The sequence below is a fragment of the Tiliqua scincoides genome, chromosome 10 (assembly GCF_035046505.1).
Source record: "Tiliqua scincoides isolate rTilSci1 chromosome 10, rTilSci1.hap2, whole genome shotgun sequence".
In the NCBI taxonomy this organism is placed as follows: Eukaryota; Metazoa; Chordata; class Lepidosauria; order Squamata; family Scincidae; genus Tiliqua; species Tiliqua scincoides.
In genome coordinates, this window is record NC_089830.1 from 24,626,578 (window position 1) to 24,736,374 (window position 109,797).

Sequence of the window (109,797 nt, forward strand, 5' to 3'; positions counted from 1 at the left end):
ACATATGTCAGTAAGGGCTTCCTGTTGATAGAGACCTAGAGAAGGGGGGAGAGTGGCTCTTAAGGAACACTGCCTTTGGGATCCTGACAATCCCCTTTCGTGTCAAGTGGTATGTCACAGCTATCAAGGATTTCGTGCTCCTTAAGGCTAGCACCCCTCACCTCGTAACCTGCACTCTTGACGGTGATGGTCATCTGAAATGATTCACCCCTGCAGAAAGGCACAAAGGAAGTTCGGTCCTCTTTCCCCCATCTGGCCTTTGTAGATGTATTGCATACAACCACTGGTGGGGTTTCATCAAATCGTGGGTTGAAGTGGAAGGCAATGTCTCCGTTCTGGCAGACCAGATCGACCGAAAATCTGAAATTTGAAGGGGTTTTGAGATGAAGCTGGTTGAACTAACTGCACAGCTCCCATACAGCCAGGGGTATACTGGGCAACACTCCTTCACGGGCAGCAGTGCCGTCCCCACAGCATCAACAGCACCTCTTCTTATCTTGCCTGTTTTCCTGATCTCTGTGCTTGCTCTATTGCCATAAATCAGCGACATCACTGGTTCCCAAACTGTGGGTCGTGACCTGATTTTTGGGTGGGTCACCGAAGCGCAATGGAAAGGTCAGATCACTAACTACCTCAAGCCTTGAAGCTATTCAAAAATCGATACTGTAGTTGTCAATTACCCTGCAAAGAACTCAGCGCCTGCTGAATTTGCAAGCAGATGCAATACAGGGAGATAAATATTTGAGGGTCTTTTTTCTGGTTATTATTTATTATAAATAATGTATTCCCATCAGCATTGCACTGATAACTCATATTTGAATTGGTGATGCTCAAACTCCTTTCCAGCGTAGCTAGAGCAAGTTCCACCATTTTGTTTTTATACATTATTGTTTTCACTCCATTGTGTAATATTTGTCACAGCTGATTTTACAGATTACATCCCGCCACCCAAATTGATTCAGTTTTGTTTGGAAATGTTTATGGGAAAGTTGTCTAACTTACTAGCTTTATTCAATTTATTAATTCATCTCCCTCCGTCAACTTTGATATTTCCCTTCTTTCATCAATTGTCTAAATTATGAGGTCAGAGTATGTTGAATTTATATTATAAATATATTATTAAGAAGCAGGAATACACTATCAGACTCTTGCTATGTCTGATAATGTATTACTGCTCCTTAAAAATATATTTGAATTAATTAATTTTGATTTCATTGGGTGGGGTTGCCAAATATCGTTTTTGTCGGAGAGTAAACTTAATACACTTTTTACAGATCCATTGTAACTTTGATCTTAAATTCCAATATCAGATGCTACCTAACTAAATCATCTGCGACTTTAGCCACAGAAGGGGGTAGGAGCTGAAATGAGGAACTGAAAGGGATAGAGTAGTGAAAATACTGAAGTGGACAAGATATGAGAAGGAGGGTGGGACGAACCTCGCTGCTCCAGAAGGAACCCGGGCCTTGATCAAAATCATCTTCTCTTCCTTCATGGTCCCGAAAATGTCTCTGGACTCAACAAAGCTCTGTGGAATTAACAAGCCAAGAAAGATGCTTAACATTTGGTGGTCCTACTTTGAACTGAGTCATCATTATGAGCCCCCAAATTTCAAATAAGGATCTTGCTTAGGGACTCAAAGCGCTAGGGATGGGAACACCCTGAGCAGAACCCAGGCTTGGGGCTGCAAGAGAGGAGGGAATGGGGAGACCAAGGAGGCACTCTTTGGCTGCATTAACCTGAAGCAGCAAGGAGGGTCCACCTTCCTACAGCTAGTGCCATGAATGGCAGTGCCTACCACTTCCCTACCACTTCTGCATACTGTCTGTGTAGATTCCTGACCCTGGGAGTCTGCAAAAACTTTGTAAGGAGACAGGGAGGGGGTCGTGGCTCTCTTGGCCACTTCAGATCACACCCACTTTGCTGTCACCTTTTGGGAGCTACTTGGTTATTTATAAAGTGCCTCTGTAGAGCGATCTAGAAGATGGACCAAGAACGGAGCCACTAGAATTGAGCCACTAGAATTTCCTTGCCTCCCTCCCCCTCCTCCACATTGCCCATAAGAACATAAGAACAGCCCCACTGGATCAGGCCATTGGCCCATCTAGTCCAGCTTCCTGTATCTCACAGCGGCCCACCAAATGCCCCAGGGAGCACACCAGACAACAAGAAGACCTGCAAGGCCTCCTGGGAATTGTAGTTTACGAACATAAGAACAGCCCCACTGGATCAGGCCATAGGCCCATCCAGTCCAGCTTCCTGTATCTCACAGCGCCCCACCAAATGCCCCAGGGAGCACACCAGATAACAAGAGACCTCATCCTGGTGCCCTCCCTTGCATCTGGCCTTCTGACATAACCCATTTCTAAAATCAGGAGGTTGCACATGCACATCATGGCTTGTACCCCGTAATGGATTCTTCCTCCAGAAACTTGTCCAATCCCCTTAATCCCCTAAGAAAGGCTAACCCCCAACTCTCTCTCTCTCTCTCTCTCTCTCTCACACACACACACACACACACAAACACATGCACACTCACTTGTGTTGTACCCATGGTGGAACTTCCCAGAGTCGAGCACTGCGTCCTTCACTTCCTGCTTCTTCCAGATACGAGCGAAAAAGATGGCTCTGGGGAATTAAGTTTCATTTTCTCAGAAAGAGATGGGACAAAATTCTATCTAGCTGAGTTCAAAAATCAACCCAGAAAAGGCATGAATTACATATCCACTGCTTGAGTTCTGCTTGAGTGAATAACTGCCTGGCTCTTTGGTGCTGGACTCTTCTATGTTCTCATGCGTGATCTGTCTCTTTCTGTGTGTCCCCCTTGCATGACTGAGCCCCCTGTCACTGGTGTGGGGCTCAGATGAGATCACTGCATTTGTGTATCCCTACATGCACCTCAAGAGTTCTGCAGTGAAATAGGAATTTAATAGATTAGCCAGGTCAGGGACTGGAGAGCCCGGAGGGAACCCTGTGCTAAATGCGCTGTGACTGAAACATGTTGCACCTCATGGAAGCAAAGTGAGACTTCCTCCCAGGGGAGAGTGTACATGACTGTAGCCAGTCTGCACTCATTTGGGAACAAAAACTATTCTTCAACCGGCAGCCACAGGGCCCCAATGAAGACAGTTTACCACCTTTCTGGACCTTGTCCTGGTGTCCCATCCCAGGAGATTCCAAGCATCCTGGCCTCACCTGCCACATTAAATCCGTGCCAGTGTGATTGTGTCCACAGAGAGGCTGCTGATGGTCCAGCCCTTGTATCCAGCGCTAGCTGCGCAGGGCGCTGTTGATTTCCCTTCACGTTAGGAGGAAGCGCATAAACGATGGCGAGGAATGCAACGAAACAACATAAGCGACATCAAGCTTGAGAATTTCCTACCTTCTAGAAGAGCTAATTGTGATCTAGCTGTTCTCAGGAACTGGAAATAGTCACCAAGCAGTTCTTTCTGTGGTCTTTAACGACCTAGTTGCGAAAGGCTTCCTGCCAAAGAAAAAAGGCAAGGCATAGATGGGATAGGGGAGGGGACAAATCCGGCAGTTTTGGTGCAAATGAGAGCGACAAAAGACCAGGTTCTCATGAAAAGCTGTGTCAGATGGGCTGACAGACAGACCAGGAGGACACTTGGTGAAGCAGATGGGTCAGACAACTAACAGCCCAATCCTAGCCACACTTTCCTGGGAGTAAGCCCCATTGACTCTAATGGGACTTACTTCTGAGTAGACATGCATAGGATTAGACTGCAAATCACTAGGAAAGTCTCGGTTTTGCTGTAGGAATGAAAGCGAAAGCACTGCTGCCTTGCCTTGAGACCCAGTAGCTACAGGATGTTGCTGCTGTTTTGCATTCAGGAAGAAGGGCAGCCTCGCCACGCAGTACAAATGACTGTTTTGGCAGCCTGTCAAAAATTGGGATAATAACAGCCAAGTGAGCAACTGTCCCCCATGGCTCAGATGCTGGTGTGGGTCATCCTCAAGGCCGAAAGGGGACCCTATCAAGGAAGGCAGCGGGGAATTCACTGCAACTGAGAAGTTAGCTCAATATTCCAATTTTGCAAAGAGCTGGTTTGGTGCAAATGGATGCAACTATGCAGGACTAAAAGCAGCTGTTAACATTTGCAATGGACCTGTTAACCTGTTAAAAGCAGCTGTTAACATTTGCAAGATGATTACGGGGCTGGGGCACCTTCCTTATGAGGAAAGGCTACGGCATTTGGGCCTCTTCAGCCTAGAAAAGAGGCACCTGAGGGGGGACATGATTGAGACATACAAAATTATGCAGGGGATGGACAGAGTGGATAGGGAGATGCTCTTTACACTCTCACATAACACCAGAACCAGGGGAAATTGAGTGTTGGGAGAGTTACAGACAAAAGAAAATATTTCTTTACTCAGCGTGTGGTTGGTCTGTGGAACTCATTGCCACAGGATGTGGTGATGGCGACTGGCCTGGACGCCTTTAAAAGGGGATTGGACAAATTTCTGGAGGAAAAATTCATTACGGGTTACAAGCCATGATGTGTATGCGCAACCTCCTGATTTTAGAAATGGGTTATGTCAGAATGCCAGATGCAAGGGAGGGCACCAGGATGAGGTCTCTTGTTATCTGGTGTGCTCCCTGGGGCATTTGGTGGGCCGCTGTGAGATACAGGAAGCTGGACTAGATGGGCCTATGACCTGATCCAGTGGGGCTGTTCTTATGTTCTTATGACCCACTGAGCTGAGATGCAACATCTCTTTTCCCTGTCCAAGAATCAGTGGAGCTGATACTAAGCAAGGACTCTAGGACCTTCCTCTGTTGAGCAATGGCCCACACCCTTCCTCTTATGGCAGCCATTTTCAACCACTGTGCCAAGGCACACTGGTGTGCCGTGAGTGGTTCACAGGTGTGTCACAGGAATTTGGGGAAAGGTTATTTATTAGTAGGCCCAATGGGGGATGTAAGCAACTTGGCCCCAAGGTCAGGGAAAAAGGAATGCATGGTTACCTGAATGGTCAGTCTAATGAAAGCTGAGCTCAACAAATGCCCAGGAGGCACTCTCCCTCCACCCCACCATAGTAAAAAGGATAAAAACAGAGGCTTGAGTAGCTGGTGAAATGAAATACCTTTTTGTCTTGAAAAGCAAGGTGGGTCCCAATAGGGTGTTGCTTTAAAAAGTAGGTCCCGGTGCTAAAACAAACTTGAGAACAACTTACATCAGCTCTCATTAGCTTTGTCCCCTTCACTGGGCAAATAAGAATACAAGAGGAGGCTGGTAGTCCCTATTTTTTAGTGAATAGCGGAAAGGAGACTCTTGCAACCTCCTCTGGGGCCGAGCCAACTGATCCAGAGGGAAACAGGAAGCAGGACGCCCTGTTAAACCCTCTCTCTCTTCCAGACCACTTTGCGCACACAAAATTCTGGACTCATGCCCTTAAAACTGCTTGTTTGCCTCCTGAACTCTGACGCCTCTTCTTGACATTCAGCAGGACTCTCTCCTAGGAACACCTCCATGTTGCCCCCACGGTTCATACAAATTGGCCACGGAGGCACAGGGCAAGGCCAGCAGAAATCTGTGAGTGAAAACTAATAGCACCCACTTCTGAAAAGTAATTTTAAAAGTTGCCATGAATTGAGTTTTGCTGGCTGGAATTAATGGGAAATTTTTTTTTTTAAAAGCAAAACTGAAACAAAAACTGTTGAACTGAGCAAACACAGCAAATTCACCACCAAACAAAGCAATACCCAAAATTGTGTGTGTGTACGTGTATCATCTCCTCAATATTGCAAGCAAGGAGAGTGCTGCTTACGTTTGAGCTTCCAATCAGAAGCTTCCCTTGGGCTTCCCTTCCTTCAAAGACATGAACATCCATCATTCTCCTGCATCCCAAATATTTATCCACAGAAGGCAGAGAGGAAGCAGCTTTCCTGGCTGAGGAGGGATTTGGGTCTAGACCAGGGGTGCTCACACTTTTTTGGCTCGAGAGCTACTTTGAAACCCAGCAAGGCCCGGAGATCTACCAGAGTTTTTTTTACAATGTTCGTGCCATCATAACATATAACATTTATGTGTACAATGTATGTTGGTGTACCTTGAGCCCCACTGAGTATAACAGGACTTACTCCTGAGTAGACATGCCTAGGATTAGGCTGTGAGGCTGCAATCCTAGCCACACTTACCTGGGAGTAAGCCCCATTGAGTACAATGGGCCTTACTCCCGGCGTTTCCTCCCAGAGGCACCTGAAGGGGGGGGTCGGCACTCCGCGATCTACTCATTTTGCCTCGCGATCTACCGATAGATTGCGATCCACCTATTGAGCACCCCTGGTCTAGACTCTTTCTCTGCTCCTGTCACTTCACTGGGAAATGGCAGGGACAGGACCTCCAACGGGGTCTTGCCTGGCTCACAGCTCACCTCTGGGCCCCTGCTCTCACTGCACAGGGAAGCAGAGGGCATTCTTGCACGGCTGGGCCCACGTCAAGCCACCCCAGGAAAGCCTAACATACCAGTCCTCAGGGAGGCAGGGAGAGAATGAAAAAGGGCACGGAAGAGCAAAGAGGAAGGTGGTGGATAGTTGTTTATTGACACTGGACATTTCCAACTTCGCAGGGGAGGAAGGTGGCTTTTGTTGCACCTTTTGTCTTCTGAGAACGAGTCTCTCCTCGTTCAAGTAACTTGCAAACATGATTTACACTTAGTCTCTGGCAGCAGGAGGGGGCATGCAGAGATTCCCCCACTTATCTCTGCAAGGAGTGGCTGCGGCGGTGGCGGCACATGGGTGGGCGCCTCTCCCGATGGTCCCATGAAGCGTAACTCTGCAGCCTCACAAGATGGGGCAATGAGGGAGACAGGATGCTATCCGGCCCAGCAGATACAGACCCAAAACGTAGCTTCTGCAAAGTTGATGCTGGGGCAAGGAGGGAGAAAGAAGAAACCGGGGGGGGGGGGGAGAGAAGGACACCCCTCCCCAAAAAAGAGAGAGGACAAATGCTGGGGCTTGACTCCTCCAGCTCCCCCACTCAACATTGCAGAAAGGATAGAAGGACCACCAAAAAGCAAGAAGGGAAGGCCCTGCAGAACAGGACTAGTTGCATGGTTGGTTTTAAGAAAATAAAGTAGCAGCTGTCCTTCTGCGGGGGTGGGAGGAGAAAAACGCTTCCTGCAGAACAGAAATCGTAGGAGGGGCACCACGCACAAACTACACATCCCATCCACTCCCATAGCAACCCAGTGCCCTGCTCCACCTACGCTGGACATGCCACCCACCGCCTCCTGCACTCAGTGAGCAGCTGGGGAATTCCCTTAGAAAGAGACAGGCTTCCTGCCTGCCATCTCTGAATCAACACCTCCCCCTAGTGGCAGCAGGAAGGAAGAGCAGAGATTATAGCTGCTTGAACCGTACCGCAGGCAGAAGTCTGGATGGAGGTGGATGCAGGGAGGACACCCCCTGCCTCAAGCCCACGTTTAGATACCTGCCCCTGCGTTCCCTGAGAACCAGCTAGCTGCTCCTGATGGGAGGGAGGGAGGCCGGAAAAAGGGAGCACCCCATGCCTACACTCTCCAGGGCCTGCACCCCCATGCCCCACAGAGGCTACTGCTGGCCGAACAAGGATGCAGGCGGAAGGGGCCATGAGTGACACAGAATCCGTGGGGGCAAGGAGGCAGAGGTGGTGGTGGTGAAGGGGAGCAGTTTAGCCAATGGTCAGGCCGAAGCCGCACTGGAATTTATTCTTGCGGTGGTTGAGGAAGGCACCCATGGCCAGTGTGAGGGGCAGCGGCAGGAGCTTCTTCTCCAGAGCTGCTCCTACGATCCAGTTGCTGTCTACGGAGCCTGGAGAGGTAGCAACAGAGGGTAGACACAGTAAAGAAACAGGTCCATGGCACTAGAATTGCAATGCCTACACGCCCACCTAAGGAGTGAGACTACAGGGCCAGGGATAGCAAGATCACCCTTTTGACTGGCTCAAGAAACTGTCTGTTAGCATTAAAACCCGCCCCCCCAGAGAGAAAACAGGAAGGAAGTCTCACTCTGCAGCTCCCCTTGCTCCAGCCCGACTGTGCCCTCTGCAGCGACTACGTACCTTTGAAGAGTAGGTTGGCCTTGGGAAGGTCGAGCTGGTACCCAAATGTGACGCTCGTGTCCTGCATGCGAGTGCTGGCTTCGAATTCTACCCCCACCTGCAGCTGGGGGAGCACAGGAAAGGAGAGGAACATAAGCCCCACCCTGAAAGGCAGTGGTTCCCAAACATACTGTAGTCATGACACTCTTCTTTAGCAGCAGTCTCTCCTTTCCGGCTCTCCTGGGTGCCCCCATCTTGGCAACCTTTAGTCTCGAAAGACTCTGGTATTGCGCTCTGGATGGTGGTTCTGGCACAGCGTCTAGTGTGGCTGAAAAGGCCAATTCGGGAGTGACAATCCTTTCCACACTGGGAGCAAGTGCAGTCTGTCCCTGGTCTGTCTCCCTGGCTACGGGCCTTCCTTCTTTGCCTCTTTGCCTCAGACTGTTGGCCAAGTGTCTCTTCAAATTGGGAAAGGCCATGCTGCACAGCCAGCCTCCAAGCGGGCCGCTCAGAGGCCACGGTTTCCCACCTGCTGAGGTCCACTCCTAAGGCCTTCAGATCCCTCTTGCAGATGTCCTTGTATCACAGCTGTGGTCTACCTGTAGGGCGCTTTCCTTGCACGAGTCCTCCATAGAGGAGATCCTTTGGGATCCGGTCATCATCCATTCTCACGACATGAGAATCTCACTCTCCTGGGTGTAATCATCTTGGATTGCATGAGATCTCATGAGATTCAAATGGTGAATCCAGAAAGATTCAGAAAAAAGGGGCCGCAAGGGGCATCCTGCCCGTGTGAGTCTGCGCTGCACAGTCTGAGAACCACTGCTATAAGGTAATGATTTGGGCTTCCACCCCAACCCCATCTGGTGAAGATGCAGAGGACTAAGGGCCCTATTCAATTTTCCAGTGCTGGTGCAGCAGTGCCAAAGGGGCGTGCACTGCTTCCTGTGCTGGAGAGGCAGTCACAGAGGCCTTCTCGAGGTAAGGGAATGTTTGTTCCGTTATCTCGGGGCTGCATTGTGGTTGCACCGGTGCTGGACAGGATTGGGCCCTAAGAAACCTTATGATTAGAGGTGCTTGTTTCCTGTAAGATAGTATTACAGCCCAAGTCTTATTTAAGACTTTGGAGCAAAATCAATAACACTGTTTTCAAACACCTCTACTTATATTTTCCTTCCATGCTGGAACACAAGCGTGCACCGACAGGGCTCCCCAGAGCAGTCTCTTATCCAAGCGACAGCCAGACGTAGACAGGCTTAGCTTTGGCAAGGCAGCCCCCTCCTGGGCTGCGGCACACATTCCTCAAAGAAGCTTTCTACTCTCCAAGCCCCAGGCTCTCTCTGCTTCCCAGAACTCACTCGGGTTATGGCCCTGTCAAACTGCCAAAAGAAGGAAGTCCTACAAGGGAGAAGCAGCCGCACCTCAACTTGATTAAACTGCCTGCCAGGAACATGCTGGGTACATCCTCCACCTACCAAATGTAAGGAAGTCAGACGCAACCCAAGTGCAACACATAGAGGTTCACAGGTATGCTACAGAGTTTGGGGGAGGGTCATATATTAGTAGTGCCATTGGGGGATGTGAGCCCCTAGCCAGCAGTGCGGTGCCCTTGTCAATTCAAAAAACAAACAACTGTTGCGCGTTGACAATTTCAGCGTCTTGTCAGTGTGCCACGAGATGAAAAAGGTTGAAAAACTGCTGGTTTGTGGGTCGGGAGGGCTATTAGTCAGCGCTACTATGCTGAGCCAATTCCCCAACCCCATCACTTTAAGACTTGAAAGCAAGCAGAAAATCCAACATCAGATCTCCCTTCAAGCGCAAGTCTGAAAATGAGGCTTAGGGAAGTACACCTGGGAGACACATTTGCCCGGTTCACTTAACAGTCAGGGCATTTTCTTAACACAAGGGGGAAGCACAGCCTTCGTTTTCGCTGAACATGCAAAACATGCTCCCAAACTCCTCCCCAAAGGAACCACAAGTGTGCCGGGGGAGGGGAACGACGACAATTACAGCCTGTGTGTTACACACACTCTTCATTTTGTTCTCATCCCACAAGCAACCTTGTGACACGTGAGGGCCACTTACCTGATCGCTGGCTTTGTGGTAATACGTGGCATGTGCTCCTGCCTGTCCTACTGTCAGGGTCCCAATCCAGTTAGGTGCTGTGGAGGGGCAGGGAACACAGGAGAGCATCTCTTGTATTAAAGAGAACCACAGAGGTCTGAACATTATGAAAAGGGGACTGCGGCTGTAATACGACAATACAGTTGGACTTGCTTCCGAGTAAACATGCGTCAGACTGAACTGCAGGGGGAGGTTCTCAGGGTGTTGGCATCTCCAGGAGTAGTTGTTGGGGGGGGGTGCGTGAGGGTGGCGATGGCACTTCTTGGATCACACTTCTGCCGCCTTCCAGAGGGCCAGCATGACCCCCAGGTAAGTGGGTATCCCCCATTTTTCATGGTGGCAGCATGATACTGGAAGTGTCGTCACATTCCCCTAAAGGGGGTAGCGACCAGTTCCCACTAGCTTGTTTGGAAACCTCTCCTGTAGGTCTTGGAACCTGCCTAACAGCAGCTAAGTGGAAATCCAGCTTCTGAGGCAGTATACCCCTGCACAGCTCTTGTGTGGGGGACAACAGCATGTGGAAACACCACTGCTTTCATGCCCTCGCTGTGGGGCTCCTGGGGACACCCGCTGGCTCTCTTGGAAGGACGATGCCACTGCTTGCTTTGATCCAGCCGGGCTCCCTACCCCTGAGTACACAAGAGTTAAGGGAAGGTCTGCAAGAATTAAGGGCTGATTTTTACAGTACCTGTGTATTTCCCAGCCAGCGACATCACTGTTCCCTCCTCTCCTGGGCGACAGTGGTACACCAGCTCCCCACCCAGCGCCAGGCATGGTGTGATGCTCTGTAGATAGTGCGCCACCAGGATTCCTGTGAAGGAGAGGGTTGTGGATCAGCTGGCACCTCCCAGTCACCAAACAGGCACTGGAACTTAATGGATGGCAAAGGGCAGCCTCAACGCAGGCAAAATGATCCAGATCAAAGTTGGGCTGGGATCCACTTGGACTGGGAAGAGGCAGTGGGGATTTCTGGTGGGAGGGGGAGGGAGAGAATCTTCTCACCTGAGCCAACTAAAATATCTGGGTTTCCTAGCGTGACAGCAGCGGTGAAGTCTGTGCCCCGGTATTCACCATCAACCTGCCAATTCACAAACTTTGACTGCTGTGTCTGTGATGCAAGGGGGGGGGGAGAGAGAAGAGAAGGGAAGACATTATACACTTGTATCTCAAGTCAAAGAATTTAGGCACCAAACTGCTTCTGATCAAACATGGACCACCCCAGAACACATCCAGAAGAAAACCACAAAGTATCACCGTCAATACATCCAATTCGAATCAGAAAATTTCAAGTCTGTATCTTTGAGTTGCACACAGACCACCTTCATCTATAAATGGAAGTGAAAGAACCTAACAGGCTGGCCGTGAATCAGGACGTACAATATGGAGTTCCTGGGGTCAAATCTGCCCACCCCCTACCAATCCAGAATTATGCAGGCAAGACTGAGGAGCACAGACAGAGGGACCATGGTTCAAAGGCAGCTTTCCAGCAGGGCTACTTCAAGTTGGCAATTAAACATTCATGGATGTTACCTGCCCAAACAGATCTCTGGCAAACATTTACGGCCTCTTGCAACATGCACACCCACAAGCAAGTGAGAAAACCCAGTTTGGCAAAGCATCCTGTCCTGGTCACTCAAGGCAATTCGTACTTGCTAGAGGTGACTTAACAAGCCTGAACTAGTCATTGCCCAGCAACAAGCCAGGGGTTTCAAAATGCCAAAATGACCGAAGGGGATGTAGCTCAGTGATGGAGCACCTGCATTGCATGAGAAAGAAACCAGATTCCATTCCTGGCAGCATCTCCAGACAGGGCAAGGAAAAATTCAGGCTGGAGAAACCTGGAAAGATGCTGCCAATCTGTGCTTGACAAGAAGATCTGACTCAGCAAGCATCAGCACAATACGTTCACGAAATACAAGCTCAAGCCCTCAGATGAGAAGGCAGCAACCGAGCTTAGGAGTCATGCGGAAGCCGGTCCACACATAAGTACCTGAAAGGCCACCTTGGAGCGAACGTGGTTGGTGAGCTGGTGGATGATCTGTGCATTGAGGCTGCCGCTGTTGTCCATATCGCCCACCAGCACTGGGAAGGCCTGGAAGAGAGGAGCACAAGGACATGAAGAAGGGAGAAAGCAGAAGCCGCTCGCTCAAAATTTTTCTGGCTCACTTCTCCACTCTTCCATCTACAAGGCAAGGAACACTCCAGACTGGGTGCCAAGTAAATGTCTTCAGAGAAGCGGAAGGCAGAGCCCCAAAGGATAACCAGTCAGCAAGCAAGTGGCTGTAGCACAGGACGGCCACAGAGAAGAGCCGTCCAAGAGGTGCGGACACAGTTGGGGTTGCATCTCCGCTAGCCCATGCCACACTCACCTCTGTGGGGCTGAGCTGCTTTGTCCCAACATAGGTCACCCCAAAGTGGTAATTGGAATCGCCAACTGTGCTGAGCGCTACCGTGTGATTGACCTGTGGAAGGGAAGAACATGAAACCGCAGCAGGGAAGACCCTGCAAGAGGGCAACATGGTCCAGCACTGCCTGGCTGAAGCCCTGGGCCCCTAATTTGCCTTCCCCTCTTCGTGCACACTGCAATTCCCTCCTCCCCTTCCTGGCATGAGGTTGCCGCTGTGTCTAAACTCAGTAAACCAGAAGCCATGCTTCGTTTCTGGTTTGCAGAAAAATGCTTTGTTTTGGACACACTGAGCCAATAGGAAAGTAAGATTTGCCATGGCTGAGACTTTTTTTTTTTTTTAAAAAAAGAGGAAATTCCTCATCACGTGCAGACAAAGTAGAAGAGGAAACATCAAAGTCCAAAGTCTGTAGCAATTTGCATACATAATTAGAAGGTGTGTTGGAACACAGCAGAGGCCCTTCTGAAAGAGCTGGGAACTCACAAGTTGCTCCTCTCACCTGGAAGTGGTTGCTGAGACCTTTGTTCACAGTCAATTTCACACCCTCCATCTGGATGGGGAATAACTCTGGAAGGATGAGAAAAGGGGAGGGGCGCAGATCAATGTCAGTGCTCTCCTCCTGAACCTCTCTCACTCACTGCCAAGACCTTCCCAAGAGGGGATGAGACCAGGGCAAGCAGACAGCCACAGTGTGGAATGCAGACATAACAAAGGCATGTTTAAATCACCGTGCAGTCACACTGCTATGCGCAGAATATGTAGCACCCATTTACATACACAACACTTTTGGGGGAAAAAAATAGAGAGGGTAGGTCCCTGCCCCAAAGGGCTTACCAACTAGGTGCTGACACAAGTGGAGACTGACAAGAAGGTGTAAATGCTGGCAGGCCTAATTACCCTGCAGACTGTACACTGGGAAGTCTAGATGGAGCCAGGCTTGTAAGTACACTCTGGCCCCATCTCTCTCAGCAACCCTTTTCTGGCTCCCTTTTCCTCTGACTGCGCCAGATCAGAGCTGAACAGCAAGTCCACCCCAATGGCTCCAATCGGGAGTCTCCCGCAAGTTTGAGACACGCAGTTCCCTCACGTATCGTTCTCAGAAAACACAGCAGCTCAAGTTGGACAACAGGTTTCACTGGCTGTATGATACACATGACGCGTCCCAATATATTGATGGGAGAGGAAGGAGGAACCCACATTTAGGGCCCAATCCTATCCAGTTTTCCAGCACCAGTGTAGGCACAATGCAGCCCCAAGGTAAGGGAACAAATGTTCCCATACTTTAAGAGGGTCTCTGTGACTGCTGCCCCACCACTAGATGCAGTGCATGACCCATTGGCATAGCTGCACCGGCACTGGAAAACTGGATAGGATTGGGCCCTTCGATAGTATTCTTGAATGGTCAAACCACTACACAGTCAACACTGACTTATTTTAAGCATTCACCCCCTGACTTCTCATTCAAGAAGAAAGCACCACAACCAAAATGCATTAAAAAACCATCCAAAGCCCGGACACCTACAGCAGGAGCAGCTGTTTCAATGGCAACAGCACCTGCCTACGGGTCTGGTACTCTTTGAGAACCAAAAACAGTACAGAGATTGCAACATAAAAAAGAAATAAATAGCACAGCCATACTACTAGCTGCAGAGCAACAGGCTGTAGACTCTGTGGAAGAACCTCAGCATTCTTCCATGGGCCCACGTTCAACCCCTGGCAGCATCTCTGGTCTGAAATCCTGAAGAACGGATGCTGCCAGTCTGTGCTGGCAACACTGAACTAGATGGAACAAGGGCCAGACTCAGTACAAGGCAGTTTCATGTGATCCAATAAAGCAGTAAGTTGAGAGCAATTTATAAACACGCTATAGAAAGACACCCTCAGCCATTCCTATAGGCAAGAAGTACAATCCCAGCAGTTTGAAGGGAGGAGCTGTGGCTGAGAGAAGTGCAGCCAAGGTCACCTGGTGAGACCACAGCAAGGCCAGCTCACTCTCTTAGTCACTACACCACAGCTGAAAACCTATGGAATTGGTATGGAACGATAAATTTGGGCTTCTAGTTACCCTCCTTCTTGAAGCTTCCACCTTTAGCTGCCACATCTTCCACCGCAATTTATGGGCACAATTTTAGCTGTGCGCTGCATCACAGAAACTGGGATTCCAAAAATTTTAAGGCGCACATGTCCTCAAGAGATAGAGGATGCTCCTATGCTCCCAGTTTGATAACACAGGAGGCAGTCGCCTTGCCAAGCGACGGCAGTCTGACAGCAAAGGGATAGGACAGGGGTGTCAAACTAATTTTAGGTAGTGGGCTGAATAGCAATCATGGCACCGGCTGAGAGCTAGAAGTGACATCATTAAGCAGGAAGTGACATCATTAAGCAGATGATGGCCAGAAATAAGCACACAAACTAATTAGCTGCAAATGACAGAAGAGAAAATGTGCAAGTCTTGTTCATATTTTCAAGATATGAGAGAGACCAATTACCACGTTGGGAGAGTCTAATTATAAGGGGAGCCTGATAAATTGCTTCCCGCGGGTCTTATGTTAGTTAGGGGATCACCAAGGACTCTCATGTGTGCCATCCCATATAAGCTCTATACAACAACTCAAAAAAGAATCCCAGACTGCGCCAGTCAACACACAGCAGAGACAGTACCAAAATGCATGCTTTGCATGTTGGGATAGGAACTGGATTGTAAGGTTTTCTACATGAGAGATATGACCTTCTGCTTTTTAGTTTCACTCTGTAAAAGGATCAAATGACAGGAGTCGAGAGACTCTATACCTTTGCATTTCCGATGACATTCCTCGAAGGTGCCTGGGTTGGGAAGCTGGTCACATTTTTCTTCTGAGGGGCGATCTTGTGCCGGGGGAACCAGTCCACTGACAGGGGGCATGGAGAAACCAGGTGGCACCGACACTAGACTGGAACCTGGCCCTGGCACTGTAGGAGGGGGCGCCGGGGAGCTGGCGGCCAGGACGTTACCCATGACGAGGAACTAGACAGAAGGAAAGATACCACAAGGTTGCCAAATACCAGCTTTGCTCAGGGAAATCCTCATCCCTGTGGAGGGGCTTTTTATTGAATGCTAAACTGTTAAGCTTGGCAGTACACAAAGTTCTTGATCTGCAACAATCTCTGTTAAAAGATCTCCAGGTAAAGAATTGCAAGAGACACAGAGAATCTTTCTGGAGAAGAGGAGAAGGAGGAATTGGGGCAAGCACTGCTCTTCGCACTTCCACGCACTATGAACAACACCTGACAAAATTTCCTCTTCTGCGCAACCATAAAAGAAACAGGACCATCTGCTACATTTGGCCAACCCAGGAAGGGAAGCTTTTGGTTCAAACCCTTGTAGAAGCAGCTGCTGGTCAGTGAAAGGGTCATTTTTGCAAAAGCACCACTTTGAAAAAGATGCATAGCATAGGGTGGGGATGTGCCTGGGCCTCGACCAAATGCTGCCTGGGGTCCCAGTGCAAGCCCCAGTGCTTCCTCCATGTTCCTCTCTTGCTTCAGGATTACCGGGGTGATGGGATGGACAGACAGACAGACAGACAACACTGGCTTGGCAGTTGTCCACCTGTGCAGCTCTGAATGTAAGCAAGCTTGACCCAACGGCTTGGCCCCATTTAGGGCTGTCAGTTGCTGATGCCCTCCAGAGTGCATAAGAACATAGCTGCATCAGTCCAGTTTCCTGTATCTCACAGTGGCCCACCAGATGCCTCCTGGAGCACATGAGACCTGCATCCCAGAGCCCTCCCTTGCACCTGGCATCCTGAGGCAGCCTACTTCGCAAACCAGGAGGTTGTACATACCTATCAGAACTCACAACCTGCGGCGGACTTTTCCTCCATTCACCTGTCCAACCTCCCTTTTAAAGGCACCTCGGCCAAATGCTGTCACTGCATCCTGTGGCAAGGAGTTCCACAGGTCAAAGGCTCATTCATCCATCTCTCCAGCCCCCCTTTTAAAGGCACCCAGGCTAAGTGCCATCAACGCATCCTGTGGCAAGGAGTTCCACAGGTCAAAGTTACATCCATCCATCTCTCCAGCCCCCCTTTAAAGGCTCCTCGGCCAGTGCATTTTCCACATCCTGTGGCAAGGAGTTCCACAGGTCAAAGGCTCATCCATCCCTCCAGCCCCCCTTTAAAGGCACCCAGGCAAAGTGCCGTCATCGCATCCTGTGGCAAGGAGTTCCACAGGTCAAACGCCTTCCGTCCACCTCTCCAAGCCCCTCTTTCAAGGCGCCCAGGCCACTGCCGTCCCCATCCTGTGGCAAGGAGTTCCACAGCTGAAGGGCACTCAGCTCCAGAGGGGTGCTGAGCGCCTGGAGAGGTTGAGCCCTGGCAGGGCCTGGGGGAGGCCACGGGCCTGGCTCCACAGGCAGGGCCCCTCTTGACCCCCTCCGTGGGGCCCGTGGCCAGTCCGTGGGGCCTACCCCGCCCACGCCGCCCCTCCCCCTGCAGAGTCCCTCTGGCTCCCCCCCCCCTCGCCTGATGGGCTGTTCCACTCCCCGCTCAACTCACGCGGCGGCAGCAGGAGCAGCAGCAAGGCTGGAGCCGGGAGACACCCGAACCCGCCTGCTCACAGGCCCCGCCCCGGCCGTTCCCCATTGGCCGCCACCGCCACCGGCCCCGCCCCTTCCCGGCCGTTCCGCAACGCGACTGGCCGGCGCCCCGCCGAGCCACGCCCCCTCTCGCCGAAAACCATGTTCCCCTCATGGGTCTCTGCAGCCCCAGCCAGGTCCCGCCGCTTCCTCTCCTAAGAAGCGCTCCTATTGGCTAGCCGTGCGCCCTCGAAGCCCCGCCCCAAATCGGCGCTCCCGATTGGACGCCTTTATGAAATCTGGGCTCCTCTTCGGCGATTGGCCGAGACCTCAGCGACATCTGCCTTCGCCGCACCGCCATTGACCGAGAGGCGGGGAGCAGAAGTCCCTGCCTCCCTCTCATTGGCCGGCCTCTCAACGAAGGGGCGGGGCGTCCCTCGCGAAGCCAGCAAGGTCAGGCGGGCGCAAGGTCGGGCCCGCCTCGGACTGCGCCGCAGCAGCCATAGAGTCTGAGGCCAGAGCGAGCCCAGCAGCCATTGAGTGAGGGGAGCAGGCCCGGAAGGTGGGCGGGGCATCGCGGTGGGATGTCCTCCCCTTCCGCGCCCTCTGTTGCCTTGGAGACGCACGTGGCAGGCTTCCAGGCCGCGCCCACCTGCCTGGCCTCCTGTTCCTGCAGGCACGAAGGCAGGGAGCGGAACAGGCAGCGCTGCAGGTCTTGGCTGGACTCAAGGGCCTCCCGCAGCGAGCCTGGAGGCTCCATGCAGGGAACACCCACCACAGGGCAGTGCCAGGCAGTGCCTGTCCCACCAGCGACAGGAACATTCCAGGCTGCCCAGAAAAGGGAGTTTCAAGACTGCCCTGCTTGTAAAAGAGGTTAGAAGCTCCCTGTGTACAAAAGAGAGTTTCAAGTCTTCCCATGTAGAAAAGGGAGTTTCAAGGCTGTCCTATGTATTTTCTACTCCCTTTTATACATGGGGAAGACTTGAAACTCTTTTATACACAGGGCATAAAAGAGTTTCAAGTCTTCCCCATCTATAAAAGGGAATTTCAAGGCTGCCCTGTGTGTAAAAGAGAGTTTTGAGTCTTCCCCATGTATAAAAGGGAATTTTGAGTCTTCCCAGTCTATAAAAGACCATTTCAAGGCTGCCCTATGTAGAAAAGGGAGTTTCAAGTCTTCCCCATGTAGAAAAGAGAGTTTCAAGGCTTCCCTGTGTATAAAAGGGAGTTTCAAGTTCTCCCCATGTATAAAAGAGAATTTCCAGGCTTCCCAGTGTATGAAGGACAGTTTCTAGGCTTTCCATTGTATAAAAGACAATTTCTAGAGTGCCCAATGTATAGAAGAGAGTTTCCAGACTGCCCAGTGTACGAAAGAGAGTTTCTAGGCTTCCCATTGTATAAAAGATAGTTTCTAGGCTGCCCCTGGCTGAGGCCACAGGCAGTTAATTAGTTGACTTAATTGATTTGTTATCACATCAATTAGTTTTGGTTTATCACCCACTCCATCTCTAGTGCTCAGAGGCTGATACAACTGCAAAAAGTCCCCTGAAAAGGATCAAAACCTCCCTTCTTGCTTCCCATGATGGTACAGCCACCTTAGCTGGAAACTCCACCAAGTTCTCAGTTCAATGTGTGTATTCAGTTCAATTTTATATATACCCAGCTTTATCTCCCTTGGCGGGCATTCAAAGTGGCTACCAGGTACAGTAAAAAATATAGGCATTATAAAATGCTTTAGAAATATAATTTAAAAAAACAAAACTCCTAAAATCCAGTGAACAATTTAAAAATCTCCTTAAGAGCCAAGAGCAATAAAAAGCAGGAAAAAAACCCCCAGCAGAAGACAATTTAAAAATGCACCATAAAACTAATCAGCACAAAAAACAAACAAAAAAGCCTGAGCATCCATGTTAAGAAACTTGAAAGGATAGAGTAAAAATATATGTTTTTAGACCTTGCCAGAAAGCCTCTAAGGAGGTCATAGTTTGTAAGCTAAGAGGGAGGGAATTCCAGAGTTGGCACCACTATGGAGAAAGCCCTACTCCTTGCCACCAATGGTGTAGCTGGAGGGGGGTGGAGCGCTCAGGCTGGCAGAGAGCCGCAGTGAGAGCCCCTCCCTTCAGAGCCATTCCCGGTGGGGGGAGCAAAACGGAGCCGTATGGCAAGCCACCGCTTGCCACCACCCCCCTTCCCGACCTCCATGGGCAGTGGCACCCATCAAAAGTCCCTCTTCCAATGACTGGAGTGGACAAGCCAGATTGTATCCCCCACTGATTCCACACACTCCTGGCCAATACAGCACAATATATGCAGCCACCGTCTTTACCCACAAAGTATGATGTCGACACCATGTGGTTTTGAAATACTGTATTTTTAACAAATAGCATCAATTAAAAAAAAAAAAAGCTCAACTCCAAAATAAACAGACCAATGGAAACACAACCCTCTGTGTGTCCCCTTCAGAACTCATCCACCCAGTAGTGTCAAATGAAAGGCACTGAAAGGTCAGTGGGAAAAGGCACCCTGTGTTGGCATGTGTCAAATCATTTTCCCCAAGTCCTGAGATCCAGGAAGTTAGTAGGATTGGCTGAAGCCTGAGAAGAAGCTAGTTAAAAAAATACACACACACACACACACAAACAAAAACCATTAACACAATCACAAGGAAAATAAAACCCCACGGTGCCAATTTGCACTTGCTTCCGTGGGAAACAGCAGCAGCGTGAACATATCCGTGGGCAATCTGCTCACGCCGTAACAAGTTTGAAAATAAAATAAAATAAAAACCTTTCACATTTTCAGAACCCGGAAACTCAGATCCAGCTGGACAACGTGCCTGAGTGCCGAGGAAGGGATTTGAAATTCAAGTAAGTGACCAGAGACTGGGCTTGTAGTGTGAGACAGTCAAGTCAGTAGGAACTGCTTAGACTGATCAAGCTCTCACCCCACCCCACCCCCACCCAAAGTGAAAACTTTTTGCTGAAATATGGAAGGGATCTGGCAGATCCCGCCCTGGAGACGTGGTTCTAGCAGCACACCTGGGAATATGCCTGTGCCAGGAAGGTAGAAGTGATGGGACACTGTGCAAGCCAAAGGGAATTGGTTGCAGGAATCACAGTAGCTGAATCCCCAAGCAAGACCCCTGCCAGCTTCTATAGGGAGTGGGGAGTTTGCACATGTGAACTGCTCTGGCCGATGCTTGTTCAGACACTTGCCTGGAAGCTTCCTTCTTGTAGTGGCATTCAGGGCTGAATCCTCCCTGACATCCCTCAGGTCCCAGGATCTAGCTGAGTGCACCCCATGCGAGAGATCCTCACACACAGGACTGCACAATTCTGTAGTGTTTTGCTGCCCTCCCCCCAAGTAGGACTCCTTGTCTCCCACAACCGGTTTGTGCTAAGTTTGCCATCCATAGGATTGCACCATTAGACTGTTGAGCCACATCGCCAGCTGCCCCCATGTACCTGCTCAGCACCTCTTTCTCCTCCTGGCAAGAGCCTGGATGTTCTTCAGCTTGCAGCGACGACATTCTGATCATTACCACATCTCAGAGTCTGGTCTAGACAAACAGATGGTGGTAACGTCATCCCTGCACTGTACCACTGCAAGCTGGAGGCAAGGGGTGGTGGAATTGAATGTGCTCCAATGTGACAAACATCTTGCACACGGGAAACTGTGCACTAGTGAGAAGAGTTCTCCCTTGGACAACTCCCCGATAGGCTAATTTTCTATGCGCATGATTTGGGGTTTATTTAAAAGCATTTTTATCCTGCCTTTCCCTCTCACCCCAAAAGGGGGCACTCAAAATATATAGAAGAACAAGGGATGTACAATTACAAACGTGTTCCTGCTTGTTATTGTTGGAGAGCATTCAACCACTTAACCGCCCTACCTGCAATCTGATGCAGTACCATCCAAAAAGTTTCACCATACAAATAAACTTCATGTGAGTGTGTGATTGTAGTCTCCACGCAGGGCTAATACGGCACAGGAGGGGAGCAAGCAGTGTGGCCCCCTTCATAAAGGAGGCAAGATTCACAACACGCACACCCCAAAGCGACTTCCAGAGAAGTCCGGTTGGCATCACATGGGCCAAGAGCTTGATCCACAGAGGACAAGCTGCAAGAGATTCTTGTGCCCGGTGCAAATTCTAATTAGCCTCACTCCCCAAATGGCTAGGGACTTGTGGGCTCTGAATAAGGACTTTTCAACAGGAGAACCAACTGCCCTGTGGAGAGGCTGGAGCCGTGGTGCCATCACACCTGTTTCAAGGGTCTGGAGTGAAGACTCAAAGTGTGGCGGCCTGTTTGGCACACTGCAGGAAGATGGGCAGTCCACGCTCTGGCCTGGCTGAGACGGGGAGGGAGCGGAGGGGCTGTTTTCAACAAGGGAAGCTCCGCCTGTCTGTTCTAAGGCACACGTGTGTCACCCAAGACTCCAAGAGAACTGAGTTGGGCACCTAACTGGCATGTGGCAAAAAAGCAGCAGCGTCTCTCTGGGACAAACGCAGACATGAGCAGCATCTGTCCCTCTGGATTGCAGCTGAACGCTCAGGGCCCCGGGCTCAGACGTACATGGCCCTGGACATCACAAACGCCTTGTCGGTCGCGATGGGCGTCAACGCCATCTCTTCCTCCGCAGCGGCAAAGGACAGCGCATCATAAATGGGGTTGATCTGGTCCAGATATTCATCTTCCGGGCTGGGGGCAGCATTGCCCGCCGCCTCTCGCTCCTCCAACGTTGGGAGTTCATGGTACCGAGGGGCCTCCTGCAGAGGGGACAGATGGAGGGGGAAAAGTATTTGCAGACGGTTCCCCTCTCGTTTTCTCCTTCCATTTGCTGCTTCCCCAATGTCGGTGTGAGGTTGTGTTAAAGCCAGGGCTGCAGGTGGGTGTTACTCGATCTAGACTGCGATGGTGTGTTCCAGGGGGCCTGATGGGCTTGGCCCACCCATGAGGCCAACTGAGACAGTTGCCTCAGGCAGACAAGTGGTGGGGGGCTCACACCTCTGTGCAGCTGCTCTCCTCTGCTGCTGCTCTTCCTGCTTCCTGGATTTGTAAAAGAAGAAGGGGAGGGAGCAAAAGAGGAAGTGTGGAGGAGAAGAGTAGACAAGAGCACTGAATACCCTCTTCTTAACACTTGCTCATCTGTTCTGTCCCCCACTTTTCAAATCCAAGGAGCAAGAAGAGGAGAGGTGGGTGGCTTTGTCACTGGTCAAGGAAGCATGATTTCGTGCACTGCCATAGGGGCTGGGAGGTCTTAGGCCAGCCTTGGGCCTTGAGGTTACTTGAGGGATCAGGAGCCCTGACCGGGATCTCACAGGGAGCTGGAACCTACTGGTTGAACAGCAGAAGGCCCTGCTCCATTGGCCGTATACACAGAGGCACAAAATACTTTCGGCATCTTGCAAGGGAAACAGCAAGGAGACACAGAGAACCCTGCATTCCCAGAACTCCTAGAAATCCTGCTTGGTCCCCTTGTAGCTTCCGAAAGCTCAAACAAGCCTTGCCCACAGGTTTTCAAATGGGTCTTCCCCACAGCCATTGAGGACTAGAAACTTGCATTGTTGTTGTTGCTTTTTTAAACAAAAGAAAGCCACGTTACTCAGGGTTCCAAAACCTGCACTCTGTACCAAATTCCTCACTTTACCAGGTTAAATTCCAGAAGGGCAGGACACACTTGTCTCTGGGAGAAGCAGACATGTACTTTCAATAAATCGATTCTAGGCTCCTAGTGGGGTGCATGTTCTCCCAATGCAAACCCAATCCAGAAAGATGCATTTCTGGCTATGAGAGTTAAACCAGTCTAGGGGGATTTGGCCACCTAGTTGCACCCCCTGCACTCACCAAGTGATCATCCCTGCTTCCCCCTCACCTCCATTGTGGTGGCAGTGACCCCTCCAAAGTGACCGTCTGTGGTGCTGGGTTCAAAAAAGAGAGTTTTGAGCGGGGTACTCTCGGCCTCCGGGGGGCTATTGACCTGGAATAAACCAGAGGGGAGGTGAGTGAGAGAAAGGGCTAGCCTGGGGTAACTTGAGCCAGAGAATACCGGGAGAACGGAAAGACTCCCTTTTCCTTCCTGAAAGCAGGAATAAAATCTGGGGTTTGGATGGACTGGGGTGGGACTGGTGGCAAACCCCTTTGTCTCCAGGCTCCTATGCCTTTGTTTGAGTCAGTCAGCCAAAACTGTTTCCAGGAAGGGGAAGACATTGCCTCTGCTGTCTATTCCATGCCTGGAACAGAGCCGTGAAGTCTTGGGCTTTTGTCTTCTACAAAAGGGCCGGCCTATCTGACAGCTCCTGCAAGTGCTGTACAGGGTGTGGAACTTGGTACCAGAGGCGTAAGGTGCTGTTCCAAGAACCCTTTCCTTTCAATCTTCCTGTGTGGAAGAAACAAGTGTCTAGTCCTGATGGATGCAACAGTCCTTATGGCTTGAAAGCATCTGGGTTGCACCTGGTTGCCAGAGCAGGGTCTGAATTTGATTTCCGGTGGTCAAGGGGCAGGGGCCTCCGTTGGCTCATGGCCCTCCCCCATGACTAGTAGAAACTGAATAGATTCTTCAGCACAGGAGAAGTTACACAAAGCGAAAGGCTTTATACAAGTTGGAGAATTCTGCTTTCTTTGACCCAAAATTGTCTTTTTTTCCCAGCATAGACTACCGGCAGCCCTGGGGTAGGGGGGTGAAGGCAAAAGGAGGAGGGAAGGAGATTAAAATACACCTGGACCATTCAGACTTTTCTCAAGTAGGCATTCCATGCCATACCTCTGTGTTTCCAGCTCCTGAGTCAGAGGAGCTCCATTGCTTTTAGGCTGAAATGGTTTTTCATTGGATTTTATTGTGCCTGCGTTTGGGAAATGTGAGCTGGCTGGGAGGCCTCCTTGGAGGCAGAAAGGTGGGATGTAAATTGCCAGATAAATTACACAAAGTACTTACCTGCTGCCCTTCATCAGACAGCTGGCAGGGTGGAGGTGGCTTATAGGCTGGGGGTCCTTCCAGGCTGCAAGGACAAGAGGAAGCAGCAGAATCAGGATGAGAAGAGCCAGAATGGCGTCATGCTTCTGGGCATTGGACCGAGTCCTGGAAGACCACCGAGCACCCCCCATGCGCAGCTTGTGATCTGGGTACCAACTAGACTGAACGGCAGCTGCTCGTGTTGCAACTGGAGTGGGCCTGATTTACCAGCAAAAGGGGCACAGGAGTCCAGAATACAGCACCTTCTGTGGGGCTGTTGTCCTGCTGCTCCCTTTCCCTAAGAGGTTTCCCCCAGCTGAGCTCTCTCCTGGAGGGAAAAGCGTCTGGAGGACGGGGAGAGGGTCTTCTGGTTTCACTCATGTCCCCAGCACATCCCGCAGGCCTCCTCCCTGACCAAGCCAACCAAGTCACTCACTCATCGTCCTCCCTCTCCATCCGGTTCTTCTGTTGCTGCCGACAGATCAAGATGCCGGTGGCAACCACGGCCAGTGCCACGATGGCTGCGATAAGGCCTCCGATGATGCCCCCTGTGGTGCCTGCCCCGTCCAGGTTGGGTTTATCTGGACAGAGAGAGAGAGAGAGAGTGTGTGATGCTGGGAGCCACATGACGTGTTATTCCCCCCCCCAAAGGAGAGGGGGGAGTGGGGTCAGCACATCAGCCTGGACTGCACTCTCAAAAGCAGGTCTGAGCACACCAGTGACGCCCTCACCAGCGTCAGGAGGGGCCACCCGTGGTCACGTGTCAGTTGCAGCCCACAATTATTCATGCCCAAGCCCAGTGGCAGCTTCAGCCAAACTCCCTTCCCAGCATCTGTTATGTAACGTAAACACATCTGTAAGATTTCTGTACTGTTAAAAAAACATTCTGTTCCCGCAAGTCACAGAAACGGGCAAAAGGGAGTGAAGCTGCACTTGTGACTGTCGGAAATCTTGACCGGCATTTAATATAATAATAATAATAATAATAATATACAGTATTTATATACCGCCTTTCTTGGTCTTTAGTCAAGACTTTATTCAAGGTGGTTTACATAGGCAGGCTGATTAAATCCACGCAGGGATTTTTACAAAGTGAAAGAAGGTTCTCTCTTTCAAGAACCACCACATTCAAGGTGTTACACTCTGATCTGGTTTAACATTCTGGCGTCCATCCTCCCACGCTCCGAGCAGATGGAACAGCTCAGCTGCAGCTTGCCAGCTGCTTCAAGGTCGCACGGTGCCGGTGGCCTCAAACTGGCGACCTTGTGGATGTTAATCTTCAGGCAATGGAGGCTCTACCCTCTAGACCAGACCTCCTGCCCATTTCCTCCGCAGGGCCAGCCCAGGATGGCTCTACATTCAGTCAGTGCCAGAGAGAGAAATCCATGCTTGCTGCCTCCAGGGTTGGCCCAAGATCACCTGGCTCCGAAGGCAGCATGTCCAGTGCTGATGATGTTTCAGCCTCAGCTTCTTCCACTCCCTGGACTGGAAAAGGAGCAGGGGGGAATAGAGCAGAAGAGGACAGTATCCAGCAATCTAGCCCTCCATTCTCCTCTCCTCCACACTTCCTTTTCCATTCCAGAGAGTTGGGGAGGGGGAGTCAGAGGAGATATGGTGGAGGGAAGTGAGCTGTCGGAGGTAGGTGCCCTCCCACCAACCTACTGCCTGAGACAGCTGCCTTGCAGCCCAGTCCAGAGGTGCCCGGTGCCCAGGGCTGCAGTGGCACTGAAATGGGGAAAGCCTACGTCTCCTGGGGGGAAGGGGACATTTGTCCCCTTTAGGTTGTGCTTTCGGTTGTGGTCTGTTGCTTTCTGAAAAGTTATTCTGCATTGATGGGAGGGAGTTTGTTTGTGACTTCTGTGAGCTACCTTGAATGTTTGTTTTTGAGATGGTAAGGCCAGGAAAAAATCTGCCAGATAGACAAAATGTGTGGGTGTGGATTGTGTCCATCTACTGTATAATATGCTCCTAGGTTTCCCCCCCCTTTTTCCATCTTACATCCTCAACCACTAGGTGGCACTTAAATTCTGCAATGCACATTTGCAAGTTCCTAGAAGCACATGTTTCCAGCAGGTACTAGGATGCCCTGGTAGGTGAAATGACTGACCTATAAGGAACCTCACATATAGCATGGGGACCCCAAGCAGCTGAGTTTCTGTTACCCAGCATCCCTGCAGCCTCTCCAATGCCCTCCCCCCAAAAGTCTCAGGTGTGGACAGAAGCAAGCAACCCCTAATTGCTGGGGCTGGAATTTCAGGTCCCACCCCATTTTTGTGGAGATGGTATGGATGGTGTAATGGTGCAGTCAAGTTTCCTAGAATTCATTGCTTCTGTTCAGGGAAGAGGATCGAGTGGTTAGAGCTGGACGGTGGAAGAGGATTGCAACTCTGTACATGCCGCAGTTTCAAGGTGTAGGTACAAGGAACAATGTTGGGAATAGGATTTAGCATCTAGAGCAGCAGTTCCCAAACTTTTAGCACCAGGACCCACTTTCTAGAATGATACTCTGTCAGGACCCACTGGAAATGATGTCATCAAGTGAAGTGACATCAAGTGACATCAAGCAGGAAGTATCATCAATCAGGAACATTTTTAACAATCCTAGGCTGCGATCCTACCCACACTCACCAAGGAGTAAGTCCCATTGACTACGTATCATTGTTAAAAGCATATACTGTACATATTAGCCTCTTAAAAGTACAGAGCTATAACATTTCCCCAAATGCAGTCACATACCATGGTACAATACGTCTAATATATTAAAAATAAAATATTGAAATGAATGGGGATCCACCTGAAATTGGCTTGCGAACCACCTAGTGGGTCGTGACCCACAGTTTGAGAAACACTGCCCTGATCTAGAAAATCTCAGCTTTGATGGTTACTTTCTAAAACCAGACACAAGTTTCCAGTCCTTAAGACCGGAGAGTGCCGGGGCAAAGACAGATGCAGCCTCCGAAGTCAGGAAGGCTTCAGAGATCAGAAGATCACGATTTCCACTAGCAGGAAAGCAGGGTTTCAGTGCCCTGCTATGTGGTTCTTTGCATTCCACTGTGATCAACAGGAGCAAAATAAATTATGCAAAATAGAGAAATATATATAGGCGAATGAGCTGGGTGTGCATAATTTATACAGGCTGTAATGTGCAGCGTTCCTTTGGCACAGAATTGCTGTTCCAAGCACTGAGTGTAGGCAGCCCTGAGAAAGGATGTCTGCCTTTCATCTGTCAGCACTTTGAAGAACGGGAGGCCTAGTGGCTATAGTCGTGGAGGGTGGCAGGGAGACACACAGCAGGATCTGTGGGTTCCAGGCCGTGCTTGAGGCAAAAGAATAGGGTCTAGTGGTTAACCCATGAATGTACATTAATTATCCTCCATATAGTGCTGTGAGGGTTGCCAACTGACTGAAAAAAAATCCTGGCCTGCTCCTGTGCCCGTAATGCACTAAAACATGAGGGTTAAGCATTTCACAGCATGAAAGAGAGGCCGTGTCACTTGCTAATTCCTGGCACAAAGACCAGGGCTAGTTTTTTTTTTTTTAAAGCCACAGACAACCTGCAGCACCATATAAACAACACTTGCTAAAATAACAACATTCCCTCTTTCTGAAGACATGGCAACCAGGGCTGAGAGGTGTCTTCTCCAGGGTAGATCATCTGTAACCCTCCCGTTGCATGCAGTAGCGGCACCAGAGGCCAGCGCGGTGCAAACTGGAGACGTGAAAGAGCGGCCTCTCCGTGCCATCTTTTCGCTGCCAGCTTGGTGTGTTCATCCACCAACTGATCCCCTCCTTGGCTCTCCTGGGACAACCCATAATTACAGACAGCCCCATCCATTATGCATGGGCGCGAGTCCGGGCTCGTGGCCTCCTTTGCGGCGGCGGCAACTCAAAATGATTATTTTTTGTTTGAAGGAGGCTTTCCAAAGGGAACCTCGACTCTGCTGCTGAGAGCCAAGAGCCAAATCCAGAGGGGGGAGTTGAAACCTGGTGACCTCAGCGTAGGACCAAGGCAAGCGCGCAGACTGTGCCTGGGATTGACTTCTCTCTCTCTCAGCACCAGAGGTTGGAAGCTAGAGAAAGGGGACAGAGGAGAGTGAGGTGCGGGGAGGGGGGCGAGAGAAAATTGGAAGATGGAGAAAGAATAAAACATTTTTTTTCCTATAAGAGGAGGCTTAAAGGATTAGATGTTTCCAGCTTAGCAATGCAGATGACTGCGGGAAAATATGACAGGCACGTATCCGGAGCAGGGAACTGGAGGATCACACAAGAGCAGACTGAGATGGCTGCAGGGTGATCAAGTCCTCCCACTCCCCCCGCCGCCCGCCCCAGGACTATAGCCTGATATTTTGTGGCAAGGGAAGGGGTGCTGAGTGGGTGGGGGGCAACCACAGAACAGCCAAGGCATAAACAGAGAACTACGTTCATTTAAAATGATTTAATTGCATTCCTTCTTAGGTTTTCAACCATTTCCATCTCACAGCAAGGCGCTAAAATTGTCCAGGTACACCATCGGTTTTTTTTGACAAGGCTGGGAGTTCACATCCCCCAATGGCCCTACTAATAAATGACTCTCCCGCAAATTCCCGTGGCACACCTGTGGGCCGTTCGCACATAGGAGACATGGTGGAGGAATTCTGACACAGGCCCCAGGCGGGTGAGATTCAGCCTGAGTTCTGTACCAGGGCTTCTCAGAGGGGTCTTCTACTACAGCCCAGACCTCTTGAGGCTGCATGCCCAGCCCTCCAAGTTCCCACGTGCGCAACAATCCTTTGTGTTGACCCATGAGCCAGGCGACACTGCTGTGGTGCTCATGCCCCATTCGCCTCCTCACTTGCTCTCTAGCAGTCTGTCCCACCTATCACAGCGCCACGTGACGTCATCACCCAGCCCCACACTGGACAAAGCTGGCTTTCAAGAGCAGGTGAAACTCAAGCCCCACAAGGCGTTGCTTATAACAAAGGGGCTTTTTTTCTATTATTTTAAAGCAGAGGTCCCCGAATGTCCGTTCGACTCCATTTTCTGGAACTACACCAGGATTCAAGTGAGGGCTGCCTTACACCCGTGTGATGCTGCTGTTACACCGGGTGTGTCTGGGAGAGCCGCAGCACCCAGCAGGTGTGACTCAAGGGAGTCACCTGGGATGACAACAGATGACTGCATCGCAATCCACTGTGCTTTGCAGCCAGGCGATAACCCTCGGCTTCGAGAGGATGGACGGGTGCCTGTGAAAACCCCGGGCTGGGCAGGGCAGGAGTTTGCTTAAGCTCTCCAGAAGCCAAGTCGGCCAGGGTTTTCTGTGTCTTTAACACCTGCAGAGGAGGTAAGCTCTGGGCGGAGCAGCCCATCCAGCTACTCCTACTGAAGGTTTCTCATCGACCCAGCAGTTAAAGACCCAGGAGTTCAGGCCTCCTGAACACTGTGGGGAGAACGACCCTCTCTCCATGCTCCTCAGCGTTTGCCTGCCATACCCTCGTCACCCCTGGATGGAAGGTGGTATCCAGGGACTGATCAGACTCAGATCTGCTTAGCTACTTCAAGAAGGCTGGGTCATGCACCCCCCCCCCCAGACCGGTGCCCTGTGACCACAGTGGCTCCTGTTACTCAGTGGCCCCAGAACGTCCCTGGACGTCCCTCAGAACCACTTCTTTCTTACTTCTCCCTAAGTCACAGTGCTAGGGCTTGCAAAAGCAGTTCCTGCCAACCCTCATCGCCCGGACAGACCTGCCCAACAGGTGTGGCAAGGCTAATCCACTTCCTTATCAGTAGCCACAATACAAATATATGAGTAAACAGATACCACAACTATTCGTAAGGATCACTGCGAAGGGGGCAGTCTAGGTGCTTGCCCGTGACATGGAACAGAGGCAGGGAAGGTGATGAGTCAGGGGTGGATGGTCACTGCATGGAAAATGGGCGAGGGGGGGCATGAGAGTGAAACTTCCCCATTTGGGGAGGGAGGGTGAGCTGGAGAGAACGAAAGTCAGAGGAAATTTCTCTGCCCTAGGCAGCATGGAGGGCGTCGAATTCCAAAAGGGTGATGCCACATGTATACACGGTTACAGCTCATGCCCTCCCACACAGACGGCCTTGGCACCAGCCCACACGCTACAAAAGCCTGCTGGAACAGCTGCCCCCCCCATCTTTACTCCCAGGCACTTTCAGTTCTCTCCAGTGGTGGGAACAAAACTTTATCTTATCTCTGCTCCGCTCCCCGCACAACCCCAACAAAGCAAAGTTCAGTTTCAGTCCCTCACCGCTCACTGGCACACAGAGCGGGTGGGTGGGCAAGCCACCCCTCATGAGCAACCGCAACCCAGGTGCCCTCCATGAGGCTCAGGCTCAAGCCCGCATTCGCTGTATGGACAAATTAAACCCAAGCTGAAACAGTTTGAGACGGATAAAACACCCTGCCCTTGGACTAGAGTTCTCACACACACCCTGCATGTGCCTTTGGCAGGACAAAGGGAAATTCAACAGGCGAGATCGCGACTGGCACTGCGGTGTGGCACAGAGAAACACCACCGGTTGAATTTCTGACTGTTGCACAGCTGAATTGGTGTAGCCTGGAGTAACACTTCAGGAGCAAGGAGAGGATAAAGCCTATATAGTTGTGCTCAAGGACAAGGCTGTTAATTTTTAAACATTTTCCCTCCGTGCTGCCCATGTAGTTAAAAAGTGTCAAAAGGAGATAGACTAAAACACACACACATCCCACTGTCCTTTTAACGCCCATTTTAGCGCAAAGCCTAAAACTCTATCAAGTGTTTTCTGGGGCTGTTTGGATACAAGATGAGCACTGAGATGGGTCTGGTCGCCCAGGAAAGAACAAACAGACCCTGCCCTCTGTCGACATTGATCAGAAATAAAGGCAATTCACCTTTATCAAATAAATGCCTTTACTAAATAAAACAATAAATGCAGCTATTAAATTTGAAAAAAAGAAGTTAATCCCAGTTGCATGGGGTGTGGGTGGAGTTGCCAGTCAAAAAGGAACTCTGTACGTGTCCAGAGTTATTTTTCCTTCCCATCACAACCTTACACACACTGCAACCTGATAACAGGGTTGGGGGTTTAAGGTTAAGCCTTAAGCTGTAGCCTCTTCCCTCTTCTAATTGACACACCTGTCAAACTAAATAGCCCTATTCCACAGCCTCCATTCTGGACATCCCCAAGTAGCTCTCCATTACAACGCAAAACCTTTAGACCAGGGGTTTCCAAAACCCGGCCCGGGGGCCAGATGTGGCCCATGGCAAGCCACTACCCGGCCCGCAGCCAGCCTCTTTTCCCCGGAAAGCCTCTAGCCCACTTGACCAAACATGACTGGAGCTGTGCTCCGGTTGCATCTGGAGGGTGTTCTAAGGGTTGAGTATTCTAAGAGGTTGAGTGAATGAGCCCATTCATTCATTATTCATTCATCTAAGTTCCATCTCTAATTTATTTATATAAATTTTACATTTAAATTTTTTTTCTGGTCCTCTACACCGCGCCAGATATTTGATGCGGCCCTCTGGCCTAAAAGCTCGGAGACCCCTGCTTTAGACAGAGGCCGGAATCTGGCCGAAAGAAGAGAAGCCAACTAGCCATGCTCTATCTGCTCCTGGCCTCTACTGCCCCACCCTTGGCCATGTACTCCACAGTCCTTTTCCAAACATACACACAGAAAAGTCTTTTCTCGGCCACATTTCCTTAAGAGGAGATGTTCCCGCAGTATCAGCCCCTCCCGTGGGAATCTCTGCACCGTGTGTTTACATGAAACTAGACAAACGAGGAAAAGAAGCAGCACTTTCGGCCTCAGAGAAACGAGCTTTTGTTCCTTCCCCAGAGCCCCTGATTGACTGCAAGCCAGCCACTTTGCTCGGTGCGTGAATCACATGAAACTGAGAATTCCAGGTTCAATAGACCCTGCCTGACCCCTGGCCGAAACACTGTTCTCTCAGCCAGCAGCATAGCCAGAGGGGGGCAATGCTGTAAGTACTGCAGGTCCCAAGATGCACTGTGTAAGCGACCCCCTCCCCACTTGCCACTGGAGCCGTTGCGAGCAGCGACGGCAATGCGCAGCGCTCATTCGGCCTCAGGTCCCACTTGGGCAAAATATTCTACCTCGCAAGGCTGTTGTGAGAAGTACTGAAGGTCGCACACAAACACACACTTTATATAAATGATTATTCCTACTGTCCAAACTCTTCTTGAGTTTTTTTTTGGGGGGGGGGGGCGTGGTTATGTGATCAAAAGGTGTGCCACTTTTTCTCTCCGATAGACATTCTGGGCCATTAATAGCTGCACAGCAAGCAGAAGAAACAGGTGGTGCTTTCCACATCACTTCTTCTCAGTGCCAGAACACTCCACCTGTTGGTTTTCTGCCTGCTTGTTCAACATACTGAGAGGAGACTGCAATCCTAGCAGGATCTGTAGGCAGATGAGATTAAATATACGGTCCTGGCAGGCCTGGATCTGAGCAAAAGGTCCACAGGTCTGATTTGCTGAGGTTTGATTTTCTGTGCCCTCCCCCCTCAAAAAAAAAAGTTAGCTTGCTGTGCAAAATGGCTGCCGGCTGCCCCCCTTGAAACAACACCTGGCTGGCGTATGTGCCTTTAGAAGAAGCTTGATAGGCAGAAATTAACAGGGGAAGCTTTTGCTTTCAATTGGCTCTGCACCAGGAAAAATCGGCAGCTGTCAGTTGCAGCTGGACCAATAAAAAGGCAACTTCTATCTGCAAGGAGTCAACCATCACATACCTGGGGTGCCCCCCCCCCGTCCATTTCCAATTGGAACAGTTCCTCCAACACCTGCTAAGTTGCCAGGTTCTGCGTCTACACCAGGCTAATTATACCCTGCTACCCTGAGCTGCCTATTAATATCCCTGAAGACGCATCACCCCTGATAGGAGGAAAGCTGCCTGATTTCTTGTAAGAGGACTGAGTTTATAGCCAGCAAATCACCGACCAAAGAATTTAACACTCCCTTTTTTTTTCTCCTTCCACTTTATTGCTTGGCATCCTGGTGGCTGCCCAGGTTTCACCAGGCTCTGCCCAACAGGTTTGCAAACTTCCATTTGCAAGAGATAGAAGGGCTAGGAACCTGCTCTGGAGAAGGACAGACAACCAGGGGAGCTTGTGGCTGATGCATCCAGACAGGGCCCTGTATTGGTTTTGTACCACCCAGTCACAGCCCCTTCCCTGCACACCTGGAAATGGTCATTTGCCAACAATGAGAATTCTACATTAGAAATCCCTTAGCCCTCTGTGTAGACCTAGGAGCTTCAGGGCAATGAATGTCCAGTTTAAGTGTGCATTCCATGTGGTATTTTTTTAAGCCAAGGACCGAGAGGACAAGTAACCCCCCCACACACACACACACATCAATCTGTCACCTGAGGCAGCTGCCTCACCTGGCCTCATAGATGGGCCGGCCTCATTTTTAAGCAACAGTGCACAAGCTTCCCTAGGGATGGGGGCAAACTCTCCCACCTTGTCGAACCTCCTCGCAGCTGCAGGGGAACACTGGTTGTACTTCAAGGCACACTCGGTTGATGGGGGATGAACATCATCCCACATGATCTGCATCCACGCACCAAGAACATTCCCCTCCCCAGAATCCTTTTCAACATCTAGTGCGTTCCACAGCAGATGAGGGCATCTGGAAGCCACCACCTGAAGCTGCAGCACTGCCCCAGCTTTCCCACCCAGGTCTAGCTGTGGCTCAAATGGAACCTTTTGGCAGCCAGTGCAGCTCATCCTGTACCCAGCTGGGCCCCACCACAAGAAGTCAAGTTGAGGGGCTCTTCCCACCAACCTTGCTTCCGGCCTTCCCTTTATTAAGGAGAAACAGCTGGTGTTCCTTTGTTCTCTCCTCAGCCACTGCCTGGGTGGTGCAGGGCGAGAAGAATGGGTTGTTACAGCCTTTAGTGGCAAGTCCTAAATCCATGGGTGTGGAGGAACTTAGCACAAAAGTTCTGCTACTCTTTAACTGGACTGTGGCCCATTGTGAACTGAAGGGCGGGTGAAGGATCAAGGCACAGTATGGGGGGGGGGGCTGCACCCATCCTTTGAGCAGTCAGTCAGGGGTCACTGGCTAGGATACCCATGTTCTGTTTGTCAGCATTCAGACTGTACTAGACTGCCTTTATTTAAACCATTACACAAGCACTTTGAATATCAATGGCCAAATAACGCTCAAGCTGAACACTAAAGAGCACCTCTGAGCATGGACAGAGGTCCTTTGCCCCATTCACTAGTAACCACAGTTAAAACCCTGACAGCTTTGGACTAGGATGCCTTAAGGACCACTTTCTCCTTTAGGGCTCTGAGATCAGCACTGCGGGGAGTCTGCTCTCTAACCCACCATTGGAAGAAATTCAGCTGACAGGTACTGGAGAGAGGCCCTTTTTGGTGGTGGCACCACAGTTGTGGAATTTCTTTTCTAAAAAGATTACCATAGGTAGATTCCCCCTCCTCTGTTCTTCAGACTGATGGGGCCTTCGTGCTCTAGAAGGGTTTTAATCCTTTTAATGCATCACGGAAGCCCCACCAGGAGAAAAATATCTTTGCAAACACAACAGCAACCGTCATTAGCTGCCTCTCACGTCTGGCATCAGTTGCACCGGACAGGACATTTGCAATTCTTGTACGCATGAATTCTAGGCAGATCTCTCCTTTATCTAATACGAACAAAAGCACTTCTTGCCCTCATGACACATTCCAAAAGCCTCCGAAAAATTCTTAGCATTCAGGAGGCTGTGCTCTTCTCCCCCCCCCCACGCAATATCTCCCTCACCCGAGCCAATTCTGACATTCATTTTTCTGCCACCATACTGGTCCATGCCCAATAAGTGGAAAGAAACGTATGCCTCCTCCCCACACACACCCCTCTGAAAAAACTCTCCACTATCTGGCTGAGACTAAAATATGCCATTGGAGCACTTATGTAAAACAGCCAGATTAGCATAAATTGGTATGCATAAGTTTTAAGCGTGCCACTTTGATTTCTTTTTGGGATGCAGAGTGGTGTACGGCCCAACTGCTTTTGAACAGGGCGCCCAGAGAGAGATCGCAGTTACAAGTCCTCGCAGGTTGCTCAAGGCAAGGAGCAAGAAGCCGGGCTCCCAGGAAGGAAAAGGTATCCGGGAGAGAGCCGGAAGGGGTTTCCCCTGAATGTCAACACTACCCCATTGCTCTGTCCGCGGGAGATGTTAAGTTGCTCAACAAAGGACAACATGCACTTTCCCATAAACACACATCATTAATTCATAGAGACTCCACTGCCAGGAGATGATGTGAGGATGTCCATTAGTGGAGATCATTTTGTTTTGAAGCTAAGAAAAATTTATGGCTACTAATGGCTCTCCTAGCCATGACAGCTAAACAGGACCTCCATTCTACAGAGCAGTGGTTCTCACACATTTAGCATCGGGACCCACTCTTTAGAATGAGAATCTGTCAGGACCCACCGGAAGTGATGTCATGGTTGGAAGTGACATCATCAAGCAGGAAAATTTTTTAACAATTCTAGCCTGCAATCCTACCCACACTTACCCAGGAGTATGTTCCATTTGCTATTATTGTTAAAAGTTTATATATAGTAGCCTGTTCAAAGTACAGGTCTGTAACATTTCCCCAAATGCAGTCACACACACACACACACACAGGTAGCATCAAGTCTAGTATATTAAAAACAAAATATTGAAATGAATGGGGACCCACCTGTAATTGGCTTGTGACCCACCTAGTGGGTCCCAACCCAGAGTTTGAGAAACACCGCTACAGAGGATGTGGACTTCTGAATACCAGACGCATGGGACCTGGAACAGGGGAGCCAGCTGCTGTGTCTGTACCCCATTGGTCAGTCACAGTTGGAACGGACATTTAGCCTAGCAGGAGCTTTGGTCTGAGCTGCCAGAGGTCTGGGGCTCAGTGTCAAACCCACTTGCAAGAGAATGGCTGATTGGGGACATCACCTGCTTTGCAAGAGAGGGTTTCGATGATCACATCTCTCTTTTGCTCTGAATCATATCATGCCGGTTACAAAAAAAAGATCCAAGTAAAACTTATTCATTCATTTAAATTTCATTCACTCACTTCTAAAACAGACTTTTTTTTGCCAGCCATGAAAATGTGTAAAATACATGATGTGGCCCTCGTACTGAAAAGTGTGGAGACCCAGTTCGGCTTCCAGGACCCAGCCAACTTTCCAAACAGCACCACACGCTGTCCCCCAATGACAACTGGCCTATATAATGTGTTAGCCCATTTGCGGGCGGGGAGGGGGAAACCTAGGGTTTTTTAAGGCACATGGGCACTGTGTACACACAGGGAAACAAAGACATTGCCCAGCATTCAGGACTCTCCGCCCTCCTGTTTGATGACAGTATGCTACTCCTCCATAAAGAGAACTGTGCCAAGGCAATACACGCGAGAATATCCCAGAATTTTCCTTCACTCACCCACTCAGAGAAAACAGATCTCCCCACGGAAAGGAAAAAGCACCTGGAAAGGGGCGAATCCTGACAGACAGCACAACCCACACATGCAGGAGTGTCTTCAGTACTTAGTCCTACTCCTCATTCCAGCTTCTTCTCTTGCATAAACCAAGAGTTAACATATGAATGTGAGACATTACGCTTGTCTTACTTACAGTCTTCATTTTCGCTTCCCTCAACACTCACATGTCCAGTGTCGCAGTATCAGAATCGGAGCAGGAAGACACAAGTTCAAATGCCACAAAGCTGACCTTGGACTGGTCGCTCTCAGCCTAGCCTACCTCACAGGGTTGGCTGCAATCATCATCACTAATGGCACTCTGAGGTTCTTGTAGGAAGGGCAAGAGGGAAATGACAAGAAAATAAAAGGATTTCTGAAACTGTACCCTCCTTGCAAACATTAGGCGGAGAGCGTGAAAGGAAAAATACAAGAACAGGTTTTTCTGTTTGGCTTTGTAGAAAAAGATAAAAAGATTCTCCATTTGTGTTTTTTTTTCCTTCCTTTTTCCTTTCCTTCCTCTGCCTGCACCCATTTTTCTCTCTCATATGCAGACAGGGTTTAGCAGCTGATGTCTTCTCTAGGCATGGAGATAAAGTGAAAAGGATGAGCTCTGCAGCTACCATTTCAGCATGTTGGACTGCTGAATGACGAACATGGTGGCCCTTAAAAGAACATATATAAATATACAGGAATCCTGCAGCGGAAATGAATGCCACCATCACCACAGCCCCTGCTGAAGGCACATTTTCTGCACCTGCCAAAAGGCAGGCCTGCCTAGTGGTGATCTGATAAAACTAGTCTCCTTTTCCTCCTCCTCCAGCAGCCGCCGCACCTGCTGTTCTTTGCAGCTTTGAAGGGAAACATGAGCTCCCCTCTAGGGGCAGGCAGGCAGTCATGGAGACGTACAGAAGCCGACAGCTCAGACCGGTTCTGAACCGCAAGCACTTGCTGCCAAGGAAGAGACAAACACACAGATGGGTACATGCCCCACCTGCAGATCCTTTTGAGGTTGTTTGTTACTGTAGAGTGCAGGGCAGTCAACCCACATGCAAGCCCCCCCCCCACCCAAAAAGGGGAGGAAGGGAAGTTTACCTTGTTTAGTCTAACTTGGTCATATCCCTTTTTTATATTTAAGAAATTATTTTTAATGACCCCCAAATGTGTGAAAAACCACCTGTTTTGGTGCACCTGCAAGATCCCTGCTTCGTGTTGTAAACCCTTCAAACTAAAACCCAGCCGGCAAGTTACAGAGGGCAGATTTTTTTTTCCCCCTTTCCTTCCCCAAAAATGTCTTTTCCTCTTACATGGACAGCCCAATCTCTCAACCTGAGCCTCGACGATGTCTGCAATTAATTCTACACTGAGCCAGGAGGTTTTAAATATTCAAGCGGAGGCAGGCTGGAGAATCGACATTGAGATCGAGAGAGAGAGAGGTTTGGTGTCACCCTGGTAATAAGCCCTCCTTCCTCAGTAGAGCTGTGTCATGTCCCAGCCCAGACCCTGGCAAATAGGAAAGGGAAAAAAAAAAGATCACGAACACCCTTAGCTTGCCAGGTAATCCCAGAGAGAGGCACACATGAATCAGGTTTTAAAACAGCTTTTAATTACACACAAAGGCAGAGACAGAGCCCACCGGGGACAGAAGGGGAAAAAAAAAAAGCAGTACGAAAATAACTCTGTGCCTTTTAAAAAGGCTGGGTATTTACAGACAATTGGGGGGCACAAGCGGAGAGGGGGAAATGGCTGGTCCCTGTAAGGCACAGCGCAGGGTAGTGTATGAGGGAAGGGGAGAGAGAATGAGGTCTCCCCCTCTTCAATAATTCCACAGAAGGCTCCCCCCACCCACCCCCCACACAGACTCACAAAGATGGTGGAACAAGCCAGGGGGGAAATGGAGGGAGAAAGGAGGACACGCCAAACCAGGGGACAAGCAAGGCTGACAAACCCCGGGCAAATCAATACTCTCTCTCAAAAACAGAAAACGAACACACAAGACCCTCCAGGGCCCACGGCGTGAAACACACGGAACCCGCCCTCCTTCCCCAAACCTGGCCTCGCTCCCCAAGGAGGGGCTTCCAGTGCGACGGGGCAGGCAGGTCCACCAGCTTTGGGGTCCTGCTCAGCCAGGCAGGGTGTACACAGAAGGGCGAACAGCCACTGGAGAGGAGGTGGATCTCTCCCCCCCCTCCTGCCCCCCAGCGCCGAGCTCGGGGGGGATTCAGCACCAGCCAAGACCACTGAGGTTAAGAGCACCAAAACCACAAGGGAACCTGTTCAGGAGAGCAATTTCAGTGCCAGAATCCGGGTGTGCCGGGGGCAAGGCTCATCCCAGGCCCCGTTTTCACCGGGGTCCGGAGAATTCCATTCCCGTTCCAAGCTGCCCCCAACCCGCTTCTGACTCTGCAGCTCCTCTTAACATTTTATTAAAACACTGAACAAAACTTCCAGTTAAGGCAGCAACAGAAACCGACTGAACTTCTCCCTGCGACAGAAGGGGGGGGGGAGAGAGAATCTTCAGGACAAGGGGAGTCCCCAGTTTCTGTCTGATTGAACACGCTTCCCCACCCCCCCACCCCCGTCCATTTGGCAACCCTCAGTTCATCTGGCAGAGCTCAAGTCTGCTTTCCAAGGGTGTCTCTTGCAGCTGCCTCACCTTGTGAAGGGAGGAGTCCCCAAAAACAGAGTCCTCCGTTTACAGTCTATAAATTAAAGAGGAACATTTAAGTGTCTCCAGGAAGGTCTTTGGGGAGGACCAAAGTTCTCCTCCCCTCCCCTCGGAAGCGCCGCTGAGGCCCAAGGCTCACACATAGACCGCTGTCTTGGAGATGATGGAGCCGTCGTGCTGGGACTCCATGTCGTCGTATTCGTAGTTGTGGGGGTCAGGGCTGAGCCGCAACATGGGGCCCAGCTGGTCCAAGCGCTCTTGGTCCTCCAGGCGGTGGGGCGGGTAGCCATAGGGCAGGCGCTGCTCCTCACTCTCCTCCTCCTCCTCCTCATAGTCATCGCCTTCCTCTGGCCCCTTCCCCAGGGAGGCCTTCAGGGGGCGGTCGAGCTCAGCAAAGGTGCGGTTCGGAGGCGGAGCCGTGCCATTGCCAAAGACGCGGGTCTTGGTCTCGTAGGAGCCCTTTGAGGCCCGGAGGCGGCGGCGGCGCAGGACGTAGAAGACCACAGACCCTACTATAGCCAGGGCCAGGATCCCCCCTACGACGGACCCGGCCAAGGCTCCAGCGCTGCTGCTCTGCCTCTTCGCAGGCTGGTCTGAGTAAAAAAAGGAAGACGGGGGAGTCACTCAGAGGAAAAATAAAAAGGATATCAGTAGCGTTGCCAGCACTGGGGAAGGGGCAGAGCTGCAGGTGGAGCCATGAAAGGGTATATGGGGGGGTCACAGGGACCCCCTGATCATCAGTCGAGTGGGATCCTTTTGGGGTGGCCAAAGTAGTCCCCTTATCAGAGGGGAACTAGGATACCAGAAGGCCCAGCAAGTCCATCATACATGCATACCCAAGCGAGTTAGCCAGCTCCTTTCTCCCCGCTCACGGTACACCTGGTTACCAGCACTTCCAATGCTGCTGGTCCCAGCAAGGCCCCTCAGGCACCTGGCTGATTAGATCTCATGACTATTTGGCCCTCCTATCCCACAATGCACTTGACTTTCAGGGCATTTTTAAAAAGACACAAATACCCATGACATCAAACACTTTCTGACCCATACGCAAGCCCAGAAAAAGACTAGCCTAGAACTTCTGCCCCAATACTTTGGTTCTGTAAGTGCAAGGAACATTTTTGTGGAGGGGGGGTGTGTGTGTGAAGCATTCATTTACTCCTCCTTGCCCAGAATTAGTAGCCCAACAAGACAGAAATGGCACATGGGGGTTTGGATCTCTTACTTCCGCTCTCTGTTTCTCCACCTACCCACCCCACACAGAGAGGAGGCACATTCACAGTGCGGTGAATGTTTACAGTGCGCATTCACTCACAGCACAAAAAAAGCAGATGCCCCTTTCATCGTCTGCCCCCTCCACACACACACACACACACACACACACACACACAAAGCACCCATCCCAAGCAGACCAGGCGCTTGTCACAAAATTCCTTCAACCCAGATCACCCTGCAAGTTCAACACCGCCGCGCACCGCCCAGTCTCACCTCGGACAAAGACAACCAGCTCTGTCGAGACCTGCCCCACGCGGTTTGTGGCCTGGCAGATGAACGTGGTGTTCACGGATGTGTCCACATTTCTCACCACAAGTCGACTCCCCTGGGCCACCGCGGTCTTGGGGAGGGGCCCGCTTGTCCTGGAGGAGGAGGAGGAAGAATCAAGCAAGGCCAGCATTTAGCCGGGAAATAGAATTCAAGTCTCCCAATTCCCCCTTGTAAAAAAGCAAAATGCATTATAAACTTAGTTATGTACTCTGCATTTTTAAAGAGTCTGTACTTCCCCTTGTATAATTTACTCCATTAGCATGGCAAAGATCCCAAGCTTTTCCGCACAATTGTGGTTACAAGAAGTTGTACCTTCTTATTATTGTTGTTTAAAAAAAAGCTATGGTTTTCAGAGTATGAAATTCAGTAATGACCTGTCTAGCCAAGACTAATGGCATGTGGTGTGTGGGGGGAAGAGGAGGTGGAACCAAAGATGGGAGGGGAACGAGGTCCTGTTGGGGAGCAATTAAAATTGATCAAAAAACGCATCCTTGTTTATTACGGTCCGAATGCCATAAAAATGAACTCCTCCCTTGGGTCATTCACACGCTCTTATTTTGGCACTTGGAGCCTCCAATTTCTCACCAGGCCACAACGTGTACCTTTTCAGTATGACAATCTCTGGAAGAATGGCCAGTTGTGGCAAAAAACACAACAAAAGAGTCTTGCGGCAACATCAAAAGCCGGACCCATTTATTTCAGCAGGTGGCTTGCAAACTTGTTGACATCAACTTTCACGTGCTCCAAGACTCTTGTTTCTCGGCTATGGACCAGACATGTGCCACAGGTATAATCCTGACCCAACAGACACCTCTTTGGAAGTCAACCTGCGATCAGGACCCACCATTCCCAGTGCTCTCACACAGGCACATGCAACACAGAAGCTCTACTTTCCTTCCCCCCCCCCCCCACCTTGAGTCAACTGAGAAGAAAGGATGTTTTTCCCTGGAGAACTAACTGAACCAGTCTGGCCTCATTCCGCCCTGAAAGGAACAGTGTGCTTGTTTTTTTTAATCCCCAGGCTGAAGGAGGCAGTCATGAAAACCTCAGTCAGTCCAACAGAACTGAGCAAATTACAAGCCAACAAGTTTGAAAGCAGCCCACTGGCCACTGTGGTCTGTCTTGTGCACTGCAATTTGGGGGGAGGGGGGTTCTGCAGTCCCAGGGAGGCAGCAGGGCCAAGAGAATGCTGGTCTCCCATCCATCCCGGGATAGGCTGCCATACACAGCTGGAAGGCTCTATCCGGCTTGCCGGGTCACCAATCTGCACAGGCCTTCCTGTGCAGATAGATACTGTGGGCACTGGGATTAGTTTGCATTTTCAAGCCTTCCTGGGCACAGAGGAGAAGCCTGATAACCGCGCAGTCAGCATCTTCTGAAAACTGCAGGCTGACTTTGTGCTTCCAAAGGCAGGGAGGGAAAAACACTCACACAAATCGCAAAGCAGAAACTCTTAGAGGAGGAACACTGTGGGGGGCTGCTTCCTAACTAGAGGGGGTGCAAAGCACTAAGTTTTGCATGGAGCCTCATCATGGCACGCAAGTGGCACCAACTCCCTCCCCTTCGGAGCCAATCACCTCCATTTTTCTCCCACAGCTCAGAATGGCTCTGAAGGGGAGCGGTTAGGGTTAGGTTGCAGACCTCGGTAAGGTTTTGCTCCCTGCAAAACTTAGTGCTTTGCACCCCCCTCTAGCTATGCCACCAGGTTCATGCTTTTCCCTCCAAGCAGCCCCTCCCCTGCTGAGTTCATGCACAGCTCCTTTGGCTTCCTCCGCCAGGCTGGATCCTGAACGGTGTCACCCAACTGCCGAGGCTCAGAAGCCTCTGCTGCAAACATCTCACTTAACCCCTATGTATATCTCCCTACCCTGCAGCAACTGCTGCTTAAGTACATGCAATTGACTGCACAATTCCTAGGCATGTCTACTCGGAAGTAAGTCCCACTGTGTGCAATGGGACTTACTCCCGGGAAAGCATGCATAGGATTGCAGGCCTGGAATACAAGTGGGCCCTCCTTATTTGACCAGAAGTCATTTCTCATACATGCTGGCAACTTCCTAAGGCCCTCCAGCTGTGGGTTTAATTATCCACGGAATTCAGTAACTTTGGGGGTCCTAGAACAGATTCCCCATGGATACCAAGGCTGCACTGTTATTGCACACTGGGCTGAGAAGGGTCCAGTCCAACTAGGTGATCCTCCAGCCATCAGCACAAGCCCCCAGGCCAGAAAATGCATCTGAGCAAGGGAGGGCACAGGCGTTGAAAGCCGACTCTGGTCTGCTCCAGACCAACATTTTGGGAGACTAGCACAACTGACACAAGCCCAAGGGGGGGGCGGGTTAAAAGGACGAGGGGCTGAAGACTCACGTGCTCCAGGTGAACTCGGTGGGGAGGGGGTTTCCTTTGGCACTGCACACCAAGACCGCTTCGTTGCGGCTTAGATACCAGTTGTCATCATAGCCCTCGATGGAGACTTCTGGGGGGTCTATGGGGAAAGCAGAGAGAGAAATGCTCTGTGAGCAAGTCCCAGATAAATGGCTTCCTTCTCTATCCACGCCCTGAATAAGCATCATTCCACTCCCCCAAACTCACCTATCCCCATTAAATGGCCTGGCCCTGATCCCCAGTTACTCCAAAGCCAGGACCACCATTCACTTTCTTCCACCCCAGTTTCCTCTTTCCTCCTCACTCCAGTCAGCAATGGGGTAGTGAGGGGGAAGCCAGCATGTCCACTCAATTTCATTCCCAATCTCCACCCTAAGCTTCTACTCCAACCGTTACAACCTACTGCCCTCCCCCAAGCCAAGAATGGGACTCGGGTATCAAAGCTGCTCACATCTTGCAAAGCAGCGTTTTGCTTCATAACCTAGCCCTATTGCCCCCTCCCCCAAAGCTCAGAGGGTGAGAGAACAAGCAATCCAAGGGTGGTAATTTTCTTGTATCCAAAGCCCAGTCATGCCAGAGTCTTCTCTCCAACCGCTAAAAAGCTGAGTTGGTAAGTTTCTCAAGCTACATCCTGTTGTTTGCTTATACCCATCTATACCCTGCACCTTCAATTAAAGAAAGCACAACCCACTGTTCCCAGAGCAGCGGTTACAACAAACAAAATACAATTTAATGGCAAGAAATAAAACACAATCCAAACACACAAATAATCCAGTTAAAAACCAACAACTACAGGAACGCTGGCTAGAGGACAGGGAATATTCCTGGCATGGAGGAGACACCCCAGTGCAGTGATTTTCAATCTTTTTCATCTCACGGCACACCGACAAGGCACTAAAATGGTCAAGGCACACCGTCAGGTTTTTGATCATTGACAAGGCACACCATGCAGCCAGTGGGGGCTCACATCTCCCATTGGCCCCATTAATAAATGACCTTCCCCCAAATTCCTGTGGCACACCTGTGGACCACTCGCGGCACACCAGTGTGCCACGGCACAGTGGTTGAAAATGGCTGCCCTAGTGCCTTATTTTTTTGGTATTAAGTTGTCATTACTTGCAGTTTTGGGAACTTGGCTGAAAAGTAGCCTACAATTGATCAACAATCAAAACAGGTGAGTGTCTCACAACAGCAAAAAAGTCTCCACCCATCTAACTTCAGAAGTTTGATGGGTTACGCTGCAAATCCAGTAATGAAGGCTGGCGGCCTTAACTTGAAGAGGAGGCAGGGAGTGGTGGAAACAAGCCTCAGTCCCCAAGTGTCTGCCTCCCCTTGAGCCCCCCCACCCACCCAGAAGCCAGTAATCCCTGGCCCGCCCCCAGTAAGCCAGGCCACATCACTCACACAAGATGGACAGCGTGACTGGGATAGACTCTGGCTGCGGCAGCGTCTTGTGCTCGATGACGCAGGTGATGCTCTTCCCGTTGGCCTCCCTGGTAGGCACCAGCCTGTATTGACTGGTGACCGTGACTGTGCCATCTGCGTTGGCCACCTCTGAAACACTGGCGTTGCCGTTCAGATCCGACTGCCATGTGATCCGGGCAGGTGGCCTCCCATTGGCAGAGGTGCAGACGGCCACCGGGGCCTCGAGGTTCCCAATTTTCACCTCCTGGGGCTTGGCGGTGTTTGTGGGTTTGGCTGGAAGAGGAAGTCGGGAGAAGCAGGTGTGAAACAGACTTATCACTTTGGGTTCTACACTCTTCCCAGGTTGTTCCACTTCTGGTGCCCAGAGAAAGGCACATATTTTAATACTCCCCAGGAAAAACCTGTCTCCTTTCAGAAAAACTAGCTTGCTAGGGAGAAAGTTGCCAAATTCTTCCCTCTGCAAGTCTCTGCCCCAATCAGGGAGCATTCAGCTGCAGACCCCCTTTCCCTCTGCCCAAGGTGGAACAGCCAAGGAAAAGCTTGACCCACCAGTTCTAGCTATTCTGTATAGTGGAGGAGACTGAGCCACCTCTCTGGTTTGTGAGATTTCAGCAGCCAGTGCCCATACACTTCCAAGTCTCTCTTTGGGATCATGAGGACTAGGAACCTTTTTTGTTGTGTTAAATGAGAATGCAGAACCTACAGTCTGTGCTTCTGCCGAGAACCACCACCCTCAACGTTCTAAATCTGTGCCATCCATTCGTTGTCAGAAAGAGTCCCGATGACATCACCCGAGAAATCTCACAATTTAATAAGACCTCAAGGCAGGAGGAGAAGACAGGAAATCCCCCACCCCCAAAGGCCTCTCTGTGGTCACATTAAAAACAGAAGTGAGAGTGTCCTAAAATGACAGCCCAGGGACCTTGATGCCGAGTCATGTAAGCGAATGCCAGGAATTGAGACACAGAGGCTTACTGGGCATCAGTAGCCTACAGCCCTGCGAAGTTTATTTTGGGTGGGGTTTCTTTCCCCCTGCTCCAAACAGCCTGGTAGGTAAGGGCTCATAACTGCTCTGATTATGCTCCCTGCTTGCTGACTATGACAATGAATTTGCCCAGAATTAATTCAAGGAATTGGGACATGCCGCTACCTCGCAGCGCTGGAACACGCCAGCCCAGGAAAGCATTTAAGCGGCTTGGTTCAGAATGGCCCCAAGGAAGCGATTTTAAGATGCGCAGAGCCCCTCCCTCCAGAAACAGAGCCAGATGCAGGCAATTTGCATCTCCAAAAATAACACACAAGAGCACACCAGAGCCCTGCTCTGTTCTGGGGCTGAGCAGAATGGATCAGTACAAACACACACACAGAGGACTGAGGAACCCTCCTAAAGAGGAGCTGGAATTCTGCTCCAAGTTCGGTACCACCAACAAGACCCACCTGGAAAAGACAGGGAAAGTCCTGCATGAAGCTACAGCTGTTTTGTGGGGCATGGGTTAAGAGTCACTAGGGCAGGACTCTCAGGAACTGAAACTGTGTCTCTTGGAGAGAGGAAAGGGTGGCAAGGAAGACCCCAGGCCAGAGAGATACAGTGTGCTGCTGTGGTCAGTGTGCTGGCTTTGGAACAGAAAAACCAGGGTCCAGATTCCCATTTGGTCATCAAGCTGGCTGCTTGAGCTTGGCCCCACAAGGCTAGCCTACCTCACAGGGTTGCGGGGGGGGGGGAGAAGCTGCACACAACACGCTTGGCTGTAAACCCTTTGAGAGGATGGAGAGGGATACAAAGTGCAATACATAACGTGAGGAATGGGGGACGGGTTGGTGGCATTTCACGGCAGGTGTGAAGAACAGGAGGACAGATTTATGGTACCCACTTGCCAGCGCTAAGAAACAAATGAGCCCCTGCAGGTGAAGTATTTTATGGCACACCTAACGCCTGGCAAAAGTTGTTCTTACCATTTGGGTAGGATTTGCACCCGGAGGCAACCAAGCCACCCGGCCTTCTCATCCGGGACTAGCCTTGCCATCGGGCAGGAGGATCTCCCTGCACCCACGCCCAGGATTTGCGTGTCCTTACCCAGTACGACCAAGTTGGTGACGCCATCCTCGTCGCCCAGGGGATACGCGGCGAACCGGCAGGTGTAAGTGCCCTCATCGCTCACGAGCAAGCGGCTGATGATCAACGTGGCGTCCTCCAAGGACAAGGTGCGGAAGTGGATCCGGTCGCTGCCCGGCTCCGTTGGGTAGTAGTGCCCTTGTTTCGGGTGGTAGACGGCCACATTCTGTTTCTTGCCCCCGGTCTCCTTCACCCAGTTCACCTGGCTGACCTGGATATTGGTACCCTGGTTCGTGGCAGCAAAGTGGCATGGCAGTATGACTTCCTGTCCCAGGTAACCCGTGACTTCATCCTGAACTTTCACCCACTCGGCTAGCACAGCTGGGAAGAGACAGAAGCGGAAGGATGAGAAACTGGTCCCTCTGTGATTTCAATCGGTTCGTGGGCCACCAGCAGTGGCAAACACGAGTCACAGGCAACGCAACTTAGAGAGTCAGACCCTGTCAGACCCAGACAGTGACAGACCCCGAGTCACTGTCCACTCATTTAAGACAGTGAGGGCGCAATCCTAGCCCCTTATGTCGGTGCTTTCCAGCAGCTCCAAGGTAAAGGATCAAACATTCCCTGACTTTGAGGAGGCCTCCGTGAGTGACACCCAACTGCAGGATGCAGCACACGTCCCACTGGCACCGCTATGCCAGTGCTGGAAAGCACTGAAATAGGATTGCGCCCTGAGTGTCTCACTGTATTAAGCTCAGCATTTGAAAAGTTTATATCTCCTACCAAATCCAAGGCCATTTACAACCAAAACAAAAACGACATTTTTGTTGTTTGTGAGGAAGTGATTGTGAGGAGTTCCAGAAGGGTCTCTCCAGACTGGCAGAATGGGCAGCAAAATGGCAATTCTATGCTTGGGATCATTAGGAAGGGTATTGAGAACAATACAATACCTCCTGATTTTAGAAATGGGTTATGTCAGAATGCCAGATGCAAGGGGGGGCACCAGGATGAGGTCTCTTGTTGTCTGGTGTGCTCCCTGGGGCATTTAGTGGGCCGCTGTGAGATACAGGAAGCTGGTCTAGATGGGCCTATGGCCTGATCCAGTGGGGCTGTTCTTATGTTCTTAACTACAATTCCCAGGAAGCCTTGCAGGTCTCTTGTTATCTGGTGTGCTCCCTGGGGCATTTGGTGGGCCGCTGTGAGATACAGGAAGCTGGACTAGATGGGCCTATGGCCTGATCCAGTGGGGCTGTTCTTATGTTCTTATGACATTAAACAAAATAGCAACAAAGCAGGCAAGCAAAAGATTAAACACAACGCCACATAGTCCAAAGGGATCAGAAACGGCCAGCTGAAACAAAAACATATTCATAGTTCTCATAAAGATCAGCAGGGGAGGAAACGTCTCATGTGGGAGAGAAATGGGGAGCAGCCACCAAGACGACCCTGCCATGCAACGGCACCAGCTACACTCTCAGACAGCAGTGGGACCCGTAAGAAAGTTCCCCTGCAAGACCTTTGGAAAGAGATGGATACCCCTCCCCATGGGGGATGCTATCTTGGCTCCGTATTGGGGACTTTGAAGATCATAACCAGAGACTTGAATCGCTTCCAGAAAGAAACCGGCAACCCGGGACACCAGAATATCAAATGTGGCAAGTGATGACAAGGGCAAGCACCCAACACACACTCCAACAACTGCAATGTGCAAAATCCCAGAAGGTCTTTAGAGAAAGCCCCACTGTGGCGCTTCACAGAACCGCAAACAAGAGGTGAGTAAAAAGGTACAAATAACCTGGTCCGCCTGAGACAGAAAACAGGCACAGTTGATCTAATCTGGTCTATTGGCTACTCTGGCTGGTGGCTCTCCAGGGCTTCAAGGGCAGGGGTGTTTTCCTGCTCTGCCTGAAGATGCTGCCAGGATTAGAACACAGAACCTTCCCCAGCGAGCTGCAGCCCCAGGCCCCTAATTCAAAGCAATCGTGCAAGGAGGCTCTAAAACAGTTAGTTCCTCCATCTCTCTCTTAGGCCTCTCCCTTTGGCCACAAAGGACTAACCGTAAGCAAGCTTAGACAGGTAGGCTAGAAACTATTGCAGGTGCACTTGCAAGGCTGGTTTTAAGTTTCTCAATTCTTTACTGTGCTTTGTTGTGTATGCATCTTAACTACGTGCAAATCCAAGGGTGTTCTGGCCATTGGCCAAAGATTCATATTCTCTAAGTGATTTCACAGAACAGTTACAGGGGGTTTACCACTAAAGGTATGCTATGAGCAAAGGCTGACAACCAAGAGTATAAAAACACCAACAAGATCGCCCTGGGTCAGACAGGAAGCCAGGCTTGGCCGGACTTTGCAATTCCCTCCAGTGCAAGCAGCCTGTGCACTTCGTACAGAGCACAAAATCCAAGATCTCTTTTCAAAGCATGGGGCAAGATACCTCTCCACTACCCAAGCCTGCCTTGTCTTTACACTGCAACTTGGGACTCGACAGAAGGGGCTCCAGTACTGCCCTTCATGGCCACTTCAGAGGTACTCCCCCCTCTTAAACCCCCGCTTTGCGGGAGGATTCCTGATGGCCTTGCACCAGCTTCCAGCAGGGCTAAAGTCTGCTAGCCAGCTTCAAAAAAGTGAGAGAGAGAGAGAGAGAGAGAGAGAGAGAGAGAGAGAAGCCCCCTTCTCTCCCTCCCCAAGGGGGTCACTTGGCTGGTGATGGATTTGCTCCAGAAGATATCTCAGTAGCGCTTCAAAACAGCTCAAGTGTGACCCCAGGGTGAGAAGAGAGAAGTGGGCTGTACACTGGAAAACCTGAAAGCAAACCAGCACACTAGGAGCCTACAAACATCAAAGCAAGAGAAAGTGGCCAGGCTGGGAGTGTGGCTGTCTCAAGCCTTCCTTAGGAGGACAGGCCACCTGGCCATAAGAGTACAGTCAGATCATGGTATCTGCGGGTCCTGCATCTGTGGATCCGATTCATCACAGACACTGGCTTTTAAAGACCTCAGAAATACACATACACAAAATCAGTTTGGTAAAGCCAAAAACGTTTTTACCTTTTCACAGCCAAACTGTAGAGCTGTTTTTAGCACTGAAAGACCCACTTCCAGGTCACGCGGTGCATTCTGGGGGGGGAGCCTGGGAGAAGAAAGGAACCTCCGCGTGACCCAGAATCGGTCTCTTTCAGTGCTAAAAACAGCTCTACAGTTTGGCTGCGGAAAGGTAAACACACTGGATTTTGGCACCCTTTTCTTGGTTTTAAAAAGGGCTTTAAATGTTAATTCCAGGATCCGCAGATTCCGGTACGGAACCCTGGTGGAGACCATGGTCAGACTGTACATAAGTCTATGTGGAGAGGAGGTGCTCACAACTTTTGGGCAGCAAGGTAGTGTGCGTGTTTTGGGGACCGGTCCCAGATCTGTGCCTGTGTTTCAACCTTAAACGCTCGGGGAGGGGGGATGCCTTTTAGCTACTATGACCGCATTAAAGCAGGTGCTTTTAGAAGAAGTATTGGGTCAGGGTAGATTTTCACGCTCACTACAAGTCACTTCTTTTCCCTCTAAGCGCTCAGCTCTACACGCTGCTGTAATAGCCAACAGAGAGTGCGTCTTTTTCCAGGATCACTTGAACAAGCAATAAGTGTGGCCGAGATTGTGAAAAAGCCACTGAGTCAGGGGAGATCTTAAATTAGCAGAGCTGTGCCGGTTTGGTGGGTGAAGTTTGGAGCCGCCACATAGAGTCGGTGGTTTAAAAAAAAACAAAAAACTACAAATTGTTCCTGTTTGTCAGAGGGGCAGAGTACAAACTCCATTTATAGCACTTAGCATTTCAAGTGTTCAACAGTACGTCATATACCTTGGCAGCAAAGCCCAAGAGAGGCGGCTGCGTCAAGAACGCAAGTCTTCTGTTGCGAGAACAGCAGTCCGTCCATTTTAATTAAAAAGCAACACACACACACACACACATACACACAAACTCTAAAATATAAACACAACGCAGGAAAAGCGTGCTGGAGATTCTCTGTGTCACTGATCAAAGCAGGTCCAGCATTCCAGCTCGAATAATGCAGGCGGCCACCTCCATGACACATAAGGCCATCTCTAGCATCCGGGACTCCAAGGTAGAATTGCCTCTGGCCAAGGAGGTTCTATTCAGCGCCTTCTGCCGGATGCGATACTCCCACTGCGAACCAACCCGGCACACCTCTAAGGAGCAGTCGTGTTTGGCCAGCCCTGCATCTCAGATCTAGAAAAGAGATCCCTGTTCTCAGATCAGACACCACATACACACACCCAACAGCCTGGAAGCATTCTCAACACGGTAGAGCAGTCAACGTTTAAGAACCAGTGACTAATATCTGAAAGCTGTTTCTTAATAATGGGATTGCTCCAGAAAGCCAGCCTAGCCGGGCAGACTTGCCCGGTCTGTCAGAGGCAAAGCCGCTGGCCATTGGCCACCCTCTACTTGTGGTCTCTGAGCAAGGGGGATAATCCCCACCCACACCAACGCTTTGGATCAGGCACAGCTATTCCTGGAAAACGGCAATGCACCTGGCCAGCTCACCAGTCCTCTCCACCGAACGGCTATTATTAGAAAACAATCATTTCTAGGGCATGTCAAAAGCACAAATCCTTGTTAGAAAATTAGAGAGGAGGAGGAGGAGGAGGAGGATGACTAAACCATTCTGACAACACTGCTACTTGTTATAAATGAGAAACCACAAGAAAGCCCCTCCCGACACAACCCATTTTGCAGTCCCCAGGAATGGTACACATTTGTTATCGAAATCTGACAATCTTAAAACAGAGATCCGTCAATATCAACAGTACAACCTTTATGCGGCTACTGTTTTGAACAGTGGTATAAATGAGTTCTTTGTCCCCACAACGGAGGGGCTACGGGAATGGCCACAAAAATCAGATGGCCGCTGGTCTGGACTGCTGGTGGCTTTGGCGTCAGACCAGTATAGAAGCACTTACTGAACTCCAGATATCACAGTTTAGTTCACATTTCTATCCCACCCTCTCTCCATGGAAGCACAGGCTGGCATAATTATGCCAAGCACTGCTGATCAGCCCAAGTTCATCCAGTAAGCTTCAGGGTCATGTGAGGACTCGAACTCGGGTCTCCCCACTCCTAGCCCATTGATGGCAAACCTTTTGGGTTTGGCATGACAAAAATTCAGACAATACCCAACCTCACTCTGCTGGCATGTCATCCCCACCCCCCACCCTCGAACAAAAGAAAAACAATTCTTTACATATTCATTTGTTTGAAAAAAACACAGCCCAATCATGTGTGGTATTATGCATTATATAAAGAAATGTCAAAGAAGTACAAAATAAAATAAAATCAGTTGTTGTTGGGCACTGTTGAATGCCCGCATGTCACCCAAAATGTCGTGGTGTATCACCGTTGACACATATGTCATAGATTTGCCATCACCGCTCTAGTCAGTACACCACCCTGGTCCTCACAATGTCATTGAAACACCCTGGCTTGCTCACATCTACAAATAGATGGTTGGTGAGCTACATTTGCCAGACCTAGCTCAGTGCCATCCTTCTGCACTCACCTTCCATCAAAAGCCCACAACCCCTATTGTGGAGGGACGGGGTGAAAAACCATAATTCAGTCCCGATTAGCAATTTGTGCTTTTGCTGACGAAGCTTAGACGCAGCTCCGAACCGGCATAGCGGACACGACAGCAAGACCTCTCATCTCTCGCCCCTAATTGGATAGTAAAGAATTTCCCACAATCCACTGTTCCTACACAGGTCAGGCAAGATGCAGGAACATTCAGTGATGACAAGGACCATCCAAAGCAGGGAGGAAAAGGAGACAAGCATGAAGAACATCACTTCTGACAAAGGAGGGGAGGGTTAACTCGAGAACTGTAGTCTAGAAAAAGAAAAAAAGGCCCGATGTTCTTTCTCCGAGTTGAAGTGGGTCCCGCTACACCACCGACTGTCAGGCTCAGGTTAGCAGGAGCAAGAATCCCCGGCTGCCCAAAAGCAGAGCCCCGACAGCCGCCGCTTGACAGACGAGGATCTCTTCCGACGGGCGGGCCATGAATAAGTAAAAGGAGGAGAGTGTACAGTTTGCAAAGTGCTGCCACGCTTGGCCCCCAGAGGGTGAAGGACACTCAGACGGCACACGCAGGCCTGAGCCGGCAGGAGGCACAGGCAGATTCGGCACCGTCAATTTGGGCTCCCCAGGTTACAAGAGCAAATCAGGCCGCACTCCATTTAACACACACACCCCTGCGCCCATTTTGTTCGCTGCGCTCACTGGCTAAATGTCGAAAATGGATGCTTCCCCCAGGAATCCAGATGCAGTCAGGGAGACATGGGGCGGGAGGGGGGGAGAGCTCCCTCTCTTAAGGCAGTGGTGGATGCGACACCACTCCGGCCTTCCGCCCAGGGGGTGGCGTGTGCCCCACACGCGTTGCGCCAACTCACACAAACAAAAACCGCCTGTTGTAAAGAGCGCCGTGATGTCACAAAACGCTGTGCGTACTAAAAAAATTCTGATGCAAGTTTATTTAATAATTCAATTTGGCTTCTGCAAGGAATGAGGGAAGGAAACAGAAAAGGCTCCAAAGCCCTGCACGCGCACACATCAAATCCCTCCCAACTTCTGATTTCCCCCAGCATTGCCCGTGCACCTTTGAGAGCATCACCACAGCCATAAGGACTGGAAACTTGAAACGTAAAACAGAAATTCTCCAGATGCTGAACATTCACTCCGTGGCACAGTTATGGACATGTGGAATTGCCTGTTCCCTACAAATCTGTCCCACATCTCCCCACACACCAGTCCCACAAACCAGGCGACTCTAGAAGCAGGGAGCACAGCCGCTCTGGCGATTATTCCAGCGGGGTGAGGCTGGGAGGAACTCCAGCTGCATTTCCATATTAACAAATAGTCCTTGGCATTTATGTTGCTCAAAGCACTTTGCATATGTTGTTATCTCCATAATCCTCACAATAACCCTGTAGATAATACTGACCTATCATCCCCATATTGTGCGCGGGGGGGGGGGGGGAGAGAGAGAGAGAGAGAGAGAGAGGCTTACCTAGTTCACAGCCAAACCATGGATTTGAATTGGGGGCTTCCATCTCATAACTGTTCCCCGGCACTAATGCGCCAAGCTGACTTAGCCTAGGTGGTTCTCCGCATTATGTTTATGAATAGATCTAACTGAAATGCTTTCATACTTGCGCTAACAACCTGTTGGCAAGAATTAAGGACTGTATAATTCAAAACAACACAGTCCTGGAACATGCTGGAATCCCTAGCATGTATGCACTGCTGAAACAGAGACGCCTGCGTTGGCTCGGTCATGTCGTGAGAATGGATGATGGCCGGATCCCAAAGGATCTCCTCTATGGAGAACTCGTGCAAGGAGAGCGCCCTACAGGTAGACCACAGCTGCGATACAAGGACATCTGCAAGAGGGATCTGAAGGCCCTGGGAGTGGACCTCAACAGGTGGGAAACCCTGGCCTCTGAGCGGCCCGCTTGGAGGCAGGCTGTGCAACATGGCCTTTCCCAGTTTGAAAAGACACTTGGCCAACAGTCTGAGGCTAAGAGGAAGGCCCATAGCCAGGGAGACAGGCCAGGGACAGACTGCACTTGCTCCCAGTGTGGAAGGGATTGTCACTCCCGAATCGGCCTTTTCAGCCACACTAGACGCTGTTCCAGAACCACCATTCAGAGTGCGATACCAGAGTCTTTCGAGACTGAAGGTTGCCAACGGTTAAATAATTCAAGGGGGCTGAAATGCCTTTCTTCTCCCCCTGAGTGAATCACCTAAGAGATTCACTTTCCCTGCAACCACAGCAGGCAGGGTTCACTCCAACACATGCTTGTAACAGGGGACACTTGCTCTCCCCTGGCCGGCTCTCCCCTGGCGAGATGGAGGACACTTTGTCACAGCCTGCCCCACAGCGACATGGCCTGCACGGTACTGTGGGGCTGGAGATCTAGAAGAGCCAGCTGCAAGACAATGTGATTCTTAGAACTAGTTTCCATAATGCCTGGTCTGACATCTTCTGGAGTATTTAAGGTCTATCATTACCATTTGTTAAATTTTGGGCACCGGGGTGGGCCGTGGAAGAGAGATGTCTCAGGTCAAATGCCTCCAGCCGTCTTTGGTAGTGCAGTGGTCTTCAACCCTTTGCATGCCATGACCCCAATACATGAATGAGACTGGGGACCCACTGTTGATCACGGCCCTTCCTGGGACCCTACCTGCACACCCCGCCCCACTGTCATCCACTCCCTACCCCATTCCACCCTCCCAGCACTGTTCACTGTAACCAAATATTCGTACTAGAGAGAGCAGAAAAAAAGTTACCAAGAAGCCTGGCACTAGTGAAAGCTATTTCAGCACAATTGCTATGAACCTGGGCAGGACTGGGACACAATCTCCTGGTACCTGAAGGGGTGCACCAGATGCCTCCCCCTTTACCTGGTGGTGCTCTAGTCCAGTGGCCTTCAACCTTTTTCATTCCTGTAAGTTGCTGCCACCCCACAACTGAGGCTCTGCAACTCCGTTAGGGGCCAGAACCCAAGGTTGAAGAACACTGTTGTAGTGGGTTGCATCACAGACAGGCAGGATTTCCCAGTAGTACCAGCTTCAAGCAAGAGGCTGGACTAGATGGTCTTGAAGAGCCCTCCCAACTCTATGTTCTGTACTGGGAACTAGAATGTCAGCTTGTGGCATTCAGTAGGAAAGTAAATTGCAGGAGGACACAGGCGTGTGAGTGTCCACGCACCCAATCCGGAGTCTGGCGCTCAGTCTGATTCTTCCTGCCCTCCACGGAACTACGGAACCTCTGTCTCCTGCCTGAAGTCGCCGAGCCCCAGCCCATCGCAGTGTCGTCCTCACGGGGCCCCCAGCGTACATCTTGTACTACAACTTTCCACGCTGCTCAGGTGCGCTGCGGCAGTAGCCCAGACAAGCACAACACGCCTCCACGATATCTGGCCGTTGGGGGAGACGGAAGTGGCAAGGCAGGCTGATGTTTCACCTTGGGAGCACCTTGGGTGGGCAAGGCAGGTTTCAAGCTAATAAGCACTTCACACTTCATAGTCCAGCACACCGGCAGGCAAGAAACCTGGAAAGTTGCCTATTGCTACGTTCTCCATTGTTTCCATTCTAAATGTCAGGTGGCCACCAAACCCAGGTGTAAAGGTGCCAGCCTCCCTTCCCCACAACCTCCTCCCCACACACATGTTGCCAACTCTGTACAAAATTGGGGGAGAATTACAGCTCCACTTTGCCAGGCGACAGGGTAGCGTGGGGGCTCCGGCTTGTGAAAGCTGCCAGCGCCGCAGCCCGCCAAGGCCATGCGTTATCGGTGCACCAAAAGAGTTTCAGAACAATGGCCTGCATTATGGAGCTTGGCTACAAAGCAGCCCAGACTAGGAAGTGGGGGGTGGGATGGAATGGGGTGGGAAAGAGCGGAGGGAGTATTCCTGGCCACAGAATCAAGAATGGCAGGGAAGAAAAGGCTGCGGGTGCGAGGGAAGATGGGCATCTGGGCAGCACAGGGAAAGCACCATGCCCCAAAGCCTGAAAAGTGGGGGTCCACCAGGTTGGACTAACCCTTCAGCCCTCAATGCTGGTGGCAGTGGAACCACAGAATGCAACACTACTAGACAAGCAGGAGACACTGTAGGGAAGGGCAGCGCAGGGCTTTGCTCTCTGGCCCCCCCCCCCCCGGCAATCTGGCAGCCACTGATGGCCAGGCTAGGCAGCCCAATGGCCATAACTTGGTCAAAAGCCATTTCACGTGCAGTTTCAAGAGCCGCTTGCCACATGGCACAGAGACCAGAGCTTGGCAACATGGACTGACAGAGCAGGCCACGTCCTTCACCCCTGCCCTGGCTCAGGCTGGAAACCTCTTCTCCAGGAATTCCTCCTGCAGCTTCTGCCCAGCAGACGAGTCTAGGACCAGCTTCAATCCCACTACTGCATTGCTTTCCTCCTTCCCCAGCTGTTCCCTCCCCACCTTTCTTCCCCCTCCCTCATGTTGGGATGTAACAGTCCGCTCACCACTTTGCACCCACCCATGCGTGCAGCCATTAACAGGCACAAGGCCCTTCCCCATGACGCACCGTCACGTCACTTGTGGTGAAGAGACTGTGTGGCTGTGGTGGTGGAGCCAACGTCTGCGGGTCGAGAGAAGTGGCAGGGAAGAGGAAGCAGAGGGTCTAGGGAAGGAAGTAGCAGTGGCCATAAGAAAGGCGCAGTGGGCCAGAGGAATGAGATGGCGGAGGCAGTTTTTTCGGAGGGGGGCAACCAACCACTTCAAGAGCCACTTGCAGAAGCACAAGAGATACATGGAGACTTTGGGAGCAGGGAGAGCTTCAGCAGAGCTGAATCTAGGAGCCCCGCAAGGCCACACCCCGGTGCGGAAGCTCCTTTTTCCGGCCCACAAAGAGACACCGGGAACCAGTCAGTCAACACCTGGTGCTACGAACACAGCAGCACCGCACACCTGCGCGAGGGAACAGATGAGCTCAGAGGTTAACTTGCCGGGTTCCCACAGCCCTCTGGAAAGACTGAGTGCCCCCTTCAGCCACCAGGCTGGCAAAAAAGCCTTTCATTGTTCCTCTCGCGCTCCCGTCTTCCCCCCTTCAATACGGCAGCTGGTTTCCTGTTTGGCTGGAGAGATGCTTCCCAAAGCAGAGGGGAAAAAGAGACACAGAACAATGTTAAAAAGTGGGGGGTGGGGGGACAGAGAAATCAGACACGTCAAGGACAGCTCATCTCCGGCAGCATCAGCCTCCCACGTTTGAGGCTGGGGGAGGGAAGGACAAAGAACCCACAACTCTGACCTAATAGGGCATCATCAGGCCTCCTTTCCCAGAGCACACGCAAGCCCTGCCGACAGGAGGGGCGGCAGTTCTGGGAAGACGCGTCCCGTCACAAACCCCATGCTTAGGCCACGCACATCTCTATCTGTGCACCGCAGATGCAAAAAATCAAACAGGGCTGCTGTCCTAAACACGTCTATGCAAGCGGACAAAGCTGCAGAAGAGACGGCCTCGCAGCAAACTCCGAACGCCCAAAACGTGCCAAGTCATTCCACGGTAATCAGGAACCCCAGTAAAATCCATTCGCCCTGGCCAGCCCGAGAGGGTGGTCATCTTGTTGCCCTGCCAGCACCCTCCGCTGCAGGTCCTGCGTGTGCCTGTTAGGGTGTTTGCTGCCCCAGATGGGCGACGGTGGACGACGGTTCTGTTTCCATGCCTGCAGCACAAGGACAGGAGGGAAAAACAGGGTATATTTCTCCTGCCTCAAAGGAAGAGCCTGGGACAAGAACACAAGAACAGCCTCCGTGAGGCTGTTGTAAAAGAGGCAGCGCAAGGGATTGGGGCTGGTTTAGACTCGCAACCTTGGTCAAGAATGCCTCTCTTGCCCAGCAGTTGGCCTCAAGAAAGAATCATCTCATTGTCTTGTACCAAATCATTAATAGCAAGACCAATTCCGCCAAGGAGAAAGAAAGACACGGCAAACCAAGTCAATTATGCCATTATTTAAAAAAAAAAAGCACAGGCTGCCAAACTGGTGTTCCTCTGAGCATATATGTGATGACACAGAGGCAATGAACCCCTGTTCGTAGAGTCCTCCACCCGCATTCCACACGCCAACTAACCACCTGGGTTTTGTTGCTCAGAAGACTGCGTTTCCCCAGCATTTCCAAAAGCTCCCAAGGCTCTTGGGATTAATGAGATGGCTGTGTAATTGTGTGCCGGTTCCTCTCCAGCCCCAGCCTGCCCTCCGGGGACACTCGAGCACGGCGGGCACCGACTGAGGGTGATGGGTACAAAAGGAAGCAGGAGGAGGGAGTTTGAGAGCCAGCACACGCCCCAGTTTGGCAGCACGGATCCTGTACACAACAGCCTACACAAAACACTTCGGGTTGTGATGCTGGCTCACCTCCCATCACCAAGTACTGGCAGGGCATTCAGGGCAAGGGAAGAGGGCACAGCACTGGGTTAGTTTGTGGAATTTGCCACCAGTGGGCACAGGGAGGTAACCCGCTTAAGAGGACTTGAAAAGGCAATTGGACTAATTTGTCGAGGAGAAAAGGTCAATAAATCCAGAGCCATCACATCACTCAAGACGGCAGTGTGAACATCCATATTTGGGGGCTCCTTTTAGACCCGTAATTGTGAAAACCAGGAAACACCTTGGCCAAGAAATGTGGCCTGTGGGCCACAACATTTCAAAACTCTAAAGCAGGGGTGTCCAAAGTTTTTAGCAGGAGGGCCACACTGTCTCTCTGACACTGTGTCAGGGGCTGGGGGGGGGGGAGAATTAATTTACATTTAAAATTTGAATAAATTTACACTAGTTTACATAAATGAATATATTAAAGATGAACTTATATGAATGAATGAAGGTCTTGCAATAGCTCATGGCCTGTAAAAGACCTTGCACAAAGCAAGGCCGGCCTTTCCTTTGCTGCCACTGCTGCATCACAGACATGAAACAGCAAGCAGTGGAGGGAGCCCTCATCCCATAGCTAACGTGAGAGGTCAAACAGTCGCCCTCATGCTGAGAGCAGTTGCGTCGGGCCAGTGCAGGCTCCAACAAATCTCCAGAGGGCTAGAGGCTCATTGGAGACTGGGGGCTCCCTGAGGGCCACATTGAGAGGCCTTGAGGGCCGCAAGTGGCCCCAGGGCCAGGGTTTGGGCACCCCTGCTCTAAAGGAACCCTGAGCAACTTGGAAGGTTTTCCAGGGGTAACAGCACCCATCTTGGCTTGCAATGCTCAGTTGCACAAGGTATGTTCTAGGGAAATCATGCTCCCAGTCGTGTGAATGTGACTGCCAAGCTATGCTTCAGACCCAGCCAGCTTTTTCATGACGATCAGCGTCATGAACAGAAACTAGTGTCAATGTCTAAAGCCATGAGATCTATTCATGGTCAGATGTGATCTAAATGGGGGGGGGAGAGGTAGAAAAGGTACTTCCAGGCTCATAACTCAGGTAAGCCTTAATTCCTACACAGCTATAGCACCCCTCTCCACATCCAGCCTAAACATGTAAAGGAACATTTTGGGGACCTGCACCTTCCTTACACCAGACACGGTGAACCGGTTTAGATTATTATGTCTGACCAACCTGCCAAATCACTTAGGAAGAACTTTGCGCACGTCTCCCCATCCCATTGCAGAGTAATCACAAAGGGGAGGTAGGAAATGACGACATCCAAACTGCCCATCACTGTGTAATTTATTTAATATCAGATATTTTCTACGGAGCATTTGACTGAGTATTAGCTACACATGGGGTGTGGGCTTGGGTAGGGTGCTCTCTTTCAAATTTATTAGAGGGCACCTGAAGAGCCCATAATTAATGTTCATGCACCACATGCACAGGAGGGACTCTTAAAAAAAAATAACAAGAACAAAACCGAACACTTTAGCTTAGTCACCGACTCCAGCGCTGCCAGCCCTGCCCCAGCCTCTCTCATCCATCCACACCCTCCAGCCCAGCCAAGCAAGTTAAGCAGAAGGGAAGGAAGCTTTTAAATGAGAGAGAGAGAGAGAGAGAAAGGCAGCCAAGGGGTCACATGCATTATGAGCCACACACACATCTCAAATTCCCAGAATCGCCAAAACAAGCCACTGCCAGCTGAAACGAACCTCAAATGGGCAACTGGGATGTTCGCCACATCTTCCCAAAGACGGGCATGTCCACACGGGATTGGTGGCCTTGGTTGTCACAAGCGTCCCCCATGTGGAAACAGCACTTCACCCCAAACTTACCACCCCAGAGCTCTGTTATGACCCCCCACCCTCTGGGAACGTTGTGCCATACCTAAGTGACATCAACTGTGCAACCACAGCGCATTGTTTATTGGTAAATGTGTTCTTAAACCTTTTTATTTTTTCCATAGATTCCAGTGGGGGCCCCCCCCCACCGAAGGAAAAGTGCAGAAAGCAATGTTGTGTGTCTTTATGCCAAGGGCACATTTATAAAGTAAGATTACAATTCCTTTAAAAATATATCAGTTTGTGACAAAGGTGGTACAGTATCATCAGATGCAGCTACAGTCAATACCCACGCACCCGCGCTCCCCAACGTGCTGTGTTTTTATTTCGTTATCACCGGGGGGGGGGGAAAAATCACACCTCTGCTTATTGGGTTTTCAAAGTTGCTTTCAAGGGCATCCTCACATAGCCCGAAGTGTGGTCACTTTGAACCGCACAACTTTATTTGGTCACTTTGAACCGCACAACTTTATTTGCCGGAAGTCCAGAGATGTCACAATAAGAGAAGCACCTGTTGGAGACGCAATCCTCGAGGGGGGGGGGAGGCTGCAATTGCCCCTTTGAGCAACTTGGGGAAGAGAAGTAGCAGCAGCCAGGGGAGGCCACAGTACTGGGAAAAAGTGAGTGTTGGTACAAAGTTCTAACCACATCAAAAGTTGTTCGTTTTGACACCCCCCCATAAAAGATGGGGATTCTTCCACACACAGCCCTCTGCGCATCTGACTGCAGCCACATCACAGCTGGTGACAACTGCCAAAGGGACAGCCAGGTCTGTTGGCTTTGCAACCGTCTTTCAGCAAAAAAACAGGCCAAAAAACAAAACAATTTTAGAAACGTTTATTTTAGCATCAACCCGCGCGGACTCGCAAGGTTCTTGTCCACAAAAGCTCACGCCCAGACGAGCACGTTTTTGTCTCGAGAAAGGTGCCATAAGACTCCTGGCCGCTTTGCAGAGGCAGGGCGCTCAGTTGAGATGGACCACTGCGTGCCCCAATGTGGCAGCTCTCGTGTCCTGACTCCAAGGATAGTTTTAAAAATAGACCATAATTATGTCCTCCGCATTCCAGAATAAAGCCAGAGAAGAAAAGCTCGGGGCAGCTTTTGCCCAGACAATTCCACTCTGAAGGAAAGATCTGGCGAAGGAAACAGACAAGCCACAGTTTGTGACTCTGGAACTATTTTTATAGAAAGTCAAAGACCCCCCCCCCATTTCACTCCCCTCCCGGCTAGCAGCTTCCCTACTTGAAACGAGAAGGGGGGGTTGGTTCGTTTTGTTTTGTTTTAAAAAGCCCATCCCACCCTAGGACAATTATCCCAGGGAGCCAAGCGCACAGGCCTCTGCCCCTAATGGGAAGCGACATTCCCCTTCGCAGCCCCGCACTGCAGTCAGGGCAATTCGGAGAGCGTGAATGAAGCTCCCCTTAATTTAATAAGAAAACAGATCGAGCGTGAGGCGGGAGCATTAAAAATTCAGCTTTTACATATATGTGTGTATGTCAGCAGGGACATAGGGAGAAGGTACAAAAGCATAAGAGCAAGAGCATGAATTGGGCACACCAAACACAGGGCACATGATGCGCAGCAGGGCTGGGCCAGGCGTCTACATGCAGCAAATACATTGCAAACCATCAGTGGATTGCATCTGCATAGATCTGCATATGACTAACAGTTTTCTAAGCACCCTTTTGAGCTGGTGTGTATCGTAGCAGAGGCTTCCCCTCCTGAGCGAGAGTGAAGGGGAATACCCTTTCTAAAATGGCACCTACTGCCTGCAGTTAAAAATAATTTAGCATTTAAAATATGCACATTAAAAATAACTCACTTGGGGGGAAAAAAGTGTATCTCAACTAATCAGGGAAAACTTCTTTGGCATTAAAAAGAATTTATGATCAGCTGATTAAAAAGTTGCAGCTCTAAAATAGAAAGAGGAGCCTACACGTTTTGTGGAGTCCCTGGGTTCTTGCATTTTAAAACAACAGGACGCACAAGTTTCTAGCCCTCATTGCTATGATGACCAAAAGCCAGTGGGCGACACCCACGCAAGTCTCAGGATGCTGAAAAGTGATGAGATAAAGCTTGTCAGTGACTAAGGGCCAGGACTTCATACCCCAAGCAGCATTTCAGAGCATGACGGAAGGATTGGCCAAACCAAAACAGGTGAACTAATAAAAGAATCAAGAACTGCAGGATGAAGTTTAACCAAGTGATCCATGCCACGGTGACATTGAGGTTAGATTATTGTAACGCGCTTTATGTGGGGCTGCCCCTGTAGACGGTTCAGAAACTACAATTAGTGCAGAATGTGGCGGCCCATGTAGTCACTGGAGGTAGGCGGTTTTACTCTGTCAGCCTGCTTCTCCGGGGGCTGCACTGGCTGCCCATTCGTTTCCGGGCCCAATTCAAGGTGCTGGTTTTGACCTTTAAAGCCCTATACGGCTCTGGGCCAGGGTATCTTAGAGATCACCTACTCCCGTACAATCCGGCTCGTCCTCTCAGGTCATCAGAGAAGGCCTTTTTACAAGTGCCACCGCCTAAGCAGGTACGTGGGGCAGAGGCAAGAAATAGGGCCTTCTCAGTAGTGGCACCAACGTTATGGAACTCCCTTCCCCTTGACTTAAGAATGGCTCCCTCTCTTGAGACTTTTCGGCCAGGCCTGAAGACCTTTTTGTTTAAACAAGCCTCCTGAGTTCATGGCCTTTTTAACATCTTTTCTATATCTTTTAGTATTTTTACAGACCTGATTCCTCTATGATTTGCTGCATTTTGCTCTTTTTATCTGACTTTTTATCTGACTACTGTTTTTATGGTATCTGTTAATGTGTTTTAAAACGTTTTTATTTGCTGTTAAATTATGTTTTTAATCTGTTTTTAACATGCTGTAAGCTGCCCTGGGTCCCTTTCGGGGAGAAGGGCGGGATATAAATAAAGTTTATTATTATTATTATTGGGAACTGTATTAAAATTTTTCTTGCATAACTACACACAGCCATAGCTATGTATCTATCAAACAGGAGTGTATCAGTTTTGCTCAGGGTTTCCTATATCTCATCCTCCCTGACCCACACCACATCCTAAAACTGACTGTTTTGCTGCTTTTAAAGACAGCTGTTCTGTACTTCGCAGACCAATTTGGTAGAGAGGGGTGGATTAAACAGAGAGAGTACACACCAGGGCATCTCACCTCACAGTTTTATCCCTCCAGCCCAGAAGCTCAGGAATCAGGATTAACTGTACTGTATGTCATAATGCATATTTACAGCAAGGGAGGATAGGAACAGCGAGATATAATTATGACCCCACCTCTTCCACTAACCTTGGGACTGGCCCTCTTGGGGCGAGGTCACACTGATCCACACCAGAGGCGCTGGCAGGAGCATCACAAGGGAGTAGCCATGCTTACATCCTGGGCTGTGCATGTTTGGGGGAGGGGGGCCAGAGTGAGCACATGGCACCCCTGGGCAGCTGATGGGGCACAAACTGCCTGACATATTGTCATTCCAGGGCACGGGTGGGGAGAAAAATGGCAGCTTTCCCCCTGGTGTAATGATGGTGAAGATAGAAGAGAAAGCACACTAGTTTGAGGCTCATCACAGATAGGTTACAACCTATGATCTATAGCAGGGGTAGGCAACCTACGGCCCATGGGCCAGATCCTGCCCACCATCCAAATTCATTGGGCCAAGAGTCCCAAAAAGATATCTCCACCCAGACCATGGTGTCTGTTTAAGAACCTGTTTGTAATTCTATCTCTGTAAGGCTTACAGTGTAATCCTACCACGGGTAGAATCTTCCTTTGAGCCACATTCTCTGCCTGGGCATGCGTCTCTCTGTGCTGTGTCCACCTCTTTTTTCTTAGTTCTATGGCCTAACCGGGAAGTTTGTGCATGCCCACTAGACACACATGCATTGTTACTATGGTTGGACTCAGAGTACGGCCCCTAGGTGGAAGGAGGTTGCCAACTCCCGATTCAGAGGACGACGTACAGGCACTCTATTATGTGTGAGACCTGCTTCACATGTTCTGACCATCAAGTGACCCTTGCCTTTGGCCAACAGAAGCCTGGACAGCCTATTGAAGAAGTGTCATCTGCAGGAGAGGAATTCACTCTCCTGCGGGTCAGGACTAGGCGGAGATCACAGTCTCTCTCTAACAAATTTTGAGACCAACTTGCCCAGGGCTGCAAGCTTTAATCAATAAATGAATCACCCAGTACTTTGGGGACCCAATTTTAACCGGCAAGACTGAGAGTTAAAAGCGTGCGCCTTTGGTCATCCTTTCGGAGGCTGTCTCAATTTTATTACAGAAGGATGACAGCATGACAAAAGGAATTAAGGAATACATTAAGGACGGACTCTTCCCCAACTCGATGTGGCAGTTTTGATTTTGAACTTCCTTCCGTGTACAAAAAAAAAAAAAGCATTTACATTGATGTTCTGATAGCAGGCAGTTTAAAATTCAAGTTCAATCGATCAATTAAGAGGCAAAATGATCAATCAGCTGACAACCCTACAAAACACACAATGCTGGAAGTCGAGAGCTGAAAATGCTTTTCGGCACCTTAGCAACTTGTTGGCACTTATGGACCGCCGAGTTGCCGCGGAATACAAGCTGATCGCATCTGCCTGCGATTCCCCCTCCCAAGAGGAGATGGCCCTTCCCTGAGCTGACTGGAGGAGACAGGAGCCGCGACGGCCAAGTGAACAAGCCACTTCCAGCTGGGCTCTGCAGCGCCTCGGAAAGACAGCAGCGCTGCCCCCACCGGCCCTCTGCTCACAGCCGGTGTGTGCCAGCTGCCACGGAACAGCCGCGGAGGGTGACAAACGAGGGCAGCAAACCGACGAGAGTAGCAAGAGCTGGGCAAGCAGACAACTGGCGGGTGCTTGGCACCCCTGGGCGAGATGGAGATGGCGCGCCTCGGCGAGCCAGGGCATAGGCAGAACCGCCACTTGCTCCAAATCTCAAACACACCAGGGGTGGGCCAGGCAGGCTTGCTGGGCAAAAAACCATGCTAGGAAATAGAGCCTGGTTCTAGCACAGTGAAGGCTACAATCCTAATTGCGGTATTCCAACCCTGCCATTATCAGGCCGTTGGCTCTGTAGTTCTCTTGATTGCTTAGGCCAGCGGTCTCCAAAGTAGGGACCGCTGTGAGCCGGTAAAGGCTTCCTGGGGTGGACAGCACTTACTGTTCTGTTGGAAGCTTTAGCAAAGCGCCTCCAGGCACCCCTAGTCTTCAACACGTCCGGCCACTTCTGCCAAGAAATCTGACGCAAAGCCTGCTGGGGCATCGGAAGTTGGAAACGGCAGGCCGGCATGAAGACTGTGGGTGCATGAAAGCCCTTTGCAAAGGTTCCCCCGTGGAACGGTAAGCACCGTTCACACAGGTGAGGGTTCAGGCAGGGCACTGAATCTGGCCCATAGGCTGGAGTCTGGAGAGCCCTGGCTTAGGCCAAGGGTTCCCAAACTGTGTGTTGTGACAGCCCACAGCTGTCCAACAGCAAGACCGTGTGGGATGCAACAAATAGAGGTAGGAGGCTCAGAGGTGTGCTGAGAAAGTCCCTCCTGCCTGCCCTGAGCCTCTTATCTCCATTTGTTGTGTCCCACATAGTCTCCGAACCTGGAGGGCATCACCAGTCACTTCCAGGAGCAGAATGCAGAGGCATCACGGGATACCAAAGATCGGGAAGCACTGGCTCAGGCTGAAGTTCTCCAGCCTCCAAAGTTCCCTTCCCTGGTCATTCTCTGACAGCAGATGTCAGCTCCTTCCCAACATTCCCCCCGCCCTGGGCCCAGTTTGAGGCTGACCCCAAATCTGTTCAGCCCCAGCCCCACTCACTCTGGGCTCCTCTGTATAGAGCAGTGATTTTCAACCGTTTTTTTTCAATTTTGACAAGGCGCTAAAATGATCAAGGCGCACCAGCAGTTTTTTTGACAAGGCACACCATGCTGCTGGTGAGAGGCGCTCACATCCCCCAACGGCCCTACTAATAAATGTCCCTCCCTAAAACTCCCACAGCAATCCTAAAGACCGGTCACTGCATGCTGGCTGAAAAGGACTGATCTAGAAGAACTCCTACATTCGGGTGCTCCCCTCTTGATTTGCTTAGCCTCACTCTCAGCCCAACAACAACGCAGAACTCTCTGGCCCCACTGCCCAGGCCAAGATTGTCACCTTGTTTGCCTGTGCTCAGTGGTTCAGTGCTACCTGGACATGCCCTTCCGCATTGCACATGCACACTCACACGGATCGAGGTAGCTACATTGGGGCTGGTAGCACAAGAGCACAGAGAAGGCGATCGAAGGGTTAGATCGCTCGCCATGGACTTGGAGCAGTTGGGAGGGTTCGACAGGATGCTTTCAGAGGCTGAACCTTGGGTCAGAATCCACCTCTGATCCAAACCGTCACCGTTCCAGGATACCGAATTTCACGGATAGTTAAATCCGCAGGCAGGGGGGCTGCTCTGGCAAACCAGAAGTGCCTTTCAGAAGGCTTCCTGGACACAACTGGAAAGCACAATCTGGTTTGCCGGGCAAGCCCCCTCGTAGACAGGCACATTTTGCATTCTTGGCTTCATGGAATTTCGGCTGCGCTCAACTGCCAACAATTTACCAGCCTATCGACAGCGGAGCCAATCCTTGCAGCCGCTGCCCTCCCAATCCCAGAGACCCTGGCAGCTTCCCAACTTCACGGAAACGGGGCGCTGGGCCATAACTCCGAGCCAAGCTACAGAACTCCAGCACCGCCACCCACTTTTGCCTGGCAGCGGGGCAGAGGAGGGAGCTGGGTGTGAAGCAGCATGTCAAGTGGATAATAATTCCGCAACATCCGTGAACAGTGCTCTAATCTTAGGAGACACCGAGGGGGTGGACGAGAGAGGCCCGCAAAACCTTAATCTACCCTGGCATGCTAGTCCAAGTAGCATCCAAGACCAGCGATGGAAGGTGAAAAGGTTGCCTTCGCCAGGCCTGCAGGCAGACTTAAGGCGCACAAGAAGAATCGGGGACAGAGCTCCAGAGCGACGGGCAGGGCTGACGGGCCGCTGCTCAGGGCTGAAAACCCAAACTCCCTCTTGTAGCTCCAAGGTGTTGGCCTCGGCTTGCAGAATTCCCACGTTCTTTCCTCAAACCGGAGTCAGGAGCGTCACACGTTTGTGCAAAAAAGCCGGCAGAGAAAGGAGCCCATGCGTCAGCCACCAGAGACCAATTGACCAAAGCTAGAAAAGCCTCTTAAGGTTAAACTTCAGCTTGACCTCTCTCAAGGATTCCCTGCATATATTCAAATACTCCCATCCGGCAGTTACTGCATCTGAAAAGAGCTGCGCTCTCCCGAGACTGGAAATTGGCCTCAGTGGCATTTTCACATTGAAAAATAAACGAGAAACACACTTTTATACCTCCAAGAATCTCAGGGTGGTGTACATGGTCCCTTCCCTCCTTTTGTCCTCGCAATAACCCTGTGAGGTAGACGAGGCTGTGAAAGTATGGCTGGCTCAAGGTCATCCAGGAAGCTTCACGGCTGAGCGGGGATTTGAACCTGGATCTTCCAAGTCTAAGTCCGGTTCCCAAACCACTGTACCATCCTAGCTCTCCATCTCTTGTTCACAGGCTAAGAAACCTTTAGCCTTCCACAAATCCACTTCCCAGGAAAGCCTGGCACTACAGATCACAAATCCTAACAGTTCATAATCATACACACAGCAAGAGGAACATTTACACCCTAGTTTGGTACCAAAGGCTCCCAGAAGCTCATAGGCTGGCAAGGTCATTTCATCCAGGGACATGGCTCAGTGGGCCTTTCCCTTATGGGAGAAATCCCTTATGGGTGAGATGATGGGGCTAAGAATATATGGGCAGTCAAGAGACAATCAATAGGGCTTAACCACAGACCAAGCATCCCTGGAGGGAATGGATTTTTACATATCTTAATACACATGCAAATTATCCAGGAGAGTTAACTAGGTCACCCTACCCATCATGACAGTTACAGTTAAAAAAGAAAGGGGGGGGGGAGAGTGTGGACTGCACATGTATGCATCTGTTGGCAACCTTCAGTCTCGAGAAAGACTCTGGTATCGCGCTCTGAAAGGTGGTTCTGGCACAGCGTCTAGTGTGGCTGAAAAGGCTAATCCGGGAGTGACAATCCCTTCCACACCGGGAGCAAGTGCAGTCTGTCCCTGGTCTGTCTCCCTGGCTATGGGCCTTCCTTCTTTGCCTCTTAGCCTCAGACTGTTGGCCACGTGTCTCTTCAAACTGGGAAAGGCCATGCTGCACAGCCTGCCTCCAAGCGGGCCGCTCAGAGGCCAGGGTTTCCCACCTGTTGAGGTCCCACTCCTAAGGCCTTCAGATCCCTCTTGCAGATGTCCTTGTACCGCAGCTGTGGTCTACCTGTAGGGCGCTTTCCTTGCACGAGTTCTCCATAGAGGAGATCCTTTGGGATCCGGCCATCATCCATTCTCACGACATGACCGAGCCAACGCAGGCGTCTCTGTTTCAGCAGTGCATACATGCTAGGGATTCCAGCACGTTCCAGGACTGTGTTGTTAGGAACTTTGTCCTGCCAGGTGATGCCGAGAATGCGCCGGAGGCAGCGCATGTGGAAAGCGTTCAGTTTCCTCTCCTGTTGTGAGCGGAGAGTCCATGACTCGCTGCAGTATAGTACAGTAAGAAACCTTTAGCCTTCCACAAATCCGCTTCCCAGGAAAGCCTGGCACTACAGACCACAGTTCATAATCATACACACAGCAAGAGGAACATTTACACCCTAGTTTGATACCAAAGGCTCCCAGAAGCTCATAGGCTGGCAAGGTCATTTCATCCAGGGACATGGCTCAGTGGGCCTTTCCCTTATGGGAGAAATCAGGTGAGATGATGGGGCTAAGGATATATGGGCATCAAGAGGCAATCAATAGGGCTTAACCACAGACCAAGCACCCCTGGGGGGAATGGATTTTAACATATCTTAATACACATGCAAATTATCCAGGAGAGTTAACTAGGTCACCCTACCCATCATGACAGTTACAGTTAAAAAAGAAAGGGGGAGGGGAGAGTGTGGACTGCACATGTATGCATCTGTTGGCAACCTTCAGTCTCGAAAGACTCTGGTATCGCGCTCTGGATAGTGGTTCTGGAACAGCGTCTAGTGTGGCTGAAAAGGCTGATTCGGGAGTGACAATCCCTTCCACACTGGGAGCAAGTGCAGTCTGTCCCTGGTCTGTCTCCCTGGCTATGGGCCTTCCTTCTTTGCCTCTTTGCCTCAGACTGTTGGCCAAGTGTCTCTTCAAACTGGGAAAGGCCATGCTGCACAGCCTGCCTCCAAGCGGGCCGCTCAGAGGCCAGGGTTTCCCACTTGTTGAGGTCCACTCCTAAGGCCTGCAGATCCCTCTTGCAGATGTCCTTGTATCGCAGCTGTGGTCTACTTGTAGGGCGCTTTCAATGACATGAGATGTAGGGGTGAAACCCCAGAGCTGCAAGCAGAGGGCAGAGGAAAGTCTTAAGTGTTGTTTGATGTTCAGCAGCAGTTGAAATGGAGCACACCGCTGGGGGGAAGGTATTTCGGAGCCTGAGCGCAAGGAACGCCCCCCCCCATGACAAAACCCTGCATGGAGGCTGAACTCAGCAGACAAATCAAGCAGAAGAACCACCAAGGTGAATGCTCTCTAAGTAAAATAAGAGGCATGGGCAAAAAGAATCAGCAAGACCAGCGGTGGTCAGAAAACACTATTAATTTCTTGCAGAGTTCACCATTTTATGTGTGTGTACCTTATGCTGTTGTTTTTCCCCTCTCTCAGCCTCCCCGCACCATGAAAGCCAGCACCTCAGCCTGGAAGACTTAACAGCAAGCCAGAAACAAGATTTTTCACAAGATCTGAAAGAGGATGGGTCAGTCATTTTGTAGTTCTACAGGAGAGCCACAGAAGCCAAGTGCAGTTCCTCAAGATCCTTGGGTAGCTGTCCTTCCAGAAACACATATCCAATCGACTACGTACAATTGATCAGCTAGAGTACAGATGGGCAAAACCAGTGGACCCATGGGGAGCAGCGCACAACTCAGAGGAAGAGCACCGCAGGCAGAAAGTCCCAGAATCAGTCCCTGGCACTTACAGGTTGGGAATAATCCTCGGTCCAGACCCCCACACTGGTATAAGGCACACCCACAAACAATACATACCAGAACACTTCCGGTGCCTCAACACAAGGAAGGATTGTGTACATTCAATAAGCCATGAGAAGTCGCAAAGTAAAAAAAAAAAGTTAATTGCGCAACAAAGCATTCAAAAGAAGATGCGTTTGGCAAATATCATCCCGCTGCATTCATCAGAAACAGTTCTAGGAAAGCAGAAAGTGGCCTTTTGCCAAGTCAAACTAGGGCTAGAAGTGTTTGTTTCGGTTGAGTAAGACAGGATGACAGCCTAAGTCTTAGTGAACACAATGGGCTTACTTCTGAGTAAAATAAATCTCACTGTTTCAAACTCCTCTAGCTATGGGTCTGTTAAGCTCTGGATCAGGGGTGTCCAAAGTTTTTGGCAGGAGGGCCACATCAGCTCTCTGACACTATGTCAAAAAAATTAATTTACATTTAAAATTTGAATAAATTTACACCAGTTTACATAAATGAATATATTAAAGATGAACTTATATGAATGAATGAAGGTCTTGCAATAGCTCAAGGCCTATAAAAGGCTTTGCACAAAGCAAGGCTGATCTTTCCTTTGCTGCCGCTACTACATCACAGATGTGAAACAACAAGTAGTGGAGGGAGCCCTCATCCCACAGCTCATGCAAGAGGTCAGACAGTCGCCCTCACGCTGAGAGCAGTTGCATTGGGCCAGTGTGGGCTTCAACAAATCTCCGGAGGGCCAGAGGCTCATTGGAGACCAGGGGCTCCCTGAGGGCCGCATTGAAAGGCCTTGAGGGCCGCAAGTAGCCCCAGGGCCGGGGTTTGGGCAACCCTGTTCTGGATTGTCGAGACGGACCTGCAGCGCGGTCTGTCTTTGGGTTTTAGATGGGCATTTTTCTCTGCCCTACCCCGGAACCTTAGGTAGAGCAGGGGCTCTACCTACTGAGTTAGAGCCCCCTAGTTTTGCCTGCTGAGATCCACAAAAAAATACACGTCATACACAAATTAATACTGCTTCAATGCCATGAAAGTGTCTTAACAATGTGTGAACTGCACAGACCACCAGGACCTCATCCGTCCTTATATCAAGGGGTGTGCTCACCGTCTCACCTGTCATACAATGCTCTCTCCTGTGGCTGGCACATAAAAGTCTAAATGCTGCCAGGTCTGGCATCTTGTGCAGCGCACAATTTTCTGAAATAATCTTAGTTTTGCTTCAAAAGAATAAAAAAGTAACATGATCCTAGTCCTTATGCTTATTATGAGCGAGGACAAACACAACCCTTCACTCACGATGAAGCAAAAGAAGTAGCATCAGAACTCCCAAAGTACTTCATTCCCAAGACACCCTGCCCCACTAAAAGCTAGTTATGTTCAAGTCACAGTTCGCTCCAGCCTTTTGTTGTCATTACCTAACAAAATCCTGCACTAAGAAAACCTGAATGCTGCAACCTGAAACACACACAATTACGCGCTGTTGAGATACACAAAGGTGTATTCTGTGCTCAATCCTCGTCTGTCTCCCCCATCATCTCAGGTGATTTCTGGCCACAGGACCAGAGAGGTAAAGAATATCCACACCCACACTATAGCTTGGGGGGGGGGGCAGAACAGCCACCTCTGTTCTCAACTAGCCAAGGCTTAGGCATAACTAAGGCACCTGACACTCGAAAGCACAAACATTTTTAACACCCCTATACATCAGAGACCTCCAAGATCTCCAGGAGCTTTCTGAGGCCTAGGGGCATGGGGTTCCTTCTGAGGCCTCTTACCAAAGGCTTGGGTACCTCCTCTTAGAGGCCTCCAAAAGGTGCTTCCCATTTTTGCCGAAAACCAGAGTGCCATTCAGAGGCCTCCGAGACACTCCCCTCAAGGTGTGGCACCCAGGATAATGTACCCCCCACCCCCCCTTAGTTATGCCACTGACCTGGGACCTATTTACCATAACCCCTTCCACTGTGACCAGACTTTTTGTTGCACCAACGAGATGAAAAGTACCGTTGAGTATGTGGAATGTGCTTCCTCATTACTTCTGGGCAACTTCGTCCACATCTATGCACCTTGAATTCAGAGGCACAGCAAGAGGGACAGAAGGCCTGTTGCTCAGTCCTGCCCCATCCCTCCAAACACAGCCCAAACTCTTTAACAAGCATAGGCGTATTCCCAAACCATCATTAGAGGAGAGCTAGTTTAGAAGATAGGGAGCGAATACAGATGTCCTCCTCTGTACCCATGGGGGTTCCGTTCCACCAACTTGGGACCCACCCAAAGCCTCCAACTGAACCATCAGCTCAACACAGTGTCGGGGGGGGCACAGGAGAGAGACGCAGCTCAGCCACGTCCACAGAGGCAGCTCTCCTCCTACTGCCGACGGGGGCCCAAGGCAACACCAAGCCTCCACAGGGAGATCTCGACAGGCAGAGACAGTGCTTCATAGCTCGTCTTCTCAGCTGGCCAATCAGGCAGCCAGCAACTTCTCCATCCTTTTGTCTCCCAGAAACCCCCACCCCCCCACTCCTTTTGGAAATGTGGGAAAGCTCACATGCAGTAAGCACTAGAAGAACCCAGAACTAGCCTACAGAACAAGGATTTGCTTGGGCTGAGCCAGTATCTCCCAGCTGCCCCACCACAGTAGAATCCACCATCCCTGCCTTCTTTTTCGAATGCCTTTCCCCCCCCCAGGCCGGTGACCACACAGAGCTCCTTTAGCCCCCTTGACACTCTTCAGGCACTCCTGACTCTTTGCTACAATCATACTGAGAGCATACCGAGGGGCTCGAAAGACACTTGGCCCAGTAGCGTAGTCAGAGGGGGGCGTGAGGTACTGCAGGCGCTGCAACAGACTGCGTAAGCAGCTCCTCTCACTCACCCTTGGTGTCATTTGAGGCAGCAATGGTTCCGACAGTGGGAGGGGCGACTTACACTGAACATCACAGCACCTGCAGTACTTCACATGCCCCCCCCGGCTATGCTACTGGGGTCATTTTCCTTTTTTTGGTGATAAGCAGCTGGATCGGCCCCATTCCCAAATCAAGACCACAACTCAGTGGGGAAGGAGGGGAGGTCAAATCCCCCACCTCCTGACCCAAATTCTCAGAGGAACCTGATCCAGCCGCTATGTTACTGGGGAAGCCAGCAGCGCTTTGGGCCAGGAAACCCCTTGCTCCGTTTCCAGGTCTCAACAGCTTCCTAAAAGAGGGCTGACCATTTTCCATGGACACACGCAGACTTTGGAATGCAGAGCCCCTCAAGCCCACCCGCCGCTTCCTCACACACACACCCCCGCCGCCAACTCCTAGGCCCCTGCCTGCTCCATGTCAGCCTCCATCACTTGAGCCTTTGCTCTCCGTCCATCCCAAGTTTGCATCTCGGGAAGGGCGAGAGAGGGGAGGGGGCCGGCAGACACAAAACCACTGGCTGCGGAATGTTATCTGCCTGGAAGGAGACAAAGCGGTGGCCTGAGCTGGATTAAGCCTGGTTTATGGAACAGCAAATCAGGGCTGAGAGGCAGGGGTGAAGGGGAAGGGGGGGAAGAGACCCTGGAGCAGGAATAGCACATGTTTAATTAAAGGCTGTTTGAACAGAACGAGAGAGTGGGAGATGCCCCAGGACTGGTTTCAGCTGGAGCAGAGGAGAGGATGGGCGGGCACAGCATGGCACTGAAACCACTCCCCTCCCCCAGACCCAGCACTGGTCATTTGCACCTGTGCCACAGACTGAACTGGCAAGAAATGTGCCACTCAGGGTAGGACAGAGTCAGTTCCCACACCTATTGCTTGGACAGCCTCTGCTCAGCCCCAAGCGAGCTCCGAATGAGCCCAGCCCCTGGCTGGGGAAGGGCGGGTTGAAGTTCTGGTCACCACATCTCAAAAAAGGCATAGTGGAAACGGAAAAGGTACAAAAGAGAGCGACTAAGATGATTACGGGGCTGGGGCACCTTCCTTATGAGGAAAGGCTACGTTTGGGCCTCTTCAGCCTAGAAAAGAGACGCTTGAGGGGGGACATGATTGAGACATACAAAATTATGCAGGGGATGGACAGAGTGGATAGGGAGATGCTCTTTACACTCTCACATAATACCAGAACCAGGGGACATCCACTAAAATTGAGTGTAGGGAGAGTTAGGACAAAAGAAAATATTTCCTTACTCAGCATGTGGTTGGTCTGTGGAACTCCTTGCCACAAGATGTGGTGATGGCGTCTGGCCTGGATGCCTTTAAAAGGGGATTGGACAAGTTTCTGGAGGAAAAATCCATTACGGGGTACAAGCCATGATGTGTATGTGCAACCTCCTGATTTTAGAAATGGGTTATGTCAGAATGCCAGATGCAAGGGAGGGCACCAGGATGAGGTCTCTTGTTGTCTGGTGTGTTCCCTGGGGCATTTGGTGGGCCGCTATGAGATACAGGAAGCTGGACTAGATGGGCCTATGGCCTGATCCAGTGGGGCTGTTCTTATGTTAAGTGATCGCCAGTTATACTTGTCCGAGGCAGCAAGGCATGCCCTGCCACATGAGCACAGGAAAGATGGTAGAGCCAGGCCTGGACTGTACCATTTTTTTAAAAAAAGGGAAGGGGCAAAAAATTGCTGACTCAGACATGCTTCACATTAAACTGTGCAGAGAAAATCCGATGCTAGGAGTGTGACGGCGGGGAAGGATTCCAATCTAGAACTCAACCTCACACCCCCTCCCCAAATATTCTAGCAAAGGGAAGTAGGGCTTTGTACACTGGCCCTAACCCCATCTGTATGGCAAACAAGGTGGTTGATGCACACAAGTCTTCCACCCACTCACCTTCCAATTCCGACATTACACCAAACACATGCAGGTTGTGATGGATTCCTACAGCAAATGGTGGTTCCGATCCTAAAGGGCTATCGAACTCAGGGCATAGTCCAGGTTCACATAGCTGCCCCCATCCACACACACCTGGGCTTAACTTCCCTCTACAAAAACCTTGGCCAGAGATCCCGGGAGGTGGCCAAGTCCCCTGCACAAGTGCTGGGGGGGGGGGGAGCGAACTCGCCTATTTGGAGGGAAGTGGGGGAGAGAAAGAAGAGGCCTAGGAGAGATTCTTGGTTGCCATAGCAATGGGAAGATAGACACAGCAGCCAGCCTGGCTCCCAGGACAAAAACTGACAACTGGTTTGTCAAGAGTCCTGCTCCGGGTCTGACAAAAAGGCAGGGCTGGGTGTAGCACAAGGTGGTACAGTCTTATCCGAGCCAGAGAATGTGTTCCGAGATTTCTGTCGTGTTCCCTGGCTAGGCAAATAAATTGCATACCTCTGAGCATGTGCCAAGCGCCTGAGTCTGCTATTCTGCAACACGCACAATGGGGGGGGCAGGGCAGAGTGCCAACTTCCAAGGCACTGTGAGCTCCAGAACCTCTTTGCAGAAATTAAGCCTAGCAGGTGGACCCATGAAATGAGCATATGAACCATATGGTGGAAGCATGCGCCCCCTTTAAATGCGCAGGTATGTGCATGGAAAGGGGAATTTGGACCTGCACAGGCTATGGCAGAAGCAGAGGCGATGGCAGTCTGATCTGAATTAACACAAAGGGGTACCATCTTGTGTAAAGAGCATCACTTCCCAGGGCAACAATCCCACACTTCCCACACCTGGGGGGTCATGCGAGTGAGAGATGGACAGTCACCAGATGCCATCTTTGCCACCTGTCAATACAAACGAAAAAGGCAGTGTCCATTACCAGCAGTGCGTCTGTTGAATTATTAGTGTCAATTTGCCTTATATCTAAGAACACTGATCAGTGCATATAGCGAACAGACACACCCAAATGGCTGCACTATCTGGGGAACATCACAAGCAGTGGGCAGATTCAGCCCCAGACAGAAGCTCATCTGCTGTTACTCATCTCCTCACCAGGGAACCCCCGGGGAGATAGTACCCAGGAAAACCACTCATCTAGCAACTTCCTGGCTGGGGAAATCTCAGCACCACAGATCAGACTTATACATCTCGGAGAGGAGGCAAGTCACTTTTTTTTTTTAAGAGGCAGACACACATCTGATGCTTGCAACAAGGAGACCAAAGACAAACGTTCCATCATTACCTTTCATGCACATAAACACACACTCAAGACAAAAACACCCAACACACGCCAGCCACCTCCCTGCACAGCCAGACTGGATGCAGAGATGCAAGAGATCTTGCCTGGATATAGCAATGTACAGAGGGAGGGGTGACTCAACATAGATCCTTTAATTAAAAAAAAATAAAAACAGCCACCCACATACACACAACATATACAGGCAAGAGGGTAAAGAGACACTGGGGAAGAAGAGACCACTCCCATCCCCCACCACCCTGCTTTTAGGTTCTTAAAAAAAAACCCTAAGGCAGTCTTGAGGGATTTGCCCATGGCCGGTAAACCACAACCCAGTAGGGGCAGGAGAGAGTTAATCTTGTCCTAGCTTTCAACTGGCTTCTCTTGGGCATGGCTAGCAGACTGCTTTTCTCATGCTAATGATGAGTCCTCTTGGGCAGAAGAGGGAGGAGGGAGGAAAATATACTGGGAGAGAAGAAAAGAAATTATAATTCAGACAGATTTGGGGTGTGGGAGGGTCTCCTGGCAAGCTCCATAAATGGCATATTTGCCAGGAGGGAGCTAAAAATAGCCTCTACACACAGTTACACCCCACTTAAAAAAAATTATTTTTGGGGTTAAAGTTAATTCATCAATCATAGCTGAGAGTATTTATAAGTTGCGGTGCAGGGAGACGAGATGAGATGCCTTTAAGAGAAGGATTATGGGTGCAATATTATTGGCCCTTCATATGCTGCTAAAAGTCCAGATCGGGCTACATGGGGCTTTTTCTTTTCTTTCACAAAAGCATTTCTGCCTACCTAGGGAGTCCCCTCACATACGCAGAAGCCACAACTTATTTTGGTGTAGTACTGTATAGTCCAGTGTTTCTCAAACTGTAGATCTGGACCCACTAGGTGGGTCAGGACCCAATTTCTGGTGAGTCCTGCAAAGCTTCCCATGAAAACTTGGGTGATGGAAAGATCAGACAACTAATTGCCTTAAACCCTGAGGCTATTCAAAAATCAGATAACTGCTAACTGCCTTGCAAGGAGCTGAGCTCTTGCAGTTTGCAAACTTGTGTAAATATAGGGAGATAAATGTTTGAGCATCTTTCTTCTGGTGGGGTCCCCTCCCCCCAAGTCGGTCAATGACAGGTAGTGAGAGCAAGTGAAGGTTGGGTTTTTGCAAATAAATAAATATTCGTAACTAAATAAAAATACCTATTTCTTTCTAGATCGCTTTTTCTAAAATCTTGTAAAGCTAGGTAGGTCCCAGTGCTAAAAAGTTTGAGAACCACTGTATATAGTTCATTTTGTTTGCAAACAGATTGCACAAAGCACAGATGATTCACCATAGATACTCCCTACAAATACTTATCCTCACAGATAAGTAGAGGGCAGGTTTAGAGCCAAAATAATGGAATGTTCTGTGATCCTCAGATAAGTTGGGGGGTGGGGGTTAAACTTAGAGGGGTGTCTGACTATAGTTTTGTCTGATTTTACCTGAGGCCAGATCCTGAAAAATAACCTACTAGTAATTGTTACTGAAGAACTTTACAGTCACTAATAGGTATCTACAGTAGCTACAAAGCAAAAAATAATAAACAGAAATGAAGAATCTTTATAGACTTGCATGCCTCTTAAGCCAAGAGGAAAGGAGCTTCACCTTTCTTGACTCATGGAAGGAACCCAAACACATTGCCCCCCAAAATCAGGCATTCATCTGGTCTGCTTGGTCCCAACTACAGAGGGCAAAAAATTGGGGAAACCATGGAAGTGGCTTCACAACGCCTTTGGTTAACTTTGCATGTACAGTACATACGCTGCAAAATGGCATCTTCCTCCAAACACTGAAATACAGGGACCGACACATGGTGTGTATGTTCAGAACACAATTCTACACCTCGAGTTGGAATGCCTTCTCCAACAGCACCTCTCTCAACACACACCCGTTCCCAAGAGCGAGAAGGAACAATATCAAGCACTTTATAAAGAAAGTAACTAAAGCAGGGCCTCTCCAGGTGCCGTGAGCATGATTTACACCTGCACACAATCCTTGCACATTTGTAAAGCTTGAAAGCACAGCAGTGTGTACACACACGGTAAGTATTGCAGGTGTCCCCACCTACAAAAGCAGCTAGCTGCCTGTGCTGGAATAAACTTGTTCGTTTTTACCGTTCTAGCAGGTTTCTCTTATTGCTCTTGGGAGATGAGGAAGACTCATAGTTCTAGGGATGAGTTACAGGAATTCCTAAGACCTCCTTCCCTCCCTGCTGTCCCAGAGCTGCCACCTTTTATTGTCAAAACTTCCAGCACCAGAATATCTCTAAGCATGAAAGATCCCTTAAGGAAGCAAATTCTCATTGGAAAAAGTCCTTGATGGCAAAGGGCTTCTGAGAACATGCAGAGTGCATTTCTGCTGCAATAAGCATTTTTTTTTTAAAGGCTGCAATCCACTGCAACCTTACTTTGGAGTAAACCTCATTAAACATAGTGGGATATACTTTTGGGTAAACAGAGTTGCTGCAAGTGAGAGCATGTCCAATTCCCCCCCACCAAAATCATTATCATGTTTGTTTTGCAACAGGATGCGCGCGCACGCCCCACACGTTACAGAGCATAGGAAAAGGCTCCTGTGCTCTCCCACACATAAAAAACCAGTTCTTCTCTCCTGGACTTACATCCTTTTCTGGCAGCGTGCTGGAAGCATGCTGCAGTAATTAAAGTCAGAGGGCCACTCATACCACAACCTTAGAAATATTTCAGATTCCTGGTTTGCAGCATCAGATTTCACAGAGATCTGACAACCAGGAAGTCCTGAGTGTGAGAGCCTGCAGGGGAGCCTGCATTCCACACCTGCAGGGGAGGCCTCTGCTTGCAGCCCCCTGTGTGACCCCATTGGGGCTTCAAATGGTTCCCAGGCCTTGGGCCTAGCTGAGTCTCCACCTGGGACAATATCAGTGCTCGGTATCAGTGCTCGACTTGAATCTTCCAGTTTAAGCCATAGCCATCTCAGCCCCAGACCTGTTCCACGTCCAATATTTTCTCCTATATAAGAACTAACATTTTTGCAAGAAAAGACACAACAGCAACAGAGTTTGGAAAGAAACACTTTTTCCTGCAGAAGCAGCTCACATTTTTGCCAACTGCCATGCAGGGAGAATGTAATGGGCCAACTGGTCTATGGCTCCTAGCCACATCACCTACTAACCGTGCACCTTGGATCTACCTCTTCTGGCTACTCAGTCCGTAAAACCCCGAACCCCCAGCCCTAGGCAGCCTTCCCAAATAAACATGTAGTAGAATCAACTATGATGAAATGGATTCAGCGGCTTCAGAAACTTGTCCCTTACCTACCAGCCAAGTTAGTCTTGCCCCCTTTTTAAGCCATTTCTCCCCAACGTTGCATATACATAAGAGGGTACACCTGTGGGCTGGACAGAAATGAGTTAAAAAAAGGGTTAAGTCAGGCAGGAGAGAGATGAAAGGTTAGGTCACAACCAAACCCAAACCTTCCAAGCTCATTGTCCATTATGACAATTTCCCTCTGCAGATTATACAGGTGCACACAAATTTTCAAGTAACACAAAACACTTTCCATCAGACAGGGCAGCACACAGCTCTGCTCAACTCAATATCTTGCAGATTCTTACACTAATCAGGAATTGGTGAAAGGGAAAATAGCTTATATCTGCTTGATCCCACCAGCAGGTCAGGAAATCAGAAGAAACCAAAGCAGATTCAGGTGGCCAATTCCCCGGGATAACCGATCTGGTTCAGGGGTCATGGGTCCATGTGCTGCACATCTATGCTTTTGAGAGACAGAACCAACACGGACCAGGGCACAGAAGTACAGGAAAGAGCCAGTCTCTATAGATGCCGTCACAGTTTGGCACAGAGCTTCCTGGCAGACGAACGGGAATCATGCCACTTCCTAGTTCTATGAGACTGTGCTACAAGAGGGTGTGGCCAGAGGTAAATGTTTTTCACAAGCGCCGGCCAGGTGAAGCAAAGGTTGTTTGCCAGCATCAGCTGGAACCCTGACACTCAACACCAACCTTTCCTTTGCTAAAGAACAGTTCCTTTTCCACAGACCTCAATGTGTGGAACAAGAGGGCACTCTCCAGAACTGGGAATCCTCCACAATCCTTCCAACACATGAGAGATTTGGCTTGCAACAGCGAAGAGGTTACACAGCGTTCTCCGGGAAGACTCCTTTTCCTTCGGAAGGGAAGCACAGTTATCTCCCGACTACCTTGCCAGCAAAGGAAAGGTGTGTACTGACAACACGGGATGTCCTGCAAAATGCAGTTGTCAAAGGCCAATGTGGAAGTCTTAACCCACAGCCAAGGTATTTTTTCTTTAGAAGAGAACCCGTTGCTCTTGGAGGCCTGGGCCTCTGCTCCACCAAAGCCCCCAAAAGCCACACAGCAGCATTCACATGAGATGCCCCAGTTTGTGGCAGGGATGGTCTACATAGAAGGCAACATGCCCGTATCCAACAAAAGGAAGTGGTTTCTTTCAGCACAAACTGCTCTATCACCACCAACCCAAAAGCTCAGACCAGTAACTTTAGGTGGAGAAGAAAAAATCCACATTACAGCACTTAGTACATGAAATTTCTCAGATATATTGAGCATCCCCTTAAAAAAAGACATAGAAATGCCACTGAAATATATAACATCTTCAGTTTGACTCTTAGGACTGAGATTTAACTTAATGTGCAAAAAAAACCAGTTATGAGTCCATTTTTCCATGCTAAAAAAACATAAAAACATAAGAACAGCCCCACTGGATCAGGCCATAGGCCCATCTAGTCCAGCTTCCTGTATCTCACAGTGGCCCACCAAATGCCCCAAGAAGCACACCAGATAACAAGAGACCTCATTCTGGTGCCCTCCCTTGCATCTGGCATTCTGACATAACCCATTTCTAAAATCAGAAGGTTGCGCATACACATCATGGCTTGTACCCCGTAATGGATTTTTCCTCCAGAAACTTGTCCAATCCCCTTTTAAAGGCATCCAGGCCAGTCGCCATCACCACATCCTGTGGCAAAGAGTTCCACAGACCAACCACACGCTGAGTAAAGAAATATTTTCTCTTGTCTTGTCTAACTCTCCCAACACTCAATTTTAGTGGACGTCCCCTGGTTCTGGTGTTATGTGAGAGTGTAAAGAGCATCTCCCTATCCACTCTGTCCATCCCCTGCATAATTTTGTATGTCTCAATCATGTCCCTCCTCAGGCGTCTTTTTTCTAGACTGAAGAGGCCCAAACGCCATAGTCTTTCCTCATAAGGAAGGTGCCCCAGCCCTGTAATCATCTTAGTCGCTCTCTTTTGCACCTTTTCCATTTCCACTATGTCTTTTTTGAGATGCGGCAACCAGAACTGGACACAATACTCCAGGTGTGGCCTTACATCAACACATCATTTAGCCCACTGCATCTTCTATTGTGCAAATAAGGAATGTTTAACTTGTCAACCAAAACAGCACAGACATTTCTTTTTCATGTCACGAAGTCCACTCAGTTAATGACCAGTTCTTGCTTAAAGAAAGTTCCAAGCACTTCATCTTCAAGGAAATGATCCGGCTTGGTGTCCTTGTGTGCACAGATCAGAGAGCATATCCTAGAGTGCACAAAGGCACATATGAACAGCATGACTAGGCATGTTGGATCACACTCCTGTATAAAGACTCTACTGAGATGCACATAGATATGTTTTCAGTGTGGTAGCAACCAACTAGGAGGAATGCTGGTTGACAGTGTGCGTGTACTAAACTGGAAAGGCAACTTAAACAAGTGTGGTTTTTTCCTTGGAGATTCAAAATTGCCTCAAAATTTAAAACGGATCTACCCTGAGGCAGTCTCTACCACAAACATATACAGGTAGCATAGGAACAGGGCAAGAGAAACCACAAGGCTTAGGGGGAGAAACAGATACTAGGCACCTAAGCACAAGCAGGAGCCAAAATGCAAGAGAAGTAGGTGAAAAGCAGCCACGCTCACACAAACCCCTTCTGCTTGTCCAATGCACATCTCAAAGTCACTATCCTGTCCAAGATAGCCTGAAAACCAATCCTCTGAGAAGAGTATGTACCAAGACATCTCATGATAGGTCAGCCACTGAACTGGGGCAGAAATATCTTTGGCTACAGGTTGCCCAGGCACCCGGGAAATTTGAATTTTTTTTAATGTATACCAAAGAGGGTCTCAAAAGTAGCTCACAAAAGAACCTCATGATAAGAGTCAGATCTATATCCAGAACCAGGAACAGAAATAACACCAATGCCTTTGGTGGGTCCAGACTCAACTTTTTGCCTAATGGATCAAGACGGCAAGCTCTGATTTTTGAGACAACGGTTTCCACACGGTTAGGTCAGAATTTCCGGGCCTTTCTTGAGCATCCCTCTTTGCTTGGAAGCTGCCTTCTAGACAGTCCCGTCTTCCAAGGACCCCGGAAGCCAGCGAGTGGGGCTGAGCCGCAGGAAATGGCCCAGCTCCCGACAGAGGCAAGTTTTCCTCTGCCGTCTGTTGCTAAGCAGCAGCTCCAACTGAGGCCCACTGAACCAATGGAACCAAGCGGAGCCCTTGGGTTAGGCCAACCTCTCTCCATTCACCAACAACTCCGACAGAGCGATGCAGACTTCTCGCCACCGTGGCCTGTGGAACGATGATGAGTAACGCCGGGAAACTTTCCCAAACAATAGGTCTCCTTTCACTACCCATAATTCCCAGCAAGACACCACCATGGGGGGGTGAACTCTGGGTGTATTTGAGGGGGTTACAAGGAGTGCGCAATAGAGGTGTGTCCCGCATGGCCTTCTAGAACATGGCTCAGATATACCTCTTCAATGCACAGGACTTTCCGTGGCTAACCAGCCGGTGCAGAGAAGTTCCCCAAAGGAAGAAAGCTTGGAAAAACCCTGGTCTACCAAGGGGCTGCAACAACCAGGAATAGAAACTCTGCTTTCTAATGAAAAATGCCTCCCACTCGCCATTGCTGGGGATGGAAACCACCACCTGATGAACTTTGGGGCAGCATCCCACCGGCCACTGCTGGAGTTAAGAAGATGGCACATGGGCACGACCTGGCTTCGAAAGACACAAGCTGCCATGAAGATGCTTAGGAGAAGGACCAGGCAAGGAAGGTGGGCAGGGCCCCTTCCCTAGCAACTGCTTGCGTGCTGGCGAGAGATGCCACACCAAGGACAGCCAGCTTTCATCACAAGCGGGCACAGCAGAAGCGCACAGCGAGTCCTTCCAGGCGTCTCAGCAGGGTACAACAACAACAAGCAACAGGTGCAGAGGTGTGTTGGACATAAACGGTACCCCAGAAAGAGGGAGGACACACAACAGATAACAGATGCCTGGGAAGAGCCTACCAGCTATTCATTCCTGGAGCTGGAAAACGGACAGGTAACGGGACACTGGCACGCAAGAAGGCCATTTGGGGTTGGAGGGAGCCTAAGCAGACCATCCTCATTGGGAAAGGCTCCCACCAGCTCAAGCCCAACTGCAACACCCCCCACCTGCAAAGGAAGCAGACCCCAGACCTCCATGCAGCACAACTGGAGAGGCAAGTCCCAGGGGGCTGAATGAGGTCATCCCCCCCCTGCTTGGGAGACTCTGGAATAAGTGGGGAGGTGGGGGGTAGGGAATGGGTAGAGCCCAGCTCCCCCCCCCCGAAATTCCAGATTCCTGCGGGGGGGGTAAGAAGATGGGGAAAGGAGGGGCTCTGATCACTATTGCCCACCCCTGCTGCCCCGCCCCCAGGTGAGAGTGCGAGGTGTTGTCATCCCCCCCCCCCCAATCCAGCCAGAGAAACAAGTTCCCTGCTGGCCTCGCCATCTTGGGAGGTGGGAGGAGAAAGAAACTTTATCCAGTCTTTGGGGCGGGGGGGGGGGTCAAGGCGTGAGAGCTTCGGAGAAGCCACCAGGAGAGAGGAGGGGGAGCCCTGGTGGGGAGATCGGCGCCTAGGAAGATAGGCTGGGAGGGGGGAAGAGAGATCAAGCTGGGGGGGCATAGCCGAGATGTGGGGCAGCCCCACTGGGCTGCAGGGAGGGGGAGACCTGGAAGGACGCGACCCCCACCCAGCAGCAGCCAGAGAGTCTCCAGTTGGGGGAGGCTGGAGTGCGTCAAGGAGACCTGGGCAGGCTTGGGGGGATCTGGGGGGCGCCAGGCTTGGGGGCAGGGGGGAGAAGAGGCTGATGTGGGGGGGCCACAGGAATCTGGATCCCCTCCCCCCAGCAAGCGGCGGATCTGGCCCCGGCTTACCGGACAGCAGGCACCCGAGCAGGGTCAGGAGGAGGAGGGGAGCGCACGGACTGCCAGGCGCGCCCATGGGGCGGTGGAGGGTCTGGGCAGCTGATCCGGCTCCGGCTGCCCCGCTGGTCCCTGGAGGTGGCTCCCCGGTCTCCGTCCAGTCAGTCAGCCAGTCCCCCGCAAGCAAGCCCGGCTCCCGCTGCTGCCTCTCGCCCAGCTGGCGCGCTCCTGGCTGGCTGGCTGGGAGCTCCTGCTGCAACCGCCCGGTGCGCAATTGGCACCGCCCCTGGGGGAGGGGGAGAAAAGGTGGCCACGCCCCCTGGGTGACACCCCCCCCTTCCTCTCCTCCACTCTCTGGGTTCTGCCGGCACGCCCCCTCCTGGACTTTCCTCCCCCCACCACCAAAGGACAGGTTGGAAAGATGCGCACTTCTGGGCAGGTGGAAAGCGCACCCAGGTTGCCAACGCCCCTCTCCAGCTCCGCGCCTCTGCCTTCCTGTCTGTCGGTCTGGCGGGGGGGAGAGCACCAGCACCTCAGCATCTCGTTTCCCATGTCCAGTTTATCTGATCGCCATGTTGGTGTGCGGGGGGGGGGATTTCTCCCCACCCCACCCCTCCCCTGATATGAGATAGTCTTGATGTGTGGGAGATGCTGTTCCTCTACAGCAGCCCGATCCTAGGTAGATGTAGTCAAATCTCACTGAGTTCAATGGGGTTTACTCCTGGGTAAAATACCTGCATAGGGTTACATGGCGTGGGGGGGGAGGGTCACTATGCCATAGTGGAGCACACTCTGACCTGGAGTGTGGCTATAGTATACTGCAGGGGTATCCAAACCCTGGCTGGGTCCCAGATGCTGCCAGTGGTGGGCCTCTATCCGGCTCACGGGTCTTGTCCCCTGAAAGCCTCTGGCCCACTTGACAGAACACGACCAGAGCTGCGCTCTGGATGCATTTGGAGGGTGTTCTGAGGGCTGGACAGGTTGAATGTAGGAGCCCGTTCATTCATTTATTCACTCATCTAAGTTCCATCTCAAATTTATTTATTTAAATTTTATATTTAAATTTTTTCCCCAGCCCTCAACACCATGTCAGATATTTGATGCCAAAATGTGACCAAAAAGTTTTGAGACCCCTGGTATACTGCATTAGTGGCATTTGGGGGGGGGGGTATGGTTTAGATTACAAACCCTTTACTCTTCAGCCAATTCTTTGCAGGGTGACCAGATACAATGGAGGACAGAGTGCCTATACCTTTAACCACTAGAGGAAGGAAATTTGACAGGTGCAGCTATTTAAACCCTTCCTATTGAGCTGTACCTGCTCAAATTCCCTCTTCTACATAGTGGTTAAAGGTATAGGCACCCTGTCCTCCATTGTATCTGGTCACCCTGATTCTTTGGAAAATGTACAAAGTGCTGCAGACACAGAATCTAGATTCCTATGAATCTGCTCCCCTGCCTTGTTCCCAGCATTTTTTCTTAGAAATGAAGCACTCTCCAAAGAAATCTCCAGCTGCACATCTGCTTTGAGGAACTAGTTGCTTCCTAGTTCCCAGACATGACACCCAGCGCTAACCTTTTCTCCTTGGCTGGGCCCTGAGGTTGTGCAATCTTTTGGCTCTTCTGGACTGAGGGGGATGGGGCACGGCAGTGCAAATCTACCCAGAAAATCTAGACCACATGATTTCCTTGTCTGACCTGTCCCAAATGAATGACTCCCTTCCCGTTCCATAGGTTGTGTTGACCTTGGGTGAGGTTTCTCAGAAACCTTAGCAAGGGGGACTTTCAGGGCCTCAAGGCCCCAGATCTCTAGAGGCACTAACAGCCTGGGATTTCTTTCACAAGAGTACCCTGTGCCTTTAAAAAAAAAAATTCAGGTTCACATAGCAGGATCCAGTTCTTCTAGGTGCTAAAGGATATCGGGAAGCTCTCAGGTCCAGCCTGAATTGCATTTTTTCCGGGCTGTACACTGATTATAAGAATGAGGTGGTAGAGTCTGGGAGTTGTAAAAGTGTCCCTAAAGTTAAAATGTGTGTGTGTGTACAATCACAGACACCTGCCTGAAAGGAGAAAACTAGCACAGTATGGAGAGGTCGTGCCCTTTTTCCCTGAAAGACTAGTTTTCTACTTGCAGGAAAGTTGCAAAATTCCCCTCTCCTCCTTTTGAAGTGGTAGGATTCATTCTGTCACCTAGCACTCTGCTGCCTCATTCTGCTCCATGGTTAGATCCACGCTTCCCCTTCCCTGTGTAGTCCTCTGTTGCTGCTAAGACTCCTCTAAGTTTGTATGCCTCACACACCCCCTAGTGGCAACTGTCTTACAACTGCACAAATAACTGGGAGTTCTGTATTGACAGCTTCTCACTTGACTTCTAAAAGACATGGGGGGGGGGGGGGAGCAGATCATTGTCCTGTAGGTAAGATGAGGCCAAGAATATATTTTATCCAACAAACATCATGTGCAGCTGGAGATTTGAGAATTATTAGATGCTACCCCAGAATGCCAGCTGCAAGGGAGGGCACCTGGATGCAGGTATCTTGTTGTCTTGTGTGCTTGCTGTGAGGGGCCAATCCTATCAAATTTTCCAGTGCCGGTGTAGCTGCACCAGTGGGATGTGAGCTGCATCCTTTGGTGGAGGCCTCCTCAAGGTATGGGACTATTTGTTTCCTTACCTTGAGGCTGCATTGCGGCTGCACTGGTCCTGGAAAGTTGGATCGGATTGAGCCCTGAGGCATCTATGAGATACAGGAAGCTGGACCAGATGGGCCTTTGGCCTGATCCAGCCGGACTCTTCTTATGTTCTTCTGTTTCCTTTTGTCCAGCTGGAGCAATTTAATACTTAGCACCAAGATTGTGCTCTTCCAGCACTCAGAAAGCCCATCCATTATATGAGAGTCATCCTTGCTATGGCCTGTGAAGTAGGCCAGAATAGTTGTCCCCCATATTACAGATGGGGAAAACTGAGCTATGAAAAATAATGGCTTGTCTATGCCCACCTAAGTGAGGTTGTAAGAGAGGTGAAGCAGAACCAGGAAACCCCCCCCCCCCATCATGTGGTGTAATGATGTGGATCATGACACCAGTTCTCAAACGGTGAGAAGTTGTAAAAAGGACTAAGGTCCTGAGAAAAAGTGAATAATTTCTCTCTAAAATGTGCTGCAGGGGACATCCTCCCAGGTAAATTTGCATAGGATTGCAGCCTTAGGGCCCAATCCTATCCATCTTTCCTGCCCCAGTGCAGCTGCAATGCAGCCCTTTGGAGAGGGAACAAAAGTTCCCTTACCTTGTGGAGGCCTCCGGAACTACCCTCCCACCATAGGATGCAGTGCACACCCCATTGGAATGGCTACACCAGGGTTGGTGTTGGATAGGATTTGGTCCTTAATCATACAGTTTTCAACCATTTGTTCTCAGTTTCAAACCAGTGATTTTCAACTTTTTTCTTCTCGTGGCACATTGACCTCTGTGGTCTTTGCCTCTTGTGTTGTCACTTCCAGTTTCTGGGAAACTCTTCCTGTTTCTGTGGCTCTGTTTTTAGGGCAACTGCCTGCAGTAACAAATTCTGGCTCTGCCAGCGGAGGAAGTGGGACAGACAATTTGTTCCTATAGACCAGGGGTGTCAAACCCGTTTCCTACAGAGGGCCAAAGTTAGCATTCAGGGCTCCAGCTGAGGGTTGGAAGTGATGTCATTAAGCAGAAAGTGACATCATTAAGCAGCTAATGGCCAAAAATCAGACCCTGTTCTCATATAGAAACTCATTAACTGCAAATGACAGAAGAGAAAGTACACAAATGTTGATCATATTTCAAGATTTGGGAAAGCCAAACTCTGGCCTCTGAGCGGCCCGCTTGGAGGCAGGCTGTGCAGCATGGCCTTTCCCAGTTTGAAGAGACACTTGGCCAACAGACTGAGGCAAAGAGGCAAAGAAGGAAGGCCCATAGCCAGGGAGACAGACCAGGGACAGACTGCACTTGCTCCCAGTGTGGAAGGGATTGTTACTCCCGGATTGGCCTTTTCAGCCACACTAGACGCTGTTCCAGAACCACCGTTCAGAGCGCGATATCATAGTCTTTCGAGGCTGAAGGCTGCCAACAACAGCAACCATTTCAGCTGTAACACCTCAGCAGCTGAGAGCCTGAGGGCTGGATTAAAAGCTCCCGGGGGACCATATCCGGCCCCCGGGCCTTATGTTTGACACACCTGCTATAGACAGTTGCCCTAAAAACAGAGCCACAGAAAGAGATTTTTCAGCAATTTTCTGATGCTGTGCTCCAAATTTCTTTGGCACATCTACAGACTGTTCAAAGCGCACGTGGCGCACCAGTTAAAAATCACTGCCCCAAACTCATACACCTTCTTAATTTACCATTTTCATGTCTCGGCTTTCCACAATTTGGGGATCAACATGGCAGGTGAGCCCTCACTGGTGTGGATTTTTGGTGATCATCCAACCTGGACTGCCCCTGTGAACGAAACACACCAGGAGCCAATTTGGTGACCACTTGGGCCTCCCCAGCCTGGGTGGTATTTTTCCATTGAAGGTGGGATGGGCAGGCTATTGTGTTGATTACAATGGACCATTCTTCAAGCTGACTCAGGGGGGTAAAAACCAGAAAGCAATAGCCCAGTTCAAATTCAACCCAAGGGAGATTAGAAGAAAAAAATTAGCCTGTACCAGGATTCAAAGGGTGAGGTACAGATGGGTGGCATGCTTACTTTGATGCAAGTAAGGCTGCAATCCTAACCACATTTTCCTGAGAGTAAACCCCATTAAACAAAATAGGACTTACTTCTGAGTAGACCTGGTTAGGATTGTGCCCTAAGCCTCACTGTGACTGATTCTTGACCAAACTTCTTTCGATTAACCTATGACACTGACACTACAGCCCAGCACAAGACACTGGCCAGAGGCACTCTTGGCCTTGCTAGTAACTTTATATTTAAAAAGAAATAAATAAAGCCACCCCCACCGCCATCACAACAGTTGAATATATCGGAGGCAAAGCTGACCAACAGCATCAAATTTCTGGTTGCCCCTGGCAACCGTATTTATAGACTCAGGTTTTGAAAAACTGCATCCCTTTTTGAAGCTCCCCTCCTCATTTACTGCATTTTCATTCTACCCTTAGTTCAAGGAGTTCGGAGTGGCACATGTCCCTGCCTTTAGCGTCACAACAGCCTTGTGAGGTAGGTTAACTTGAAAGAGAGGGAGAGAGAGCAGAGGCATCACTAGGGTTTGCACCACACTTTGGAAGAGCCACATCACCCCTGTGATGGATCCCCACCCATACCAGCCCATAGAGAATAGATTACAATATCAGATGCACAGCCTAAATGCAGTGGCATCTCTAGGGCTGCTGTACCCCCTTAAATTTATTTATTTATCTATTTACTCTCTCACTCACAAAACTCAAGCATAAGTTGCTCTTGCAGATAAATCGGGGGCAGGTTTTAAGGCAAAAATCATGGAATTTTCTATGACCCTTGAATAAGTTGGGGTCACTTATCACCCCTGGGGGCTGGGGGATAAGAATAGGCCCTCAGTTTGGCTGTACTTGTCATAAGAGGCGACTAAACAGCCACCGGGTAGATGGGACTCATCAGCCTGGGAAGGCAGCTCATCTGAGAGAAGGAAAACTCTGATCCCAAACCTCCACTGCCTTGTGGCTACATCCAGTTATGGAAAAGGCTTCAGGAGTCAACCTCAAGGCAAAATCCAGAGCCGGAGTCCCTGAGGCAGTTCATGGCTGAACACAGTCACGTTCTGGCAACTCCTGCGACGCCACTGGAACCAACTGTATTGGCCTCTGCCTTTCCATTGGACCATTTCAGCGACGTGGAGAGGGAGGATTTGCTGCATGGGTAACAGCCTATCCTCCATACCTACTTTACCCAGGCTTCGCACACTGGAGAGGACACTCTGTTCCAGAACAACCATTCAGAGAGCGATACCATAGTCGTCCGAGACTGAAGGATGCCAACATGAATAAGTTGGGGGTTAAACTTAGAGGGTGTCTGACTATGGTTTTGTCTGATTTTACCCAAGGCCAGATCCTGAAAAATAACCTACCAGTATTATTATTATTATTATTATTATTATTATTATTATTATTATTATTATTATTATTATTATTATTATTATTATTATTAACAACAGTATTTATATACCGCTTTTCAACTAAAAGTTCACAAAGCGGTTTACAGAGAAAAATCAAATAACTAATGGCTCCCTGCCCCAAAAGGGCTCACAATCTAAAAGATGCAAAAGAACACCAGCAGGCAGCCATTAGAACAGACTGGGGTGAGGTGGGCCAGTCTGTATAGACTGTACAGTCTCTAATTTATTAAAATATATAGTAAAAGATCATAAGATGCATTTTTATTCATTAGCTTTTTAAATTCTGGTCTTTGCAACCATTTTGTAAACACTGTCACAGTAAGTGGACTCTAAACAACATACTGGTAGAATCATTAATCAAATCCTTCTTTAAGGTGCCTGGTGTGTTAAGCCAGAGGCTCTACTTATAACATGCAACACATAACTGGGAGTGTGCATGCAATTCAATTCACAGCAAAGCAACAAGGCATGAGCACGAGCAAGTCAACTACACATAATTGCAACCTGATTTACTCAGAAGTAGACCCCACTGCTTTCCATGGGTGTTATTCTTAAGCAGGGGTGTCCAAAGTTTTTGGCAGGAGGGCCATATCATCTTTCTGACACTGTGTTGGGGACCAGTGAAAAAAAGAATTAATTTACATTTAAAATTTGAATAAATTTACACCAGTTTACATAAATGAATATATTAAAGATGAACTTATATGAATGAATGAAGGTCTTGCAATAGCTCAAGGCCTATAAAAGGCCTGGCACAAAGCAAGGCCAGCCTTTCCTTCACTGCCACTGTTACATTACAGACGTGAAACAGCAAGCAGTGGAGGGAGCCCTCATCCCACAGTTCACGCAAGAGGTCAAATAGTCACCCTCACACTGAAAGCAGTTGCGTGGGGCCAGTGTGGGCTCCAACAAATCTTCAGAGGGCCAGAGGCTCATTGGGGACTGGGGGCTCCCTGAGGGCCGCATTGGGAGCCCTTGAGGGCCACAAGTGGCCCCAGGGCCGGGGTTTGGGCACCCCTGTTCTTAAGTAAAGGTGCATTGAATTGGACTTCATTTCAAATGGAAATAAGGATTACATCGTGGTGTTTAAAAAAAACAACAGACCTCTGCCAAACATTTGCAAAATGGAACAAGGATACAGAAGGGTCAGGTGTGGTCCCGTTAAAGAGAACATGGCTTGCTTGATTTATGGAAGCCTTGAGACCTGGCTTATTTCACTCTCAGGAGGAGTGAAAAGGTTAACTTTGGCTACAGCTTGGAGACTGATTGCCTAATCATTATCTCTGCATTGTTCTATTGTTCTCCTCTGGACTTCTCCCAGATAGCCCTGACCTGAGTGACCTTGCAAATTATTATTATTAACAGTATTTATTAACAATATTAACAGTAACAAATAAGACAAGACGACAATCAAAACTTGATTTATTGGCAGAAATTTCTCACCTTATAGGCGAGTTTCTATGCTATTTATTGATTGATTTAAATATATAACAGTACAGGTCACCCAACAATTCAGTAACCAACAAAAACAAAACAAACAGTGGCCAACTTCATGACACTCACACAACTGAGTGTTCTGCAAGTCTGGTTTTTAGTCATATTCTCCGTAAAGCAAATTTCAAAACAATCTCCATGCCAACTATCAAGGTCCAGTAACTTCTTCAAAATCCTAAGGACAGGAGACAACAGCTAGATACGCCTGGCGTGTATAGGATACCCTGTGAGTGTAATCACGTCTACATGAGCACCACCAAACGTTCTATAAAAACCAGACTTGCCGGACATGAGAGGCACTGCCGTTTAATGGACCTGGATCAATCAGCAATAGCACAGCACACAGCAGAAACTGGTCATCAGATAAATTTCAAAGCCACACAGGTTCTTTCCAGGAAGAGATTTTATTTCTCAAGGTTTTACAATGGAAATAGTTAAACATCCCCATAACATCAACAGAAAAGAGGCTCTACATATTAGCAATACCTGGCTTCCCGTTCTAAAAGGAACAGACATTGAAGAGCTTTATAAGGAAGAGGTTTCTAACTGAGATGGGATACTGTGATTAGGCTGAGTTTGCTTTAAGAACACAGTAAAATGGAACTCTAAGCATACTGGTTTTTTAACTGCTGTTTCTGGCTTGCTGTCTAGCAATGGAGGGCACCAGGATGAGGTCTCTTGTTATCTGGTGTGCTCCCTGGGGCATTTGGTGGGCCACTGTGAGATACAGGAAGCTGGACTAGATGGGCCTATGGCCTGATCCAGTGGGCCTGTTCTTGTGTTCTTATGTTCTTAATGTGTCTAGGCACATTTTCCCTGATGAAGTTCTGAAAAAAACAGAACAAAACATTGGACTTTTTTTTAAAATCATGGATTCTAATTCTTTGGCACAGCCATGGTCTTCTCACCCAAATAAATATATGTTAAGTTGTAGTTTCTTTCATTGCATTCTGCATTAAATTACCAATCAAGTGATATATAACATGATGGTATTTTTCAAAAAATATCAAGATTTTTCACAATTTTAGCCAGTAGTAGTGCATCACCCGGAACAATATATACCCCCTTAATTATGCCACTGGAAGTAGATTAAGTTGCGAGAGAGAGAGAGAGAGAGAGAGAGAGAGATCAACTGGTTCAGGATTATCTAGTGGGCTTCTTGGCTGTGAGAAGCCACAAACCTGAACTGCCACCATTTCTAGCTGACTTTCAGTTCTAGAGATCTGCGACTTGTCTGCGCACAGCAGATTCCGTCTTTCAAACACCAGTGGGGCTATGCAACCATGCCTACATAAGAACACTGTCCTGCTCCCCACTCAAAGCATTTAACACCTATGGAAGAGGCAGTAATTCACCAAGGGCAGCATTCCTCCCAGATCTTTGGGTGGGGGTGCGGATGTTGGGGGAGGGGGAATGAAAGAGGAAGCCACACCTGTTACATTTCTTCTTTGCATTCAGCTTAGAGGCCTCAGAACCCTACCAGGAATGGAATGGGGCAGCAGGGAAGGTGATCTAACCCCAGGGACTTATTTCCTGAATGGGTTATTTATTTATATGACTATTATTGTTAATTATCAGTGTGCTTATCTTGAATACTGGTCACAAGGATGGTTATTTACATTTCCTGAAACTCAGTGTCATCTGTTGTTCTTGGTTTCAGTTTTTTTCTCTCTATATCTATAGAACAGGGGTGTCCAACGTTTTTGGCAGGAGGGCCACATCAGCTCTCTGACATTGTGTTGGGGTGGGGGTGGGGTGGGGAGAATTAATTTGCATTTAAAATTTGAATAAATTTACATAAATGAATATATTAAAGATGAACTTATATGAATGAATGAAGGTCTTGCAATAGCTCAAGGTCTATAAAAAGGCTTTGTACAAAGTAAGGCTGGCCTTTCTTTTGCTGCCGCTGCTGCATCACAGACATGAAACAGCAAGCAGTGGAGGGAGCCCTCATCCCACAGCTCACGCAAGAGGTCAAACAGTCGCCCTCACACTGAGAGTAGTTGCATCGGACCAGTGTGGGCTCCAACAAATCTCCAGAGGGCCAGAGGATCATTAGAGACTGAGGGCTCCCTGAGGGCTGCATTGAGAGGCCTTGAGGGCCGCAAGTGGCCCCAGGGCCGGGGTTTGGGCACCCCTGCTATAGAATCATATAAGGTTAAGAGTTGGAAGGTACCTTGGAGATCATCTAGTCCCATCTAGTCCAACCCCCTGCTCACTGCTGGCCACAGCTTCAATATCCCTAGCAGGTGACAATCTAGCCTCTGCTCGAAAACCTCCTTTGAGGAAGAGCCCTCAATTCCAAATGAGGCCTGACTTGCGCAGAAGAGACAGGAACACTTTCTTATCCAGACCCCATGTTTTTGTTAACCTAGCCCAGGATTGCATTAACATTTTTTGCAGCTGCATCACACTGCTGGCTCATACTCAGCTTTTGGTCCACAACAGCACCTAGATCCTTCTCACACATGCTGCTGCCAGACCAGGTTTTCCTCATTCGGTACTTATGCCTCTGATTTTTTTGTTCCTACATGTACGACTGACCAATTCTATTTGAACTCATCCTGTTCCCAATGGGCCCAATGATCCTGGGCCCAATGATTGAGTTCTGATTCAGTCTTCTAGGGCGGTGATTTTCAACCTTTTTTGTCTCATGGCACACTGACAAGATACCAAAATTGTCAAGGCACACCATCAGTTTTTTTGACAATTGACAAGGCACACCATGCTACCAGTGGGGGGGGGGCTCATATCCCCCAATGGCCTACAAATAAATGACCCTCCACAAAAATCCCACGGCACACCTACAGACTATTCGCGGCACACCAGTACACCACGGCACTGTGGTTGAAAATGGCTGTTCTAAGGTGTTAACTATCCCCCCAGTTTTGTGTCATTTGCAAATTTGATAAGCGTTCCCTCTACCTTTAAGGTGCCCCAAGATTCTTGGTTATTCATGTGTCACTATGCATTCTGTCTTCTCACCACATGGTGACACTACTGTTCCACAGACAGCAGGTGAAGCACACAGGTGCAATAGATTTTCTGCCTTACTCAGTCCTGGCTATTAGCACAGCTTACTATGTATAATAAGCAGAAGTTATTAAGCAATTAATTGGTTCTCTGGAGGAATATATTCCTATTTCTCAGGAACAGCCCCAATTTTCTGGTAACTCTCCTTGGTAACAATAGCAAAGAATCTTGTGGCATCCTACAGACTAACACATTCACTGTAGCATCACTTTCGTGGGCAGAGCCCACTACAACAGGCGCGTGAAGTGTTGTCATCGGTTTTCAGGTAAGCTTCATGCATCTGAGAAAGTTGGGTCTAAGCTGATGCCAGAATAGATCCATTCAAGCTTTAAGATCCTTCTGCCCATTCATCCACCAACCCCACCCCACCCCTCTTCAAAACAGGAGCTCAGGGTGGTACATGCAAGAGATAATCCCATATTTTTTTAACCCTCACAACAACCCAGCGAAGTGGGCCAGCTTGAAAAAAATCATCACTGCTCTGAGGTCACATATGAGGTTCGCAGCTGGGCAGGGATACAAGCCGGACCTCTCCCATTCTGTGCCTGAGTCTCAGTCTATACTGACCACTCCACTTGTGCCACTTCACAGCTTTGTCCGGGAATTCTGAGTATTGGTGGCCTGACGAAAGGTCATCATCTCACATATGACTTGTGCAAAACCTGGCATGGTGAGGTTTCCCCTGCACTTCTGGTTTGTTGATGCTTTAGGGCAAAATAGGAAGTTGGAGGGGGGGGGTAAGTCTAAAGCAAAGATGAATGAACTGCTCCACTGTAGCTTAAGCTTTTGCCCCTCGACTGATAGCCTGCTTCATCAGACACATCATATGGACTGAGGTTTAGCTGGAGAAGCCAGGAACTGCAAGGGGTACCTTTTGCATACAAAGCATTCCTTCAACAGTGTCGCTTCTCCAGTGTGGACTGTACCACTTTGCTAAGACTGGAAGTTCCCACCTGGAATGCTGATGGTATGAGGGTAATTGAAACAGCGCAGTTTATAAGGACTGGATGCCATATAGGGGAACATCCAAATCGCCCCACCCCCCCAAACTCTCTTGTGAAAATGGACTCTGGGGGTGAATTCCCACACATGCTGTTCATCTTCTGATGACGGCCAGCATCAAGCAGTGACTTACTGGTGCAAATGAGCCATCAGGGATCCGACTTCCCAGGAAGAGCTTGCATGCAGTCTGAGATCATGCCAGACTCATTTTCCTTTGAGCAACCTCATTTTCCTTTGACAGTTGTTGGGAAAGAAGATGACTAAGGGCGGCATGAGAGAGGCTTATAAAATGATGCAACCAGAGAGAGAGAGAGAGAGAGAGAGATTGTTTTTGTCCCTTTCTTGTAATACTTGAACTCAGGACCATCCAGTAAAAGTGATGGGCAGGTGATTCAAGACAGACAAAAGCAGGGCTCTTTCCCAGCCCTGCCTGGAGAAAAACCAAACCCAGGACCATCTGCATGCAAGTCAGGTGCTCTTCTACTGAGCTATAGGCCATCCAAGTTGGACAGAGGATGTTCACGTGTTACGGAGTCACTGCATGATCAGCTTCTGTACATGCACATGTGAACAGTCCTCGTGCTCTGGGAGAAGCACAGCAGCACCCATCTCTACACCTGTCTAATGCAGTGTGTCTCAAGGTTTGTCCTCCACCATACCACTTCACATGATCCACCTATTCAAAGTATGTATTGGCAACCTTCAGTCTCGAAAGACTCTGGTATCGTGCTCTGAAAGGTGGTTCTGGAACAGCGTCTAGTGTGGCTGAAAAGGCCAATCCGGGAGTGACAATCCCTTCCACACCGGGAGCAAGTGCAGTCTGTCCCTGGTCTGTCTCCCTGGCTATGGGCCTTCCTTCTTTGCCTCAGACTGTTGGCAAAGTGTCTCTTCCAACTGGGAAAGGCCATGCTGCACAGACTGCCTCCAAGCGGGTTGCTCAGAGGCCAGGGTTTCCCACTTGTTGAGGTCCATCCCTAAGGCCTTCAGATCCCTCTTGCAGATGTCCTTATATCGCAGCTGTGGTCTACCTGTAGGGCGCTTTCCTTGCACGAGTTCGACAGCCACTCTTTATAGCCTTCATAGATCTCACGAAGGCTTTCGACCTGGTCAGCAGGGACGGCCTCTTCAAGATTCTCCCCAAGATCGGATGTCCACCCAGGCTATTCGAAGTACCACCATTGCAATGATATCATCACCAGTTACTTCAGGGTTGAGGGGCCAGATGCAACGCAACATACACCAGTAAGAGTCTCAGGGGGCAGGAGAGCATTTGAGTGTGGAAAAGCATGCTTTGGAGCTCTGCCTGCTGAGCCAAGCCACCTACTGCTATTTTTTTCCATCATGTTCCTGGTCTCACTGACAGGTGGCAGGTTTCCAGGGGTCCTGAGAGTACCACCAGACACCACTTCAAGTAACATTGGTGGTACCCATACCACTGGTTGAGAAACGCAGGTCGAATGTATTTGCCTTGCTACCCAACCTTTGCTCTCGGTGTAGCTGAGACTAAGCTGCCTGCTGGTTCCACTTGTGTAACCAACTCTGTGTAACTTAAAGCTTTGCTTGTATCTTGCTCTGATAAACCCCACCCCCCCTTCCCCATTTCTCCAAGGCCAGGTCAACTGTGACTCTTGCACGAAGTGACCCTGAGAAGGTGCAATGTTTACGGGGCCTGCCCATTCTGAAAACAAGGGGCATCTGATTGAGCACAGGAAGTTTGGCAACTCTATCCAGCTCAGGTTTTTTGCTGAAACCTTCCTCTGCCAACCACAGTACGTTGGTGGCAAGCTGCGTTTCCCCTTGATGTTCAAAAACAAAGATCCACACGCGGCGACTGTGTGCACACCTACTGTGGTCTCCGTTCCTATGATGTGCCAGTTACTGATCAATGGCTGGCAACCTTCAGTCTCGAAAGACTATGGTATAAGCCTACAGCACCCGGTAATCCCAGGCGGTCTCCCATCCAAGTACTAACCACGCCTGACCCTGCTTAGCTTCCGAGATCATGGTATAAGCCTACAGCACCGGGTAATCCCAGGCGGTCTCCCATCCAAGTACTAACCGGGCCTGACTCTGCTTAGCTTCCAAGATCAGGCAAATGCAAGGTAACGGTTGCTGTTTAACCCATTTCTGCCCAGGCCACAGGTGTACACATTTGATCCCCGTTGCAACATTGTGCTGAAAAGGCTTTTAAGCTACACTGGACCGGTTGGCATGGAAAGCCTTCAGACTGCAGAAGGAACTCCGTGAGAAGCAGGGGCTCTCCATTATTTTGTATGTGGCACTTACCCAGCCTTACCTGGAGATGGCAGGGATTGAACCTAAGACTTTCTTTATGCAAGAGAGGTACACTCTTACTGAGCTACCCAGAGCATTTCAACTCAGGAGGGTGGGGCCACACAAATCTCTCAAAGGAGGGAGTTCCAGAGCCGGGCTGCCACCACGGAGAAGGCCCTGCATCAGAAGTGATTTGTATTTTCCTCCACAGGTGACCACATGAAAAGCAGAACCTCTCTGGAAAGCCTCCATAAGGAGGTAGAATCATGCAGGACAGTTCTACACTTGCTTTTCCCAGAAGTACGCAACTTCTGTTGTGGATCTTGGTCCAATGGAATCAGTCACCCTTTGTTCCCCTAGAAAGTTCCTATAAGGTCCAGGAGGGAACCTGGCATCAATTAGTTATTTTTTTTTAATCTCATCATGAACTTCCTAAACTCTAATAAGACTGAAAAATATACCAAATATGAAATTTGAGACCAAATTGTTTATTTTGGATCCCAGTGTGACACTGCATGATTCTTCACATCCCTCCAGTCTCTTCCAATTACTTCCTGTTCCTAGACCTTGTAGCAGGCTGTTCCACAGACCCCCTCCAGCGTCCTCAGTTTAGCCCCACTCCATCCTTCCTGTCTCTTGGCCAGCTATTTTCACCCACTGTGCCGTGGCACACTGGCGTGCTGCAGATGGTCTGCAGGTGTGCCGCGGGACTTTTTGGGGGGGATCATTTGTTAGCAGGACCACTGGGGGATGCAAGCACCTGCTGCCAGTGCAATGTGCCTTGTTAATTGTCTAAAAACCGATGGTGTCTGTGTTGACAGTGTCCATGCCGTGAGATGAGAAAGGTTGAAAATGGCTCCTCTAGGCTATGAGGTTCCTGCCTGCCTGCCATTCAGGCTGACCTTCTGCTTCTCTCTCCATCTAGTCATAATACTCCATGTTTGTGTAGCGCTCTGTAAGTATGCAAAGAACTTCAAGTGTCTTATCTTGATGGAGGACTTATAACAACCCTGTAGGGTAAATAAGTATAATTTCCCCCTATATGGCAGCTGAGCAGGGCTGGCCCATCCATGAGGCTGACTGAGGCCACTGCCTCAGGCAGCAGATTGGTGTGGAGTGCCTACTGAGAACCCAATCCTATCCACACTTTCCTGGGAGTAAGCCCCATTGACTCTAATGGGACTTAGAGAGGGAGTGAGTGGGAGAAGTGAGTGGTAGGCTAGAACATCATCACTCTCCACACTTCTTTTTCTGCTCCCCCCCCTTCCATTTCCACTGTAAAGAGTGGGAAGAGCAGAGGTTGGCACAACATCAGGTAAGAGGGGGGCATTTGGCACACACACCATCCAGGCACTGGGAGGTCTTGGGCCAGCTGGGAGTCAGCGGCCTGCCTAAGGCAGCTCACACGGCAGAGGTGAGCTTCAAAGCATGGAAACCTGGGTTGCCACTCAGCCTCTCAGCCGCTATGCTGTCAATTTCGAATTTCTTGCAACCACAAGACCTAGCAATAAATAAAAGAGAAGCAGGGTGGTGGTGGTGGTGGTGGGGAATAGATTACCAGCAAGCAAATTATGCATCAGATTCAGAAGTCTTGGCTCAGCATTTTCACATGCAGACACAGAACACACCCAGCAAGGATAATCTCTTCTGGAGACTCAAGTTTCAGCTAATGCCCCTTTTACAGCTCTGCAATGTTGGTCAATCTCCATCCATTAAGCACTGGTATATAACGTGCAAAATGCACTGCTGTTTGGGGAGCAATTTCAAAGGAGCACAGGTGACCTTCTTGTGCTATTTGGGGGAGGGGACTCTACCTGTTAGCGGCATAGCTAGAGGGGGTGCAAAGCATGGCGTGCAAGCGGCCCCTCTCCTTTGGAGCCATTTTGGACTGCGAGAGCAAGACGGAGGCAATTCCATGGAATTCCGTGTTCTAGAACGGCTCCAAAGGGCAGGGGGAGGGGCTGCTTGCACGCCACGATTAGGTTCCCTGCCAAATTTAGTGCTTTGTACCCCCTGGGGTAGTGCTTTTTTCCCCTGGGGGCTGGGGATAAGAATAGGCCCTCAGTTTGGCTGTACTTGTCGTAAGAGGCGACTAAACAGCCACTGGGTAGATGGGACTCGTCAGCCTGGGAAGGCAGCTCAGAAGAAAAACTCTGATCCCAAAACTCCACTGCCTTGTGGCTACATCCAGTTATGGAAAAGGCTTCAGGAGTCAACCTCGAGGCAAAATCCGGAGCCGGAGTCCCTGAGGCAGTTCATGGCTGAACACAGTCACGTTCTGGCAACTCCTGCGACGCCGCTGGAACCAGCCGTATTGGCCTCTGCCTTTCCATTGGACCATTTCAGCGACGTGGAGAGGGGGGATTTGCTGCATGGGTAACAGCCTGTCCTCCATACCTACTTTACCCAGGCTTCGCACACTGGAGAGGACACTGTTCCAGAACCACCATTCAGAGCGTGACACCATAGTCTTCCGAAACTGAAGGATGCCAACAAAATGTACCCCCCTCTAGCTACGCCACTGCTACCTGCAAGGGAGTCACACTTCTCCTTGCCCTTGTAATATATCAGTAAACAAAGCTGCACAGATCACTCTCAGCTGGTGGCAATTTGGGCTGCCTTCTCCTCATCAATTTGGATATATCCGCAATTTGGATATACTTTGGGCCGCGGCCTCCTCATCAAATGAAAGCTGATCTCCCCTGAATGGATCTGCCAGTTTGAAGCCCATGAATATCAAGGGGAAGAAAAGCCTGTTAGGCAGGTTAATCAGCCCAAATCACCCATTTTGTTGGTTCCAAAGGACATTTGAGCATCATGGCTGGGGACAGGAAGTGATTCCAAAATTGGAAAAACCAACTTAACATCAGAACAAAAATGATCTTATGCTCTCCAGATTGCTGAAGCCGTTCTTCCTTTCCTTTCTATTTCAAACCACACGCTCATGCTCTGAGTTATCTTGTGGGTTGATGCAGAGTGATCAGCAAGGTGGGCCGGATATACTCAATATACTTAGATATACTTGGATATTCCACATGCTTTCCACATGCGCTGCCTCCGACGCATTCTCGGCATCACCTGGCAGGACAAAGTTCCAAACAACACAGTCCTGGCTGGAATCCCTAGCATGTATGCACTGCTGAAACAGAGATGCCTGCGCTGGCTCGGTCATGTCGTGAGAATGGATGATGGCCGGTTCCCAAAGGATCTCCTCTATGGAGAACTCGTGCAAGGAAAGCGCCCTACAGGTAGACCACAGCTGCGATACAAGGACATCTGCAAGAGGGATCTGAAGGCCTTAGGAGTGGACCTCAACAGGTAGGAAACCCTGGCCTCTGATCGGCCCGCTTGGAGGCAGGCTGTGCAGCATGGCCTCTCCCAGTTGGAAGAGACACTTGGCCAACAGACTGAGGCTAAGAGGCAAAGAAGGAAGGCCCATAGCCAGGGAGACAGACCAGGGACAGACTGCACTTGCTCCCGGTGTGGAAGGAATTGTCACTCCCGAATCGGCCTTTTCAGCCACACTAGACGCTGTTCCAGAACCACCATTCAGAGCGCGATACCAGAGTCTTTCGAGACTGAAGGTTGCCAACAGTCAACACTTGGATATACTTGGGATATAAGTCCCAACCACACAGCCAGGCTTGCCTTTGGGACTGTGTACCAAAGTCTGGCTGTTCGTGGAGAAATCAGGAAACTGAGTAAAGAGATGCCTCAACCTTTGGAAACAGAGACACTCAAATAGGGTATCACCAGAGAGGGCTGGCTTTAAGCCCATTGGACCAATTGTTCCCAGTTGAGGCCCGTGCCTAATAGTCCACATGCTACAGTAACCTACTCTTGTCGTATACATACACACAACAACACATTACTTGTAGGCTTACATGTATGCAGTTTTATACGCTTAGATCCATTTGGTCCCCTACCTCACATGCACTTTTTCAGCGCACATTTTGATTGCTTTCTAGTGTACCATAGACATATACAGCCTATAATATACTTTATTTATATCTCTCAGATCTCTCTCAGCCTGGAGCCCTGCAAAAGAATCGTTTTCAGTTGGGTCCCACAGCTCCTATGGCCGGCCCTGAACCCCAAGCCTTGTAGCAAAAATTGTTGCCAATCCCTGCAATTGCCCTGTCCAGTAATTAGAATCTAGAAGAATGGCGCAACCATTGACATCAGTGGCAACTCTCTCCTCCTCCCAAAATTGGACTCACTCCCTCCCCTTTACAGCTATTTACACTTGTGGCAATTACCACATCTGGTGATAAAATAATCCCATATTCTTCTCCGGTGGATCGATCTCTGCTTACATTTCCTTCCTGTCCTCTGCTATCTCCCTCGTGTCGATTTTAGATATGTGAGTCCTTGGATGGGTCTTTTCCTACTACTGTGCTGTGTCGCATACACAAAGAAGTTGCGATATCAACAATAAACAGCAATTATCGTATTCTTCAATGGGTGCAATTATTGCTCAGAAGATCGGCAAATGTCAGATCACAGGGAATTTTTGGACCCACTCCTTTGGCTCCAGGGACCTGGGTACAATTGACGCCCTGCAACCCCTGTCATGGCCCTGCCAGGAGACAGAGATGGATGGATAGAAAGTAAAGGAAAAGATAGGCGTTTGCAAGTGAAAGAAGCACAGAAAACCCCTTGTCTGAACACCTTTGATCAAGGTTTGTTTAGCAAAAGGCAACGGAATTTAGCACCTGCTCTCCCCACCCCCCCATCCCGAAAGGAGAGTTAAAGCAGCTCTGTGGCATGGTTCCTACTATGGTGCACCAGGCGCGCTCCGGGCAAGGAATGTGGTGACGGTCAGGGAGAGGCCAGGAACTGGCGTTATAATGGAGAGTTGGGATGGACGCCACCCAGCGCCATCCATCAGCTAGTGCCCTGGGTTGACTCACACCGCGGCTGGCAGCCGCTGACAGGTTTGGCTCGGGGGAGGAGATACCAGGCAGAGGCTGCCTCCTGTCACAAAGCCTTGGGGTGGGGCGCGGGGCCCTGTCTGCACGCTGAGCAAAACCCACACACATGGAGCGCACGCCTCCGGGCCAGGCCTATGTTGTCTACGCAGGCACAGACAGATAACGCAGGCATTGCAGAGCTTTCCACAGCCTGTTTGAACCCGAGCTGCTGGTTATTAAACACTCTCTCGTGCAACATCCCACAGATCACAGGCCCACAACATGCCACATCTCTCTCAAAACCTGACCTCTCCTTACAGCTGATGCTCCGCACATGTTCCTACATACCAAGGGTGTTTAGGGAGAACAGTCCTCCTACTCTTCATAGCACATAATCAGAGCCCTGCTGGATCAGGCCAAAGGCGCTCTGAGTCCAGCTTCCTATATCTCACAGTGGCCCCACTGGGTGCTGCAGGGAGCACACAAGACTACAAGATACCTACATCCTGTTACCCTCCCTTGCACCTGGCATGTCAAAGGCAGCCTACCTCTAAAGCCAGCATGTTGCACATACCCATCATGGCTTGTAACCTCTGATGGACTTTTGCTCCTTCAATCTAACCAAAACTCTTTGGGAAGCATCTAAGCCAGTTGCCACCTCTACATTCTGTGGCAAGGAGTTCCACAGTCCTCCTCAGCCTCTGTCATCTTTAGACAACGTAGCCACATTCCTCACAGAAGCCTGAGGGCTGCTGATCGGGGCTCAGGGCCCTACAGCCCTCGGTTTCCTATAGCGGCCAACCAGGTGCCTTGGGAAACTAAAAGGTGCAAGAACCAGTAGATTCCTCCTCTGCAAACTGGCACGGAGAGGTTTGCTTGTAACCTGCACACGCAGATCACACTGGAATGCCAAGTGGGCACACTGTGCAAGCACCCACATGATACACACACATACGCAAAGGCTGCCCTTTTCACACACAAAGGCCCCTCCTCCACGACCTAAAAGTTCAACAGCTCGCATTACACCTTCCTTGCCTTGAATGCTAAGCCGAGAGAAGCTGCTTCCATGCCAGCCAGGCAATTCAGGCTGGGGGTAGGGGGTGGGGGCTGGGGGGGAGGAGACCTAGAAGTCTGCAGTGTTGAATCATGCTAAACTTTGTCTTAGACACTGGCAACTACTGGGTGGGGGCATAACAGGGAAGAGTGCCCAGCAGGGTGAGATTCCTGTCCAGAACTAGCCCATGTGACTGGCCATATGCCAACTACGCTGTCACTAATCCGAAAGCATGCCCAGCCCAGATGGCAGAAGCCCAAGCCTAGTCCGGGCGGGTGTAGCGAGCCCAGATACTACCAATGTACTACGCATACCCGGCATAGCCAGCAGGGGCCAAAGTTGAGATGGTATTTGTTTCATACCCTCCAGCAAAAACAATGATGCTCAATTTACCTTACACAAAAAAAGGAGCTGGGCCATATTGAATATATGAGAGTAGCACAGAAAGAGTAGCATAGAGAGGGAGTAGTAGAATATACGAGAGTAGTAAAGCAATTGATTCCTTCTATTATCTTATTTCCTGCAGGCAACTCACTTGAAAAGCTCTAGCCCAAATTTAGAGTAAAAGGAAATAAAGAAAAAAAGCACAGCATTTGCAGACTGGCTCAAGTTCCTAGTCTCCGTCGGCCTACAACTGCACAGACTCCTAAGAAGATACTACAAGCCCAAGCCATTCACACAGGTTTCTTCTGCGCAACTGAAACGGTCTCCCTCCCGCATTCTCTCACAAGGCCTCTTTCATCCTGAGGCCAACAGGTAACTTGAAAGGGAGCAAACCACTTCCACAGGAGGACCTGATTTTTTTTGGGGGGGGGGCAGGGGGAGATGAGGAAATAGCTGCTTCCAGATCAGGGGTCTCTAAACTTTTCGGTCAAAGGGCCACATCAAATATCTGCACAGTGTTGAGGGCCGGGAGGAAAAAAATTAAATATAAAATTTAAATAAATACATTTGAGATGGAACTTAGAGAATGAATGAATGAATGAATGAATGAATGAATGAATGGGCTCAAATGTCCAGGATTTCTCCAAACACCAACACAGCCCAATAAATAAAGCACACATTTAAATGGACCCCCATCCCACATGTACAACTCTGGTTGTATTTGGTCAACTGGGCCAGATCTCAGGGGATCAGAGGCTGGCCATGGGCGAGATAGAGGCTCTCCATGGGCCGCATCTAGCCCCCGGGCCGGGGTTTGGAGACCCCTGTTCTAGATCAAAACCAGATCCTTAAAGGTTTCTACGTCACCGACCTCCTGTCATCAGAAGCAGGAATTTCAGGCAGCCATAAGGGGGAAAAGTGGGAGGAAGATGGAGGGGCGAAAGTAGCGGTAGCTGTTGGAAGTGTGATGGAGAAGTGGAGAGTGGAAAAGTCACAATTAGCACCTCTCCTTAAATCTGGACTCGGTGATTTCCTGGAGTCCTTCTATTCTAGAAGGTGCATTTTTCACAGTTAGATCTCATAAATGTGCATGTTTTTGACTGTCAAATAATAGCATTTTCATCGCATATTTCAAGTGATCAAAGCTCCTTTGTTATTTTCTCAATTAAATTAGTTATTTAATGTACTTTTAATACAGCTTTTCTATATTATCCAACGTGATTTGCAGAACCAGCCTCTCTCTCTCTCTCTCTCTCTCTCTCTCTCACACACACACACACACACACAGACACACACACACACACTTGTTGTTGGCAACCTTTAGTCTCGAAAGACCATGGTATCGCGCTCTGAATGGTGGTTCTGGAACAGCGTCTAGTGTGGCTGAAAAGGTCAATCCGGGAGTGACAATCCCTTCCACACTGGGAGCAAGTGCAGTCTGTCCCTGGTCTGTCTCCCTGGCTATGGGCCTTCCTTCTTTGCCCCTTTGCCTCAGTCTGTTGGCCAAGTGTCTCTTCAAACTGGGAAAGGCCATGCTGCACAGCCTGCCTCCAAGCGGGCTGCTCAGAGGCCAGGGTTTCCCACCTGTTGAGGTCCACTCCTAAGGCCTTCAGATCCCTCTTGCAGATGTCCTTGTATCGCAGCTGTGGTCTACCTGTAGGGCGCTTTCCTTGCACGAATTCTCCATAGAGGAGATCCTTTGGGAGCCGGCCATCATTCATTCTCACGACATGACCGAGCCAACGCAGGCGTCTCTGTTTCAGCAGTGCACACACACACACACACACACATCACAACAAAAGCACAGAACCCAGATATCCAAAAATACAACAATTGGAAACAGTGATTGGAGTCCAGCTGAGTAACATGAACTTTGACTGCTGCTGGAAAAACATCAAAGTAGGCACATGACAAGCCTCCTTGGGGTGAAGATTTCACAACTGGGTGTACCAACTCAGCAGGGTCTAGGAGGCCACGTCATGAGGTTGCTGCCTCAGGGAGCAGACCACCTCCACCCACTCTCTGGGAACGGAGCAGAAAAAGAAGCATGGGGGAGAGGAGCAAGGCGGGCTAGAGCATCTCTGATGCTGTAGCGCACTACTCTCCTCTCCTAGTCTCATCTCTTCTCCACACTTGCTCCTGTGCTCTTCCTCTTCCTGTTTGATGCCAGGGAGTGGGAAGAGGAGCAGCTCAGGTGGTAACTGCATGCCATCAGGTAATGGACCTGTCTCAAGCATCAGCAGTTTCTGAGCCGGTCTGGTGCCCTCCCCAGTCACCACTTGCTGCACTTACAATGACCGACTAGGGCGATCCATGCACAGAGGCAGGTAATCCTTGTAAAAGCCCGGAGAGTTTCGTTAGTTCCATTATTTACCCCATTTTGCAGATTTGGATGCTGAGGCGGAGGGAGCAGCACTTTGCCCAAGACAACGCAGCACATTTGTGACTGAGGTAGGATTCAAACCAGAGGCTTTCCTGGCTTCAAGCTCACTGCTGGCCCATTGCACAGCACCACCCTCTGAAAGGAGGCTTTGCTCAGGCGTCGAAATGAAACATCAGCCTATTGCGCAAAACACGGCATTCTCCGTTCCAGATCCCAAACAGGAGAAACAGTCTCAGACCAGATGTCCACTTCAGTTTGAGGCTGTCCTGCAGTAATCTTCTGGCAGAGATAAACCTTGTTTAATTGCGGAGTGGCCTGCTTCTGCGGAGGGTGTGTGTTCCTGGAACTGTACCTGGAGGCCTTGCCCCCTAATCCCAGCCGTGGGAGGGAAAGCCCTTGGTGGGATTCAGGCTCAGGGGGCAGCCAGCTTATCAGAGAACTTGAGCCCCAAATACATTTCAGCCAGTGTGCTGGGGGTCAGCAACCAGTGTTCCTTGGACAAAACCTGGCCTCCCAGTTGCCAAACCAGAAGCAAACAGTGGGGTAGAGGAAGCAGTGGAGCGAGGGTGTAGGCTAGGCAGAGGGACCTTGCTCCCTCACCTCTCTTGCTTTCTCAGATTGGCCTTCCTAGCTGCTGAGTACACTTCCAAATCTTATTATCAGTGGTGTCACAACCCACCAGATTGGTTTGGGATTCCTGGGTGCTCCGCTGGTTTGAATGCTACCCAAGAGTTTAAGAACTGATGAGATATCTGCAGTGAGGCTCCTTGCAATTATTTATTTGTTTATTTATCTATCAATCATCATAATCATCATTATCTTGCTCCCCCCCCCCCCCACAGTCCTTGGAGAGGGGGTCTGGCCAGGAACCAACCTCTGAAGCTGACTCAGGCAGACACCCCCACAGTTCCACAGTGGGGAGGGGACAAGGTCGTTCCCTGGCCCTCCTCCAGCCCAGTTGGCTAAGGTGCCTCCCTGATGGGTCTTCAGCCTGGGCTTTTATATTCCTGACTGGCCTCATCAGACCCCACAGCTGCCCCTCTGACAGAGGCATAATGCACGAGACACATGACATCGTTTCTGGGCTCTCCCCAGAGTAGGGGCATTTGCTTTGTGCTGCCAGGGGCTTTGTGCTCCTCTTGTGGAGGTTCCCCTTCAAGGTGGACCTCCACAGGAGAAGGAACTGGGGGTGGGAAGCCGCCAGCGCCTCCTCCATAACTAGGGCAGAGCCTGAGGGGTTGTCACGCACCCCCTCTTGGTGTGGCGCCTGGAGCAGGTTCCCCTTGGCCCTGCACTAGTTACAGCGCAGCCCATCCACCTCCCATTCAGGGCTGTCTCTGCTGGGCAACGATCTGCCGGTGGAGGAAGAAGGACCGGCAATTTGATACTAGAGACAGTTGCCTTAGAAATAGCTGCAGAACCCAGATTTTTTCAGCGGTTTTCAACCACTAGGCTCCAAACTCCCACGGCACACCTCTGGACCTTTCATGGCACACCAGTTGAAAATTGCTGGGTTAGGCCGAGAGATTCTGGCTGGCTTGTTTCTCCAATCAGCTCTAGAGCCCGGCTGCAACGATCCAGTGTGGACCCTTGACCTGCATGCAAATCCCAATTACACCAATCCGAAATGCAGAGCAGTCACCTGCTTTCATCTGATGCTCGAGGCATGCTGCCTTCAGGCGGCCCCATCCCCCAAGAAGAGGCACCAACCCAGTCCTTCTGCTGACCCCATCCCCCCAAGCGCAAGAGTGACCTTTACCCAAAATTGGGGCAGGGGGTTGCTTCATTGCTGGAATGTGGAATATGCAGGGCTCTGGTTCCCAGCTGACTGGGAAGGTGAGGGGCAAGCGCTGACCTGCTGGTGACGATGAAAGGTCACGGCCCCTCTGGAGCCCGGCACGGCCTCCTGGCTTCAGCTGCTGCACCCAAGAAGTGGCTTGCAACTTTTCTTCCTCCAGGGAGGATTTTTCCATGCTGAGACAGCTGCCAAAGAGGATTCTGGGTCCCATTCTGAGGCCCACAATAAAACTGGGGCTCCATTCTTATTGCCCTGCAGGGGGCAATCCCAAAGACAGGCTGTCACAACCAGAAGCGTTTCTCTGTCCCGCCATCGTCTGCCTATCCTCAGGTTATACTCACACCTGCTCCTTTAGACAATAGTTTCCATTTTAGAGGGCAATAGCTTCAGTTTTAGACTGCATAAATGCAAGCAAGTCCAAGCCTGTTCAGAAGCCATGTGCCAGATTTAAGAAGCCATCTGCACATGGGCAGAAGCTCTCCTCCTTTAAGACAGTGT

The 109,797-nt window shown here is 50.0% G+C and overlaps 2 protein-coding genes, 1 long non-coding RNA gene and 1 other non-coding gene across 7 annotated transcripts; all 4 read right to left on the minus strand.

Moving 5' to 3' along the window:
* Positions 1-1,442: 1,442 nt before the first annotated feature.
* On the minus strand, positions 1,443-3,728 carry LOC136661699 (uncharacterized). The gene is made up of 3 exons (XR_010794947.1): positions 3,383-3,728; positions 2,540-2,628; positions 1,443-1,528 (listed from the first exon to the last, which is right to left on the minus strand). It is a non-coding gene; the product is annotated as an uncharacterized lncRNA (long non-coding RNA).
* Positions 3,729-6,544: 2,816 nt separating this feature from the next.
* On the minus strand, positions 6,545-17,183 carry TOMM40 (translocase of outer mitochondrial membrane 40). 2 transcript variants are annotated; one of them, XM_066638434.1, is made up of 10 exons: positions 17,104-17,183; positions 15,362-15,575; positions 13,071-13,138; positions 12,536-12,628; positions 12,157-12,258; positions 11,169-11,274; positions 10,855-10,977; positions 10,128-10,204; positions 8,064-8,166; positions 6,545-7,813 (listed from the first exon to the last, which is right to left on the minus strand). In XM_066638434.1, the coding sequence occupies exons 2-10, from the start codon at positions 15,564-15,566 to the stop codon at positions 7,674-7,676; spliced, it is 1,017 nt and encodes a 338-aa protein (XP_066494531.1). In that variant the 5' UTR covers positions 15,567-15,575; positions 17,104-17,183; the 3' UTR covers positions 6,545-7,673. The 2 variants fall into 2 exon arrangements, with proteins under 2 accessions (XP_066494531.1, XP_066494532.1); XM_066638435.1 differs by lacking the exon at positions 17,104-17,183 and adding an exon at positions 16,393-16,960.
* A 4,454-nt stretch (positions 17,184-21,637) lies between these two features.
* On the minus strand, positions 21,638-85,087 carry NECTIN2 (nectin cell adhesion molecule 2). 3 transcript variants are annotated; one of them, XM_066639054.1, is made up of 9 exons: positions 84,855-85,087; positions 46,639-46,998; positions 44,544-44,837; positions 43,122-43,239; positions 40,698-40,846; positions 24,508-24,652; positions 24,054-24,117; positions 22,995-23,099; positions 21,638-21,888 (listed from the first exon to the last, which is right to left on the minus strand). In XM_066639054.1, exons 1-9 carry the CDS (start codon positions 84,919-84,921, stop codon positions 21,685-21,687), a joined length of 1,506 nt encoding a protein of 501 aa, XP_066495151.1. In that variant the 5' UTR covers positions 84,922-85,087; the 3' UTR covers positions 21,638-21,684. The 3 variants fall into 3 exon arrangements, with proteins under 3 accessions (XP_066495151.1, XP_066495150.1, XP_066495149.1); XM_066639053.1 differs by lacking the exon at positions 22,995-23,099; XM_066639052.1 differs by lacking the exons at positions 21,638-21,888; positions 22,995-23,099; positions 24,054-24,117; positions 24,508-24,652 and adding an exon at positions 38,135-39,805.
* Positions 71,509-71,650, minus strand: LOC136661865 (U6atac minor spliceosomal RNA). Its single transcript, XR_010794964.1, has one exon. It is a non-coding gene; the product is annotated as a U6atac minor spliceosomal RNA (small nuclear RNA).
* Positions 85,088-109,797: the final 24,710 nt, after the last annotated feature.

Bases quoted from the DNA above. Each gene is read 5' to 3' on its own strand.
- TOMM40 (XM_066638434.1), bottom strand. From the start codon at position 15,566: ATGGGTAACGTCCTGGCCGCCAGCTCCCCGGCGCCCCCTCCTACAGTG. The intron at 12,629-13,070 runs GTGAGAGGAGCA...TCCCTTCCACAG, and splicing joins GTCTCAGCAACCACTTCCAG to GTCAATCACACGGTAGCGCT. The intron at 7,814-8,063 runs GTACGTAGTCGC...CTACCTCTCCAG, and splicing joins GGCCAACCTACTCTTCAAAG to GCTCCGTAGACAGCAACTGG.
- NECTIN2 (XM_066639054.1), bottom strand. From the start codon at position 84,921: ATGGGCGCGCCTGGCAGTCCGTGCGCTCCCCTCCTCCTCCTGACCCTG. The intron at 44,838-46,638 runs GTAAGGACACGC...TTCCTCTTCCAG, and splicing joins CACCAACTTGGTCGTACTGG to CCAAACCCACAAACACCGCC. The intron at 21,889-22,994 runs GTGAGGGGGAAG...TCCCCTCTGCAG, and splicing joins TCACTGCCACCACAATGGAG to GAGGCCCCTCGGTACCATGA.